At 40.7% G+C, this 144,179-nt stretch overlaps 1 protein-coding gene across 2 annotated transcripts; it reads right to left on the bottom strand.

Annotated features, from left to right (window-relative positions):
• Positions 1 to 29,718: 29,718 nt before the first annotated feature.
• PRDM6 (PR/SET domain 6) lies at positions 29,719 to 129,117 on the bottom strand. Of its 2 annotated transcripts, XM_007060868.3 has the most exons (8): positions 128,000 to 129,117; positions 126,719 to 127,238; positions 114,804 to 115,111; positions 65,737 to 65,864; positions 55,056 to 55,180; positions 51,732 to 52,074; positions 42,477 to 42,653; positions 29,719 to 34,832 (listed from the first exon to the last, which is right to left on the bottom strand). In XM_007060868.3, the coding sequence occupies exons 2-8, from the start codon at positions 127,227 to 127,229 to the stop codon at positions 34,718 to 34,720; spliced, it is 1,707 nt and encodes a 568-aa protein (XP_007060930.2). In that variant the 5' UTR covers positions 127,230 to 127,238; positions 128,000 to 129,117; the 3' UTR covers positions 29,719 to 34,717. The 2 variants fall into 2 exon arrangements, with proteins under 2 accessions (XP_007060930.2, XP_043403290.1); XM_043547355.1 differs by lacking the exons at positions 29,719 to 34,832; positions 42,477 to 42,653 and adding an exon at positions 48,436 to 49,194.
• Positions 129,118 to 144,179: the final 15,062 nt, after the last annotated feature.

The raw sequence follows: 144,179 nt of genomic DNA, 5'->3' as shown, positions 1-144,179 counted from the left end.
AGACAAACTAAATTACTGTAATCAAAAAGTGCTTGAGTAGGCCTATGTTAAAATCCTTCCTAGTAAAAACAAAAGATGTGGAACCAGAAATTAGTAAACCAAAATTGAGCCAAAAACTAGGCCTAATTGGTGAACAAAATAATGAGGAGATGGGCTATTCCCTTAAAGAAGAGACTTTTGTCGGGGGAGAAGGGCTGGAAAATGGAGGAACCAGATGGAGGTTACTGGAGCGAGCTGCACCATGATGGTTAACACCCCCAACCATTTTCTGAGACCCTGGGTCTTTGTCATCCTGACCCTGAGAGATATCCTGACTTGACTGGGCCAAAGAGAGGGATCCAGATGACATCACCACTGCTACCAGCTCTAGCTGAATCCCAAACAATACCTGAGATGAAATGGGATTGGACTTTACAAGCAGCAGCAACAACAGCTTCAGCCCATCTCAACTTTTTTCTTTTCCCCAAAAGGATGGTTATTAACTTCTTTGATACCATCTAAGATACTGTCAAACAAGGGGTTTTTCCTTCTAAAATATGTTATTAAAATTAAAGCTTTCCTTTACATTTCAAAAGCTTTAACTGTTTTTCCTTCTTTTCTGTATTTTTAATAAAAGGTTAAAAGAATTTTTAAGGGTGTGTTTGCCATGGGACTAAAGCAGGCTGATAAACTTTGTTTAACACTGTTTAATGTTGGACAGTGACTGGATTGTGTTAACATCTTTTGGCCCCTACATTCCATCTAAATTAATACAACAGTAAGTTCTTATGCCCCTCAGCCTGGGCTAGATGACAGAACTCCCCTTCACTTTCATCAAGGGAATTCCATGACTGGTGCCCACTGGATGTCTAGAGACAGTCCAAGGAAAGGGATGCTTGCAGCAGTCATAGCTGAGGTCCTATGCTGTTCTCATGGCCGTAGGGAATGCCTCCCACTTCCAGATCTTCTCTGGTTCCTCAGCCTTTCAGATCTCCTAGCAGACAACAGGCTAGCTCACATGAACAGGGTGTTATTGTCCGTACCAAGCAAGACTCTCAAAACCTGACTCAGGCTTCAGAATCTCAGCCCACTGCACTTCTGGAGGATCAGCCTACAATTCCTTCACATTCTTCCTCATCACCTGATGAGACTGTACTTCCCTGGAATTCCTCACCTGTCCACAATGATTAGATAGCTTATCAAGATCTTTTAAGGAGAGTAGATACCTCTCTTGATGTTCCTGTTAGGTGGTCCAGGAGAGTTCTTACAGGCTGGTGCACATTTTGGTTTCAGCAGGGCCTGCTAGAGGGGTTCTATCTGTCAATGATTCCATATTAGAGCCTACAAAATCATCGTGGTGAACATCATCTTCTCTGACTCGGACATCTCAGAGAACTGAGAGAAGGTACCATGTCCCTTCTCATGGCTATGAACATTTTTATACCCATCCTTTGCTGTGTTCCTCAGTTATCTCAGCAGTAAATAAAAGAGCACATCAAGGATGACCTTCTGCCCTAAAGTACATAGACACAATGAAATTAATTTTTTTTCATCAAAAAAATGTATTCCACATCTGGTCTACAATTGTGCATTGCTAACCACAAAACCTTTTGGTAAGATATGGGTTCTCTCTCTGGGACAATATGGGGAATTCTTCAGACAAGTTGCCAAAGGATGCCAGACAGAAATTCCAAGCCATGTTGCACAAGGGCAAACTAATGGCTCAGATCTCTCTGAAAGCATCCTTGGATGGGAGAGATTCAGCAGCCAGAGTCATATCATCTGCATAACTATGCACAGATATTTATGGCTTCAGTCCCTGGGTCTCCCACAAGAGGTCTTGCAGGATTTCCCCTTTGAAGGTCTCCCCACCCAAAGTCTATCCACAAATACCCATCTTTCCCATTTAGGCAGCCTGACCAATTCAGAAAATGAAGGACAAACCATAGAAGACCAACTCCTCCTCAATTTTCTTCTTAGGTGGGTTCTTCAAGAGAGTTAGGAAATCCCAAACAGTCTGTCTGACTGCCTTATTGAAGACAGAGTAACACATTGTGATGTACAGGTTTCTCTCTCCCCTATTTTTTCCAACAGATTGTTCCAGTTACTATGTGTATGGTCCCACATTACCACAGATTGGTGGGTTCTAAGTTACTGTGGAGTTAGGGATACATTCTGCTGTTTATTTCCATCCATCCCTCCCAACCCCCTTCCCTGTCTCTCTCTTCAGGGACCACCGTCATGAGGATGTCCTCCAAGGAATGAAGTCACTTCTCCATTTGGGTGCTATAGAAGAGGTTCCCCTTTTCCACTGAGGGAATGATTTCTATTCATGTTACTTCCTGATTCCAAAGGCAAAAGGAGGTCTCAGACTCATCCTAGACTTGTGAAATTTGAACAAATATGTAAAGAAAATAAGATTTCACATGGTTACTCTGGCCTCCATTATCCCCTCCCTGGATCCCAATGACTGGTACTCTGCCCTCAATTTGAAGAATATATATTTTCATGCGACTATCCATCTTAGGTGATTCCTAAGATTTCTGGTCTGAACACCCATTATCAGTTTACAGCCCTACCCTTTGGCCAGACTGCTGCCCTGTGAGTATTTACAAAATGCAAAGCAGGTGTCGCTGAAGTCCTAAGGAAATCAGGTGTTCAAATATTTGCATACCTGGATGATTGTCTGGTACAAAGTTCATCCATGCTCCAAGAGGAGATCAGTCTATCCAGGATCTGATGCCTCTTCAATGTTCTGGGTCTGTTAATCAACGAGGACAAGTCAGTCTTCTCCCTAGTTCAGAGAACATAATTTATAGGGTGAACCTGGATTCTACCATAGCCAGGGCATTCTTACCTCAGGCCAGATTCCAGACAATGCTACACATTTCCACAGATCTCAAGGCCCATCCAATCACAACAATAAGAAACTATTTCAGACCGTTGGCCTCCTGCACATATGTGGTTCATCTCGGAAAGTTACAGAGCTGTTTAATATCAGTGTAGTCCCCAGCTTGTCACCCATTGGACATGCTGGTTTGAGTACCTGCAGGAGTATTAGTCTCCATGGATTGGTGGCTGATCCTGCCAATATGTGTATGGGAGTTTCCTTCACTTCTCCCTTACCCATATTGAGTCTGGTTACAGATGCGACTTCTCTAGGTTGGGGGAATCACCTAGGAAATTTACAAGCTCAAGGTCTGTAGCATTATCAAGATTTAGTTCTCCCAATAAACATGCAAGAGTTGAGGTGAATTCATCTGGCCTCTCAGGCTTTGCTCCCTCACACCAGGGGAGAGACTTTACAAGTTCTCATGGACATCACTGTAGTGCTGTTCTACATGAACAGACAGAGAAGGGCAAGATCAGCCCCTCTCTGTCAAAAGGTGATACATCTTTAGGACTTTTGTATCACAAGTGCAATACATCTCAAAGTGTCTCACTTTCCTGGTGTTCAGAACAGCTTGGTGGATCTCCTGAGCAGATTGTTCAGCAGAGATCACAGGATGTCTCTCAGGCTGGATTCATTTTTCAAACCTGGTGGGGTCCCTCACATCCTGTTCGCTAATCATCTCAATAGAAAGTGCCAACTGTTTTATTCCAGGGAAGGTCACAGTCAGGGCTCACTGACAGATACTTTCCTGGAAAGACAAAGTTCTGTATGCCTACACTCCCATTCCATTCCTTCCCAAGGTGGTAATTGAGCTCAAGCAAGATGATCCTCATAGCACTGGCTTGGCCTCACCAACACTGGTACTCCAGTCTGCTGAGTCTGTCTGCTAGGACACCTTTGATACTACTTCCAGAACCTGGCCTGATCTCCCAGGATCATGGTTACTTGCTACATCCCAACCTGGCCACTCTCTGTCTTATGTCCTGGAGGTTCCATACTTAACACTACAAGAGGTGGAGTGTTTGGGGAATGTGCAAAACAGATAGCAGGATGCTATCTACTGGATATGCTTACCTGTTGAAGTGCAAACAATTCTCCTTAGGGTCAAAATAGAATGGTATTTCACCAGTCCTGACCTCTGTTTTGGACTGTTTTTTTCCCCACCTGAAGCAACAAGGCCTATTAATTCATTCCATCAGAGTTCCTCTAACAGTTATCCAATTTTCACCCACCAATCACAGACCACTCAATATTTTCCAATCATATGTCAATCAGATTCTAAAAGGATCTCCTTTTTCATCAGTAGTGATGACTATGATATTGTGAGGTTTCAAGTTCCTTTGGCTAACCAGGTTATATCTGAATGTTGTAGATTCCATTCTTCCCTGGTGCTAACAAGGCTGATTGGTCTGCCCTTTGAACCTATGGCTAACTGAATTTCCTGCATCTGTCTATGAAAGTAGCATTTTTGGTAGCTATTATACCTGTGAGAAGGTTGGCAGAGTTTTATGAGCATTGGTAGCTGACCCTCCATGCACTGCTTTTTTAAGGACCAGGTATACTTATGTACACATCCAAATTTCCTGGCTAAAGTAGTATGAGAATTCTACCTCATTTGAGCTATATATAGTCTCACTGACTTTCTTTCCTAACCCCACTTCTCATAAGAATGAGTAGAGGCTCCATACCTTGGAATTTGGAACAGCATTGACCTTTTAATTGGACAGAACTAGGTTGTTTAGATTTCTTCCAAACTGTTCATGGACCAGATGAAAAGCCTTTCGTCCTGCATACATCTGTGCAATGACGTTGCCAACATTAACCCTCTCCTCCTCCCACTTAGCAGAGTGGTAGTGTGCTCTACAAGATCTCAGGCAGCTTCCACAGTGTTTTGCTCAAGTACTTATAATAGACATTTGTAGAGCTGCAACTTGGTCATCAATACATACCTTTACAACTCATTATGCTCTATCTCAGCATTCCAGGGATGATGCCAAGTTTGGGCGAGTAGTTCTTCAGTCACTGTTCAGGTAGACTCTGAAACCCACCTCCAAACTGAACGGCCTGTGATTCAGTGAAATGACATGGACATGCACAACATATCTTGGAAAAAACAACAGTTACATACCAGGTTAGTAACCAGTCTTTTCCTCTTTGCATGTATTTGGTATAGGTTAAATGGGTAAGACACAATTGTGCCAGTAACTGTGAACCTGCATCTCCTTTTTCAGCAGTAGTGATGACTATGACATTGTGAGGTTTCAAGTTTCTCTGGCTAACCATGAGGGAGATTCCTGAGGGACAAGTTCAAGAATAATTTAGAAATTATAGATTAGATCATAGAGCTATCATAAACCTTTCAGCAGCCAATAAAAAAGGTTTTTCTTGTCATAAAAATGGTTCAAACATTTTAGTCTTAAAAATGCATATTGCTGTTGGAATCCTTGAAGACTTTGTCTGAACTTTATTTTCCCTGCTTCTTTTTTCATTTCCTGGTTTTTTTTGTTTGTGTGTGGTGAAGTCTCTTTCATTAGTGCCTAATGCCTTTTTGATCCACTTACAGAGGAGGATGCCTGGAATAACACATCCATGTTGCTCGTCTGTGATCCTTACCACTAGGTCACAAAGCAGCCACAGGCTCGAAGAAGTTGTGAAAAGGATAGTTTAGTCAGTACTGAATTTCCTTCAAGCAATGGAAGAAGCTGAGGTCAGTTGGGGATCTAAATTGCCTTGGAAATGTACCCAACATTCTAAATGTTCCAGACAGAGCAATGTGTAAAATGTTTCATAACATTTTTGCTGGTTTGTGGGGAGGAGCACTTTTTCCATGACATACTTCCGCAAATATCACTATGAGGATTAGGCTTTTCTGTCCGACTCCTCCTAGGCAGTGGAGAGAATGATGGACGTTATTGTTATTGGTTGATTTGCTCACCCAATGTGTGAGCTTGTGCTTCCTCCTTGATTCCCAGCTTCAATAATCCATTTCTGCCAAAATGGTGACTGTAGTCCAGCCAACACCTCACCTCCCAGATCACACTAACCTGATGAAAATTTAAATACAGCTGTTGCAGGGACCAATCACCCCAGAAGCTTTACCTGCTCTCCTTTTCATGCACACGCCTGTTGTACAGAACACAGAGTTACCTGTCAATCAGGAAAGAAATTCTGCATTCTCTTCAGCTCAATTCAGATCTGAGCACACCAGATTAACAAAGGTGAGCTCTGATTTGTCTATCACTTCACTTCACTAAGAGATGTGTCACATCCCACAAAAAGTTGTAAAATATATTAATAGGTATAGTGTATTGCTCAGTTACTTTGCCCATGTGTGTATAGTGGATGTATGTGGGGTTGTGTGTACATACAGTGTCTGAAACAGCATTCCAGCACAATGTGAGCCCTGATACACACAATAGCTAAGCTCTTTGCACCCTGCAATTTCAGCCAAATACATTTTATTCTTAAAAATAATGTTAATCAGAGATGTTATGTTTGTCTGGTTTTCCTGTGGTCCTGGATGTTATTAATTATTCACAAATATTTTATTTGTTATTCTCCTCTTCAAAAAGTTTATCCTCTGATTAGGGATGAGAAAATACTATATGAGTTAGCCTATACCTACACTACGAAATTAGGTCTAATTTATAGAAGTTTTTTAGAAATTGCTTTTATATAGTCGATTGTGTGTGTCCCCACACAAAATGTTCTAAGTGCATTAAGTGCATTAACTCAGTGGAGTGCTTCCACAGTACCGAGGCTAGCGTCGACTTCCGGAGTGTTGCACTGTGGGTAGCTATCCCACAGTTCCCGCAGTTTCCGCCGCTCATTGGAATTTTGGGTTGAGATCCCAATGCCTAATGGGGCAAAAACATTGTTGCGGGTGGTTCTGGGTACATATCGTTAGGCCCTCCCTCCGTGAAAGCAACGGCAGACAATCGTTTCGTGCCTTTTTTCCTGAGTTACCTGTCATACCAAGGCAAGCATGGAGCCTGCTCAGCTTACTGTCACCGTACGTCTCCTTGGTGCTGGCAGACGCAGTACTGCATTGCTACACAGCAGCAACCCATTGCGTTGTGGCAGCAGACAGTGCAATAGGCCTGATAACCATCGTCATCATGTCCGAGGTGCTCCTGGCCGCCTCGGTAAGGTCAGTCAGGAGCGCCTGGGCAGACATGGGTGCAGGGACTAAATTAGGAGTGACTCGACTAGGTCATTCGCTTTAGTCCTGCAGGCAGTCCTATTGTACCATCTTATGGTGAGCAGGCAGGAGATGAGGATGGCTAGCAGTCCTACTGCACCGTCTGCTGCCAGCCAAAGATGTAAAAGATAGATGGAGTGGGCCAAAACAAGAAATAGACCAGTTTTGTTTTGTATTCATTTGCTCCCCCCTCCCTCCCTCCGTGAAATCAACTGCCGACAATTGTTTTGGTGAGGTCTGTGAGGGGCACCTTGAAAAGTTTAATGGAGATTCAGTCCTGCCTGAAATACTGGGGGGAGGGATAGCTCAGTGGGTTGAGCACTGACCTGCAGGGTTTTGAGTTCAATCCTTGAGGGGGCCATTTTGTGTGAGAGTTGTTGTTGTTGTTTCTCCTTGATGTAAAGCCCCTCTTTGTTGATTTTAATTCCCTGTAAGCCAACCATGTAAGCCATGTCGTCAGTCGCCCCTCCCTCCGTCAGAGCAATGGCAGACAATTGTTCCGCGCCTTTTTTCTGTGCGGATGCCATACCATGGCAAGCATGGAGCCTGCTCAGATCACTTTGGCAATTAGGAGCACATTAAACACCATGCACATTATCCAGCAGTATATGCAGCACCAGAACCTGGCAAAGCCAAACCGGGCGAGTAGGTGACTTCAGCACGGTGACGAGAATGATGAGGACATGGACACAGACTTCTCTCAAAGCACGGCCCTGGCAATGTGGGCATCATGGTGCTAATGGGGCAGGTTCATGCGGTGGAACGCAGATTCTGGGCCCGGGAAACAAGCACAGACTGGTGGGACCACATAGTGTTGCAGGTCTGGGATGATTCCCAGTGGCTGTGAAACTTTCGCTTGCGTAAGGTCACTTTCATGGAACTTTGTGACTTGCTTTCCCCTGCCCTGAGGTGCAAGAATACCAAGATGAGAGCAGCCCTCACAGTTCACAAGCGAGTGGCAATAGCCCTGTGGAAGCTTGCAATGCCAGACAGCTACCAGTCAGTCGGGAATCAATTTGGAGTGGGAAAATCTACTGTGGGGGCTGCTGTGATGGAAGTAGCCCACGCAATCAAAGATCTGCTGATATCAAGGGTAGTGACCCTGGGAAATGTGCAGGTCATAGTGGATGGCTTTGCTGCAATGGGATTCCCTAACTGTGGTGGGGCCATAGATGGAACCCATATCCCTATCTTGGCACCGGAGCACCAAGCCGGCGAGTACATAAACCGCAAGGGGTACTTTTCAATAGTGCTGCAAGCACTAGTGGATCACAAGGCATATTTCACCAACATCAACGTGGGATGGCCGGGAAAGGTACATGATGCTAGCATCTTCAGGAACTCTGGTCTGTTTCAAAAGCTGCAGGAAGGGACTTTATTCCCAGACCAGAAAATAACCGTTGGGGATGTTGAAATGCCTATAGTTATCCTTGGGGATCCAGCCTACCCCTTAGTGCCATGGCTCATAAAGCCATACACAGGCAGCCTGGACAGTAGTCAGGAGCTGTTCAACTACAGGCTGAGCAAGTGCAGAATGGTGGTAGAATGTGCATTTGGATGTTTAAAAGCGCGCTGGTGCAGTTTACTGACTCGGTTAGACCTCAGCGAAACCAATATTCCCACTGTTATTACTGCTTGCTGTGCGCTCCACAATATCTGTGAGAGTAAGGGGGAGACATTTATGGCAGGGTGGGAGGTTGAGGCAAATCACCTGGCCACTGGTTACGCGCAGTCAGACACCAGGGCAGTTAGAGTAGCACAGGAGGGCGTGGTGTGCATCACAGAAGCTCTGAAAACCAGTTTCATGACTGGACAGGCTACGGTGTGAAAGTTCTGTTTCTTTCTTCTTGATGAACACCCCCGCCTTGGTTCACTCTACTTCCCTGTAAGCTAACCACCCTCCTCCCTTCGATCACTGCTTGCAGAGGCAATAAAGTCATTGTTGCTTCACATTCATGCATTCTTTATTAATTCATCACACAAATAGGGGGATAATTGCCAAGGTACCCAGGAGGGGTGGTGGAGGAGGGAAGGACAAGGTCACACAGCACTTTAAAAGTTTAAAACTTATTGCCAGCCTTCTGTTGCTTGGGCAATCCTCTGGGGTGGAGTGGCTGGGTGGCTGGAGGCCCCTCCACCGCATTCTTGGGTGTCTGGGTGAGGAGGCTATGGAACTTGGGGAGGACGGCGGTTGGTTACACAAGGGCTGTAGCGGCGGTCTGTGCTCCTGCTGTCTTTCCTGCAGCTCAACCATATGCTGCAGCATATTAGTTTGATCCTCCAGCAGCCTCAGCATTGAATCCTGCCTCTTCTCATCATGCTGCTGCCACCTTTCAGCTTCAGCCCTCTCTTCAGCCCACCACCTCTCCTCCTGGTTATTTTGTGCTTTCCTGAACTCTGACATTGTCTGCCTCCACGCATTCATCTGTGCTCTGTCAGTGTGGGAGGACAGCATGAGCTCAGAGAACATTTCATCGCGAGTACATTTTTTTCGCCTACTAATCTTCACTAGCCTCTGGGAAGGAGAAGATCCTGTGATCCTTGAAATACATGCAGCTGGTGGAGAAAAAAAAAGGGACAGTGGTATTTAAAAAGACACATTTTATAGAACAATGGGTACACTTTTTCACGGTAAACCTTGCTGTTAACATTACACACATAGCACATGTGCTTTCGTTACAAGGTCACATTTTACCTCCCCCCACCGCGTGGCTAACCCCTCCTTCCTCCTCCCCCCTCCCCGTGGCTAACAGCGGGAAACATTTCTGTTCAGCCACAGGCAAACAGCCCAGCAGGAACGGGGACCTCTGAATGTCCCCTTAAGAAAAGCACCCTATTTAAACCAGGTGACTATGAATGATATCACTCTCCTGAGGATAATACAGAGAGATAAAGAACAGATGTTGTTTGAATGCCAGCAAACATACACTGCAGTGCTTTGTTCTGCAATGATTCCCGACTATGTGCTACTGGCCTGGAGTGGTAGAGTGTCTTACCATGGTGGATGGAATAAGGCTGCCCTCCCCAGAAACCTTTTGCAAAGGCTTTGGGAGTACATCCAGGAGAGCCGCGAATGCCAGGGCAAATTAATCATTAAACACGCTTGCTTTTAAACCATGTATACTATTTTAAAAGGTACACTCACCCGCGTTGCGGGTCCTGGAGGTAGCCGTGGGTGGGTTCGGGGGGTACTGGCTCTAGGTCCAGGGTGAGAAACAGTTCCTGGCTGTCAGGAAAACCGGTTTCTCCGCTTGCTTGCTGTGAGCTATCTACAACTTCATCATCATCTTCTTCGTCCCCAAAACCTGCTTCCGTGTTGCCTCCATCTCCATTGAAGGAGTCAAACAACACGGCTGGGGTAGTGGTGACTGAACCCCCTAAAATGGCATGCAGCTCATCGGCATGTTTGGGGCTCTGACCGGGAGCGGCCGTTTGCCTCTCTGGTTTTCTGGTAGGCTTGCCTCAGTGCCTTAAGTTTCACGTGGCACTGCTTCGGGTCCCTGTTATGGCCTCTGTCCTTCATGCCCTGGGAGATTTTGACAAATGTTTTGACATTTCAAAAAGTGGAACGGAGTTCTGATAGCACGGATTCCTCTCCCCATACAGCGATCAGATCCCGTATCTCCCATTTGGTCCATGCTGGAGCTCTTTTGTGATTCTGGGCCTCCATCATGGTCACCTCTGCTGATGAGCTCTGCACTCACCTGCAGCTTGACATGCTGGCCAAACAGGAAATGAAATTCAAAAGTTCGCGGGCCTTTTCCTGTCTACCTGACCAGTGCATCTGAGTTGAGAGTGCTGTCCAGAGCGGTCACAACGGAGCACTCTGGGATAGCTTCCAGAGGCCAATACCATCTAATTGCATCCACAGTACCCCAAATTCGACCTGGCAAGGCCGATTTCAGTGCTAATCCCCTTGTCGGGGGTGGAGTAAGGAAATCGATTTTAAGAGCCCTTTAACTTGAAACAAAGGGCTTCATCGTGTGGACGGGTGCAGGGTTAAATCGATTTAATGCTGCTAAATTCGACCTCAACTCCTAGTGTAGCCCAGGGCTTAGTGACAATTTGCATAGCACTAACAACAAACAAAACAAATAGTTCATGAACAACCGCTAGCCTTGAATCTGTTCACATAAACTATTCCACAAATACTTGTCATTAAAACTATCTCTGGAGACTTCAGGATTGGTTCATGAATAATGGGAGTGGGGGAGGAAGGACTAAATTCATCAAGATAACTTATTTGCAATGAATAATTGACCAGCTCTATTCATGTCTTCACAGAGACATACTCTACAGCAATTGACAGTGCTGGAAATGATGACAGCCAGAAGATCAACACTGTGAAGCTTTGTCCTCTTCCCATGATTCAAACTTTTACATTTTAATGGAAATGGTATCTTAAATTATTGCAGGGCAGCTGATTGGAAGTTGCTGTACCTGTTTTCAAAATGTTGTAAGTAAAAATTGATGTGATTTTGAAAATGGAAAACTATTGTATGACTCTCTTTAGCATCGAGAGAGCTAGCTGGACTATGGCCATAAACTGCATTTATTTGAGTCAATCTTGCATTAATCACTGTGTCTTGAAGATTATATTTCATGTTTTTTATTTAGTGGTTCATATATTATAAAAAGTGCCTTTAAGTGTTTTGAGGAAACACATTAAAATCCACTGTAATGCCTAGGTGTCTGAAAATGTTAATATATGGGAGATACATTTGCCTTTGCAGTTTGAATACTCAGGAAGAGGGTTTTTTTTTTTTTTTTTTTAATTTGATCACTGAGGCTCCATAACATCTGAGGATTAAATTTATGAGGCTACTTTTCAATACCTTCCAAAATATGAATGTGTATTTTTCAGTCACTCAATTAGTAAATATGAGTTCTAAGAACTTTTCCATCTTGAAGCTATATAAGTGATTTGCCACCTTTTTGCTCCAACAGAAGGGCTAGTAAATTAGCTGAGCTGTTTTCTGTTACATATATTAACTACCAGAATTAAAAAGTCTGTCTTTTATGAAGAAAAATGCAAATGTCTGTTGTTCTCTCTGCATTATTCTGTGATGGTGATTATTAATGAGCCTCAAGCCATAGAATGTTCAGATCAGCTAAACATCCACATGTTTGGATGCTTTATCCATAATTGATCTGAACATCTTTTGTCCTGAAATACAGCTGGACATCTCACAACAACAGAATTTCTTTTGAATTTTCCAGTCCTTCCTTCCTGGATCTGACAACCTTTCCCTTGTAAATAACTCTTTCTCATGGGAGCAGTTCTATTGCAGCCACAAGGCTATTCATGTGAGGTAAGGATTTACACCTGTGAATAAAGGTGGCAGAACTGGGCCCTTAATTTGGGTCAAGGTAAAGGAAAATGTGGGGTGGGGACCTTCTCTGCTAAAAGCAGAAAGGTATTTACCCCCTCCTTTCTCTCGGGTGGGTTAGCAGTGCTCCCGCCAAGCTCCCCCAGCTCCTTGGCTGGTGTGGTGAGAGCTCTCCTTCCTGTTTGAATCTACTTTATCCACTGTTGGGGTCCAACATGGTGTGAAAATAGTTTTTATGGTCCAGGCCAGAATGTGCAGAGGCACACAAAGATTGATGGGGTCGAATGAGTTGGCATCCTTTCTTGCCAAACTGGTAGAGCAGTGCTATCATGAAAAGTGCATTGAGAGCACTCCTCTGCTGGCCCCATGACTAGAACTCCACTTTATTCCTCTCATTATGGAGATCACTGGAGGCTTGTTGCAGGGGAGCTGGGGGAATGGAAGATTGAGGGAGCTGAGCAGAAGCAGAACAAATAATAGATAGATGGGGATTTCAATCCTCATTTCATGGAAACTCAGCCTCTTTAAAACGTACATAGTTTTCCTAAAACAAAACGTCTCAAACATTTCTCTGTAGTAAGTCTTGAACTTTATAGGAGGTATTCGTATCATTGCTGGCCCTGCTGTGGTGCTGAGCAGGGTTGAATTCTGCTCTCATATAGAAGGGTATTTCTGATAGCAGCATATCTGTGATCGGAGCGCGCAGTGCCACAATTGCAATAAGACAGGGCTGCTGTGTGAAGTTGCCCAATATCCTGTGATACCACATTCAGTGCCAGCGTCATGTGGGGGCCTGTGAATATTGTCATTGGCAAATATTAAAACCAACTGCAGAAGGCTAAGCAATTGGCTTCTGTGTGGTTTGGGTTTTGAGCAAAGGTTTTGTTTTGTTTTTTATTCTCTCCAGACTAGTTTGTCCATCTCTAGTAATTATGTACACTGGGCCATGTCCTGCAGCTTTTAGTCTTTACTCAGGCTAAATGCCCACTGACTTCTGTAGAGTTGTGCCAGGATAATGACTGAACCAAGGACTGCAGGCTTTAGCTTGCCTGTCTTGCATGCCATTTAGATATGACTTCCTATATAAATATCTCAATTTTTTCTTTAAATAAAAACATATAAAAGTAGAAGGAAGATAATAATTTATGTGGAATGACTGAATAAAATAACCACCTTTCACACTTGTTCATTTATTTTACAGCAAGACAAAGGTTAGGATATTAACCTTATTTGCAAATAAATAGCGTACATAATATATTGGGAGTGGGCAATAGGTAAACAAGATCTGGCTGGGCATGAAGTTGAGTGAATACACAGGAAGTGTTTAGTACTTTCTCCAGACCAGGAACAGGCCCAGACAAATATATGCCTCTGACAAATATCTATGTAGGTGGATGGTGATGACCGAATTAATTACTTTCATTAGAATTATGTGTGTTTTGCTGGGCAGGTGACTCATAATGTATTGGGGTGCATTCTTTTCACTACAGATTAAATATGAGAGGAATGTCAGGGAGGCTGCATGTTTATGGCCCTGTGCAACCTTGGTCTCACTCTGAATCAGTGGAGTTTCATGAAAGATTAAATCAGTTCTTAGAGCCTGGAACTGAAATCATCATTGTCTGCTGGCCCATGGAAGCTCCATAGTCTAATGAGCTCTGCAGCCATGAAGGATGTTCTCTATTAATACCTATCTGAATAATCATAATATAGCCTCACGCCACTGTTCCTTCCCAGGTGCAGACATAGATACATTTCAGAGGTGTCATTTCAGAATAATCTGGGAGGAAGGAGGAAGAGGGAAACACTATGTCAGCATATAGAACATTCTCTGTCCCAAAAAGCATCATGAATGAGAAAAACTAGGCAATTACTGCTTTCCTAAAGACTGCACCCAAAGCCTGGGGCAGGCAAAAAGTGGAAGATATAATGGAGCATATAGATCTATGAAAAGTCTGGGGGGTGGATGGGCAAACCAACTTCGGGGGGAAGGGGGCAACTGCCTCCCTTCTCCATAGCAAATGAGGCCCTAGACACCATTCAATCCAGTCACTATGTGTTAAAAGCAGTGAATGATTTAATAGCTCCTGCTAGTGTGATATAGGCATGGAGGCAGATAGAGACTGAGGAGAAGCTGAATGTGAGAAGTGGGGTTCTAATTTACTGGAATTCTCTTCAGCTGGCCAGCTTTACAGCTCAGTCTAATGAAGTTTTCTTGGGCTGACCTATCCAACGAGAGAATATTTTTGGCTGCATCTCCTCTTTAGAATATACTGCAGAAACCAGAAAAATTACAGCTGGCAAAGCCTTATTATTTCATTTAGTCGGTCTGCCTGGCACTGCAGGATTGTTCACTAGAGTATGTTTTTTAAGTGTTTATAATATAAGCGAGAGCTGGCTTTAAAAAAAAAAAAAAAAAAAAAAGGAAATTGTTTAGTTAAAAAAAAATTGTCCCTGGTTTGGTTAAAAAATGTCAGAATTCAAACATATTTGACCTGTCCAATATAATCTGTATATTTGTACCTACAATAGACCATTACCATATACTGTTATCTTTTACAATGGTGCATAGAAAGAGGGTTCTGAAGCTTCCACATGGGAAAGTATATTTTAGATGTTGCAGCATAGTTGTGTGATGGAGCATCATAATGGCATTGAATCTTCCCATTGTGGTATCATAATGTAGCATCACATATTCATATAGTCACATGATGTGAAAATGCCATGTTGATGTAGTGCTACAGCATCATAACGTGGCAATATTATTTAATATGCACAGTGCAGTAGCATCTAGAGGCCCCAGTCTCGTATATAGAGACATATATGAAGATGCAATCCCTGGTCCAAAGAGTTTATAAGCTATAATTATAGAACAACTTCTGGTACAGCTCAGGAGGCTTGGGGCACAAAGCAGGCTGGGCATGTAAAGGGCATACGTGTCCCCTACCACAACTTTGAGCATTTCCAATGGACTGTTCTGGCAGCTGGAAATCAGCTGACCACACCAGCACTTCAGCCATGACCCGAGTAATGAAAGTGTGATTGGAGCAGAGGGTCTAGACCCTTGGTCTGCCACCTCCCAGACATAGGGCTACAGTCATTTCCATTTTCTCCTTCTATCTCTAGCTCAATGACTGTTCAATTATTTATTCATAGTGGAACAGCTGCAACAGGACAGACTAAGGGAGGCCCCTGCGCTTCCCCCATCAGAATATCCCATAACTCCACAGTTAAAGCACTCTCCCCAGAGGTGGGAGACCCCTCTTCAATCAATCTCCAATTTTTGCCCCAGATCCCTAAATGGCCCCCTCAAGGATTGAACTCACAACCCTGGGTTTAGCAGGCTAATGCTCAAACCACTGAGCTATCCCTCCCCCACAATCCTTTCTTCTTCTCTGGCAGAGTGTGGGGAATTGAACCTGGTTCTCCCACAGTGCAGGTCAGTGCTCTAACCACGGGGCTAAAAGTTATAAGGCGGGTGTTGTCACCACAGCAACATTGTGAATGGGACCTGATCTGGTAAATGGTCCCTGAGCATGCCTACCAGATTGGGCCCCAAACACAAAATAGACAAGCCCTGCTCTTTTCTCCTGGTTCATAGATCGCTCTGGGCCATAGGCCTCTGAATACCTAGAATCAGGGAGCCGCGCGCACGCTCAGAGGCACCTAAGGAACTCTTATTCTAAAAATTTAGGTACTGAGTGAGTTTAGGCACTTACAGAGATGGGTGGTGGGGGGGAGAGCGGGTGTTGGGGATTGCAGTGGAATCTGAATCAGGGACTTTGGTGCTTAACCTAACCTTTAGGCACCAACATATCTTTGCAGATATGGGCCAAAGTGTTTTTTCAAACTTCATTAACCTATGTGATATTTTTACAGCAGATATTTTACAGAATTATTTAATTCAAATAATTAGCTGAGTTCTTTTGGCACCACATTTTCACCCCCACCACATTTACCTGTTCATAGCTGCCTGGAAAGGAAACAAGAGTATAAAAATTGTCAGTAGTTGCTAGTATTAATTTCTCTACCACATCTGGTATTGCTTAATGTTATGCATAGTCTCTTAGCAGAGTCATTTTCCTTTCTACAGTACCAAATGAAACATACTGCTTATAATTTGTTTCCACTCCCTTTCAACTTTTTTGCTTTCTTTCTTTCTTTAAAACTTGGAGGAAAATAATGAAAAAAATTTCTTCTGTGTTTTCTTTTTTTAAGTTTCTGTAACAAGCAGATTAATATAAAAACTTAACTTGTTGGAAGGAGAGGCATATGTTTTGTCATGATTTTGCCAAATCGTGTTTTTCCTTATGAAAAGCCTGTAATAATCATCAAATACTGGATATAGATCATTCAGTTAGGAAACAAAATACGTCAGGTGCGTGCCTCAGTGTTCTGACAACTTTACAGACCAATCCAACTTTGTTGTTGTGGCTCTCAACATTGTCAAAGAATTGTTCATTGTGTGTATAGCCTTTTATCAAGGGAACTAAAGGCCTGATTCAGGAAAGAGTCCCTATTTGGGAAGGGAAAACCTTAAGGATGTTGTTAAGTCTCATTGAAGTCAAATGGATTTTAAGCATATGTTTATATGCTGTCCTGAATGGGGATGGACTTACACATGTTTATGTGCCTTCCTGAATCAAGGCCTAAAGGCATCAGTAAATACCTGCAGTAACTGCACTGGGCAGGACTTGTTATTCAGTTTTGACCTGTTTTTTTTGTTGTTTTTTAATTTTATTTTTAATTTAAAATGCAACTGATTTTAGGAACCAGCCAGAACTTGTAGCTGAGCTGACAACCAGTGGATGAAATCTACAAAATGAAACTTTTAATAGGACAGCTCAAGGGGTGGTTGGTTAAGGAACTGAGCCAATACCCATTTAAGTTAATAAGGGGACCTCAGTGACTTCAATAAGCTATTGATTAGGCCTACAATGATATATTTCTCTCACATCTCCTTTAAAAAATGTCTCCTGTCTAAATTTATAATCTTTTACTCTCTCTACATATGGAAGAGCTTTACACCCCCAATCCCTGCCACATTTCATCCTATCATTTATATTTTTTGTAGCAATTCTCTGCACCTTTTCTAGTCATGCTGGGCCTTAACACTCTGAGAAAACAGTTCCTTTTTTTCTATAATGTATAGGCCAAATCCTCAGCTGGTATCTATATCAGAGTTGTTCTTTTGGCCCTATATTTTGATCTATAGGCAGCAAGAAGCAGGTACTTCCAGGGTTTTGAATTGCTAGCATCTTTCAAAGTGGACTTTGAGATAAGAAGGATTAAAGAGTGAGTTACACTCATACGTTCATACTGTGTTTGTGGCCCAAAAAACAGGCCTCTTCTGTGCAACTTGGGAAGCAAATGAAAGTGCGTGGAAGAAAAATTATTCCACAACACAAATAGGAGCCATATCTCACTAATTAATCCCTTTACTTCTGTCTTCCTTCACTGAATGTTAGAAATAGCATTAGAATAACCTTATTAGGGAGTGGGGCTATTTGAGATCAGCTTTCCTGGCAAAGATGAACTACACTGCAGGGAGGCAGATATACCACTCCTCAGCATCATGGCTGAGTGATTTACTGTTTGTAAGAAAGTGTCTGAGACTTGTTTATTTTGATGGTTAATTTTCTGGAAAAGAGAATTTTAGCAAGGAGACATGACAAATAATTCTGCAGTCTGCTTCTTATTCAAATTCATGTCTTTACATTTAAAAGTTCAGCTGTAAAGCCAAAATGAAAATTGAGTTAAGCCTAGATTTCTCTGCTGAATAGCCCCACTGTAGGAGCATTCAGTACAGGACATTTATAAATTCTTTTTAATCTGTGAAGTCCTCTTGCTACTTCCTGGTTCACTGCAGACATCCCATAATGCATCATTTGGTGATATGACAAATATGAGAAATATTAGTGCAACCATTGAATCCATTGTATTTGCGATGTCACTGAATGATGCACTAAGGGATAGCTGCAGTAAACCTAGAGGATTTCACAGAGGAAAAATAATGTTTAAAAAGATTAGTTGAAATGTATTTCTGTTCTGAATGTCACCTAGAGCCTGGTTAATGTGGAAATTCAACCCATATATATGGGCTAAACTCTATTTTTAGTTCATCTTTAAGTGCTGAAGAGCCCAGGTGGTTCAGCAGAGACTGCAACTTGATTCCTGTACAATGAGCTGTGTAGGTCTGTGCTGTGCACATGTAGGTCATTCCAAGAGAGGGCAAGGCAGGTATGAATCCATGTAGTAATCCTCACCATATTGCTACCAAACATAAGCAACATATACACCATGATTTTAGACCTGAATTTGTCTTTGCTTCACACTGATCTTGTGATACATCTCGCTTTTTTTCCAGTAAATTACTGACTTCATATATGATGAATCATGAAACTCAGGCTGTACTCAACACCATTGGTTCTAAAAAAGTTTACAGGGCACTGTTGAAAGTTCATTGTAATTTTGTCATGTCTGTCACTGGGCTGTTTTCCCCACATTTGGGCCTCAGCAAGTTTGGAGACAGGATCTCAAACAATGTCCCTATGGTCTGTAAGTCTCTTTCACCTAAATGAATAAACAATGGAATATAGAAGGGAGACAGTCACCACATAGGACAGTGGTCATCCATACATATTTCAAAGTTTTCTTTAGATGATGAAGCTCAGTATTTGTAAGACTGTACTTACTGTAGGGAATATACTAGACAACTGAGGTAATGTAATCTAAGGCAATTTAGGGTTTTTTAACAGTGTGTGGTGGATATGTGCTGCCACCTCGTCTATAAAAGCAAAGTACCATGATGGTAACAGATTATCTATTGTACTTACTGACACACTATTAGTACTGTGTTAATGCTTAGCATTATCTTTCCTCAGAGGGCTAAGTCACTAACTGTGGAACAATAGTGGATCCTTTGTGAAATATTTTCCATAACGCATAATATGCAGCCCAGTAAAAATGCTTCACTAATTTCAACCACACTATATTTTAAGGAGGAAAATACAATCCATTTGGGGGGTTAATGAAGCCTGCATGGAGTTACTATAATAAAGGGGTCTTTGATAGAATTAAACTGGTGTTATTTGTTGGCCTTCTCAAGACTGCCTGTTCCCACAGACACGGCAGAAACACCATCATTAGTAATGCAGCCATACAGATCTCATTGATTTGCAGTGAGTGGACTAGGAGATAATAGGGAACATTTGAATGGCTGTGCTCTCTGCTGTCACAAATGTAGCAATAGCCACTGGAGTGAGTGCTTGTCAACCTCACTGAGACAAGGGAATAACCTTTGGTAACCCTGACTCATGTCAGGTGACTGGTGTCAGGAATAAAGACCAGTCTCTTCCTATATATGACAGTACCCCTATTACAATGGATTATTGACTAGCAAAGTATTGCCTGGTCATTTGTATGATTTCTAAAAAGCTTGGTTTAGGGGTGTGTGTGTATAACACAGCCCGCAGTTAAAAATAATTCCAGAAACCAAAAGCTATAAAAATGAAATAAAATAACGGTTTCTTCTAGGCAGGGACAATGTCAGAAAAAAACACAAAGGAACCTGAAGTGCTGCTAATCATTCTGTTTCTGATACTGTGAGGTGGTCACCATCACAATAGTCAACACTGAACAAACAGCTGATTGGGTAAGTGCTGGGTCACCCAATGACCCACTGACCAAATAGGATACAAAGCCCACTGCTCAGGATTTCCAAAGTTTATAATCCACATAGACGAGATGTTGTTATATAAACCTTGCCAAGTCTATAGGGCCTTTTAAATTCTCAAATAAGAACCCTAAGAAATTTATGGCAGTGTTGCTAGATGTAGAGGCCAAGTAAACTTGCAATGTTGATCTTAGTTGTGTTTAAATTTCGCCTGCCTTCTGGCACTTTGAGCAGTAGTGGAAAGAAATCATTTACTCATAGTGGCATTAAGCGTTTAGAAACACAGGGGTACCATGCACGAGCATTAAGAACATAATTTATGTTGCATATGTGGTCTCAGAACTGGTGGTGGGTACATTTTCGCTGAAACATTGTTCATCTGTAGTGATATGGGTGGCATAGAAACCAAACATCGTCCTAATGGAACAGACAGAACGGAATGCAGTGCCAATTTTCCATTTATCACGTTTTGAACCAGGTCACCTATTTTAAAACAGTGAAAACAAAAGAAAAAAAAGTTTGCTTTCTTGAAGATTTTATTGCTGGTGAACACACAGTTGTCATTGTTGCATGACTGGAATTTAGAGGACTTTGTTTATCTTTATTTATGTCTTTTCTTTGTGGCTTGATTTGGTATGGAATGCAGCATGTGGACTTGCCTCTTCCTGTTTTTTTTAATTCCTCTGCAAGTTTCGGGTTTAAGAAAAGAATTCAGTTAATTTGGGATCCAATCAAGGATTATAGTTTATAAATATAAATTGGAACCCCAAATAAAACATCCAGAACAAAACACAGTGTAATAATAATCTCTCAAAATACAGTATACATTGGACTGAATCTTTAGAAACAACAAAAAGCCTATCCACCTCACACTGAACAATTTTGGTTTGAAGAAGCTTATTTTTATTTCTTCATGGCGCATTTCATTTCAAATGTACAGTGAAGATTGTTTAGAAGGCCATAAGTACTATAGTGTGTGAGAACAGCAGTGAGATGATCTACCAAGGGAAAGAGAACCTTGATTTAATACAAGATAAATGCAATACAGTATTTTAAACCTAGAGACAAATGAAGGACTTATTTGTGTGATTTTGTGATAAAAGTGATTTTAATGAAAAAATTGTATGATTCATACATATCCTTCCTCTGAATACCCTTAATTTTCTCTGGTATAAGGTTGCTTTTTTACTTGACTTTTTATCCCCCTCCTCCCACCAGTCTCTGTTTTTCCCCCATATGTATAACTTAGTTATTTAGAAGATGAAAAACTTCTTAAAGATCTTTAAGAAAGGAAAAAATGCATAGACTGTATTTTTCTAGCACATAAATTATACAGTAGAATAAGACTGTAGGCTATATTGGGATTCTGCTTGTTAAGAAAATATATTATTAAAAAATAGTATTTTTAAAATTAATAGTTTTAGTCACTTAAAACTTGCCTATGTCTTTAGTCAAATTAGATTTACTTTTCTCATGTTTGTAATCCATCTGTTAGAATAGCTATACATCATAATCAGTTCCCTATAATGACGGTAGTGAAGAGTTGGTTTCTGTGCAACTATGTATCTTTTTCTTTTTTCTTTTTTTCTCTCTTTATTTTATTTGTTTTATTTTTATTTCACCACATTTTTAGTTGGTGTAGCTAGATCTTGCAAATTGCTGTCTGAGCACTATGTGAATTCTTGGAACCAAAGCTGCTTAGAGGACAAATTGCTCCTCCCCAGCTCTCCAAAAAGGTTCAAATCATGTGGTTCACTAAAGGGCAACCTAATTTGTGGGATATGTAGTTTTTCTCTTGATGGAGCTTTAGCTGAAGGGTTTTTACAAACTGAGATCTAATGTTTTTCTTTCTTTCAGTATAGCTTTTAATATTAGTTAATCACATCAAACACAGTCCAGATTGTTAAAACACATGATTAGGGTTAAAAAGTATGATATGGATTCATTGTATTTTATATGTGTGGTTGAATGTTCTTTCAGAAAGTTCACTGCACACATCCTTTGAAGGAGAGCACTATGCCTGCAAAAATAGGCCAGCGAGACAAGAAAAAGAAGGGTTTGGAAAGGCTATGTTTATTGATCAATAAATCACAGTCACTATAAGTGACCTGCTGACTTCAAGTTCCTTAGGTCAAGGAACCCTTTGCTATTCTGCAACTTCACCTCTTTGCTGAGCCTCTTAATCAAAACTGTAAAGCCAGAAAGAACGTCGAACAATCAAGACTTGGACGATTGGATTGGTTATTTTAAATGACTAAACCTCTGTTGGTGACAGAATTTTGTGGATAGATTTCATCTTCTCAGACATTACTAAGTGGGTTCACTATTTTTGTGAAAAATGAACAAAGTCTTTTTAAAAAGAAGCAAGCGTTCAAAGACAAATCAGTGATTAGGAAGAAATACATTACTGAATGTATGTACAATTGCTGCAAGGGATAATCAGGTATGCAGTAACAACTCCTCCCTCATCAACATTACTAGAGAATCATTTTTAATGGCACTACACTATGAACACATAAAGGCTATGGTATGTGTCCATCTTTGTCCTAATTCACCCTGAGAATCTATTAAATATAAATTACTAGATGTGGCTGTGCTTTTTGAGGCAGTGTTATATCCAGAGGTGGGCAGGAATCAGGATATAAAATATATTGTAATAAAATGTTTCTATTGGGAAAATATAATTTGAAAATAAACAATGGGACAGATTATGATCTCTGTTATAATTTTTGAAAAAGCATTTTAGGCAACAGTCAATTTGTTTCATGCTAGGGTAAATGAGTGATAACTGGTATAGCTAGTTCACTGCCACTTATTGTTGCTTAAAGCATTTTTTTTAAATGAGCAAAGTCCATAAAGAAGTATTTGTTGTCCAAAATACAGATACTTAATGGGAGGGGGAAAATCTGTAAAGCTTTACTACTGAAATGCACCTAGAAGTAATAGGGGACAGTGAAGTAGATATGAGTTTGCCCTGTGATTTAGCAGCAAAAAAGCCAATGTATTCTTGGAATGCAAAGTATGATGCCATCAGAAAGGGATGGTTCAGGAGCAACCACGGCAAGGTTATTTAATTCTGGGAACGTCTATACCAGAAAATTACTGGCAAATTGAAGGGAGGGAAATGTTCACCAAAAAATTATCTTTTTTGTAGAAATTTTTCAGTTTTCACCAACCAAAACATGAAATTTTATTTACTGGAATTTTTTGAGTTTGGCTTTTTGTTTTCTGACAAAACCCCTCAAAATTTCAGAGGTTTTTTAAAAAAAAAAAATAAGAAAAATCATTGTAGTGAAATTTTCCAAAGGGAAAACAATCATTTCCCAACCAGCTCTTCCTTTTTTGGGATTACCCACAGATCAAGGAAAAGCATCAGTGTCAGAGATTCCTACCTGCAAGCAGTGCACACCTTCAGCACATCGATTGTTTCAAAATCTGAGATAGGCACACCAGTTAGTTTCTTTCTTTTGTTAGTAGACTGATCACATTCTACTGCAGCATTTAAACTGAAATGTTGTGCACTGCTACAGCAAACTCCTGCAGATGGGCTTTCCCCTTCTATTCCTCAAAAGTAACTGACATTTGGGGCACTTCCACAAAAGCACATAGATATTTCAAATGCAAAGGTGTTGTCTTTCCATGGGACACAGTAGCACAGACTTGTAGCTGAGGCTTTGAAATCGTGAAGGGCTGGAGCAGATCTCCTTAAAGTTGTCACAGTAAGGCCAGATGCTCAACTGGTGTAACTCAGTGTAGTTCCATTCACTTCAAAATAGTTACTCTAATTTACACCAGTTGAGAATCTGGCCCAGTGTGTGTCTCTTAACTACAGGGTATGGTGGATACACAATGTAGAAAACAGGGACCACAGTTAATGATGGTTTGGATTACTTTAATGTGCATTTTTGTACCCTCTATTGTATTTTCTAAGGTCATCTTTCAATTTCCCAGCTTTGTAATGATTTTTAATACTTCACTAACATCAGAAAACAATTGCAACTTGTAAGAAAGCTAAAAAAAAGAATTCTGCTAAATAAATTCACAATAAAAGCTACCGTGCTTTGTTCATCAGAGGTGCAAACTCTGCAATCCAAATTACTCTGGGCTCCCTGAAAAAATCCAGACCCAAGCCTCTGCATGACATTTGAATCATGTTCATGAAGGCCTAGGTTATGGAAAAGAAAATGAGGTCCAATGATCTACTGTAAAACATAAACAAGGGCAGATTTTTTTCATAGCCACATGCATACTCATTTGAAGAAACTTGAGAAAGAGACATTGATTGAACATAGGAGTGTGGAAGAGGGGTGTGAAAGAAATAAAAGTATAATGGATGGGAATGGTGAGAGCAGAGAGAATTGGGGCATGAAGAAAGAAAAAGGACTAATTCCCTAAAGATACACTGCCAAAAATCAACTACCACAGCTGCTAGCCTGGAGAAGAGGACATCTAGGAAAAAGCGACCTGTCTATAAAGGATTGCCTGTGATTGGCTGGTCTGGCTTGGGAAGGCCACTGAGTATAGAGGCCTGGTTAAAACAAGACTAATTACTCCACAACAGAAAACATGATTTGACAAAGTGACTCTCAGAGGTGAGACTTGAAGGGTGAAGTGCAAATATTTTGAGATCCCAGAAAACAAATGTCTATACCTAATATACAGACCTATGTAGTCATTCCCTTTTGTTTTTCCTCCTGCCCTGAAGATAGTTCCAGCTGTTTTTCAGATCCAGTTTACCTGCTGCATTATTTTATAATTGGCTCTGCTCAGGGCTGGCTCCAGGCACCAGTGTTCCAAGCAGGTGCTTGGGGGTTAGAAAGGGGCGGCAGTGTTTCCGTGGAGGCGGCAATTCCGCGGCTTCTCCTTTTTGCCATCCGCGGCGGCAGTTTTTTTCACTACTTGGGGTGGCAAAAACTGTAGAGCCGGCCCTGGCTCTGCTGTAGTCAAAAGGGAAAGCAAGTCTTAAGTCTCATCTGTTTGCTGCACCCACAGCTGCCAAAGGCCAGCTCTGTGTAAGTTTCTTTTTCACTCTTAGCTGGTTCTCAATCTTCAAAAATGCTCGAGTGTTAAGAGCAAGTGGGTTACCAAATGTTTGTTTATATCCAATAAAATAAATAGATGAATATTCTCTGACAATTAAAAATAGGTTTAAAAATACATAATTGATCCTGTCATCTGTTGTTATAGGGTATGTCTATGCTGAAACCGCCCCTCCTCCCCCCCCCAACCCAAAAAATGCACAGCAAGTCTTAGCATCTGGGTCTACGGAGGTGGGTTCATGAGGCTTGTGCTATTAGGCTAAATTTAGCAGTCTACACATTCCCACTCAGGCTGAAGCCTGGGCCCTGAAACCTAGTGAAGAGGGAGGGTCTCAGAGTCTAGGCTCCAGCCCAAGCAGGAATGGCGTATTTTTAAAAGTACACCTGTATTTTTAGTCGCATGGCGTAAGTCCCATGAGCCTCACTCACTGGACCTGGGCTCTGAGACTTGCTGCCATGGTATTTCCCCCCGCCAGTATAGATGTACCCATAAAACCACACACCCAGAACCTGAGTTCCTTTTCTCAGACGGCTCCCTTGACTTTAACATAGAAGATAATTATTTCTTCTCATTTAGTCTGTTATTAAGCTACAAACAGTTCAAAATGCCTAATCATCAGCCTGCAATCTCCATCCACAATGAGACCCCATGTCATGGTCAGGGAGAGTTGGACCAGAATTTCTTTTGAAACCTTATGGTGAGGATTATTGACAAAAGGGTATAGCCAACTAATTGACTTGCAGTTGAATATTAGGAATGGGCAAGAGACCAAATAACCACGCTAGGCCAAATCATCTAAAGAAAAAGCAATTGGTACAGGAAAGAAAGAGTTAATACATCACCAATCCTTCCCAGGAAGTGAAGTCTGTCAGTGTGTTCAGTTCACCTTACACAGAAGATGTCCCCTTAAACGCGCCATCTTTTATAGGATGGGTGTTTACAAGTTACAGAGCACTGTTCACATCACTTTAAAATTTAAGTTTAACTAGCCAGCTTGTGCCAGCTTTGCTTTTGGTGCTACCCTGTACTTTCCCAGCTTTTGGTTGAACATTAAATTCCATATGTTGAGGGGCATGAAGATACTCCCTAATACAGAGCATTCATAACTCTTATAATTATTTCCTTGTACCACGTTAGTCCTTTGTTTCATAGCACTCATCCATCTAGCGCTTGACAGTTTTTATATTTGCTTAAGCCAAGTACTGAGCTATACTTGTCCTGGGGCATCATGCAATATATGTCTTCACATAAGTGAGCAAGAATAAGCCTAGTACAATTTAACATCATTACCCAATGCACATATGTTACATTAATACCATGTGTATAATATCTATTAATATGGTGTGCGTATAAGAGTGTGAATATATCCTGTATCTGTTGGCTAACAGTCCCCTGCTTGTCAGGGTGATACTTTAGCCAAATTAATATCTGAAGCAAAGGTAAGGGCATTCATGTGAGATTTCCACTGTTTTAGCAAACTGTGTAAGTGGCAATACATGATTAATACAATTAAAAATAATACTCCTTGTAATATAAGCATAACTTTAAACATAACTTCTATCCAAGTATGGGAAATTATTATTTCCAGATTGCCATCATGGATAAGGTTGTCCAAAACTTGTTCTGCTTTAAGCATGTTAACCTCTTTAAGCATGTAATCTGAAAAATATGAGTCGCTTTTCCTTTTAATAAGGTTTTTAAATGTAAAGTTAGTGAATCCATATGCAGGTTAAAAACTGGCACATATTTTTGACTTCATCCTGGTGCTGGGGCTCACTTTGAATCATGGATTTATTCTGAAAAACTGAGAGCTGTTGAGATAGTAGAGTAAGACTTTTACAATACTATGTACATAAGGAGTAAAACAAATTTGGGCTAGTAACATTAGCGACAAGGATTCCGTACACCATTTTTTTTATAATTAGTCACTACACAATACTGTCTAGCCATGTTAGAGGTCACACTCATTGCTGGCATCACCACTTGGTATGCTTCACAGGGCAGGAGCGAGTATGGGCTAACTTTCCTGTTTTCTTGTACTGGTACAGACTTGCATGGCCACATACTAGAGTAGTGCTGTCAAAGCCATCACGCTGGTACAGGTAGCCTCCTGGCTGGCTCACCCCTATTCAGAAAAGTGTGTAGCCAACTAATTGACTGTACTTGCGATTAAGACCGTTCAAGAGACCAAATAACCAAGCTCAGCAAATTCATTGTCTAAAGTCAAAGAAATATAGGAAAGAAAGAGTTAATACATAACCAATCTTTCCCAGGAATTGAAGTCTCGCTGCATATTCAGTTCACCTTACACAGAAGATGTGCTTCCCTGGGTGATTGTTGAACATTTGCCAGCTGGCTTACTCCTGTGCCCTGGACATACAATTTCCTGAAGCTGAGTTGCAATACTATCAAGGACTTCTTTAAAGCTGTCTGGTAAAGCTGTCTTAGCTACAGCTCAGGGGAGAACTTTCTTTTATAAGTGGTGCAGCTTGCCATAAGATCACACTCAACTAACATCTAGAGTTATAGAATCTCCTCTGTGCATGTGCCCTACATTTTGTGCCACAGAGGTTTAATGTTTTAATGCATGACCTTGGTATCACAGGATTATTTAGTCTCTCATCCTGCCTTACTCTAAATCCTACTATAAAATTTGTATTCCTCTAGCATTACTTCATAGGCATTACCTGCCTGGAGAACTTGGTCCCATTTTTAGGCGCTGAATAGCGTCCCTGATTTCCTCAGTAGTGTTACGCAATCTCCTAAAAACATAAGTAGGGTCTCTCTCTGTGTCTGGTGAGCTGTATGGACCAGCAAGTCCTGGCATACTATTATCTGGGTTATCCCTTTCCCTATTTGAGGCTGCCTGCTTAGCAACTTCTCTAGGGGGACCCTTCAGGTCTGTGTTGCTGAGTTTGATACATCAGTAGTGGAGTTAGTTTCCTGTAGATGCCATTTTCCAGGTAACCTACGGAATGGACAGTAACCAACTATATTGCAGTGTCAGTATCTAATATTGGTACTGACACCGTAAAAGAAATATACATAGAACCAGACACTAAGCAAGGTTGTTTTGAATAACATAAGCCTTAAATAGGATGCAGTGGTCACTGATCCCAAATTATGAATTGTGCTACAGAGAATTTAACACCTTCCCAATCCACTTTAGTTTTTGCTATACATGGAGGACAATGCGATCTACCTAATTGTTCATCATTAATAAGGGCTGGCAATTTTTTTTCAGTATTCTCTAATGAACGGGTTACAGTGGGTAATGCATAATTCCCATAAGCAGTGAAAATAACGTCTCTAATTTTCCACTACCTTTTTATTATTTATTTGTTTCAATTATTTGGTTGCTTTGCTATTAGCCCTAGAATTGATCTTCCAGTTCACAGCTAAGCTATGTTGGGGTGGGGTGCGAGTGTCATACCTACTCTTTGGTTAAACTTCAGTCCCTGAAGCTCTCAGACCAGCACCTAAAATAAATTCATTAAAGGAATCAAAGAAAAAAACTAGGAGCACTGCCTGCTAAGAGACCTGAGACTCACCCCCCACTAAATAACTCACAAGAAAGGGAGTGAGGTGGACCCAGGAATCTACCTTACATGTCTTATAAGGCTATCATTAGATCATCAGCCCAAAGGGCTCCCTCCCACCTCGCCTTTTAAACATTTGTGTCTCATTAGCTCATGACAGATTACACAGGGTGGGGAATATAATCTCATGCATCATGACCCAATATAATTTCTTGTTTTAAAGAAGTTTCCTGACATATATAGAAATTTGCCTTGGATGATTGACTATCCATGCTACTTGCAAATCAGCAGGCAGCCTGCTGGCCAATTACCTGAGTATTTTCTCAAGTACAGTAGTTTTGCACAATTATTCTACCGGGGTGGTTCTGCTGCTTACATAAAGGTCATATAACATGAAAAATAACAAAAACTGACATATTTTTCTCATACTCAAGTGGTATTTTTTCAAGTGGAACAAGGGGGACTTAGTGAAATAATCATTGCTTTTTGACATCTGTGACTGCAGTGAAATCATATTACAAAAGGCACAGAAGGTCTATTGCAGCAGACCATGGTTAGTGCTTTAGAAATATTTTAAAAGACAGATCAGATATCAGATAAACTTGGAGCACTGAAATACTGTCTCAGGCCACTAGATGGTGATCCTTGTAAGTCAGGGCTCAGGTAAATACATAATGAAGGTTAAAGCTTAGCCTAAAAAAAAAAATCATGTAATTTGAATAAGAAAAATCAGTTAAAATGCAAAATTATTTTCATCATTAAAATAAAAAACAATCTACACAGTATTGTAGAGAAGTAGTTCTCACTTTTCCACAGTCGGACCTCAGATTACAATGTAAAAACAATTTGCTGTAGGATCATAAAAACTATTGCACAAAGAATATTGCAAAGCACCTCAGGTTATTTTGATACTGCCTTTTGCATCAGCACATTTAAAGCATATTTGTATTTCTGTTCCATGAATATTTTGAAAACATAATTATGAACAAAGAAAAAGGAACATATAGGACTTAATGATAGAAATGTTTTATTAATCAAATATATTTACATTTCTTTGTCTTTTCTTTAAATGTGTGCCTTTTTCATTTAAACACTGGTAATCTTTACAGTTTATGTCACAAGAATACAGCTACATGCATGACTTATTGGTCCTTTGCAGTAAAAAAAAAAAAAAAAAAAAAGACGCAATTTTATGAGGTTTAAAAAATGCAAGCAAGCTGTTTACCATTCTAAGTACAGTGTCATTATTATTCTTATGACAACAAAGGACTCTTCCAGCATACTGTACACTTACTGCATGGCTATTTGCCCTTTTCTAGATTGGCTTGATGATATCTAAACTTTCCAAAATGAGACAAATCAGAGGAAAAAGCACAATCTCAAAATGTTTTATTTTATGGAAACTCATACACAGAAGGTATTTGGAAGCAACAAAAAAGTGCACTAATGATAAATTTAAAATAAGTCCTAGCAATACAGAACTTTCAAAAGTAGTGAGGACTTTTACCACTTCTTTATTTTCAAATATTTATAGTTTAGCAACCACATCTGTTTGGCAGCTATCAGACACGCCATATACCCTAATGGCACCATACAAGTGATAAAGAACAATTTTAAAAAGAGAGAAGTATACCAAAGAAAGTAACAGATCCACACATCATAGCCTTTGAGTTTTTAGTGTCGAATGTGCTGTAATTATTACATTGCTCAAATCTCTGTTCTTGTTCAAAAGAAAACTGTCATTTTGGTGTTTAAAAAGTTCATATTATTTGTCAGCTGTGATTTCTTAAGGGGCCTGAAGCTTTTCTAAGAAGTGTGTGTGAGGGAGAGAAAGAGACTTCATTCTGTGTGTATGTGAACATTAGAAATGTATACAATTTTAGATATATTGTAAAAGGTTTTGGATTTTGCAGTATTGGAAGAATGTTATACTTGTACATATTTACCAAACTTCAAAAGGGAGATCTCAACAGTTTCAGAAATTCAGAAATGGTAGGCACATAATTACTATTGTTTGAGGTAATCAGACCTTACTTACTGTTTTAATTCACTGTGTTCAAGCATATAAGATTATAGCCTTAATGGACCCAAATGCATAATTACTACATCGATACCCAAATAGAAACTCACTCAGCATTCAGTAAGAGTAGAAAGCAACTAGATTTTGTTTAGTTCAATTCAGGATGCGTTTTAGCTTGTCAATACTCTCAAGGACAGTTTTACATTTACTATATTGTAATAGATGCACACTGTTGCACTGAATAACTTGAGAGCGAAACACCCACTCTGAAATCATGTATTTTTTTGCTCAGACTTGCATTTGTATGCTGCCAGCTATATTGTGAAAGTGCCTTAGTAAAGCGACAATGCAATAATTAAAAATGTGCTTGGAAATCAGGCACAACATAGTGAATAAAATGAGCAAATACAATAAAATGTCTTTTGGAAGTACAAAATAATTCCTGCAAAAATTATGCTTTTCACGGGAATGTTTAAAAACAAATCCCAACAAACTCCTAAAAGAATGCAGTTAGTCTTCAAATCTTTTGATCCACATTCAGGAAAGCACTTTAAGCACATGATGAAGGCCATCACTTTTCAGCAATGGAGTTATGCACAACTTTAATTTTAAGTACAGGTTTAAGTGGTTTTCTGAACTGTCTCTTAAAAACTACTGCAAAGCATAGGCCTGACCTTATGAGATATTGCGTGCTCTGATCTGCCATTGATTTCACCTCATAGAAAAAGGAGAGAATACCTTGATAATACAAAAACATAGTCTGCTGATACAACATGTAGCTCACATTTGCCTATCAGAGTTTAGCATATCTCATTTCTCACCTAACTTTGATGCAAAACATACTTATTTCTGCAGTTTATGATGAAATAATTCCATAATTTACAATAGTGATGAGAGTCTTGCTCTGTTCAAGCGCTGAATAGGACTGTTGCATTATATTGGGATTATTTAATTAGTAAACTAGAGTAATGTGTGTGCATCATGGTACTACCAGAGATGTGCTAAAAGGTTTAGAAGCAGTTCTGGTCTCTCTAAAGTAGACATGGCCCAAATCCAAACACTCCCAAATGTTAGGAAAATACAGATTTGGTTCTGAACTTTGCTGCTTAAGCCAATTACTACCGTAAATAAAATGATGCCTAAATTCTGACCTTTTAACTGTAATATTTGATACCTAGCTATCCATGTTACCTGGCTCTCATCCTATAGAAAATCAGATGAATACTAGATTAGAACCTCAAATAATTCAAAGGATAAATCTGGTGGATAAGCATCCATAAAGTTGGACTCTTACCCAAGCTTATCCAAATCTCTTTGATCTAGAAACAGCGCTGGAAAACTCAAGTGGAAAATGCCTTTTTACTAGATTTCTGCTATTTTCTGATTTGGTAATCGAATACTTATAAACAACTTGAAAATTAGGATCGGGCAAAAAGAATGAATCTGTTTTTCATCACAAAACAAAATTACAATTTAGCCTCCATGATATAGCAAGACCCCCAAAACTGGCTCCATCCCATTATCTTAAAATTGCAGTGTTTGCAATGAAACAGAGAACATTTTAAAAAATTAAATGTGAAAATTGATCTTTTATTAAACAAAATTATGAAATTAAAACACATCAATTTTTATCCTTGAAAAGAGACCATTTCTGAGTGAAAATTAGTCCAGAAAATTCAGCCCTTTTTTTGTTAAATTGAACCCATTTAAAGAATTGTTGAGGTTTTCAGATGATGCTGTGAATACTTCAGACAGCCCCTAATGCAAGACCACACCAATGTGGATGAAACACTGAAAAATAATATAAAAACTGGCAAATAGAGTATCTTGACTGTGAACGGTTATGGTGTGTAGTATGCCAGCAATAAGATAGGAAGAACACATGGCTACAAATGACCAGCAATCTCTTGAAATACAAAATGATGACAAACTGGGAGAGTGCTTAACAAAAGCAAGATGTTAGCACCAAAAAATAGGCCAGACCTAGGAATGGGCTGTACTTCTATCATCTTATTGCCCTTCATTCGCCAATACCACCTCCTTTTTTCTAAACTCCCTCCTCCAGCACTGGAATCCTCCATTCCTGTGAGTACAAGCTCTGAAGTAGGTAGGACACTCATTTTCCTAGTGGCATCCCAATGTGCATGTAGCTGTTGAAGAAAGCTTGTGTACCATATATTGGGTGAAATCCTGGGCTCATTGAAGTTAACAGGAGTATTGCCATTGACTTCAGTGAGGCCAGGATTCACTCCTTGTATTTATAAATAATGTTAGGAAATCAAGATCCAGCATCTCTCTGATTACCTCTGCTTTGGGTTGCTCATGTTTCTTTACCATCTTAGAATAACACATAGAAACATCAACAGAGCTGTGTGGAAAGAAAGGTTAGCAGTCCTGTTTGATGGTGTTTGATTTAAAGAGGCAATGCTTTCCGCAATCTTTTTTTTGAGCAGAAGTCACCATTGAAACTGATGAGGGTGTGCTGCCTAATATCTGATGAGATGATATGCCAGTTGCATAAGTGCCTACCAACTCAGGAGACTAGGCATTTCTTTAAAGGTGAGTAACATGTAACCTATACCCCCACCTCCACAAAGGACTTCACTCACACATAAACATTTACTCTTTTAAAAAAAAATATGAACTGTATTCAAAGGGATATATTTTTAATTCTGAATGCTTTAAGGATTAGTGGTTAAAATCCTTGCCCTGCTGAATCAATGGCAACATTCTCATTGTCTCCATTGGGGCAGGATTTCACCTAATGTGTGCAACTGCCAATAAAAAACACATCACATTAGCTGTGCCTGTTCAGAAAGTATACAGCCTGAAAGTGTTTAGCCTTTCCCACATGCACACATTAAGTACTCTATAATATTGTTTATATATCTTTTTGAGGACAGGTCTTTCCTTGATAAGTGTGTATAAACTCCCTTTAGCATTAATGGGAATTAAGCTCTTGGCTTGAATGAAAATTAGGTAGAGCTCTATAAAGTGACTGCAATGAAGCCACACACAAGACACCTGGATTCAGGTTTTGTTGCAATCTTGAAACTGGCTGAGTTTGTTGAAAGTTTCAGGTAACCTGGGATTGCTTTCAAATGAACCTGAGCCAATAAGGTACAAATATCTGGACACTGTAAAATAGGCTACAGTAGACTTTTGAGTAACAAATCATTACATCAACCTCCTAAATAAAATCTAATCTTTTTTGTTTTGCTTCTTATTGTAGGACTTTCAGCTAGAGAATTTATTAACCTTAGAGTTTTACTGAAAACACTTTCTTTCTCTTTAAATAGTGATAAATTGTGTTTCAAAGCTCTATGTGTTACAGTATGTTCCTTGCTGATAGTCTTACACAACTGTATATCTATAGACATGAAAAACGTTTCTTGTTTGGGTTTCCCAGGAACTTTGTACCAGGACAAAATTGTCTAATAAAACCATGTAGATGGAAAAAGTGTGCAAAAATATAAAGTTTGGAACCATGATATGAAATGTCCTTTGGTCTGAGGAATTGGGTACTGATTCAGATATGGTTCTAAAACACTTTCCATTGCACCATTCAGACACAAGAATTTCTATTATAGCCATGTCAAGACCAACCCAACCAAATATAAGGACTAGTTCTGGGTCCTTTGAGTCATGCTTCAAAAAAAGGTGCAACAATAAACAAGTCCATGTGCATTTGCAGTCATAACTATAGGCAGAAGAACCCTTGAGATTCCTCGCTTTGGTATTAAATAATGATAAAGGCTTTTAGAAATAAAGCAATACATGGTGGGACTTGAAATGTTAGCAGTCCCAGGTTATTTGTCCATTGAAATAAGTCTTATCCCTAGTCATAAATAAATAATCTCTTTCCTGGTCTTACTTCCATGCCAGGATCAATATCTCTTAACATCTTACTTATTTTATTACTGCTTTTGGTTTTCTGGGACTGATTGAAAGTTGCTCAGAGGAAATCTTTGGTTTTGCTTAAGTGTCCGTGACATTTAATCATGACTTTCCTTGCAGTTTAATTCCAACCAGTCAATCAGTTAATCCACTTCAATTGATTCTGTGCTTTCTGTTATTGGCTTGCACTCATTGGGCATCCTCTGGTGTCGACTCAGCTGGGTGGCTTGTGTGAAGCTCCTCTCACACCTCTCGCACCTGGTGAAGGCAAGAGAGAAAATTGAGACTGGGGAGCTGCTCTTGGGGGGAGGCAAGGAGTGATGGGCTTTGTCTCATCCTGTCTAATCAGAACAGACACTCAAAAGTGGCTTCAGATTTTACCGGCTCAAGAGGTTTAATTGGTGGCTACTTCCAAGACCTTAATGCCTATGATGGGACAAGGCCTGTCTGATTCAGAACAGAGGAATCTGTCAATAGACAGGGGGAAGGTGATTTCTCCAGAGAGGCCTGTCCTGCTGTAGCTCTGATCACTGTCAGTTCAAATAGATAAAGAACAAAAAGAGATTTTTAGGAGTGAGCCATCAAAGCAGCAGCTTGGCTGCAGTTTTCTGCTCTGTAACCCCCGAGGAGAAATTGATGACAAATAGAATTTCACCTTCTGCTAATTTAAAAATCAGAAATTCACCTATTGGAAGAAGAGAAGCTGTAGAGCAATAATTTCTTAGTGTAATAAGAGAAAAACTCTGTATTTATCTATTACTATATAATTGGGTTTACTTTAAACAATCTGGTAGGATTAGTGCTTGGTTAATCAATTGTCTGAAAACATCCACAGCATTTGATATAGTTGTGGGGAGGGGGTGAGAAGAATTCTTACAATCAGCAGTGTGTGTTTCATTGTCTTTTAAGTCCTTTCATTACCCTTCCCCCCTCTCCAGTGAACTACAATCTGTGGCAAAATAATCAGAGAATTAAGATATGAAGTTTGAGGGAAAAGAAAAAGGGTTTCTCTAGTTCAGAATGAGTCATCTGGCCCTCTAGTAAAAGAGAATCCACTGTGTATCTAATTTTAACTTCTTCCCATATTGTGTCCTCTTAATTAGCATTGTGAATGGTAGATATAATTGTACAATGAGCTAGGAATACAGCAGATTTTTCACTGTAAGGCTCTCACTCATAAAGCCACCATTAATTTAATGGAGCTGTGTGATGTTGTATCTTCATCAATAAAAGCATCACTATAATGAATTAATTTCCCATCTTCAAAAAGTGAGGAAAACAATGGCCTGTTACCTTGTATCCATCTTTCTCTCTTCAGTGATATAAATCAGTGGTTCTCAACCAGAGGTACACATGCCCCTGGGGCTACGCAGAGGTCTACTGCAGGTACATCAACTTATCTAGATATTTGCCTACCTTAACTGCAGGCTACATAAAAAGCAATAGTGAAGTCATTTAAAATTTCATTCAGACAATAACTTGTTTATATGGCTCTATATACTGTACACTGAAATGTAAGTACAATATTTATATTCCAATCGATTTATTTTATTATTATATGGTAAAAATGAGAACATAAGCAATTTTTCAGTGGTAGTGTGCTGTGTTGTATTTTTATGTCTGATTTTGTAAGCAAGTAGTTTTTAAGTGAGGTGAAACTTGGGGGTATGCAAGACAAATCAGACTCCTGAAAGTGGTATAGTAGTCTGGAAAGGTTGAAAGCCACCCATATAAATTACTGAAGGTGATTTATTACAGGATTTGCCATTTACAAAAAAAAGAGTAAGAAGATATTTACATACATTCATAATTGTGATATGTTCTACATGTTAGTCATTTTTAGAAAAAAAATGTTTAGGAACCCACAGCACAGATATTATTCATTCATCTAAGCTATTGTACCAGCACAGAACATCAACGTCTGTATATTGTGTTTCTTTGATTGTCTTTCTGGGAATATTTTTAGCAGCCTGTTCTACTGTTAAAAACTGCACTGTGATCTTGACAAATGTAAAATGTCAGCATTAGGTCTGATACATTATCAGCTCAATGAAAATAACTCAGAAGTATTGATTGCCTAATGATTTTTGTTGTATTCATTAACGTCTATGTGCAGATCATCCTCTCTCCAGAGTTCCTGAAGTGCTGATGACACATTAGTGTATTGCTGATTGTTTATTAGAAAACTGATTAGTTACAGGATTAGTATGTCAAAATATACTACTTTTCATTACTTGACAAACTTGCAAATTATATTCTTATATATAAAAAATCATGAAGGAACTGGAATCAGTTTTGGTGCCAGGATTAGTTTAGGCTATACAAGTCTATGCAATTTCCTGAACTTTGCATTTTGTTATTTGATATATGTGTGTTGTGTACACATTCTAGATCAATACAGACCTATGTAGATCTACACAGCAGTGTTTACCTATATATTGCATATATGATATATGTAGGCTAAGATTTTTCAAACATGTGTCTGTAAAATTAGGCTTCTAAATTAATATTTGGATACACAAAAAAGTGGCTTGATTTGCAGAGGTGTTGAATAAACCAGAAATCCCACTAAAGTTAATAGGAGCTGAGGGTACACATCATTTTTGAAAATCATGCTACGAGTTTAGGTGCCTAAATAATTTTTGGTATAACTGTCTTGACAGCAATTTGAAAAGTTAAAAGTCCATTGCTAAAAATGTGGACCAGGAACGAAGGAAGGAAATCACTTCAATATGTAAATATTTAGTGAACTAGTTTGTTTACAAATGTTAATTTTGTATGTGTGGCCCAGATTCAACAAAGCACTTTATGTGCATATGTAATCCCATTCCTATTCAGCAAAAACCTTAAACTCATGCTTAAATCCCATTAAAAAGAATGGGACTATGCATATGCTTAGTTTAAAATGCTTAAAATTAAACACATATTCAAGTGTTTTGTTGGTTTGGGGCTAGGTTGCTCAGCACACTGGAGGATCAAGCTGTAAGTAAATATCCAGATATGAACAGATGAGGTGGGCCATCACAGCCATCAGTATCACAGGCTTAGGATAAAGTAGAAGGAAAGAAAAACAGAAAGTGGACAGTGAAAAGGAAATAAATTTTCCAGGATTGTGCTGTGGGTTTTCTCTGTAATGGCTGTCCTTTCCCACATACTCTCTGAAAAGTAATTGGTGTAGTATGCTGTATTCTTCAAATGGACCAACAAAGACAGATACATGCATATATTGAGCCATAAGTGTTTAATGTTGTGCGCTAGTTAAGTAAACTGATAATTGGCGGGGAAGGCGGTAGGCATCTAGTATATGTGGAAGCAAAAGTGTTCCTTAAAGTTATTGCAGAGAGACAATAGTTCAGGTCAACAGTGATCACTCACAAGGCTAACATGTAGATCATAACCCATCCTGATTCTCTCTGAGATTTTCGGCCAGATTTTCAGACGAGCCTCAACACAATCTTTATTTTTGATGGTAAAGATTTGTTACTACATAATTGTGGCTGTAACTATTAGTGTTATTCTTCCTACTACCTGCTATGAAGGTGCAATCAGAGGGGACAGATGTTCTGTACAACCACTAATAATTATTTCTAAAATGCATTGTGGGTTTCATTTAGCCCTGAGCAGAAGGCCAACAAAAGAGCGATGCACTAAAGTTCCACATAAGCTCTTTGAGAGCCCTTTGCGGGACTTAAGTGGTCCATAGGCCCCATGTCAGGCCCACACACAAGAATGATTTAAAACTGTGCCACCAAGTTAGAGGCCATTACTGAAAACTGGATCCTTGTTGTTTTTCATACAGTGACACCATATGCAAGATGTAGCAAGCTCTTGCCTTGTCCACAGCACATATCCCTCTTTTACTAATTTGATTAAGGGCAGCGGGAGGGGAGAGAAAGAAGGGAATGTACATACTTTCGCTTTGCTCAATAGCATGGCTGGTTTTCTAAGGGTCTCAAACAGCACTGACATCATGGTGGTTTTTCAGGAAGTACTGTTTGGCTAGATAGTCCCCATGTCACTGTTCCCCTAGTTTGCTGCACAGAACCCTGTCACTGTTAGTGGTTGTCACAGCAGCAACATCATGTTCCTTTAACTCATCTTTAGCTAATGTCACTGAACTGGAAGAGGCTGTAGTAGTAGAACATAGGACAGTGGCTTGCTCAATAATTTTCTGCTTTTTGCTTTTTCTGCTTTTTCCTACCTTTTAATTTGGTTGAGAGCTTTGTTCCAGATTAAGAGCCATAGTGGAGACATCAGTGAGATAAGAATACATAAAACATTACAACGATGAGGCTCAGTTCCTAGCTTTTGATGATGAAAAGAAATCCCTCCCTGCTGCCCAGACAATGTAGCCAGGGCTTTGATTACACATAACCTCACTTAGCTTTTTTTTAATCTATAGGGAAATGCAAATAGAAAAGTCTCTCTCTCACACACAAGCACACACACACAGCTAGACCTTGCAGCAAAAGAACCTTCTCCCAAACTGAACCAATCACAGACTACCCCTTTAATAATAATTTTTAAACAAACTGTGAAGGGATTTTAAAATATTTGTCTTTTTTAAAATTGTGAGCACACAACTCTACATGCAAAAAAGTGCATGAAGTTGTGTGACTAATCTGTGTGCATAATCACTGTGATTCTGTGTATATTAGGCCAATATTGTATAAATGGCTAGTTAAATGCTTACCTGGCCCTTTAAAATTAAAAAATATTTTAAAAAACAGCAACTTTCTGAACATATGTCAATTATCTGTTTTGTTAATTGCAAGAATATTTCCAAAGCTTATTCAGCTAGAACACGTTAAACTCTGTCTACATTGCCATGATTGCCTGTCCTTTAGGGGTATGGCGAGTTTAAACCAATGGACTTTTTAGTTTTGCACTTTTTAAGTAAGCATATGCTCAAATCCCCTTTGTAAATATATATATTTTAAAGTACATTGCAAAGCAAAACCACAAAAATTGTCTTTGAACCATGTACTACTCCTTGATATTTAAAAATAGCCTCAGAATGTGTTTGGGGTTTTTCCTTTTTGTTTTTTGTTTTTTATTTTTGTTTTAACTTTAGAATCAAGCCTTCAATTCTTTCTTCTGCTGGAAGATTTGGCAGCAACTTAGGAGGATCTGAATGGTGGTGATACACAAACCAATAATAGTATCTGTCTCTTAAATAGTCCTTTTCATCAGTAGATCTCAAAGTAACTGATAATCTTTTTACTGTATTTATCCTCACAACACCTCTGTGAGGTACATAAGCTGCAGCTCGGTCTCTCCCCACAACTGAAGGGGAGGGTAAATCGATTTCTGGATAAATCTTATGCGCACCCTCCTGCATGCTGGTCCGCATCAGTGCGGGGGTCTGCACTTGTGGAGAAGCTTGCAGGATCAGCACATAAGAATATGGATCCCCGCCTCTGACATCTGGGGACAGGGAGAGTTGGAGCTCCAGTTTAGCTCCATGTGACATCACTATTCAGGGTCCTCCAAAGCTCTTGTAAAGACCTTCAGCAAAAAACAGAGAAGTTAGAACGGATGTTTCTTGTATTAAGCAGGTTTAAAAAAAACCTAAAACCATTGTACAATGTTGTTCTTATCCATTGGAAGGATAGGAAGGAAGGGAGCAGTAAAGGGTGTGCATATGTGTGCATGCACACACATTTATTTATATATTTCGCTGCTCTGCATTTCACCTTTAAGAAAGGGCAGATCCATAGTGTCAAGTACATGTATATCTTAACATGAGCAACAAAAGAAACAAAAAACAAAACAACACTCCAGAATATCTGTTAATTACATAGTACTTAACTAAACAGTTTCTTTCAAGAATGAGATTGTGTTGTGGTCACAAAGAACATTATGGAAAAGAAAAAAATCACCAGACCAAAGGGGGGGTGGAAATTAATGATTGTAAATGGGGCAAAATAACAGCTCTATTGGAAACATGACAAAAACAGGACGTTAAGAAAAAAAATTAAGTGGAGTCAACAAGGTTACACATAAGTAACACCTTAACATTAAAAGAAATCTATTTTCCACTTTGACCTGGAAACCTCTTCAATTAATTACTAAAATCTATTTACACAGCAACTAGATAAAAATCAATCTGATTGCTAGCACTATTTTTGTCTCTCTGTCTGTGGACTCTGTTCACTCAAGATACTGGCACTGTGGGTGTCATTGTTGAGGCTGCAGGATTCCATGACTTGACACCCACAAAGCTGTCCTATTTTCTATTCCTGGTCCCCAAAATCTACTGTATGGGATGTGCCCAGAATTCTGATTCTGTCCTTCCATTCCCAAGCACACACATGCATGGAGGCCATGCGTCTCTTGTGGCCATATATGGAGGGTGGGCAACTCTGATGGGATCTTGCTGTGAAGGGTTCAGTGACAGAAGCTCTCTTACATTAGCCTGGCATGAAATACAGGCAAAGAAAAATCATGTTGAAGTGAGGGCACGTAATGAACTGGGAAAGACACTCTCTCCCATCAACTCCTTATTTCCTCATCCCCACAGAAAACCAGGTATTTACAGAAAATAATGGTTTGGTTATTTTTTCCCAGGGAGGTATTGGTTCCAGGCAGAAAATTATATGAATCCATGTCTCTCAATTCAGCTAAAAGAGAGAGAGACTTTTCACTAATACACATTTTCCTCTATAAGAGCCTCCTAGATTAAGTAAGTAGTTGGTCAGAGCAGAGTCCTTTATCTGCATGAAGTAGAAACCTATATTAACCAGCTGTGCACCAGCCTCTCAAATACAGAAACAAACAAACAAACGTCTGTGGCGTGGCTGAGTGTTGGGTTTTATTTTAAGTGAATAGCTAGCTAAGGTAGAGAAGTGATTTCTGTACAACCTCAAAAGTGCAGAAGCCTGTAGATCTTGTTAAATTCCCTCTGTTATCTGAACTTACACCTCTTAAAGAAGTCCTTCATGAAATGTAGATAATAAAGGTCTCACTGTGTACATGTACATTGAAACCTGCACACAGGGTATGACTACATGTAAAACACTACAGCTGCAGAACTGCAGAGACAGTTACAACAACAGGTAACCACTTGTCCTAAGAATGCACTTGCAAATAAAGATGGGCCCAAGCCACAAAAATTCAGCTTTAGATTTCCAACCCTACCAGATTTGGGTGTATTCCGATTTCAGGTTTGGGGTTGGCCAATTATAGAGACAATGACATTCACAAGATCTGAAACAAGGTTTGTTTCCAAACACCCAAAGAATGTTTGAATTCAGAATGTTTGTATCAAGGATTTTGTTGAACTATATTCAAAGTTTCCAGCACAGTTTTGTTTAACTAAAAATTGAAAACCACCTTGACAGACAGCTGATTTTCTCTGATCACTGCATTTGCAAATTATTTTTATGAGTTTTATTTTGAGTTTACTAGAGTCATGTTATGAATTACACATAGTGTTTTTCCTGTCCAATGGTTCTGAGTCTATTTTTCTCTGTATGTGATTAACAATTACAAATTAACTGGTATATGAGTTACTTCAGTGTATTCACAAAACAGGGATGAACCATATTATGCCAGTTACAGCACAGCCTCGACCCATCCTCTTCAGTTTGTCAGACATTTTCAACTAAGGTTCTCTAATTGAGACATAATTGTTAAACTGCTATTTAAATTAAAACAGTCAAGTTTTGATTGGATGACAGACATTTGCTCTGGGCCATACGTGTACTAGGTATCTGCATACATGCCTGGTTTGATTCTGATTTCAGTCACGCTGCTAATGAGTCTGTCTGGAATCTTGACTTTGGCTTTCAAAAGAAGCTCTCCCATGGGCTGTTATACATGGCTATTGTGGGTGGACAACTGCAATGCCATTCCCTCTCTGCTCATTCTTGATCAACATTGGTAGCTTCAGGTACTTACTTAAAGGGTTTTTCCCCCGTATGCGTCCGGATATGATTGTTGAGTGTTGTAGCACCAGCAAAGGCACGACCGCAATAGCCGCACTTGAAAGGTCTATCACTGGAATGGGTGACTACATGGTTCCTTAGTTCCGAAGGTTGGGAGAAAGACTGGGAGCAGTGGCCACACTGATAGGGTCTGCAAAACAATAGAAACACCATGTGATCACTACTTTCTATTTCAGCAAATAGAAAACAACTTGGGTGGTGCAAGCTAATTTTTTCAAATTAATTTCTTAGTTTTCAAAGAGGAGTCTGGATGTGAATCTCTGGATCTATAGTAGAAGACATGCAATTCACCCCCCGCCCCCCATGAACCACTATGCAAATTTAGAGGACAGAATCCATGTATAGAAACTGCCAGAGATCCTACAAGGCCCCCAATATAGTCAAAGTATTCTTCAGGTATACACAAAACCTGGGTTAGATTATATATCTGACTTTTTTTAGTTTCCTCAGACTAAGGGGCCAATACCGTATTCCTTATGCAATGAAAACTCCCTCTAACATAGGGATTTGAGCCCTATATTAGCAGACTCAGAAAGTCCTATTCCTCTCTAGCATTAATTCAGGCTTAGCTAAAAATTTTACCTGGTATATCTATTGTTTCTATGACCATTTGAAAATATTATTTTTCTAATCCCTTGCACACTCCAAAAAGTCAAGCTCTTTAAAGAGGAACTTTCACAATGAGACAAATTTGGAAAACAATAACAAACTTTTGCTTTTTCTATTACGTTTCTGTATTCTTGCTGCTATTGAAGACATTTGCACTTAATTAATAGGTTTTTCCATCCTGGCCCGGATTTTCCTTTTGTGTGATCCTGAAATGAAATCATAATTCTGTTTTTGTGACATCTTAATTTCTTGCAGTGAACTGATTGTGATGCCACAAGTTCAGAATTATAACAACATCAATACAAACTCAAGTAGAAGGAAGAGGCTGAGAGATAGAAGGATGAGACAGGACAATAGTTTGAGTAGCAATACCATTACTAACTTGTTAAAGTGGCAAAAAGTGTTCTGAGAAACATATACAAAGTAAATCAATTTCTGTTGCGGCAAAATAGATTTAATTCCCTTTCACCCCCAAGTTTCTCTAAGTCATAACAATTTGGTAAACTACTTCAATATTTGGAACGCTTTCTATCTATGAGGACATTTAAAGTAAATCAGTGGCAGGGTTCTGTTCCGTTTATCAAATTTTTTTTTTAAAGAAAATTAAGAATGTCTTAAGGGATATTAATGATTTTTATAGAGAGCAGGAATTCAGGGCACAACTCTTGCTGTCTTAATTGCTCTCTCTTTAACAAATGTGTATGTTCAAATGGCTAGAAACCAAAACTAAAGGGAAGGAGACAGTGGTGACCAAGCATGTACAACAATTCAATTAAGTGCAAAATAAAGTGTACCCTCTCATTTGTCAAGTGAGCTGCTTAATTGTGTCTGCTTGCATCGCTGATCACAAATACTATTATTTTATAGTGCTTCAGAGTACTGAGCACTGATTGTAGAATTTTTTTTGCTTGATTAATAGTCTGGTATTGGTCAATAACTCAATACTATACAATTTTAATTACTTACATTTGAAAATCTATCTAACTGCTTTCAAAGAAGTTTGAAAGATATATATAAAAGTTGTGGAAAGATTACCTGGTCTGGATGATTATACTAACATTGTTTTCCCTATTCTCTTTAAAAATTATATAAGTGCATGTGAAATAATACATTTTAAATAAACACTGATAACTAATGTATATCTATTACCATTGCTGGAAGACAAGAGAAATATGTTTTTCAGCTTTATTGCTTCTTCAAATGCATTGTTAATGGACAATCAAACAGATATGTAAATTCAGGCTTTTTAGGATTAAACATTTTTAAGCAAAAATAATATATTAAGATATGCCGTATCCATGAACAATTGATTTTCTAATAGTGAAAGGGACCATTAACGTTTATTAGCCTCTGGTTATCTATTTTTAACAGCTCCCATAATAAACAATAAGACACTAAATAAAACCAATTAATCTTTTATTTTTTAACAACAGTCAGTATGATTAATTTCACATTGTGAGAAGTCACACCATTCTTTGTATGTAAATACTTCACAGTAGTAAATCAGTTATGAGCAAACATTAAGAAGCCAAATAAAATGTTGCCATTAGCCCCCACATTGATTCAAACTCGATTTCTTGTCCATGATGACAATTTACATTTTATATTATCCATAGTGCATTACACTGTATGATGCACAAAATGACGAACTTTGTAGAAGATTGTCTATTCTTATGTCCCTTGTCTCTCATTTTGTTGCCTTTCACCCAAACCTTGCAGGATTGACTATAAAAGATGTTATTTCACCAAATAAATTAACCCCTTGTGTGAGTCTGCATAAATGATGCATATCTCCAATCAGATTAATCAAGAAAGGGATCAATTAAGTATTTTGGAGCTAGATACATGAATCATAAGTTAAGCAAAGCCTGTTTTAAAAAGAAGACAAATTTAGGCATGCATAAATGTGTGAGCTGACAATCTGTAAATGTCTTATCTACTTTCTTTGAACTGCAGGCAGTTCCCAATATGCAGAACTGTATGACTTTTTGAATACTGCTATAATATTTTATGGTATTTTCCAAGAAAAAGAGTATGAAATAAGCACAAAAGTTCTAATTTTGTTTTGTAACCATTTTTACTGTACTTGGGTTGTTTTTTTTCTTAGTAGAAAGAAATCAATACATTGTTTTTAAAAAATGAAAGCAGTGCTGCGGGACTGAATGTGAGGGATGATCGGTTCGGTGAGTACATGGACACCTTCAGAGCAGGGTTGTCTTTGATGTAGCAGTTATCTCCTGTGCCATCATTTTGCTCTGCTCCGGAAAACCGTATTAAGATGGTGGCCCCCTTATTCTCAGGGTCATGGAGAGAATAGGGCTCATGAAATGAAAACCAAAATGGTGGACTTTATAGGCTGAATTTTCAAAAAGAGGCACCTAGGTTGAAGCTGCAACATGGTTCTGACCCCATCCACAACCCCTCATTCAAAAACTCATACAGTTCTGCATATTGGGAACTGCTTGCAGTGCAAAGAAAGTAGATAAGATATTTACAAAGCTCTTCCACAAACGTATAATTTTAGGCATGTGCTAGTGCCATTGACTTCAAAGAAACTGCCCATGTGTTTAAAGTTACCCATGTGGGTAACAGCTTAGTTGGTTTGGGGTCATATACAAGTAGATGCTCCAGCAAATTTGAGTTTCTCTGCAGTTACTTTTATGCATGAATGGGTACGTACCAAGAATACCCTCTTCTACATGTGAATACATATTTACATGCATGTAAACTGTTATATGCATATTTTATAGGTGAAACATATGCATCTGTGTATGAAAATATGGTCCTAAGAATCTTTGAAACATAATTTTTCTGTAAAAATCTATCCTAGAATTTTCTCCCCATCACTGTGTGCTAGAAGTAATATAATAATAATAATTAATAATAACAATAATTAATTTACATCTCTATATTGTAGCACTTCAGAAAGGCTTTCATAGTGCTTTAGAAATGTTAACTAAGCCTAACAAATACATCTTTGAATTAGGTATTATTATACCAATTTTAAAGATAGTTTAATGTAAACAAAGAAATGTACATATAGGATATCACTGAGAGTCAACAAAAAGAACATAGCAGTCCTATCTTCTAAACCTCTCTTCTTAAAAATTAGGCCATATGCTTCATCTTCTCATCCAAACTCAAAGAAAGCATATCTCCCTACCTAAGAGGCAAATTCTGCCCACAGACAAAATTGCCCAGCTCTAAAATTGCCTCATGTACTAGAAATCCATTTAGTTACCCATCTTTGATAACATTAAACTTCTGTAAGTAGATTCTACAGTGTTAGATCATCAGCTAGTAGGGGCCCTCAATCTCTTTCCTTTAGAGACCAATCCAATGACCCTTACTCATGTGAGGGTCTCCCCTAGGTGCACTCATGAATGTAAAAGCTATGGGCTCAGACATCTATAGTATAATATTTTTTTTAAGAATTTCTTTAAGTATGGGTGAATCTCTGGCATCTCAGGGTTTACAACATTCTCAAATTAAATTTTCAAGCTCACAGAAATGGTTAAGAACTTTGTTTTTTGAGTGTACTTTAAACCTGTCTCTTGAATGTATAAATTCTATTGAAACCATTATTGCTGTTTTCTTTTCCCAGTGCTAAAAATCCTTTTTTTTTTTTTTGTAGCCCACTTTCTGGGGGTGATCACCACAAAGTCAAACACAATCTATGCACTTAACTGAATTTCACTCAAAAGATGCATGCTTATCCAATCAATTGTATAAGTTTTTGGGGAGATTGCACTAGAATAAGACCATTTATTTACTGTTTTCTCATTTAAGTAAACCCCAACACAAAAATACATAGGATTGAAACCACTTTTTCCAGTCTTCTTTTAGTAAAAGATTGATCCAATTAATCTATTTCTCTTGTGCCCATTCCTTCGGTATTGCAACATGTCTTCTGAATCCAAAAGGGCAGAACTCCTGGACTAATCCAGCTCATATGAACATGTGTTCCATTTCTTTACACTGTCTCCAGCATAAATTGGAGGAAATATTTGAATGATGGGCTGCATGATCAGAGTCCTGAAAAAAATCTCAATTACTTTCTCTTTTATGCTGAGCTGGTCTTTTATGGGCCTCTTCACACAGTTTCATTCACTATCTTCATGGGTCTCATAGAACTCCAGTGTAAATCTTTTGAGAATGAGTTGCTTGTAACAGTGAGTTTTTGAATACCTGTAAACCTTTCATTGAAATACTGTCAAATCAGCAAAGCCAAATGGTGAATCAGATTCATTGTTTCCTCAACTAGAGAAGTACTAGCCAATAGGAGAAAGCCTGACATATAGCTGTAGACACATTTCTCACTGTCAGAAGGCTAAGTGTAGGTCTTTGTTGCTAGTGAAGAAACAAAGACATATTGCATGATGTCAGAATGTCAGGGAGCAGGACACCATGGCTTTCCCCACTAAACAAGCAGTTTGGCGCCAGGGCTTTACCGGAAGATGGAAGACTCCAATTCAGGCACCACCTTAGTTTTTACGTTACCTGAGTCAATGAAAGCAGGGCATGTTGTGATGCTGGTACTCTCTGCCTTCAGGGAAAGGACTCCATGAATTGCTCTCACACACACGTCAGTGGTTTTGGAGCAGAACTGCAGACCTGGGCCAAAGTTTCAGTACCCTCTTCATAACTGAATGGATATGGCATTGGAGTGGAATCTGCTGTTTTGTATGGCTAATGAGAGGGGAAAATGCAACTCAGGGTGTCAGTGATACGCTCCAGCTGCCATTCTGAATGGCCCAAAATGATTGTTTCAGAGAGGTGAAGAAGCTGTTGGCATAGTCCCTGCAGAGGGGCAGGATTAGTGGAGGGAGTGCCCAGTTGTGGATGCTTTAGTTAAAACAATCAGTTGCCTTGGACCCTACCACATGGAACATTTGAAGTTACTCACCATGAGTATTTATAAAGAGTTTCATGCAGGTACTCAGTCTCTGTCAACCTGAATGGAGAGGACATGATTCTGCAAAGTGACATTTAAGAACTAGCCTACATCTTGAAGTTCTCACAGGGCTCAGATTGACGGGTTTTGTTATATTTACTAACTATGGGCCTACTCCTGCAACTCTTACTCACACCAAATAGTACTTATTCAAACAGAGTAGCCCCATTGCAGCCAACAAGACTACAAACATGTGTAAGTACTACTCAGTAGAAGTAAGGATCACAGAGTCAAGCCCTCTATGACTTATGGGGCCATCATTTAGTAAAGAACAAAATAGCTCATGTGTTTCTAAACTTCTGAAGCAGTAGGGGAGTGGTACCATTTTGTGCACCTTTTGCCACTCTTAACTATAAGTGCTGGAAGCCTGCAAACCTTTTTGAAAAGAGTATGCAAGAACAAATGTTCAATTCAGCAAGACATTTACTTTAATTGCACAATAATCCATAGTCACTCTATAAATAGAAATAGACATTGTTCACAGGATTTCTTTTCTGTTTGGTTGCTATAGGTTTTTAAAAATTAAGTAATTAGTTAATTAGGGCAACAGATACACATCCTACAAAGAAAAATGTATTGCGAGAAAAATGCCAACTGGGGTAGAGCCATGGTAACTAGAGAAAAACATCAATTAAATTGACAACTTAATCTTAAAAAAAATAACCAGACATTCATTGCTGAACTGTAACAGCAAAACAAAGTGTACATTAATATACTTCAAGGAAACAAAGAGCACGAGGGCCAGTTAACGTCCAGAATCCACCCACCAAGGACACACTTGCATGGATAGTGTCTACCCTCCAATCATCAGCTTAAATACATGACAATCAACAAGAGTAAATATCACACATACACATTGAATATGAAAGTGGGCCACAAGCAACACCTGGGAAGTGCAGGCATCCTCCCTCTGTTAACACCACTACATAGTGTACATGACAATCAAAGAGAGAAAAAAGAAAGATGTAAATAAAAACTGGTCATTCTAAGAACTATTGCTGATTTTTAAAAAAATAAATGAAAATATTTGTCTGAAAATGATTCACTGTGATTGAAGGCTTTCGCTTACCCCTTTCTGGAGCCCCCCAAATGGGATTGTTGGGAATTTCTGCAGCAGAAAAACAGAAGAGAAAAGGGATTTCTGACTCCTGGTTCAAGGAATAGAGGGTCAAATTGCCTCTGTCTGGGCAAGAGTTTAAGGAAAAACTCCAGAGGCTTGGATGGTCCCTGGGTCAAATCTGGATGGATTTAGATCTTACCTCCCCACCCATCAAGTGACTCCAGAGAAAAGACATTATTTAACAAACAGGAAAAAAAAAAGACCTCAGTGGGAAAGGGGAAGTAAATGAAAGGGGCAAATAAGCTTTCATTAAAATCTTAATTAATCTCAAATTCAAAGAAACTTCTGGGAGAACTTGGGACCCCCCTCATCTTGGGTTCACTATTATCCAGTATTTATATATTCAAACTTCTGCCTGCTGAATAGTATTCTGTTCGCAGGGGCTGATTGAAAAACATTTTTTTCTGTTCTTTTTCACTCTTATCTTATCCTCCACTCTCATTCAGATTTCTTCTGAGATAAAGGAAGTTTTAAGTCATTTCCTTCTTTGTATTTCTCAAATCCCAAATAGTTTGCATTTCTTAAATTTCCCACTATGAAGTGGGGATCATAGCTACATTCAAGGATCCTTTTCCTGCTTTGACCACGTATAGTTAATCATGATGCCTGAAAAACAAACACAGCGCCAGACTAGATAGTCTCAAGGCCTTTGCTAGAGGAGGCAGCCACAGCTATTTCCCTCACATCAAAGATGCAGTGGCTGGTGTGTTTACAAATTTCTGACAATAAACAGGTAGCTGTTTATCGGCTAGAGTGGTGCAGTAGATAGCGGAGAGAAATTCCAATCCTAAGAGTTGCATACAGTATCTAAGGCCAGCAGGCAAACGAGCCTTGGCAATTTACACCTTGATTTCTTGTTGTCAGGAAATTACTTTAAGAAATAAGAGGTGTTCCTAGAAATAAGCAAAGATACTTCTTTTCCAGTTCCTATGTTGCTAGCTATATGCTCTACTAATGCTATTTATAGTAGGAGAAAAGCTTGGCCATGACATAAGTTTAAATAATAGTGATTTCTAGTTAGGGATATGAGAACACAGAAAAATCTGGAATCTAAATTCAAGAACCTATACTCGTAACTCCTATATTTTCAAAATGTTGCCAGAGGTTTTAGCTATGTGAATCACAATGAATACAGTTGGGAATCATATGGCTAAAATCCCAAACAATGTTTTAGAGAACTATGAGAAAATATTTTTCTCTGGCAGTTTTGGTTGTGTTACATATTGTGGGAACTCAGGAGGCATTTGAAAGTTGGCTGCTATCAGAAAATTACATAATTTATAGTATGAAAAAAGCAATAAAAGCTATTTTTCTATACAAATATATATTTTTAACATGACAATGCTTTGTTTCTGCTGGAGCCAGCGTGCACTTTAGAAATAGCTAAAAGGCACGGAAACTTGAAAAGGTTTTGCCGCATCCAAAATTTTAACAACTCTCAAAATTCTAGTTGGGATTAAGTTCTGGACCCTAGTTCTACCACACACACTTTAAACTTCATCTATTTTTATCCAGCAGCATAGGATATATGCTTATTACACAAACACACACATTATATACTGCTATTGCATTTTTGTCAAATGTAACTTGCATTCGAGTGCTGCATTTAGAATGATTTTCCAGGAGATTCAGCTGTTTTACTCAAGCCTTCTTCACAGCTGAAGGAGAGACAAAACGTGGGCAGTCTTTTTTGTTGAATTAATTTGATTTTTGTCTTTTGTGCTGCCAGCGATCAAGATTGTCAAATAAACCAGCTTTGATTCATAAATAATAGTTCCATTATATCTACTCTGCCACTTGTCAGAGTACCTGAAATTTTAATTCACTTGTTCAGCTAAATTTCATCCTCAGTTCATGGCCATAAAATTCTCTATTGACAAACTTTCAAACCAACTTTGACTCTGAGGTATCTAGTCAACATTTTTCTTCTGTGTGGATATTAGTTTATTGAATAAGTGGCATCTGTTTTCCTCCACATCACTAGTGGAGTAGGTATTTCCTTTTGACAGCTTTTCACGATTTATGGGTTTGCATGCTCTGAAGAAAAATAGTACTAAGCAAAAAATTCCAATTCATTACCTCTTAGTACTTAATTAAGTTCATACACATTGCACACTATAGGTGAACCCTGAAATGATTATGACAGCCACTGAACAGCAAGTTATATTATCTTTGGAAGACAAAGAGACTTTTCATTATCTTGACCTCATTTTTTCATCCATAATATTAATAAAATTTCCTTCTGTTTTGTTCCCTCTAACAGATGTACCAAACCATTCTGAAAACAAGATTATATTCTTGGCTATTTCCTCTTGTCTGTACATTTACGTACCAAATGTTTTTACAAAATGTGAAGTCAAGCAATGGCCATTATCAGCTTACTTCACACAGCCACAGATGTATTATGTTGTACAGGCTCCTCCTAATAATGGTTTAGTTTTGGAAATGATAACAGTCTGATAAAAGTAAAAAGCAGAGGGTCTGGCTACCCATCCATACAGAAATAAAGAAAGCCTGTGTTTTACCTGTCAGGATTCTGTGTACACACATGCATCTGTAAGAGGATCCGCTGGGTGAAAGTCTTAAAGCATTGCCCACATTTCCAAAGGTGCCAGTCACTGAACTCAGAATTTAGTTGGCTCGTTGATGTTGGGCTTGCAAGAACTCGTTGGTTTTTGACACTGATCTGGTTAAATCCTGACTCGATGGGCCCAGACTTATCCAGAAGAGAAAAATTTCTGCTACACGGAGTCTGTGGAAATACTATGGATCGCTGTGGAGTGGCAGGGGGTAGTTTGCTACTTTTGTTAAATGGCTGTAGAGTGTCTGGTCTGGACATGGCCTCCATTACAGTCGAAGGGACATTCACTGGGAGAAAACAAAAAAGTAAATAAGATCTGCTTTACTATTTCTTAAAACTAACACAATTTGGGGAGAAAATCAAAAATATTCAAAGTCTATTTTCAACTGACTAGATTCAAATAATTTAATGTTATTATAACACATATACAAAGGGCTGGAATGAGAATGTGATCCGACTGGAGAAGCTGTTTCTGACATGTAGGAAGTCATCTGAAGAGAGGTTTCAGAGTTTGTAAAGGTCCAGAGAAGAGTGACAAGAATGGTTAGAAGTATGATAGGATTCACTTCGGAGAGAAAATTCTGCTGGGCTTACACTGTATCAAATCTCTGTGTTGCAGAAAACAGACACAGCAGTAGTTCCCTTATCCTATCAATGGGCAGTCACTAAAGGGCAATATTACACCCTCATTCATACACACAAAGCCTGTACAATACAAATCCAGTGTCTTCAATGTAATTGCTTGCATGATTAAGGCTAGTAGGATTTAGTTCATCATGAGACCTTGCAAAATATATGCCTAAATATCTTTGTACCTCAGTTCCCCACCAATATAATGGGATTACTAATACTTCCCTACCTCACAGAGGTGTTGAAAAGATAGATTAATTAAGGTTTGTGAGGCACTCTCATATTTTGACGATGAACACAATGCAACACATGAGAAAATAAAATTTTGCATTTAGTGCAGCATTTGGATGTTGTGCAGTAAATGAATCATGGGGAGTCACACATATAAAAGAAATATTTGAGATCTGCCTCATTCCTTGAGCACTGTCCATCTTGTGCACTGAATGAGGCAGGGATTCTGTGGAAAAAATAGTATGTGATCATGTACTTAAAGACTGTACCATAACGCACAATGTCACATGGATGTCTTAAATTCTGGTGTTTCATAACTTTGGAGTGCTTGAATTTGCAACCATAACATTCTTTTAATGTAGCATTTGGGGATTTCTTTCTCTCTCTCTCTTTCACTCACTCACTCTCTCACACACACACACAGAGATTTACCCTCTGAATACAAGTATGTCTAGTTGAGATACAGTAGCAGTTTCAAATGGTCTGTTCAATGAATGATTGTGATTAATGTCTGAATAGTTACTGAAATTAAAAATACTGAAATAAAAAAATGCAGTACAAACCTATTTTGATATCGTACTGTAAATAATACAAAGTTCCTTTACAAAATTATTTTTTAAACGTTTCCTCAACCAAAACAAACATGGTAATCCATGTTATTTAATTTAGCTATGTCTAGTCCTTTCTATGGTGCTTTTCACTGTACAATCTGAGAACCTATTTTATGAGTAGAGTTACCTCCAGTAGGATGTGCACTGCAGTACAGTTTTTAAAACACATCCAAACATCTTAGGTGTATGGAACAACATGTGCAGTAGAGCCTGTTATATGTAAACTTTTCTTTTAATAACTCTGTTTAACGTTTCTGTGTCACACAAGGGACATTTAATTTTTAAAAAATTGTAAGCATAAAACCTCATCAAGAGACTCAAATAATGAGGTTTCAGAGCTAAGTAATATTTCACAGTTCATTGTGGGTAAAATTCACCCTTGTGCAGAGGACCAGCACGAGGGCTATTTTGAGGGTTTAAGTGGCACTTAGGTTATGCATAAGCCTGGTGCTGGCCCTCTGCCCAGAGATGAATTTTTCTCTTTCTGTCAGTCTCCCTAGCTTGTGGATGAAACTCCTTGGTTTCCCTTGTAGCGAAGCAGTAAGTGACAATATTTAAAGATTTAACTGTGATGGGATTTTGTTCACTGTATCATTTAAAAAAAATGATTTTGTAAAGTACAACTCACAGAAATGCAAATAATATTTCTGTATTACCAACTGGAGCGGATGATTTTTTTAGTGCTAAACATTATGGCCAGTAACTTAATGTCTTTAAAACTCCTCTCAAGTATAACAGATTTGAAAACTCCAGATGAAAAAGGATGTTTATTTTTGATAGTTTAATCCCTGGTATCTTGCTGTTTTATTGCTGCCTGGTTCAGTATTTAAGTTGCTAAGAGACCCAAGTTCATCTCAGTATAGCTGTTTAAGTATCCAAGTATTTGACTGAAAAAATATAATATATAGTTGATTATGCGCTTGCAGCCACAGGGTCATTTTTGGCCAAAGTCATTCAAGCATTTATTATTTGCTTCTTCCACCACATAGACACACATGGCTGTCACAATGGAAAAGAGTTCTCTGATGCAAGCTGAAAGAAGGTAGTCCTACACACACACACCTACCTAAACAGACCAATCCTATGAGGTGCTGAGCACTCTTAATTCCCACTGAAGACAAGTACACACAGCACCTTGCATGACTGGGTCTGTGATATAAATTATATGCTTTTTTAAAATTTGCAGTAAAATAAAATGGCAGGGGAGAGGAATGAATGGAATTGGGGATAGTTGTGACAGGATGGGGGCTCCATCATCATATCAGGTTATTTGTAATTAGCCTTTATTTAAAGGAACTAGCATTTTCTCTAACCACAAGGACCCCATCTTTATGGACAGCCAGCCTAGGCCTCCATCAACACATCCCACAGTAATACGATGAAGCAGCATTGACAGTGGCAGGAAAGATCACATTATGTTATCTTTTTGGCAAGAGAGTAAATCCTATGATAGAACTGGCAACTAGCGAGAAGGTTGGGGAAGTAAACAGAGAATAAACTGGCAATAAATCCCTAGTAAGGAGGGATTTCATATGTTGCTATGCCATAGGGGGAACCTGCACTTTAGGTCTGAGTCCTGCCCACCTGTAGGTATGTGCGTTTTACTCATACTTCATGTTCCACTGAAGTCATATATCTTAAGGATTTCCAGAATCAGAGCCTTATTTTGTAATCGTCCAGCTTACCTTAAATAAATATCCACGGTTTACTTCATACTTCTTAAGAAACAAAAGGCACAAAACAGATTAATTGTGAAATATGCACTGTGGACATATAGTTAGAAATAAAATACTTACAATTTTCATCCTGTGCAATACACTGTAAAGGGATTCCAAAGAAAGATGTGTAGCTGTCATTGTACCACACCAGCAGTTCAGTGCCTCTGGGGATATCTATACAGGCCCTGTAGAATATATTTGACCTAGTCATAACAAACAGAAAAATAGCCCAGTTTAGGAACAGATAGTGCTCCTTTTACCATACACACTGTTTTGGAAGAATTTCTGCAAGTTATCCTGAAAGAATAGCTCATTGATTATAGTAAACCTGAATCCATCTCATCAATGTGGGACTCCAATTAGTGCTTGTAACACAGGATAACAAACAGCTTAAAGCTACTTTGTAAGTATGTCGACACTACAAAATTAGGTCGATATTATAGAAATCGATTTTATACAGTCGATTGCATATGTCCACACTAAGCGCATTAGGTTGGCAGAGTGCGTCCTCACTACCGTGGCTAGCATCAACTTACGGAGCGGTGCACTGTGGGTAGCTATCCCACAGTTCCCACAGTTTCCGCCGCCCATTGGAATTCTGGGTTAAGCTCCCAAGCCTGATAGGGCAGAAACATTGTTATGGGTAGTTTTGGGTACATGTCAATCGCCCCTCCCCCTGTGAAAGCAACAGCAGACAATCGTTTCACGCCTTTTTTCCATGCGGACGCCATACTGCTTTCAGCAGCCAGTGCAGTAGGACTGCTAACTGTCGTCATCCACCGCTTCCACTGAAACTCTGCTCTGCTGCTATTGTCTCAGTTGTGAATTTCTCCATGTTGTCTGTCATGGGCTCCCGGGTACATGTGTTCTTCCTCGGGAAATGTGCGCAGTGCAAACCGTCATCAGTCACCGCTTCCACTCTGCTCTCCTGCAGAGGCCATACCACAGCAAGCATGGAGCCCGCTCAGATCACCACGGCAGTTATGAGGATTGTAAACACCTCGCGCATTATCCTTCAGTATGCGCAGAACCAGAACCTGCAAAAGCAGGCGAGGAGGCGATGGCAGCGCGGTGATGAGAGTGATGAGGACATGGACACAGACTTCTCTCAAAGCACGGGCCCTGGCAATTTGGCCATCCTGGTGGCAACGGGGCAGGCTCATGCTGTGGAATGCTGATTCTGGGCCCGGGAAACAAGCACAGACTGGTGGGACCGCATAGTGTTGCAGGGCTGGGGTGATTCCCAACGGCTGCAAAACTTTCGCATGCATAAGGGCACCTTCATGGAACTTTGTGACTTGCTTTCCCCTGCCCTGAAGCACAAGAATACCAAGATGATGATAGCCCTCTGGAAGCTTGCAACGCCAACTACCAGTCAGTCGGGAATCAACGCAATCTCTCAGCTGCTGCTATCAAGGGTAGTGACTCTGGGAAATGTGCAGGTTATAGTGGATGGCTTTGCTGCAATGGGATTCCCTAACTGTGGTGGGGCAATAGACGGAACGCATATCCCTATCATGGGACTGGACCACCTTGGCAGCCAGTACGTAAATCGTAAGGGGTACTTTTCAATGGTGCTGCAAGCACTGGTGGATCACAAGGGACGTTTCACCAACATCAACGTGGGATGGCCGGGAAAGGTACATGACACTCGCATCTTCAGGAACTCTGGTCTGTTTGAACAGCTGCGGGAAGGGACTTACTTCCCAGACCAGAAAATAACTGTTGGGGATGTTGAAATGCCTATAGTTATCCTTGGGGACCTAGCCTACCCCTTAAAACCATGGCTGATGAAGTCATACAGAGGCACCCGGGACAGGAGTAATCTTAGCCCAGCAGAAGAATCTGTCCTATCTCGGGGCCTCTCCTTCTGCCCCTCCACCCCCACGAACATGATACAGTTCTGTGGTGACCTAGAATCTTATTTTTGACGTCTCCGACTCAAGGAATATTTCCAACACACCTCTGAACAACGTACTAATCCACAGAGACCTTCCTACCAACACTACAAAAAGAAGGATTCTGGGTGTACTCCTCCTGAAGGTCGAAACAACAGACTGGACTTCTACATAGAATGCTTCTGCCGATGTGCACAGGCTGAAATTGTGGAAAAGCAGCATCACTTGCCCCATAACCTCAGCCGTGCAGAACACAATGCCATCCACAGCCTCAGAAACAACTCTGACATCATAATCAATAAGGCTGACAAAGGAGGTGTTGTCGTCATCATGAATAGGTCAGAATATGAACAAGAGGCTGCTAGGCAGCTCTCCAGCACCACTTTCTACAAGCCATTACCCTCTGATCCCACTGAGGGTTACCAAAAGAAACTACACCATTTGCTCAAGAAACTCCCTGAAAAAGCACAAGAACAAATCCGCACAGACACACCTCTGGAACCCCGACCTGAGGTATTCTATCTGCTACCCAAGATCCAAAAACCTGGAAATCCTGGGCGCCCCATCATCTGAGGCATTGGCACCCTGACAGCAGGATTGTCTGGCTGTGTAGACTCCCTCCTCAGGCCCTACGCTACCAGCACTCCCAGCTATCTTCAAGACACCACTGACTTCCTGAGGAAACTACAATCCATATGTGATCTTCCTGAAAACACCATCCTGGCCACTATGGATGTAGAAGCCCTCTACACCAACATTCCACACAAAGATGGACTACAAGTTGTCAGGAACAGTATCCCCGATAATGTCACGGCAAACCTGGTGGCTGAACTTTGTGACTTTGTCCTCACCCATAACTATTTCACATTTGGGGACAATGTATACCTTCAAACCAGCGGCACTGCTATGGGTACCCGCATGGCCCCACAGTATGCCAACATTTTTATGGCTGACTTAGAACAACGCTTCCTCAGCTCTCATCCCCTAATGCCCTACTCTACTAGCGCTATATTGATGACATCTTCATCATCTGGACCCATGGAAAAGAAGCCCTTGAGGAATTCCACCATGATTTCAACAATTTCCATCCCACCATCAACCTCAGCCTGGACCAGTCCACACAAGAGATCCACTTCCTGGACACTACGGTGCTAATAAGCGATGGTCACATAAACACCACCCTATACCGGAAACCTACTGACCACTATTCCTACCTACATGCCTCCAGCTTTCACCCAGATCATACCACACGATCCATTGTCTACAGCCAAGCTCTATGATACAACCACATTTGCTCCAACCCCTCAGACAGAGACAAATACCTACAAGATCTCTATCAAGTGTTCTTACAACTACAATACCCACTACAATACCCTGCTGAAGTGAAGAAACAGATTGACAGAGCCAGAAGAGTACCCAGAAGTCACCTACTACAGGACAGGCCCAACAAAGAAAATAACAGAATGCCACTAGCCTTCACCTTCAGCCCCCAACTAAAACCTCTCCAACGTATCATCAAGGATCTACAACCTATCCTGAAGGACGACCCATCACTCTCACAGATCTTGGGAGACAGACCAGTCCTTGCTTACAGATAGCTGACCAACCTGAAGCAAATACTCACCAGCAACCACCTACCATACAACAGAACCACTAACCCAGGAACCTATCCTTGCAACAAAGCCCATTGCCAACTGTGCCCACATATCTATTCAGGGGACACCATCATAGGGCCTAATAACATCAGCCACACTATCAGAGGCTCGTTCACCTGCACATCTACCAATGTGATATATGCCATCATGCGCCAGCAATGCCCCTCTGCCATGTACATTGGTCAAACTGGACAGTCTCTACGTAAAAGAATAAATGGACACAAATCAGAAGTCAAGAATTATAACATTCATAAACCAGTCGGAGAACACTTCAATCTCTCTGGTCACTCGATTACAGACCTAAAAGTCGCAATATTACAACAAAAAGACTTCAAAAACAGACTCCAATGAGAGACTGCTGAATTGGAATTAATTTGCAAACTGGATACAATTAACTTAGGCATGAATAGAGACTGGGAGTGGATGGGTCATTACACAAAGTAAAACTATTCCCCCCCGCCCGCACTGTTCCTCAGACGTTCTTGTCAACTGCTGGAAATGGCCCACCTTGATTATCACTACAAAAGGTTTTCTCCCCTCCCTCCCCCCTGCTCTCCTGCTGGTATTAGCTCATCTTAAGTGATCACTCTCCTTACAGTGTGTATGATAACACCCATTGTTTCATGTTCTCTGTGTATATAAATCTCCTCACTGTATTTTCCACTGAATGCATCCGATGAAGTGAGCTGTAGCTCACGAAAGCTTATGCTCAAATAAATTGGTTAGTCTCTAAGGTGCCACAAGTACTCCTTTTCTTTTTAGTAAGGAGCTGTTCAATTATAGGCTGAGCAAGTGCAGAATGGTGGTAGAATGTGCATTTGGACGTTTAAAAGCGCACTGGAGCAGTTTACTGACTCGGTTAGACCTCAGCGAAACCAATATTCCCATTGTTATTGCTTCTTGCTGTGTGCTCCACAATATTTGTGAGAGTAAGGGGGAGACGTTTATGGTGGGGTGGGAGGTTGAGGCAAATCGCCTGGCCGCTGATTACGCACAGCCAGACACCAGGGCGATTAGAAGAGCACAGCAGGGCACGCTGCGCATCAGAGAAGCTTTGAAAACCAGTTTCATGATTGGCCAGGCTACGGTATAACAGTTCTGTTTGTTTCTCCTTGATGAAAACCCGCCCGCTTGGTTCACTCTACTTCCCTGTAAGCCAACTGCCCTCCCCCCTTCAATCACCGCTTGCAGAGGCAATAAAGTCATTGTTGTTTCAAAATCATGCATTCTTTATTAATTCATCACACCAATAGGGGGATAACTGCCAAGGGAGCCCGGGAGAGGTGGAGAAGGAGGGAAGCACCGGGTCGGGTGAGGGACAGACGAAGCCACACTGCACTTCAAAACTTATTGAATGTCAGCCTTCTGTTGCTTGGGCAGTCCTCTGGGGTGAAGTGGTTGGGTGCCCAGAGGGCCCCGCCTCCCTGCATCCTTGGGCATCTGGGTGAGTAGGCTATGGAACCTGGGGAGGTGGGCAGGCGGTTACACAGGGGCTGCAGTGGCGGGCTGTGCTCCTGATGCCTTTCCTGCAGCTCCACCAGACGCCAGAGCACATCAGTTTGATCCCCCAGTAGCCTCAGCATTGCATCCTGCCTCCTCTCATCATGCTGCCGCCACCTCTCCTCTTGCTCCCACAATCTCTCATCTTGCTCGTCCCTCCTGTCCTTGTGTTCATTTTCTGCTTTCCTGGACTCTGCCACTGTTTGCCTCCATGCATTCTGCTGAGCTCTTTCCGTGAGCGAGGACTGCATGAGCTCAGAGAACATTTCATCGTGAGTGCGTTTTTTTCGCCTTCTTATCTACGCTAACCTCTGGGACGGAGATGATAGGGAGAGTATTGAAACATTTGCAGCTGCAGGAGGAAAAAAAGGGAGAGTAGTATTTAAAAAGACACATTTTAGAGAACAATGGGTAGACTCTTTCAGGGTGAACCAAGCTGTTAACATTACATAGCACATGTGCTTTCGGTACAAGGTGACATTTTGCCTTTTATATTGAGGGCCTGCTGGTTTGGTGAGAGAGATCACACACACAGGGCCGGGCAACAGAATTCGGCTTGCAGGCAGCCATGGTAAGCCACAGTCTTTCAGCTTCTTCAACCTTCATAACATGTGGTAATGGTTTCAGACAGCAGCACCCTCCTTTCCCATACCACGCACCCGTTGGGTTGGCCATTTAAAAGGAGGGGCTGTGGTTTTCGGGTTAACATGCAGCAGAAACCCAACTAACCCCCCCCACACACCCAATTCTCTGGGATGATCACTTCACCCCTCCTCCCACTACGTGACTAGTATCAGGGAAGATCCCTGCCAGGCAAATGCAAACAGCTCAGCGTGAACGGCCCCCCTCCCACTGCGTGGCTAAAAGTGGGGATGATTTCTTTTCAATGGCCACCTCTGATTGTTCCCTTAATAATGTCCCTGGAGGATTTCCGCTCCATCCCCAGACACGTTAACAGACTTTTCAAGTAGCTGTACTGGCTGCAAATGCATCCCAAGTCTTCAGGGCAAATTAATCATTAAACACGCTTGCTTTTAAACCATGTATTATATTTACAAAGGTACACTCACCAGAGGTGCCGTCTCTGGCTTCATGGTCCGGGAGCCGACCTTGGGAGGGTTCGGAGGGTATTGGCTCCAGGGTGAGAAACAGTTCCTGGCTGTCTGGGAGAATGGTTTCTCCACTTGCCTGTTGTGCGCTATCCTCCTCCTCCTCTTCCTCGTCCCCCAAATCCTCATCCCTGTTGCGTGAGACTCCATGGACAGGGGTGAGGTAGTGGTAGGGGCACCCCCTAGAATTGCAAGCAGCTCATCATAGAAGAGGCATGTCGGGGGCTCTGACCCAGAGTGGCCATTTGCCTCTTTGGTTTTTTGCTAGGCTTGCCTGAGCTCCTTAATTTTCACATGGCTCTGCTGCAGGTCCCTGTTATAGCCTCTGTCCATCATACCCTTGGAGATTTTTTCAAATATTTTGGCATTTCATCTTTTGGAACGGAGTTCCGATAGCACGGATTCGTCTCCCCATACAGCGATCAGATCCAGTACCTCCCGTTCGGTCCATGCTGGAGCTCTTTTGCGATTCTGGGACTGCATAGTCACCTGTGCTAATGAGCTCTGCATGGTCACCTCTGCTGATGAGCTCGCCACACTGACCAAACAGGAAATGAAATTCAAAAATTCCTGGTGCTTTTCCTGTCTACCTGGCTAGTGCATCTGAGTTGAATGTGCTGTCCAGAGCGGTCACAATGGAGCACTCTGGGATAGCTCCCGGAGGCCAATACCATCGAATTGCATCCACACTACCCAAAATTCGACCCGGCGATGTCAATTTCCGTGCTAATCCCCTCATCAGGGAGGAGTACAGAAATCGATTTTAAGAGCCCTTTAAGTCGACAAAAATGGCTTAGTCATGTGGATGGGTGCAGGGTTAAATTGATCTAACGCTGCTAAATTCGACCTAAACTCATAGTGTAGACCAGGGCTAAGGTAGTGTAAGCCCTAAGAAAATGTTTTACAAAACATAATAATCTATTGTTGTTGCAGTACCCTTTTTGAAAGAAATTTTAAGGGAGACAGATTTTTTTGTTTCAAAAACATTCCAGTGCAGAATTTGGAATGCAAATTGCACCAGTGCACAAGATCTAGGAAGTGGGACCGACTCAAAACAGATGAGTTTATTTTCACTATCCAAACTGAGGGAAACTTCAAACACACAGTTTAGAAGGTAAAAAGTAAATAGATAATAATTCTTTTAGATTTAATAAGTGCTGTTAGTAACAGAAGTGAAGAATTTTTTTAAATACAGAAGATGATTTTAAACATGTGTCCTCTTATGTTTCCTTCAGTCTCACAACAGAAATATACCTCCCAAAAGAGAGAGAACTAAGGTTGAATAATATGGACTTTTGGCCCAGAAGAGTCCAGAAAACAGGGCTTGTAATGAAAAAGAGTTACTGAGGAAATCTTTCTCAATATGAAACATGGGAACAAGGTTGATGGCCCCTCGGGTAAGTATGATCTAGTATTCACCATAACTGAGAATCCTTCTATAAGTTCTATCCTCTGGGAAAACACTGGGACATTCATAAGCCATGGATCTGAGAGTTCTCAAATTTAGGGAAAAAACCCTAGAGTTTTGCAATCAAAAGACTAGAGGGCCTGATCCTGATCTCTCTTTGAGTTAAAGGACTTGAGTAATTCCAATGAAGTTAGAGATAGGTGCAAAATCAGTGTGAGATCAGAATCGAGCATCTAGAAGAGGAACTGAAAATCTTATTGGTTTGTAGTAGCTTTTCGCTTAAGCCTGGTACAGTACAGTAAAACACCCTTATATGAGATGGATAGAAATTCAATACATACAAGAAGACCATTCCACTCTTCCTGAACGATTACACACCAAAATGATACAGTCAAGGTACCAAGAAATGACCATTTTTTAAAACAGCTTGCGTAAGGCAGAAAAATATCTATAGACTTTAAAAAAAATGTTCGACCTCAACTGGTTTTCTCAGTGAAGAATTGCTACAAATATTAGCCTGAAGTTCAAGATAAAAGAGTTTAGGGTTGGTAGGCCTTAAATTTAGCCTTTCTGTAAAGAATTTGCCGTAGCAGTGCAATTTGTTCCTTGTATAACACTGCAGACATAAGGAGAATCCTTCACCACATTTTTCATGGCAGTGAGATATGCACTTGTCAACATATTTTGTCACCGCAAAGTGGCTCTTGGCAACAGGATCATAAAGATCAATAAAAAAGTGCAGATTCTCAATATTTTACTAGCAGCTGCAAAAATTTCATTTATCTTGTTATTTTCCTCGCTTACTGCCACCCTGTCTCAGGAGGGCACTGCTAGCTAAGCAGAATGTTTTTCCCAACATTCTATGAATATCTGACAAAAACTCTTGCCTTCATGTGTCTCTCTCTCTCTCACTCTCTTTCTCTGCTTCTCTCTCTCCCAAAGCTGTACATGTTATTAATTCTTTCCACCGTTACATAAAAATCAAAATTGGAGCCATGCTATAAATCACCAGCATCTCCTAACTTGAGAAAAATCGAGTCTACTTTGTACTTCACCCTTGTAACATTTCATCTCTCAGTTTGGCTTCCCTTAACATAAACACAGCAGTCCAGCAAATGAATGTGCTAAAACCAAATGACACACTTTGCTGCTGAAAGAGCAGAACTGTTTTTGAGCAATGGGTGGTCTGTGAAGCTTGGAGTAGGCCGAAAAAAAATGTGTAAGTGTACACCGTTCCTTACAAGCGTACAGAGCTTCCAAAACTCGCAGAAATCTCTGCATGCTGAAGTACATCAAAGGGATTTTTCCCTTTTCGGATAATATTTCCTTTGCTGACATGTATTTAGTATTGTGGTTGGATGACTCATAAAGATAGCTTCATGGCGTCCCAACGCAGTTGAAGCAGAACACATGCCAACAAACATTATTGTCAGCCTCAAAATAAAAACAAAACGTTCAGCTAAGGGTCAATCAATCAAGAGCGCTTTCAAGAAAATTCCATTTAGATATTACAAATCATAACAGAATGAATTTAAACCAGCTGACTTTCTGTGAGGAGGATGTCCATGTACAATAAAAATTAGACCAGTTTTTCAGTGTCCAACTTTTCTATTTTCTTACACTTGGATTCAGTCACTGGTGATGGATGCCAGTTTTTTAAATTGTGTTTTTGTAGTTCATTTTACAAAGATCTGAAGTAATCAAAAACAGATCAACAGAGGGAACTCTAAGTAAAAGCTTCATCATGAAAGCAGAGTTGTAAAATATACTTAATATTGACAGATGTGTAACGATTTTCTCATGCCCATATTTCATTTATGTTTTTCATCTATATGTATGTATACACACATACACACACTCTACACATACTCAAACATGGTTGTCTCAGTGGTTCATAATATACCTGGACTACCAACCAAAAGTGCTCTATACAACACAGAGACAACCTTAGTTTAAACAGACAATTTAAAAAATGAACCATCAGAATTATATCTAAAAATATAAATATTTAAGAGCACAATAAAAGTTTGTAATAATATAATAAAACATTGTCATATATTCTTCTTTGAATTGTTACTTTATTTTGACAAGGGGTCAGAAACAAAGTTTAAAAATGCTATTGGGCCATTTTTATCATTGTTAAACTGGCACCCTAAAAGAAAATAATCAAACTGTGTGTATTTTTCATTTTTGTTCGCATTCACATTTGTTAAAATATTATAAATAAGTTTAAGACTTGCCATTAAAAAAAAAAACCCAAAATAAATAGCCAACAGCAGGAGTGCTCAGCTTAGTTCCCAAACATTCTTTGATGTACTTGCTATAACATTTAATACAGCCAAACAGTTGCTTCTGATTCTGAAGGGGAAAGATTTGTTTATGGCTGAGATCATATATTTATGTAACACATTTTCTAGGTTTTTTTCTATTGTTTGTAGGGGGAGAAATGAGAGCCATAATTTCTTTACACATTCTTTTTCACATTCTCGTTTTTATTTTGTTATAACCTTCACTAGCTATTGACATCATAGGCATAAGCAGATCTGCAAAGCTAGGTCATTTACACTTTTACTAGCCATTATAGAGAAGAGGCATATACCTTTGCGTATGCTACTTTCAGAACCATTTAAGCCCACAAGATAGCCATGAGACCATATTGGCTGACAGGTGCATTTAGTAGATGCATATTTGGGTCATAAATGCCCAATGATTCTCCCCAAACTGGCTTCAGTGTTCAAAATTCTGATGTTTTCATTTCAAATGAGGCCTTCTCCTTGTCCTTCTCCCTCTAACATAATTATTTATTGTAAGGGATGGAGGACAACTCTTCCAAGCAAACTACTCTTTCCAAAGCAGTCTACTGAGACTACTCAAAGGAGATGCAGATTGCTTCGTACAATGTGATCTGCATATATGTTCCTCTTCTAATGTCATAGGGTTTAAATCATCAGGAACATCAGTGAGATCAAAATCAACCCTGCAGTATGTGCTCTCAATGATATTTCCCTTCCCCAGTTTTTGACAACCAAATTTAAGAGCTCTTAAATCCATACTACTGAGATTGTACTGCACAAAATGAAGCCATTCAAGAAAGCCCAACAATTGTTTGTGAACTGGTGATAATTACACTTCGGACTTTTCACTTCAAGGATTTTTTTCTTGCAGCAAATAAATCAAGACATACTTTACCTGTACTGAACTACTGTTAGATTCTGTTCCCCACAGTGCCTTGCACATCGGATATACCTCATCCAACTTGACTTACTGGGTTCCCCGCCATCAATAAAGTGCTGTAGTGTCCCATCTTGGTCATATATCTGGAGAAGAGGTCAGAAGGTCAAGTAGTTAGAACGAATCATCAGCAATCATTTTCACTACTTTGCCAGTGTCTCTGTGTGCCTGTTCCAGAAATTTATTGCCATGAGATTTGTCACTGCTTATTGATGCCCTTAGAAATACAAACAGAATAAAGAGAAATATTTCTGGTGATGCAAGTTTATCATTTTCCTCTTATCAAGCCAATCTTTTTTATATTAAACATATTTGTGGTGTCTCAAAGATGTGACTATGTTTCCCAAAGAATATTTAACCATTTTTGACAGGCCAGCCTTAAATAATGAACTGCCAGATAAACAAGAAAATCTGGATGTAAAGGCTGCATTGAAATGGTTGGAACAGCTGAGCATGGGTTAGTAATCCCTAAACATCTGAAGAAGTGGGTTTTTTACCCACAAAAGCTTATGCCCAAATAAATCTGTTTAGTCTTTAAGGTGCCACCGGACTCCTCGTTGTTTTAATCCCTAAACAAGGATCACTTCTTTCACATTTCAAATACAGCAAAAGCTTGTACTTTAGGACAGGATGGCACAGAGTATAATACAGCAAATACTAAACAACTGGGGAGCCCTAAGATTCATAGTACTAAAATTAATGGAAGTGGAAGGAGAAAGAGTAATTAAAAGCACAATTTCTGAGGTAGCAAATGAGAAACCAGTCTTGAAGGATCTACGTTTTCTTAAATAAGACATCCCTGCTAAGGAGAGGAAAACCAGTCTGAGGTTTAAAAAAGAACCCCACTTCCCCCTTCTTACAGTGTCCTTCTAGAACCAAAGACTCAAACCTCTTTGGAGGCTCTGAAATATTAGGTTAGCTTTTAGTTCTCCATTATTTTTCATACACGGATGCATTGGAATTGGGATTGGAACCAGAAAACCTAGACTACAGTGAGAGAGCCTGTTCTCACAACCTTTTTAATCAAATTTTGGAAATCATTTGGATAGTTTGGTTAAGTTTCAGATAGGCAGTCTAACAGTTGGGTGCTTATCCAAACCAAACCTGATCTCCAAACCTGTTGAGATTTCCCATTTACTAATTCCTATCCCTTTAAGAGCACTTTCTTTCATGACATGCTTGCAGAAAAACGTCTAAGCATATTAAAAATAATCTTCCCTTTTGAAAATTAGTTCAGCTAATAAAACAGGGAAAACATACATATATTAAATTGAATTGAAGATTTAAAAAGAAAACACATTATCAATTCCATAAACTCAATTTTATGTTGGCAGAATTGATCCAGAAATTATATTAAATAAATCAGTGTAACTGTGTCTCAATCATCATTTAAAAAAAACCAACCTGCTTCTAACCATGAGCACATTAAATGCACCAAACAGGGCCAGCCTAGCACAGCGCCCTACCACATGGGAGATATGAGCTCACAACCTGACCTTGTTTCTTTGCTCCTGGTTGAGAAAGGCTGGGATTTCTTTAGAGGCAATGTATTCATCACTGGGAGATGATGAAGGGGAAAGTGAGTCTTCTACAATGACCCTTATAGTTATTCATGAGTGGCTATAACAAGCTAAAGATGGAACCATGCCTGATGCTCCTTGACTGGAGGGTCAGCTAATCCAAGAGCTAATAATTAGGTGAACATAGCAGGGATCCTCAGGGCTTTAAGGGTGTCTCAGAAAAAAACTCTGTGTCTAAAAAGGACAAATAAATGTTCTTGAAGGTTTTCATTTGTTGTTTTTTCCATGTGTTGTACCTTGTTATTAACTAACAAAAACATGAACTGACATCCTTTTTCATATAAATACATGCTAATTTATTGTACAAATATAGGCAAATATGCTACAATGAATAAAACATATGTAACGGAGAGGGAAAAGTTGTACAGGAAATGTGCCCACAAGGAGAGAGAGAAGGAAAAATTAATGACTAACAGTGTTTGGCTGGAACCATCCTGGCAAAATCTGTCTAAACAGTTTTTCACACAATGCTTATTTTGTATTTATTGAAGGCATTTGTATGGTGCCTTGCATAGCAACATGGATTGCACTTAGGCAAAAAAAAAAATCCCATTCATAGAGCTAATATCTCCCTCTATGCCATGAATTCTAAAAGATGGAGATGAAAAGGATGAGACGAGCAGACCAGTTGAGAGAGAAAATGGACCCAACATTTATAGATAAACATGGACAAACAGAGGCCTTTCCACACTTTCTGAATATGACTAGCTAGTACCAATTCACTTGGTACCAATTCACTCGGTACCAATTCACTCAAGCTTCACTCTTGGGTAGAAATAATCCCCTTTATAAAACACAAATGAACTAAATTATAGCCCTGATCCAAAGTGAACTGGACTTGCATTGACTTCACTCAGCTTTGGATCAGGCCCTGTAACTGTTACCTCATTTTACTGCTGACTTATACCTATGGTTTAGCTTTCTGTATGTCTCCACATTGCTCCACAGCCTTAGAAGCAATGTCTATAAAAGCAGACAGGAACTCTAAATTGGGCAAAGTTTCATAATTCTGCTAGCTTTTCTTATGTTTGGGAGACATCACAATTTCTCTGTCATATTTTCTATTGGATTAATGGCAGGGAAAGGAAGGGGAAATTGCTACAAATGTTGTTGATTATCTGATGTTCCAGGTTCCTCATCAGAGACAACTGCATTTCCCCCATTTCAAATGAACCCACAGCATTCCTATTCCTGTTACGCCAAGAACCAAAATCCACAGTGCCATGAAGCAGAGGGCCTTTAACATTAAAGCAAGAAGGATGTTGCTACATTGTCTGTTTATTTGTTAAATCACAAAACCCCAGCTGAGGTCTGAAAAAGTTGATTCACGATATCACTACATTTTTGTCTAACTCAGGCAACAAGTATGAAGGGCGGGGGGAAGCATAAGCAGCTGTAATGTAGAACATTTATACTCTAGCATAAGCTGTGAATGGAGCTACTCTGGCATATTATATACATTTACACATTCCCTCTATATTACACATACACATATACTATGCATGTAGCGAAGCTAGCTTTGTAATAAATTGCATTTACTATGCATTTACCTTTCACAGTTTTGTCTGTTCACTTATCCATCCCTTCTGGGATTACATTTAACAGATTCCAGAAGAAGCTGCCATTCTGAAAATAAGGTATTCTTTCCCCAACTCTGGCTGGAGAACCCACTTGCCTCTCTAGGTCCCACAACCCTCCTCACCCTGTGCCTTTCCCTGACATGACCAAGGGAGTGGAATCCAACCAATTCATTGTCTCCTTCTTTCTCCCCATGTTGTTTCTTTCAATCAGAGCTGTGAGCAGCATCCAACCTGCTTACTGGCTTCCCTTCCCTCTTCTGAGCCAATATAACTGTTAATTCTTTGTTAGTTTTGCTAATAAGTAGTACATTAACATTTCCTATCTTTAGTCCGTTCTAATTTATCTTAAGTAGTACACCAAGCTACTGGTACAGTTCAGATACTGATACAAGCTTACTCTATAAGGGTTATTTATATGGTACGACTTGTTCCTTTTTTATTAATCTCTATGCGATAGGATATTGATGTTTTACAGTTTTAAAAGATTATATACTCAAATTTAAATGCAAAAATGTATGATGATTTTGCAGGTACCATATCCCTTGGTTTCAGAATATCAGAAGTCCTTGCTTTCTTATCCAGAGCCAGAGCATAGGTCAAAGTGGAAGAGGGCTCTAATTGACATAAACTATTGAAAGTAATCTCTTTTCCAGTTTTTATTGCCCCTTCTCCAGAATACAGCCTCCCCAACATTTAGGAGCATAGCACAGTGAGCAGCAGCAGACTATGAGGTATATGAAGGGCAGATGACCAACCTCTTTCCAGGTTGCCATCAACGCTGCTACATAAACTAGATGTGTTCAGAGCAGAGATAAAATGGAGACAACAAGTAGGCAATTGGTGCGCTGAGACTGCTGCTTCTTATCCCAAATATAATTGTTTCATCTACCCTGTTTGTTTTTCTCCACTTGTCTTTTGTCATATGCTAAGGTTGTAATCCCTTTCAGGGGCAGGATTTGTCTTTTAATTGCATGTATATACAGCCCTACACAATGGGGTCCTGATCCTTGATTGCAGCCTTTGGGGACAACTGCAATAATATAATAAATAATGATTAAAAGATAATATTAATAATTAATAATAATAAGTCTTTTCAAACCAGATAATATACCATATAAGTGATCCTTGAAAAATCTAGGAAAAACGGTTACTAAGCAAAATAAAAAGCTACTGTAATCAAACAGTTGGGTACTATTTAGAATATGCAAGGGCGTGCGCATGAATTGAAATGTGACCGCTTTTGGAGGGGCACGTTAAACACACACATATTACACACATCAAACCATACCAACGCACACACGTACATCATATGCATAGAAATAAACAGCAGTACACTCACCATTTCAACAAAAATACATGCGCTGTGGAGCCATCTGAATAAATGTATCCACAAGTACTTGGTGCGGTGGAGTCACAGAGCTCCTGCGGCCCTGGCAGGAAGAGAGCGAGAGAGTCCCTCTCTCTCTCCCTGCTGCAGTCCTGGGGCTGGAGGAGTTCTGTGTCTCTGCTTGCCCCCGCCCTGCCCCCCCTTGTGCATGTCCCTGAGAATATGTCATGTACTAAACTTAAATGAGACCATGCACCTCCCGCTTGGATGAGACTCCCCCCCACCCCGCAAAACAAGCTGATGTCCTAGGCATTGCCACAAAAACAATAATAATTAATAATAATAAATGAATAACAATACGCCAGACAAGACATGGCAAAAGCATTCAGAAAACTCTGAATCATTTTCACCCAGATGCTGCCATCTAGGCTCTTGATTAACATGCAGGTACATGGCAAAATACACCTCCAACGCTGTTGGATGTACAAGGTCCTGAAGTGCGCAGTAACTGTAATGGAAGGTTGACATTTTAATGGAGCATTTCTGCACAGAGAGGCAAGCCAGCAGTGAAGTAGTTAAATACAAATTCACAGGAGAGACAGTGAGGGGAAAAATGGTTAGTTCAGTCAAGTTCTTTCCTTTCTATCTGTTGCTTAGCTTTGTTCTCTTTCCATGGCCTAATGAAGGATTGTGTCTTTTGAAAGTCTGCCTGCATTTTATTTTTCCACTTAGACCAATAAAAAATATTAGCGTACAACTTAATTGACCTCGTTTTCCTTGCTTGCAAAAAGAGGAAAGACTGGCCCTCACAGTGGAATTTTTTAAAGAGAAAACGTATATGGTTCTACATTCAGATTCTAAAAGTGACTATTATAATTATACTTTTATTTATGTTGTAAGGCATCAAAGAGATGGCTAAAAATCCCAAACTCTGCAAAATAACTCTTACTGTTGGTAGAGGATTTTTTTACTTTTTGCTGTACAGTATTGTCTATATTGATATGACACATATAAAGGTCATGGTAACTATAATTTGCAACAAGGATGAGATTTTCAAAAGATTTCCCTCACTATTAGATACAGGAAGCTGCCTGTAGGAGTTTCTTTGTAAGGGGCCCTCCAACTATGGACTCCAATGCCCTTCTGAAGGGGCTAAAATGTCCAGGCCTTCAGGACCCATTGCAATGCCCATATTTTCATTTAGGCTTTTGTAGAAGAGAATTGGGTGTAATAAAGACTGGGCTTTGTGGGTATGCTGTGGTACTCTGACCTGATATCACTGGTTGATTATTTGTTTTGGAAAAGCTGCTGTTTGTGTCATTGTATTCTCAACATTTTATTTTTTTCTAGAATTTAAAACATTCACTATTTATACAAAAATTAGCATTGATCCTGAACCTAAGCTGTGGTTTGCTTTTTAACCCAAACGCCACCCCCTAGCCTAAATTTAATCAGGAAATTTTGACTTTTGTCTTCCTCTGTCTCTATAATATCTTATTCCAAATCTTTCAAGCTTTCCCGACCGTTGGATCTCTTTGACAACTCAAGTACACTCTTTATTTGAAGAAAATAGGTTATAATTAAGCAAAGTAACTAACAATTTGTATTGCAGAGAGTTTTGGAGCCCAATATTGATCCTATTGATTACTAGGGAGTTGACTACTAATGTATTTAAAGTTAAGCACATGCTAAAGTGCTTGGATAGATCAGGACTACAGCGCTTGGCACTTTGAAGGATCAAGCCCTAAGGTTATAAACCTGATCTCTACCATGCAAATGGCTTGAAATCCCTGGATTTATTTAGGCCAAACGTAAAATGGGAATAATAATGATTATTCATTTTTGTTGAGTACTTTGCAATCTATAGATGAAAATGTGCTATGTAAATGTAAAGCATTAGTATTAGTTACACTGGTCAAGTGCGGTAATTAAACACAGCACGGTTCAGTGTCTTGACTGAGAGGGACTGTGGTATAGTAGATTAGCTAGGGCTACAGAATAAAATGTCTTGGGTCTGATACTTAATATGTTATTTATTTTTTAGCACTTCTAATCAGCACTCAGAGCAAAAATGAGCTGCACTCTGTGTGAATAGCTAACTCAGTTGCTTAGTAAATATGAGTATTTTGACAGGGACACACTGAATGAGGAAGCCTCACTAAAATAATTATAAATTTAGTCAGTGTTGCTCTTTCCTTTGATTTATTAATCTGGTAACCCACTCATCCTATTTACTGAAGATTTGAAAATCATCTCTTTATTCACCTATGCAAAACAAAACATGAAAAAGACCAAAGCCAAACTCACAAACATGGGAAATTCCCCAAGCACATCATTTACAAAACCCAGCATTTAAAAGAAAGGCAATAATTAGATAAACACATAATAAATTTTACACTAGCTATATAATAAACAAACACAAGCACAAAGAAATGCATGTTACATCACAGCACAGTAACCTTAAATTTGATGCAAAATTATTATTACATCAGTAATATCAAAATACAAACAAAAAACTAGTTTGAAAAATAATTTAAAATATCCATGTATAGATAATGACACTGACACATCCATAACTAATTTTTACCATAAGCTGATAAAGTTACATGGCTTTTCTCTTCAGCTATATAGACATTATTTCCAAGAAATGTCAGTTATAAGTGTTTACTAAACATTCTACTCTTAGTTGATAAACAGATTAACTGATATTTTGCACTTTAAAATATGCCTCAAAAAGACTATCTAGGGACAGATATCAAGACAACAAATATTATTTTTTTTAAAACCAAGAACTCCTAGGTTAGTGTTAAAGTGGTTAGGATGCAATGAATTATTCATTCATTAATACTTGATAATAAAAACAAAAAATTCTTATTTGGACAGTGTAAGGTACTATAGTAAGTGGGCTTTATAGATAGAAAGATACATAGACACTATGTCCTTAGCTATTAATTTACTTACTTTTAAGTGTTTGGATTTTGTAAATGATGTGATAAGTAGCTACCATAGTTGACTTTGCTAAGTGACAACAATTTTTTTAAAACATTTTTTTTGTTTTGTGAATTTTTATATTACACGCACACACTTTTCTGCTTCACTCAAGGGCTTTCAAACATTTTTAGATGCACTTAAAATGTCTTTAATTACTATTAGCAGAAAAGAATCTGAACTACGTGAGCAGTAAGGAAACATCAGGAGGCCTCTCTGGAAGAAATTTAAAAAGAAACATTCTTGAATGTTTGTTGGAGATCCTCCCCAACAGCCTCTGCACATCTTTAAAAATGTAGAGAAATCAATCTTGATATTCAATGAGCTATAACAGCCCAGGCTATCCTAAACACTTCTTTACAGTTAGTCATATCTGGTATGGACTTGCAATATCTTGCAATATCTGCTTAATGTTTCTTCTCTTTAATCTAGCAGGCATCCTCTAGCCATTTTTTAAAAAGAAAATATTTGCCAACTAATTTAAAAGTTACTTGGACTTAATGTATCTCAAAGGATTATAGCATATGAAAATATAAATATTGTTTGGAACTGTCTGTGTTAGGTGAAAGGCTTCATCTCTCATTTAGACCCCAATCCAGCAAATGCACACATGTAGTCTCATTGCCCTCAGTGGGACTACTCGTGTAAAGAGAAGCATGTGTGTAAGAGGTTGCGGAACAGAGGTCTAATTCTGGAAAGCTGATGAGTTCATAAAATGGTTGATTTTAAATACAAGTTTCAATGTTCGATTTTGACACTGAAACCTGGAGGTCCCCTGTTGTAAAGGAGATTTCCACGTAACAATAAGGGCTAGTACTACTCAACAATATGGTCCTACATGGTGATGTTACAGACTTCAAACTAAATTTGTGTGAAATTGGTACCCTATAAACTAGATTTTCTCCAGCACAGAGACAAGGGCATGGAGGCAATGTAACTTTTAGGGTTGTAATAAGCAACATTCACCAGTTCACAAAGGCTAAACTCAGAAAATGTACGCATGCACACACACGCAAATTAAAGCTGATGGAGTTCCCACAAAGCATTTTATGGCCTCCTCTTTTGTATCCTTTTAATGACTTTTGTATCCTCTTAATAGCTCCAGTGACACGATAAACAAATGCTGGTGTTTAGTGCACCAGTGGTTCCAATTTGGAAGATTTTGCTTGATTTTAGTATTTGAAGATCCATATTGTGCCCCATTGCCCATTCCTATGAACGCAGTCACAATAGCAGCAAGGGCATGTGGAGGCAGCACCAATTCAGCCAGCTGAAGTAGCATCACCACAGACTATGCTGAGGCAGTTTTCCAACTTCTTCTCCACTGTCTCATTTACCGGGGACACAGTGCATAATAAGCAAATTGGGCTCAGTGCGTAGATATACTACCCTCACAAAAAGCAATGAGCAAAAAAGAAAAATGTTCCAAGAAGGGAAAGATAATGAAAAAAAGAGGGAAACAAATGATCAAAGATGTGATAATCCTGAGAGAAGAACTTGACACCAAGTCCAGCTGGGCACAGCAGAGACTCAAGCAGGTGTGTTCAGGGAGAAGGAGTTCCATATGTGAACTCCTTAATGAAGAAGGCCCATGCACCCAGTCCCAATAAGTGCCTGAAACTGCAAACCATTGCTCATGTGAATAGTCCCACTGAAATTATTGGTACTATTCATATGAGAAGGTGTTGCAATTCCTAAAATGGCACCTTGGGCCAGAGAACAAGGACAATCAAGCTGACCCTTGTTACCTCATTGCTTATAAGACATGAGCATTTCTTCTGGTATGTAACAATGGATACCATCATCCACCACCTTTAATATCTATATTAACTTTACCAAACAATCCCAGCATCCTATGTCATTAAAAAGAAGTCAGCTAATTCCTTACCCCCATGTTGTTGCTCCTTTGTTTAACTGAGAAGTTCTTTTCGCTCATATTCATACAGTCAAATCCAACTAGGCAAAAAATTAAAGGGGTAAAGATATTTAAGCACAAATAACATTTCAGATTAGTGCTTTAAACCACTGTTCCTCGACCTTTTGGATGCCAGGGACTGGCTTGCTGCCTTCTTCAATTGTGCCAGGGAGATCTAAGGGACCACGGACCCATTGTTGAGTAACACTACTTTAGACCATTGGCAGCTGGTATAAGAACAGGTGTTGGTAGGTTAAATTATTAGGCCTCAAGGGAGGCAGTATTTTCTGGTGATTAAAGCAGGGGAGTGGGAGTCACAACTCCAGAGTTCTTCTCCTGGTTCACTGTGATCTTGGGGAAGTCACCAAGGGCCAAAAGGTGCTCATAAATAAAAGGCTCTAAACACAGCAGAATTGCTTTGGTTCCACTGTGCAAGTGGGGCAGAGGGTTTGGGAAGTCTTTGCAGGAGAGTTCTGATTCCCTTACATACCTCAGAGTTCAGCTCTGCCTGTCTCCATGGCAGCTGGGGCTTGGTGACATGGTGAGAGAGCTGCTCAATTGATCCACTACATTTGCTGTGGGCTGTTTTAAAAATATGGCTTCAAACTGTGCGTGCACAGCTTTGGACAAGCCTGTATTATCATGAGTGTTAGAATTTACACTTGCAAAACCCCAGACCCAACATTTCTCTTATGATATTTAAAGAAATATTAAAGCAATCACTATCTAGAGCATATGGAATGGCTGTTGGTTTAAAATCTGTGGAGCTCTGTTAGAGTAAGGAACCAAGATATTTTTTTCTTCTACTTTGTAGTTAGAGTCTTTTATTCTTTCTGTTATCTATTTTATGATTTGCGATAGCTCTCATATCACCATAGTGTCTAGGGGATAGATTTAGAATGGTATTTAGGTGCCTAAAGATACAGATAGGCATCTACCAGGATTTACAAAACTACCTCAGCAAGTTAGGTGCCAAATTTCCATTGAAATCAATCGGAGTTAAGTGCCTAAATACCTTTGAGGATTTGGGCCTAACTGCCTTATATTCTGGTTGCAAGTAGTTGCCTCTTCTCAACTCTGGACATGCCATTAGCAGATTCTCCACATTATGAATACTGCTGCTGTTGCATTCAATGCAGGGGTGTTTGCTGCAGGATCTTTTGCCACCTGCCTCCTTCACAAATACTCATCAGAGTTGGCTTACCAGTACAGTGACCAGATATCCCAATTTTATAGGGACTGTCCTGATATTCGGGGCTTTATCTTATATAGGAACCTACTATCCCCCTCCCCCGCTTCCCGATTTTTCATACCTGCTACCTGCTATCCTACTTAGCAGCTCCATGGCTCTGAGAGAGGTAAAGAGACCGAGGGTGAAAAACTGTGACTGGATCTGAGGGTCCAACCAAGGAAGAGGTAAAAGGGAAGAAAATCTCCAGGATCAGATCCAAGGTGAGCTTCTCATTGTGGAAGGAAAGAAACAAGTAGTACAAATTCTTTCACTGTGTTTTTAGCCACAGTCTCCTCATGGCTATGCGTCATGTGAATTATGTCCAAGGATATTCCATGAAAGAACTTATAGGAAACAATGTGCATAATAAAGTACCTATTCAAGTAGAACAGCTAGTTTTTGAATGGACAGTGTAAGGTGGATGTGTTGCTAATGCACCCAGGGAGGAGTGCTACAAAGATATTTTTACTAATTAATAACAAAAGCAAGATTGGTATTTTATTTCAGTGGAGCTACAAACATTTTACATGACAACCATTCAGTATCCCTCTGCTTTAAAACAGGCTAGAAGTTGGTTTACAGTTTCTTACCTAAGGATCCTACTGTGCCAGTGTCACAAATACTGTCACTTCCAATAAGGTGATGGCCCCCAGCGGCAAGAACAGGAGATCCAGAAATCCCAAATGTAATTATATTTTATTTCCTAATAAATAGATTTCACAGTTTATTACTGGTGAAAAGTGCTTCTGGCTTCATACATTGTTGGATTGGTTAAAATGAGTGGAATTTTCCTCTACAGACGTGTAGAGGTCTGTGCATAATTCAGTGAAGTGTTTCTTTGTTTCTTTTATACCCAGAGTGCCTACATTTTGCCCAAGTGATGGGCAAACTTGCCAGGACCATCATTAAGGGCTTGATCCAAATGAAGTCAGTGGGGCAAATCTATTAACTTCAGTGGGCTACGGATCAGGCCTTAACAGTCATAGTCCATGAAACAAGCCCATTGAAGTGCAGCCTAAGGAGTTCTTCAGTGCAGCTTGTGGTCACACTCATTGAATATGGAGGTCTAACCATGGGGACGATAGGTCTCAGCTATGATCTTCAAGTTCCAGCATATAATGCTTTATCTCAATCTGAGCAGCTAAGGGCTTGCAGGCCTGTAATCTTGGTTGCCTATACCTCCATGTTGAAGATGAGAGGGACCACAAGACACAACATAGACCTCCATGGGATGCCCTTTGACTTACCTATTTCATGTTTTAAATATATTCCAAGAAAAAAATGAAATTAAAAATAAATAAAATTAACAATTCATGACAGTTTTTTCTGTAAAAACCAGAGATTCTTAAATAAAAGCCCATACTAGAAACAACTTAACTTTCAAGCAATGGTAGGGAAATATGGTATTATGTTCCCCTGAGATCATTACTGATTGAGCTGATTGTGATCCAGCAGAGAATAAGCAGGTCAGAAAAGGAAAAACAGTCTTGTGCTTAAGGCTGAGGCTCTGCACCAGGACTCAAAAAATTGTGGTTCAATTCCTAGACATGCTACAGAGTTCCCTTGTGACCTTGGGCAAGTTACTTAAGCTCTCTGTCTTGAATTCCCAGCTGTAAAAATAGGGATAATACTTTCTTCTACCCATTGTCTGTCTTCTTGGTGTTTCAGGGTAGGGACTATCTCTTACTATGCATTAGTATAGCACCTATCTCAATGGAGCCATAATCTGAGTTGCTTCTAGGCTCTGCTATAATAATAACTGTTTAAATGCTTTTTGAATCCCACATTTCTGAAAGAGCTGTTCATGTTTGTAGTGAACAAGGGAGTTAATTTTTTTTAAAAAAGATATCATACTTAACTTCTTTGTGCAAGTTTTAAATAATGAAGCACATTGTTATTTTTAGTTTTGAATATTTTGGAATGTCTGGAATGCCAAGTTCCCAAGATGATGATTAAAAGGTCAAGTAATAAAATATATGATAAACTACGCCTGAGATTCCTCATAAAACAAATGAGTAATGGCTGTAAAAACTGTCTTGCTGTAGTTTAATACTGAAAAATGTGTGTGTGTTCTATCAATTCTTTCCTTCCATTAGATTACAGAAATATTAGTAAATCAGCATGATAATGTTTAATTTGCAGTTAATCCTGTTTCAAGGCTGAAGTCAGAATCAGAAAAAACAGTTGAAAAGAGTCCGTGAACAGTAACACAGTATTGGTGTTTGCAGTGGACACCTTTTGGACAATGTGAAATTGATTTTTTTCTTGTCACAGTGCAGGTCAGGTATTGGTAAGTATCACATTAAGTTTCTTTAGAAGATTACTGGGGTTTCTGTGAGGATTATAACAGTAGATTAGAACATGTTCAAGTCACAGTCACAGGAGCCCTCCAGAGCGGTTAAGCATTTGGCATATCTCACTTATCTCTAAGGGTGGCAGAGGCCATCAATACAAAGTGGACCATCAATCAATCTGGGGTCTTCTTCAGACGTCTCCTGTCAGATGATCAGAGGAAGACTTTGGGGAATCAGCTTTACATTATCAGGATTTGGTCTGTGATCAGAACAAGCCACTGAACCTTTTACTTTTCATTTGGCAAAAACATATACACTGGAAAAAAGTCCTGACAGTTCATTCATTTTGCTCCATACTGGAGCCAGATGATGTTTGACTGGTGGGACCCACCCTCTTTGATGTTGTACTCTTTTGAGAGTGGCCTGCTGTGAAAAAAATTTTATCCTTCCAAATTAAAGAGAAATATTTCTGTGTCCAGCTGTTCCGTGTGACATGTTTGCCATTTTTCAGTGTATTGGCTTTGTGCCATTTTGCAGGCTGTGTTTCAAACCTATCTTTTTCCGTCTCCTTCTCTCAGCAACAATATCCACAATGTGTTAGTGTCTCCAATGTCTCTATAACATCAATACCAAAAAGGAAAATACAAGTAATACTTCATTGCTATGAACTACACTAACAATATTTACACGTTTCTTTTGAAAAAAAATTAAATTAAAACCAGCATCATTTTATTACATGAAATGAAGTATAAAACTCTCAAATATAATCTACCTATGAAAAATTAATGTCAGTTTATTTCTGATTATAGTAACCAAACCATGAAGTAAAGCCTCTGTAGAATACATTTACAAACTAAATGAGTTTGGATGTTATTAAGACTCGTTTAATCTGTACTGAGTCCACATCAAAAAAATGGCATCAGTTCAGCAGGCCCTAGCTCTGTTTAAATTAGACAAACTTCTCAAGAAAGCTTGAATAAACATTTAGGTTTAAGTAATCAAGAAAACCTGTATCTTCTCATATTTATTAAGTGCAATTTTTAGAGTTATAAAAACTGCTGTCACGAGTTGTGTATATTCTAAATAAAGGGTGGGCCACACCATTACAATTTTTCCCATCCCCCCTCATCTCTTGAGGTGGGTGAAACACAACAGGTTCCACTTACTCTTCTGCTCCAGGATTCCCTCTTCCCTTTCATTTCCATATTTGCTGACACGAACAGAGATCAATGCTTAATAGATTCTGGCATGCTCACCACTGCAGAAACCTATGTCCTGTAATTTATCTCAGAATATGACTAGCAAATTTGAATAACTGCTCATACACTCATCACATAAATGTGATGTGAAAATTAAAAATAGAATCAGAGGCACTGTAGGTGAGGAAGGAAGTATCTATTTTGGAAAATTACCCAGACAGGACAATATAAATTAACTGTTTCCCCTTTCAGTACACAAATCCAAGCTTCCTGCCAAAAAAAAGAGCAGGATCAGTTCTGTCCTAAAAGTTCTGATCTAAAAATAATGTGTAATGATGTGGTCTGCTCTTTATTTCCAGTATACATAATTCATGAAAGCAGTGTTTATAACTCTGCAATGATATAGATATATGAATAAATGGAAACTGATGGTGCATCTCAATGTACAATATAACATCAGTGGATACCCCATGCTATGACCTGCAGCCATGCTTTGTTTTGTTGTGATTCACTCCTGCTCATAAACTAAGTAGGTTCAGGCCAAATCTGCATTTAAATAGGCGAAATCCACAGAATACCGAGATGCTGCAGGAAACAGTGCTGGTGAGTCTGTAGGTGGCACTCTTCCCTCATCCTGTAGTGATTTGGAGTGCCAATCTTTATTATATAAACTCTACAAATGGCTACATTTGGATTTCTATGTCATTACATTGCATGATGATTCAATACAACATTGTAAAGATACTATGCATGTCATCACGGTTCCTCACCTTTCCTAGGCCTATTTTCCTAGATAAATTTGGAAACTTCCTCCCCACAATGGCCTCTGATTTCCCCTTCCATATCTAACCAAGATTCCCAACCTCCATTATTCTGCATTCTGTCCTACCATCTTTTACACCCACCACAAAGTCTTAGCATTCTTCTCCTTTCCTGCCCTCCCCACTTCATTACTATTACATCAGAAAACACCTAACAACAATGAAAAAAAAAATAAATGACTAACCATAAAGATTTGTGTGATCCTGTTTTTTCCTTTATCTCTAACTCTGTACAGTTTTTGTCCTTCTTTCTATCCATTTCCCCCTTGTTTTTAGTATCTTTCCTCACCCCCATTTCCTTCACCAGTTCTCACATTTTTCCATTGCATCCTTCTCCTCTGCTCTCTACCCCAATTTCCCATTTTTCTCTCCCTCCCACCATATCCCAAGAACTCCCATGTCTTTCTCTGGCTCCCTTACATCAGCATAATTCCCTTGAACTCCATGGAGTTACTCCTGATTTTCACATGTGCATATGAGAGCAGAATTGGCTATGCATCTCTTTTTTGTTTACACCAGCCACCACAACACAACCCTCTTTCTCTGGGTCCTCATCTCTTTGGCACTAAGGCCCATATCTGTCTTTCCTTTCTACTCATCTCTTTTTCCCTAAATACCCTGGGATCTTTCCAATTCATTCTCTCATCCCAGGACCTTTCCCATTTCACATCATTTCTACCCTCAGTCTCAGACACACCTACCCTCAACAATAAGTGAGGGTGTTTTTCATGGCTATGAACACACAAAATCTGTTTTTTAATTACTCTCCCCAAGCTGTCTTTACTGTGCAACACAATGGGCTAAATTAATCCCTAGTGTAATTCAAAGGAAGTCAATAGGGACACCAGAGGTCAATTTAGTTATTATTATTATTATTAATTAGCTAGTGGATGCCAGTGATGTGCTATAATAGGCGTACATAAAAACATTCACTGTACCTAAGGGTCTGCAATCTAAAAGACACAGATAAGACTAAATGCACTGGGAGATCCAGACAAGATGGTAGTTGAAAATGTAAACTCTCCCTCAACTTAGACACTTTCCACTTAAATAGAGATGGTGTAAGGAGGGCAATTCATTAATGTGGGTTAGTAATCTTCGTAACCTTGACAGGAATAGCCCTGTTTCCCCCACCCTCCAGGAAAGGAAGGCCGCAGCTCCCCGAGTTGGGCAGAGATTTCCCCCAAAGAGAGTGAGGAAACCCTGGAACCTGTATGAGGACTGAATAGAAGAAGTTGAGCGTACTGACAGCCAGCTTGCTTCTTCTGAGGCCAGTCCCCAAAGGGGCAGATGAACAGCTATGGATAGAAAGTAAGTGTGTGTGTGTATTAACCCATGAGCTGGGTAGGGTGACCAGGTGTCCGGTTTTTGACCACAACAGCTGGTCAAAAAGGGACCCTGGTGGCTCCGTTCAGCACCGCCGACCGGGCCGTTAAAAGTCTGGTTGGCAGTGTGTGGCGCTAAGGCAGGCTAGTCCCTATCTGTCCTGGGTGGCACCGCACCATGCCCCAGAAGCAGCCAGCAGGTCCACCTCGGGGCTCCTAGGCAGGGGGGACCATGGGGCTCCACGCGCTGCCCCCATCCTGAACACAGGCTCAGCACTCCCATTGCCGGGCTGGGGTGGTGGCGCTGTGCCTGCAGGAGAGAGCGGCACATGGAACCTCCTGCCCCCCCCCGCCTAGGACCTGGAACTGCTGGCTGCTTCTGGGGTGCACGCAGCCTGGGGCCAAGACAAGCAGGCAGCCTGCCTCAGCCCACCCGCTGCCCCACAGACCGGGAGCAGCCCGAGGTAAGCCAGTGCCCCAAACCCGAGCCCCAACTCCCTGCCCAGCCCTGAGCCCCCCCCAAACCTGGAGCCCCCTCTTGTACCCCAAACCCCTCCTCCCTGGCCCCATCCCAGAGCCCTCACCCCCACTGCACCCCCGCCCCCTGGTCTGGCCCAGAGCCTCCTCCCATACCCTGAACCCCTCATCCCTGGTCCCAACCCAGAGCCCTCACCCCCGCTGCACCCCAGACTCCTGGTCCGGCCCAGAGTCTCCTCCCACACTCTGAACCCCTCATCCCCAGCCCCACCCCAGAGCCCTCACCTCCTTCTGCACCCCAACCCCCTGCCTCAATCCGCAGCCCCCTCCCACACTCTGAATCCCTCAGCCCCACCTCCCAGCCTGGAGCCCCCTCCTGCACCCCAAACCTCTCATCTGCAGGCCCATCCCAGAACCTGCACCCCCAGCCGGAGCTCTCACCCCCTCCCATACCCCAACTCTCTGCCCAAACCGAGAGCCCCCTCCTGCACCCTAAACCCCTAATTTCTGGCCCCACCCTGGAGCCCACACCAGTTAGAGCCCTCACCCCCTCCCGCACCCCAACACCCTTCCCCAGCCCAGTGAAAGTGAGTGGGGGGAGGACTGTGAGCCACCGAGGTAGGGGGAATGTAGTGAGCTGGGGAGAGGGCGGGGCTAGGGTGTTCGTTTTTGCGACTAGAAAGTTGGCAACCCTAGGGTTGGGGGGCATTGAGGGAAAGGATATGCTCAGGAAGGGGGCTTAGAAAGAGAAGCAAAATGGGGAAGCAGAGAGAAAACTTGTATAAACTCGGGAGCTCACTTAAATATTTTGCTTGGGAGACCAAACATAAATGAATATGTTCCTGCTAACAAGATGCAACACAGTTTTTCTTTTACTCCTTTTCAAATGACTTGTAAATCAGATACTGGCTCTGAATTTGTGGATGAGCCTTCCCAATCAAATTCATCACCACATTTGGAAGAGGAGCAAGCATTAAGGCATCTATCTGCAAGCAGACTGTTAGCCAGCTACTCAGATTAACTACTTCCAAAGAGCTAGACACAGTTCTAATAGAAATCAGTGTATTTGTAATAAGAAGCACCTTCTGGTTCTTATGAGACAGATTTATGATTTCACACAAACACAAATGTCCTAGAACTAACCCTTTTTAATAAGGAGTCTTTAAAACACATTAAATGTTTGTCCTAATGAAGTAATGGTTTCCTAAGGTTTTACTTCTTTTCTGTACTCCCTACAGTTTTATTTTTTGTTGAAATATGTCATTTCTTAAATTATTATGTTTTCCTAAGTCTACTACATTCTTTTTCTAACCCACACTAAGAAAGCACAATTGTCAAGCATTCTATTTTGAGGGCAAACTGACCTCCAACATATTGTGAATAACATATATTTCATATTTTACAGTTATTCTGAAAACATTCCTAAGCTTAAATCCTGTGTGTGTCTTAATATCTTCCACTCACTCCACCCAGCAAGAGTAAACCAAAAAGCCTAATGCCTTCAGTCAATTTCAAGGACAAGGTGAGAGGAGAAGATGAAGAAGTATTTCAGTATGAGGGAGTCACTAATATTACAGGAGTCACAGCCAACTTAGATAAGACACTGTTGTGAGACAACCCCACAGCAGCTGTTGCAATCCCAAAACTGTCATTTCTGAGTGTTAAAAATTGTCTAACTACTGTCTAAGAAACTGGGAGGACAGGAAGAGAAAAGAGAGAAGTAAATGTGCTATGATTTTAGCCTTCACTGACCCATTTTGTCAAAGAAGTACTGTACTACAGATTGCCCAGTCACACAGTACAGTGTTTCACTGACACATTTTGCTCCTTTTTTCCTCAAAGGTCTTTCATTCCCTCGTAGACCTTAAAGAAGGACATGAGCTACTCTGGGCTTCCTGAGAGAGAGATTTACTTTGTCCAGGTTAGTAAATTATCTAATAATCTCATGTGGCATCTGGGTAGGCAATTTATTACACTTACTATAAAACCCTTGGAATCAAAGATGAGTAAATATGTTAAAAGGGCAGGACAACCTTAATAATAATGAGTCAAATTCAGAGGCATGCCATAATCTAACATTTAACAGTTGTAGTCTCTTCCATAAAGCCATGTTTCTCACAAAAAATGACAATCTGCCACACGCAAGGGAATTCTCTCCTCCAGTCTGTAGTGCCAATCGCTATTTTTCATGTATTCCATGTACAGAATTGGCATTGGTGTCAATGGGAGTTCAGCACAGAGAAGTACACAGTGTGCAACAGAGATCAACGCTGAAAGTAAAAAGAATTTTGTCTGTACATCTGATCCTGTGATGACCAAGTAGAGAAGTACAGTTATGTAAATAAAGACTCACAACACTCCATCAAAGCAATACTTTTTGTTCAACAGTTAAATACATTAACCCATAGATAAGAGTGGCATTTGCTAACCAGTCATCCAAATGAATACTTAGGAACACACATCTATATCTTTATCTTTCTCATCCACAGTATCCCAAAAGTTTCTGTGAAATCATGTCATAAAAATTAAAGTGGCTAGAAGAATTATATTCTTGTCATTTATTTCACCCCCGCCCGCCCATAGATTGCTTAAGATTTACCCCCTCACTAAATTCCTGCTAAAGTAAATGAGAAAATTACAAGTCAGTGAAAAATTTAGGGAGCATTATTGTCTTTATGAAAAAAACCCTACCATTTTAATTAAATCAAATCCAATGTTGAAAATAAAGTATTTTAATCATTTAACTATGAATTATATGTAAACCTTACAATAATAAAATTTTAAAATTCATATGATTTTTTTAAATGCTAGGCTCAATTCTTTGGAGACACATTTTCAGTCCAAAAAGTTATTTTTCCAAAAATGTTTAGAATCAGCATTCTATTAGTTATTCACAAAGGGCATGATCCTGACCAAGTTAAAGATCAATGTGAATTTTAACACTGACTTTAGCGGGATCTGAAAGAGGCCCAAAGCCATTTTGAATTCAGTAAGTATGAGTATGTGAAACTCCATAATGGTTACCAGAGGTGATATTCTCATCAAAATATGCCAGGGGTATGCTTAGTTCCTATTAACTGTGCTGTAAATCTTCTATATATCTGGAGAATGACCCCCAAGTCTGCAGATTTTGAAACATTTATTTATCTTGGAGGTGTGGGCTTAGGGGTCAGGAGGGAGTGTTTCAATTCTTAAAACACAAGCAGTTATTATAAAATAATAATAGTATTTTGCATTGACTATTAGCACTTTTCCTCTATAAATCTCAAAGCCCTTTACAAAAATGGGTATATACCTTTAGTCTCATTTTACAAAGATGGAAACTGAGACATGGAGAAGTTAAGCAGTGAGTCAGTAGATGAATGGGGACTAGCACTCAGGCCTTGTGATTCCCAATCCAGTGTTCTACCCACTGGAACTTTGTACATATAACTCCTATCAACATTAATAGTACGTATTCACATAACTTTCCCATAACTTTCCATAGAGATGAGACTAAAATCCCAGCCTCATCATGTGTCATTCATTTACTGCCTACACTCAACCCTGTGATTTGTATTGATCTAATAATATATCTGAAAGCAAAAATGTATAGTATGCCAAAGACACTTCAGAGATCTGTCATGATGTAATTATCCACAGGGTATTTCTTTTTTTAAAAAAATTGTCTATATTTTCTTCATGCAACAATTATTTCAGTTGTAAGTTTGCAAATTTCTAAAGGCAAACATGGCAAATATCTGAACTGTAACACTGCCATCAGAACTCTACTATTACATGAATACCTTTAAAATACAGTATTAATATAAAAATTATATCATACAACTAAAAGAATTTAATATAGCTTTGCTATGGCAAGGACCAGATCACTTTTCCAAACAAAAAATATACTCCAGCATGTCATTTTGAACTTCTTCTGACCTTTTTAAAGGAAGAGGGCTACAATTGAGAACAAATGTTTTGCAAGAAAAATATTGGTGACTCTATATTTGCAAAACAGAGAATGTTTAAAATATACAGCATTTATTTTAGTAGACATATCAGATGCTATTGAGCCAAATTCTGCTCTTGCATAGATCTACATAAATCCAGACTTGGAGTCCTGTTGATTTAGAGGTTAATCTGATTTTACACTAGAGTAAAATTAGAACAATATTTGTCTGACAGTTGATGACGTCTGTATGATCTCAGACAGCGTAAAATGCAACTTGTTAGTCATTTAGTGGTGAGTAATAGGTAAGGTACAAATATGAACTGATATGATGCCATTGTAAAGTTCACCAGCAACAACTCTCAAAGTAACGAGCAAACAGTTATCGGTCATATTCACAGACATTTTGAACGAACGTATTTGATACAAATATTTATTATATTGTTAAGGTTATATTGTGGCTGCTTCAGTGCCTTTTGGAGTAGCAACATATCAAAGGCCCCATTAAAACTGAAGAGTTGTTAAATCATATTAATGTTAAAAAGTGTACTAATTCCTATTAAGCTCCATTTAAACAGCATTAAGTAAATATGTTCTGTACAATTCAGCTGGAAGTGTTGTTTTATTGATCTGTTTTTGGGAGGGAGGGGTTGTGTGAGTGTTGGTAGTGGTGGTGGTGTTTTTAAATATCTTTTCTCTACCAAAATATCCTTCTTGCTTTTATTTATTTTCTCTACTGGTACACAGCCACTGCAGCAGCAGCAGTTTTGAGAGATCTAAACTGCTGAAAGTTACTCCCTAAAATGACCTATCCAATAATTACTTCAGCGGTGTAAGCTCAAGAACTAGGAAATATTTCTTCCTCATATTGCTCACAAGGACTATTGTGCTGGGAAAGCTTTCCAGACATATGGGCACATATTTTAAAATCACAGAAACCTAAAAATATGCCACTAGCACTCTACTTTAATTTTAAATCTTGACTGTCCAGGATGCCTCAATCATTCTTTGAAAGCCTTGAGATAGTGTGTGAGTGACAAGAATATGAGTATGTCTGAGACTGACAATAACTGCATACCAGTACATGCATTACTTAGAATCCTGAGGTTACAAAAGAGAGAGCAGAGTAATATCTCCTTTAAAGTGTAACTATTTCAAGGTTATCAGATGGAGTAAATGTGAATCCTTATCTAAGATAACCAGATAAATTTGAAGAGGCCATGCATGGGATTTTCAAAAGCATCTTAGCCCTGGTCTACACTAGGACTTTAGGTCGAATTTAACAGTGTTAAATCGATGTAAACCTGCACCCGTCCACACAATGAAGCCCTTTTTTTTTTTTTTTTTTTTGACTTAAAGGGCTCTTAAAATCGATTTCCTTACTCCACCCCAGACAAGTGGATTAGCGCTTAAATCGGCCTTGCTGGGTCGAATTTGGGGTACTGTGGACACAATTCGACGGTATTGGCCTCCGGGAGCTATCCCAGAGTGCTCCATTGTGACCGCTCTGGACAGCACTCTCAACTCAGATGCACTGGCCAGGTAGACAGGAAAAGAACTGCGAACTTTTGAATCTCTTTTCCTGTTTGGCCAGCGTGGCAAACTGCAGGTGAGTGCAGAGCTCATCAGCAGAGGTGACCATGCAGAGCTCATCAGCAGAGGTGACCATGATGGATCATGAACCATGATCGCAAAAGAGCTCCAGCATGGACTGAACGGGAGGTATGGGATCTGATCACTGTATGGGGAGAGGAATCCGTGCTATCAGAACTCCGTTCCAGTTTTCGAAATGCCAAAACCTTTGTCAAAATCTCCCATGGCATGAAGGACAGAGGCCATAACAGGGACCCGAAGCAGTGCCGCGTGAAACTTAAGGAGCTGAGGCAAGCCTACCAGAAAAACGGCCGCTCCCAGTCAGAGCCCCAAACGTGCCGCTTCTATGATGAGCTGCATGCCATTTTAGGGGGTTCAGCCACCACTACCCCAGCCGTGTTGTTTGACTCCTTCAATGGAGATGGAGGCAACACGGAAGCAGGTTTTGGGGACGAAGAAGATGATGATGAAGTTGTAGATAGCTCACAGCAAGCAAGCGGAGAAACCGGTTTTCCTGACAGCCAGGAACTGTTTCTCACCCTGGACCTGGAGCCAGTACCCCCCAAACCCACCCAAGGCTGCCTCCTGGACAGGCGGAGAAGGGACCTCCGGTGAGTGTACCTTTTAAAATACTATACATGGTTTAAAAGCAAGCATGTGAAAGGATTAATTTGCCCTGGCATTTGCAGCTCTCCTGGATGTACTCCCAAAGCCTTTGCAAAAGGTTTCTGGGGAGGGCAGCCTTCGATTGCGTCCTCCATGGTAGGACACTTTACCACTCCAGGCCAGCAGCACGTACTTGGGAATCACTGTACAACAAAGCATTGCAGTGTATGTTTGCTGGCATTCAAACAACATCCGTTCTTTATCTCTCTGTGTTATCCTCAGGAGAGTGAGATATCATTCATGGTCACCTGGTTGAAATAGGGTGCTTTTCTTCAGGGGACACTCAGAGGTGCCCGTTCCTGCTGGGCTGTTTGCCTGTGGCTGAACAGAAATGTTCCCCGCTGTTAGCCATGGGAAGGGAGGAAGGGGTAGCCACATGGTGGGGGGAGGCAAAATGAGACCTTGTAACAAAAGCACATGTGCTATGTATGTAATGTTAACAGCAAGGTTTACCCTGAAAAAGTGTAGCCATTGTTTTATAAAATGTGTCTTTCTCCACCAGCTGCATGTGTTTCAATGATCACAGGATCTTCTCCTTCCCAGAGGCTAGTGAAGATTAGAAAGAAAAAAAAACGCACTCGTGATGAAATGTTCTCTGAGCTCATGCTGTCCTCCCACACTGAAAGAGCACAGACAAATGCATGGAGGCAAATAATGTCAGAGTGCAGGAAAGCACAAAATGACCGGGAGGAGAGGTGGCGGGCTGAAGAGAGTAAGTGGCGGGCTGAAGACAGGGCTGAAGCTCAAATGTGGTGGCAGCATGATGAGAGGAGGCAGGATTCAATGCTGAGGCTGCTGGAGGATCAAACCAATATGCTCCAGTGTATGGTTGAGCTGCAGCAAAGGCAGCTGGAGCACAGACTGCCGCTACAGCCCCTGTTTAACCAACCACCCTCCTCCCCAAGTTCCATAGCCTCCTCACCCAGACGCCCAAGAATGCGGTGGGGGGGGGGGCCTTCGGCCAACCAGCCACTCCACCACAGAGGATTGCCCAAAAAACAGAAGGCTGGCATTCAATAAATTTTAAAGCTGTAAACTTTTAAAGTGCTGTGTGGCATTTTCCTTCCCTCCTCCACCACCCCTCCTGGGCTACCTTGGTAGTCATCCCCCTATTTGTGTGATGAATGAATAAAGAATGCATGAATGTGAAGCAACAATGACTTTATTGCCTCTGCAAGCAGTGATCGAAGGGAGGAGGGGAGGGTGGTTAGCTTACAGGGAAGTAGAGTGAACCAAGGGGTGGGGGGTTTCATCAAGGAGAAACAAGGAGAACTTTCACACCGTAACCTGGCCAGTCATGAAACTGGTTTTCAAAGCTTCTCCGATACGTACTGCGCCCTCCTGTGCTCTTCTAACCACCCTGGTGTCTGGCTGCGCGTAACCAGCAGCCAGAAGATTTGCCTCAACCTCCCACCCCGCCATAAACGTCTCCCCCTTACTCTCACAGATATTGTGGAGCGCACAGCAAGCAGTAATAACAGTAGGAATATTGGTTTCGCTGAGGTCTAACCGAGTCAGTAAACTGTGCCAGCGCGCCTTTAAATGTCCAAATGCACATTCTACCACCATTCTGCACTTGCTCAGCCTGTAGTTGAACAGCTCCTGACTACTGTCCAGGCTGCCTGTGTATGGCTTTATGAGCCGTGGCATTAAAGGGTAGGCTGGGTCCCCAAGGATAACTATAGGCATTTCAACATCCCCAACAGTTATTTTGTGGTCTGGGAATAAAGTCCCTTCCTGCAGCTTTTGAAACAGACCAGAGTTCCTGAAGATGCGAGCGTCATGTACCTTTCCCGGCCATCCCACGTTGATGTTGGTGAAATGTCCCTTGTGATCCACCAGAGCTTGCAGCACTATTGAAAAGTACCCCTTGCGGTTTATGTACTCGCCGGCTTGGTGCTCCGGTGCCAAGATAGGGATATGGATTCCGTCTATGGCCCCACCACAGTTAGGGAATCCCATTGCAGGAAAGCCATCCACTATGACCTGCACATTTCCCAGGGTCACTACCCTTGATATCAGCAGATCTTTGATTGCGTGGGCTACTTGCATCACAGCAGCCCCCACAGTAGATTTGCCCACTCCAAATTGATTCCCGACTGACCGGTAGCTGTCTGGCGTTGCAAGCTTCCACAGGGCTATCGCCACTCGCTTCTCAACTGTGAGGGCTGCTCTCATCTTGGTATTCATGCGCTTCAGGGCAGGGGAAAGCAAGTCACAAAGTTCCATGAAAGTGCCCTTACGCATGCGAAAGTTTCGCAGCCACTGGGAATCATCCCAGATCTGCAACACTATGCGGTCCCACCAGTCTGTGCTTGTTTCCCGAGCCCAGAATCGGCGTTCCACCGCATGAACCTGCCCCATTAGCACCATGATGCATGCATTGGCAGGGCCCACGCTTTCAGAGAAATCTGTGTCCATGTCCTGATCACTCACATGACCGCGCTGACGTCGCCTCCTCACCCGGTATCGCTCTGCCAGGTTCTGGTGCTGCATATACTGCTGGATAATGCGTGTGGTGTTTAATGTGCTCCTAATTGCCAAAGTGAGCTGAGCGGCCTCCATGCTTGCCTTGGTATGGCATCCGCACAGAAAAAAGGCGCGGAACGATTGTCTGCCGTTGCTCTGACGGAGGGAGGGGCGACTGACGACATGGCTTACAGGGTTGGCTTATATGACGATGACGGCTACCAGTCCTATTGTACTGTCTGCTGCCACAAGGCAATGGGTTGCTGCTGCTGTGTAGCAATGCAGTACCACGTCTGCCAGCACCCAGGAGACATACGGTGATGGTTACCTGAGCGGGCTCCATGCTTGCCGTGGTATGGTGTCTGCACAGGTAACTCAAGAAAAAAGGCGTGAAACGATTGTCTGCTGCTGCTTTCATGGAGGGAGGGAGGGAACCGGGGCCTGACGATATGTACCCAGAACCACCCGCGACAATGTTTTAGCCCCATCAGGCATTGGGATCTCAACCCAGAATTCCAATGGGCAGCGGAGACTGCGGGAACTGTGGGATAGCTACCCACAGTGCAACACTCCGGAAGTCGACGCTTGCCTCGGTACTGTGGAAGCACTCCGCCAAGTTAATGCACATAGAGCATTTTCTGTGGGGGGCCACACACTCGAATAAACTCGAAAAACGATTTCTATAAATTTGACCTAATTTCGTAGTGTAGACATACCTTTAGTGACTTAGGAGCACAAGTCCCATAGACTTTCAGTGGGACTTGTGTTCCTAAGTTATTTGGACGTTTTGAAAATTCGACCCCTTATTTACAAAACCTATGCGGAGTATTGGGTTTTCTAGATATTAACATAGATATGGATTACAATATTTAAAATCTCAACCATATTAATACCATGTGTATAGATGTTTGTATTTCAAAAGCTTTTCAGACATCCAAAGTTAACCAAATTGACGATAATTTGATGGCTCTGATGTCATAAAGCAACAAGCACAGTTAAACAGGGGAAGGCATAAGAGGAAACGAGGTAGAAGAATGACACCAAACAGAATCATTTGTAATTGTTTACTTGAGTTAAATCTTCCAAAAAGTATATTTACCAAAGATTGATATTGGTACCCTTTCTCCCAAGGGTAGGTTTTTGGGGCTTTCCATGTCGTTGACCATTGCTGGAGAAATCAGTGATGCACAGTCTACATGTTTTCTAGTGTAATTTGATTTATTAACACCAACCGTTAAACAGAGTAAGTTGCAAATGGCATACAGGCAAACCTCTCAGGCACCTTAGCCAACACACCAGTGCCTGGTTCCCAGAGATCAGTTCTGCCCCAACAATTGAATCTAGCTAGAGAGATTAAGGGAGAGCACAAACTCTCCTGCCACTTGCAACAGTTCCCCGCAAAAGAAACAACATTACAAAAGCTAGCAACAATGCAGCATATGGTAAAAGACTGAACACTGCTCACATGCTGGGAAAAATAACTTGTAAAACTGTGTAACAGTGCCATCTGGTGACTCCCACCATAACAATATCCTCCATCACACTGCAATGAACCACCAAAAAGGCCAAATTTTTACCAAATAAAGAACAAATTGTGGATGTATTTCCATCCTACATTGCATTCATTTACCATGACTGAGCACACAAATTAGGTATTTGCACATACAAATGGATAAATAGCAGCCTAACTAACCACTTTTGCAAACAAATATTTGATGTGCACACCAGATGTGGAAATTGAATAAACTACATACACATAAATGTTAGGTCACAAATGTCCTAAAATTGAGGGACATATAGCTATAGAGCTTTAATTTTCCATGTACTGCACCTTTCATTTCTAAACACATTAACTGCACACAGAGTTAAGCAACTATTTTGTACTCATGCTCAGTAGACTTCCAGAGTTAACCTCCTGCTCTCTCAAAGACACTTTACTTTTGTTCTTATTGTTTTAGACTGAGATTCTGTTCTTTGTGTAGAAACAAACATAACAAAGACCATTAATATAAATGAAAAGCTTAACTAATAAAACTGGATTTTTATCCCTTTTTAGAGCTATGAAGTTCTGTATAAAACATGATACATGCCAAAAAATACATTCAAAGGCAAGCTCAGGGTATCATATTTCCATTATTTATACTTAAGCCACAAGAAACAATGTGCAAAAAATATTCAAGGTCTGACAAACTCAGAAAAACTAGAAAACACAATAAAGGGTGATATTGGGTCTCTACACCATCCCCTAGATTACAGCTATATAAGCAGTACTGGAACCATTCCTGGCCATTTCACTAAACAGAGATTTTTTGCAAACCCTTCATTTTTGATTCACCCCTGAACTTTGCTTTACATTTTGAGTTCTTTAAAACTCAATGTAGGTTTGCATAAAACTAAGCACATGTTCCATAACAGGTTTGTCCAAGAACCTGTGTGATCCTGGCCTGAGTATGGGGTTTGGAATGAAATCTAAAACCTTCCAAATTTCATCTGGTTCCAGGTTTCCTATCATTTACCTAAAAAATTTGCAATACAGATCATCCACTCATTACAGACCCTTGTAATCAATACCCATTCACACTAGGGCAGCATACAGATGGAAATTTTATAAAGTTTTACATCTCTGGGTCAGACATTTGAATTCAGTCCATGTTATTTGGGCACTCTCCTGTTCAGATTTGAGTAAATAGGAATTTTGCCATTGACTATAATGGGTTCAGGATCAGACCCTTAGTGACCAAATGTCGTTATCGTCTGGTGGCTGTACCTTAGCTTATGTAAAGGACTTTTGTGGTCTCAGTCCAGTTCCTACTGGGAAGTGTCCCCATCATATAATCACCATCACAATTGGTTCTAATTGCTGGCAGTCTCATCAGAGAAGCCCAAGAGTGAATGACAAGATATATCTACTGTCTTAACGTCTGAAGCAGTGCTTCCGGGTCAAGGCTTTGGCAAATTGGAGAGGTGGCGTAAAATAAGGACGTTTTGGGGGCCTTGAAGGAAGATCTCAGCTTTCATTTTAAAACAATTAGCCTTCTTCCTTGCTAAAATGGGATTGGAAAGGGAGGACAATAAAATACAACACAAGCTGTGTTTAAATTAATTTAAAAAAAAAAACCCTAAAACTACCTTTCTATAATATAAATAAAAGAAAAGCCTGCTGTCCTTTCTCCTTTATACCAGCTCCACAGGCAGCTGGCCCTGGGAGATAGGAGCCCAGGTACCCCACTACTACCATACAGCCACCACCATCACCACAGAGCCTTCTGGATGTAGATCTCCAAAGCTCCCAGCTCCCCTGCAACTCCCCTGCAGCTTTCCTGTAGTCTCTTTGGTCCAGATCTGCAAAAGGACAGATGTTGCAATGCCTAATTTATAGGCACCTAGAAACAACATTGTGGGTCCACAAATTTTGAGTTAGGTGCCTAGTTTCCCTGTACAATGAATGGGGAGAGACAGGCACCTAGAAAGGCAATCCACAAAGTCAGCATGCTAGATAGCTCCCCACCTAAGCTAGCTAATGGGAGATGCCAATGCGTGTGCTCTAAGCCTTGCCCCGTTCATGGAGATAAATGCATAAGGACAGGCTGCAGGGAGGCATCTATCTCTGCTCATGATACAAAACCAGGAACCCCTCTCTTGGAGTCAGGTGGCTTTAGCACCTGAGTTGTTTTTTGTGAGAATGAGGTAGGCACCTGCTTCATTCTACACAAAACTCCATGTGTGTTTGTGTGTGCGCGCGCAAGTGTGTGCAAGCGTGCGTGCAGCCACCTTATAACTTTTAGCCCACTTGTCTCCTTCGATATTTCCTGTTGAAGCTGTTCACTGCATATAAATAATTAAAATTCATTGAGCCAGAAAGAGAGGGAGAGTATAGTCCAGTGGTTAAGGCACCCAGCTGGGAGATGGGAGACCCAGGATCCAGTTCCCTGTTCCAATGATTCTTTAATTATTTATATACAGTTGAACAGCCTCAACCGGCGGGATTGTGGGAGCCCCACATCAGAATATCCTAGAGCTCAGTGGTTAGAGCACTCACCTGAGAGAAGGGAGACCCCTCTTCAAATCCTTTCTTCTCCTCAGGCAGAGGGGGAATTTAATCCACGTCTCTCGTAGCCCAGGTGAGTGCTGTCATCATTGAGCTAAAAGTTATAAGATGAGCATTACCACCGTCTCGTGTGGTCAGATTTTGTACAGGAACAAGTCTGGAAGACGACCTCTGAGCATGCATGCCAGATCAGGCCCCGCACATGAGACAGGCAGGTGAATGCCTAGTTCATGAATTGCTCTGGGGCTTAAGCAGGAGATAGATGTCCGGACATCTTGAGTGAGGCAGCAGGGTGCATGCCTAGAGGCAGAAACTTAGATTCTAGGGAACTTTTACAGTAAAAATTTAGGAATCAAGTGAGTTTAGGTGCCTACAGGGTTAGGCAGGCATTTTGTGGATCGCAGTGGATCCTGAAACGAGGACTTAGGCACCTAAATGTCAGACGTAGGCACCTAAGTCTGGGGTTTAGGTATCTAAATATCTTCTGTCCCAGTGACATCAGGACTTGTGCTATTTCATCTTCAACAGAAAATCAGATGTCCCAGGATTCAAGTGCCCAACAGTCAGTGACTTATATCTGACTCCACCCATCTTCCTTGCCCACCATTTTTCCTACCCCAAATTCCTGCTCCTTAAACTCTCCCTGCATTCTCTCCATCTCCTTGTCCTCCCTTCCTCTGCTATTTGCATATGCTCTTCTCCTCCCTCGTGCCTGCCATCTCCAATTCCTCCTTCAAATAAATAAACTCATTTAGAAAACCTAATCTAACAGGAGTAAGAAGAAAGTAAAGCATAGATAGCTCAGTAATTTTAAGATATGTACATGATACACCTCAGCAGCCTTACAACTGTATTTGTTCCCTTTGCACTCCCTTATCTTATCTCACCTGTTTAAAATTCTTTATATTTAGGTTGGGGCAGAGAACAGGTCTTTCTTATTTCTTAAGAAGGCACCTGATATGTTAGGTGCTAGAATAAAAACCCCAAATCATTACAATGTGGAACGGGAACAGATTCCTCCTTGTTATCCATCTGCCTAGCTCTTAGCCCAGCTATTTATATTGGGTACTTCCACGAGGATTTGGTTGAAAAGAGATTAAGGGGATGTTCAGAATATACTCTGGATCCTACAGTGTGTGCATTTGGGTCCAGTCCTGCAGGTAACACTTCCAATTGATACTAATCTGATTTTAGAGATGAATTTACAAATTTCATAGTTTACAATAGGATTTACACAGGTGTATCTATAGGCAGAATTGGGACCATAGAGGTTACATTTATAATTCAGTCTATTATACATTATTGTTGCTCCATTTTTTGCAATGATGTTCAAAGAAATACATGTTTTTGAGTTAGAATATTTATAACAAATTAAATAATCCTAAAGTTTTGTATATGCTATATCAACTAATTTAATAAAAAGGAGGTAATTAATAGGTGACAAGACAGAATGAAAAGTTCTTTGTGGCACAGGATAAACCACCCAAGTAGTTAAATCAATGCCTTTCTGTTTAATTTTGCTATTTGTTTTTCTATCGGAGCTGCCAATTCTCTAACATATTAGAGAAGAAGTAGGAAAGTCTTTTTTGATTGATAACAATCACAGATATTAGTGTCAGATCAGTAGAATATTTCTAAATAAGAATTTTATGTGTTGCTGTCGCACTCTTAGTTGAATAATTGGTCCACAAAAAATTATTTAAATGTTCCTTTTTTAACGGCTTTGACAAGAACACCATAACAATTCAGATCACCTTTGACCTGCAGGGTGTACATCATCTTGTCAACATATAAACAAACACACGATGGGTTGTATTTTAATAGATTCTATAAATACCACAATCCAATTTATCAAAAGGTTCACCAAAGTGACAGCTGTAGGGTTGCTGGATAATAGCTGTAATGTTCATTCACAGTGTTGTTGCAATGGGATTGTTGCTTTGAAATGTAACAAGCTACTGTTGCTCTAAATTTCTTATTCCCTTGGAGTTCTGACTCAGTTTCAAGTGCAAAAGATCACTGGCTGCAGACTGTATATACCACATAATCATGAGGATCAGACTTCCAGGTGGAAACCACATGGCTGACTTTTATAATAAATCCTTCTTCCCCAGCCCATCATTATCAACCAATCCCTGTAATGGAATCTCTATCAGAAGAGAGGGCTGGAAGAGATATTCAAGCACAGAAACATTCACTGGGAAGCTGAACAAAACTTAATTGCAATATGGCTTAAAGAGTCACTTAGAGTAATGTTACCTGCAGTTCCCCTCTCTTTGACTACTCCATAATTTACCTAATAAAGAGGGAAATTCTCACAGTCATGTGGAAGGGTCCATTCAGCTGACATTTCCTAGGGTTATCTGTGGAGACTGAATCCAGAACATCAGAGCACAGGCCTCTACCATTTGAACTAAAGAAGTAATCCATTTGCTGGTAGCAGCAGTAGGTTAATATCCTCTATTTGGACCAGCCTCTAGAGGGAGACACACCCAGCCAGCATGTAACTGTTGCAGCATTTCAGTCATTTACACATAGATCTGTTCAGGCTATTAAAAATGCTGGTAAAAGAAGTAGGAAAAGGGCTGGATCACCCAAGGGGAAAATTTGGTGGGTGCAGAGCACCCACCGGCAGCTCCCCGCCCCAGCTCACCTCCCGTTCCGCCTCCTCCCCTGAACGCAACGCCCTGCCCTGCTTCTCCACCCCCCAGCTTCCTGCGAATCAGCTGTTCGCGTGGGAAGCCGGGGTGGGCTGAGAAGCAAGTGGCGGCTTCGCGCTCAGGCCCAGGGAGGCAGAGGCGGAGCGGAGGTGAGCTGGGGCAGGGGGGCGTGAGGAGGGCCGCCCGTGCCGCAGCAGGTAACCTGGGGGGCGTGCAGGGGAACCGCTCCCCACCCCAGCTTGCCTCCGCCTCCCTGGGCCTGAGCGCAAAGCCGCCACCTGCTTCTCAGCCCTCCCCGGCTTCCCACGCGAACAGCTGATTTGCGGGAATGGGGGAGGGCAGAGAAGCAGAGCGGGGCGACACATTCAGGGGAGGAGGCGGAGGTGAGGTGAGCTGGGGCCGGGCGCAGAGCTGCCGGAGGGTGCTCTGCACCCACCAAATTCTCCCCGTGGGTGCTCCAGCCCCGGAGCACCCAGTGAGTCGGTGCCTAAGCCGCCACTTTTGATGTGATCAGTGGGAGCAGCCGCTCCCCCTGCTCTCCCCCAGCTACGCTACCTTGCCCCTAGCAGCCCGAGGGACCTGCCGGCTGCTTCCTGGGAGCTGCCCCAGGTAAGCACCGCCAGGACTCCCCACCTCACCCCCGGCAGGTCCCTCTGGCTCTTAGGGGCTGGGTGGGCACCCACTACGGTGACCCACGAGACCCTCCTGCCTGGTTCTGGGGGCAGTCAGGAGACGGGGAGGGGGGTGGATGGGGCAGGGATCCCGGGGCGGGGGCGTCAAGGAATGCGGTGGGTTGGATGGGGCAGGAGTCCCAGGGGGTGGGGGTGGGCAACGACCCCAACATGGGGTGAGGAGGGAACCGGTTGTTAAGATTTTGGCAGCTCATCACTGGATCTAACAAACGTTAAGAATCAGCTCAACAAATCTGAGACCACGCAATAAAAGAATCTGTGGGCCTGGTTCTGATCCCACACACATGGTACACATCACCACATAGCTTGAGATATGAAGTATGATGCTGACCTATATAGCAGCTGATTTTTCCAGATATGTGGTGATACCAAGCTTGTGTTCTAGATCAGGATTAGACTCTGCAAACTTGATCCTGCTAGCTGCTGAGCATCTCATGTGAGCTGCTTTCACTCCCACTGATGTCAAAGGGAGTAACTGAGAGGGCTCAGAACCATGCAAAGACACTGAGGTGAAGCATCTTGCAGGATCAGGATCTATCTTTGTACTATTTATATCTTTCGTATACACCGGATTAGATCCAATTGATCATAACTTGGCATTATAATTGATTTTTTTAACAATAGTGTAGTTACTAGGACTTTTGAAATCAATAATTTGAAACTGTATCCAATTTTCAACACTTTAATTTGTCGTGTGGGTTTAGCAAATTGTAATAGTGGCTTGGTTAAAATACTGGCTATTGTGTGTGGAGGACTACCCTTTTCTATATAGAATATAGTCTGCTTGAGTGTTTGCAATTATGTCATTTGCTTGTGGTTGACCTGGCACAGGCTACAAGCTCTGACACAATTACAGTTGATGGTGATGCTCAAGTGACTGTGGCCTGTTTTCCACTTTTATCTGCTGATGCTACTTGGAGACCCATTTTAGTCTTTGCAAAACCTAGTAAAGCACTACTAAAATGGTCATAAAAACTTTCTCTAGCAGTCTTAGTATATTGATATGTTTTCAAGTTCCCCCCAACCCCACTGAGATACTAGCACCTGGTGGAGCCACCCCTCTCCCCCCTCCCCATGTGGCCTTGGGGAAGAAACTGCAGAGAGGATCCAGTCAGACACTCTAGCTAGCTGGTAGGGGCATACGCAGCCAAAGCAGGGACTGCTGCACTAGTGGCAGCGGGGCAAAAATGCAGCCCAGCTGGGGCCAGCCCTCCCCCCGGACTCCCTAGACCTTACTCTAGGGGCAGTAGGACCTAGGTGGTGCCTTCCCCCCATGTGAGCTTGGGAGAAAACTGCAGAGAGGAGCCAACCAGAGACTCCAGCACTGCAGGAGCAAACACAGTGACCTCTGGACAGAGAACTTCCTGCAGTTCTACCTGGAATTTCTCTGCCCTCTGCTGATTGGCTGTTTGCTCCAACTCCCTCCCCCTCCATAGTCTCGTCACCTAAATTTCACTCCACACCTGCCCTTCTTATCCTCTTCTTCCCCCTCGGCCACTTCACTTCCCTTTTCTTTTCATGTAGCTTATCTCCTTAACTAACTCCACCCACCGCCCCAAAACTGTGGTCCTTACATAATGTTTACAGCCATCACATTGTTCACTCTGCCTGTCTGTTATTCCCCTTCCCCCACCCCATGTCTTTCTTGTCTATTTAGACTGTAAGCTCTTTGGGACAGGGACCATCTTTTTTCTCTGTGTTTGTACAGTGCCTAGCACACTGGGGCCCCACTCTTGGCTGGCCCTTAGGCACTACCGTAATGAACATGTCAAATGATTTTTTTTTCAAAGTCAAGTTTCCCAAGCATGGGAACACACACAAAATTACTTTTGTAAAGCTTCCCAAGCTTGAAAGTCTAGGTTAACAACAACTTAATTGAAAGTTTAACTGAGATATCAAAATTGGGAAAAACTAGAGCAGAAAGAAGAGGGAAGTAATCTAGAAATTAAAGGACAAATGGAAAATGATACATTAATAACACAGTTGTTCACTGACCTTATGCTACTGAGTTTCTAGACGCTCCCCCTCACAACCTGTCATTGAGTGTTACATCCACCCAAAAGCAAACAAACAATGGATCAGCAATGCAATTCCTATGATACAACTCAAGTCTAGTTTGGGACAAAGGGGTGAAATCACCAGTAGCCATTTAGAACAGAGAGCGAAAACAGCACTAATCTTCCACACAAGGTCCAATATTTTGAGTGAGACTGGAATCTCACTCCCCATGTTCCTTGCCTCTGCTCAGAATCACTGTCCAATTCTCCATTGTTTCCCTCAGATAGATGGTTCTAGCAGACTGCTTCTTTTCTTTATGCCCTAATTTCCTCCCATATTTAATTTTGCCAGTGACTTCAAGGCCCACATGTTCAGGAAGCCTCTACAAATGCATATTCACAAAATCCCATTTGTTCACACAGAATTGGAAGGCAGAGATCTGTGATGTATTCTTGGTGAGCCTATCAAAGAGCTTGCAGGAGTGGGAGGTTGTCAGCCAGACTTCCAGTCTCTAGCAAACTACTCCCTTTAAGTTTCATTACAAAGTCCTTCTTACAACGTAAATAAACTGAGCTATGTAGCATGAGGCACAGCCACTTCTCATATAGAAATAATGGCATCCAAAGTAAATTCCCATTCATAATATTTAACTTTAATAATTTGGAGATTTACTACATGAATGATTGTAAAGTTGCCATGAATTATTGTCATTATAATTTAAATGAGGCAACACAACATAACAACTAAGAGCATAACATCAAGATATTAAAAGCACGACCATCCCAGCTGATCTAGAGATCATGTGACAGCAGCTCTTTATCTGTGATGGGAAAACAATTCTGGAGCTCATCCTGGACTCCTGCTTCCCAGTAGGCATGAGGATTATAGGGCTAGAGCTACTAATGGGTATCATGAAGAGCAGGGTGTAAACTGTACAGTTTATAAATAAAGTATGTCCCCTTTCAAGTAAAAACAAGTCCCAGGGTGAGTACCCTCATTTTAGGGATCACATGGCATGAGTGTACCTGGTTTCAGGGTCACACAAAGCATTATTAATAGAATACAACTAAAAAAATAATTAAACAGCATGGTGGTTTGTGATTTCTCCAGCTAGGCTGATTCTAATAATAAATTATCACAGCATGGAACTGTTCCAACTTAACTGCTACTCCGCTAAGACAGATCATTTGAAAGCTAAATGCAGTCGTGGAAGGTGCAGTTTTCCTGCAGCACATATCTATGGCTAGATACACTATGAAAACATTGTGCTGTACCTTAGAAAGTGAAAGAAAGCCTCATGTTGCACTTTAGCAAGTACGCTTGTCATTTCATAATTGGGATTAATGGACTCCTGTGAGAGACATGGCCAACTATTCCGAGCCATTAAGACAGCTCTGATATAACATAGGGGCCCTGGAACTGGGATGAGTAAACTGAAAAAAGCAGGAGGTGGATCTATGAGATTCAAGAGGGATGAAGTGAAAAGTTAACATGTGGAAGAAACATTAGCTCTGAATAAAGGAGCACACTGAGACCAGTAAGTCCTTAAACTACTAATACAACATGATAAATAATTGCTGTATCCTAAAAAGGATGCAATGTAATTATGGTTTGGTTTAACAAAGGAGATTCTGGAAAATTGTTGCTCTGCCTACGGTCTTGGGAAATAAGGAAATCTGCACACAGTAGGCTAAAATTCTCAAGGCACCATTGCCTAGGGGTTACCCCAAAAGCCACCTGACGATCTGGAGGTAATATGTGGCATGAAGTCTAACACTTTATGAAAGAAAAGAAAAGAAAAGAAAAGAAAAGAAAAGAAAAGAAAAGAATGTAGTTTTGCAGCAAAGGGTGCTGCTTAGCCTGTAGCTGCTTAGCCTGACTATGAGCTACCCTTTGTTGTGATTGGCAGACCCCAAGGTCAAACAGCTACTCTGCCAGAAGTACTGTCAGGCCCACCCAGACCTGGGCCCGTGGCTTGCACCAAGCCATGCGCCACCTTTATACAGGGTTAGAGCTACCATTGAGCCAGAGCCCAGGCAGTCTGTGTTGATTAATTTCTCAGTCCCAGCTACACACTGAATCCTGCAATTCTGGGAGTTACATACCCTTTCTTAGTTATTGTCTGCCCAAACAGCTGAACAAATTCACCCCCCTGCAAAGACTATGTCCGCCCCTGAAGTTGTTCCAATATGTCATGTCATGTGTGGAAACCTGAATGTGATTCTGGCTTGAACCAAACAAATAAGAGAATGCACTGTCTAGTCAGCCAAAAGCAACAACAACATACATTAAGCAATTAAGCGCCAATATAATATCCTGAGGACAAGGTCAGACCACTTGTTCTTATCCCTTCTCCAGCACGTAGTTATAGGGGTAGGAAAACCTTGTTGAAGCAGATGGAGAGCGTAAAAGGCCCTTTGCTCCTCCTCTAGGTTAGCCTAAAAAAGGGAGAGGGGGAAGGCAGGGCAACTCCATCCTGGCTAATAAGAGGAAGCAATTGGAGCAAGAGGTGCAATTGAAGACACAGGCTGACACAATTCCAAGCCATGATTGGTCAGAAAAGGCATTTAACCCATGGCATCCATTCAGAAAAACTTTTGGCAAATCCAGCCCAGCCAGGCCCCAATGTGTGAATCTGTGAGGCAGGTGGGGCCAAAGCTTTAAAAGCCTGCTGAATTTTTAAATCACCGTTTATTGATGTGTATGTTTCTAACCAGCACATTTCTAATGCTTGTGCCCCTTGAGAGGGAGTACTTACAATATCCCTTTCTGAATATGGCTGCAATGCAGTGGTTCCCAACCACTTGTACATACAGTATAGTATAGACAGGGTTACTTCCAGCACTATCCAATAATAAGTGCCTGGCAACCCCTTATATCTCACCCCTGCAACAACCTCCCTTTCCTGAACATCTTGGTGATGAAATTGAGGCTGAGACTTGATGCTGAGTACTACTGTTCACCTCCCATTCAATTATGTTTGCACTAAAACTGCAGTGGAAACTGAGCAGCCTCCACCTCCTGTTCAATGCATTTTTACATGCCCAGAGATCTGGAACATACCAAGCCCTCATGTGTTAGACCACAAACCAGGGAATGAGAGGCAGCAGTAAAAATACATTGGGACCCAACACAGAGACTAGCCCTCAACTTCATCATTAAAGGTCCCATCCCGCAAGGTGCTGAACATCCCCTTTGTGGTACTCAGTAATTTGTGGTATTGGGATTTAAAGAAAGGTAGAAGGAGTAGCTCGCTGTCTGAAGGGATGAGGATGCTGCTGGCAGGCACGGCTGAGGTCTTAGTCAAGCGTACTGGTATAGCTGCCCAAAAAGCTTACTGCAGCACTAAGTAATAAATAATGGACTTTTTGGAATATGTTTCCACATAACTATTGAATTGTGTATGCATATTCCCTCAAAAGTTAACATTCTTTGTCAACTCAAAAGTCAATACTGCCTGCTACCATTACCTGCCTTGGCAAATGTTTTGAGAAACTGCTTCAATGTCATCTGCTAATTCTGAACTTGGCTTGCAGCAGATGTGGTCAAGATATAAAACAGCTATCCCTGTTATGAAAACATTTCAACACTATCAAAACCATGTTTAGAACATTAGCTCTCATTCACCATACTTTAGAATACAAAGCAGATAATAATAAGTACATGAGTCATTCATACAGAGGTGACATAATTCAAATTAAATTAACTGCAAATACTAAGTACTTTGAAAAAAATTAAGGCCTTATGTTTTGTGCTGTCAATATATTTGTTAAAGATTTCACCACAGTGCGGCGGGAGTTAGACCTAAGCTCAAATATGGATAAATAGAAGGTTTCCCCAGAATTACAACATTCACTAGAGCCAGCTATGCCCAGAATTCTATGGGTCTTTTTACCTACCTTCCTTCAGTGCAGCATCACTATCAGAGGTATGATATTGCATCACTGAATTACAGATGATCTCCTAATTTGTATTCTTCTGAAGATACATAGAAGGATGGGGTGGGAAGGAGTAGTTCCACTGAACAGGTTTTCACAGATTCAATAGCTGAGGTGTAATAACTTCTCTGCCTTAACCAGTGTCGAACCGTAGGAACACAGACATTCCCTATGACACAATGAATTGTGCTCAGTCTACAACTGATAATCCAACTTTTGCCTTCATTTGTCACAGGCTGTCTCTGAAAACCAGAATAATCTATGAGGATAATGCAAAAGGAGAAGACATGTAGATGCCACAGTGTCATACTCATGGAAAACAGATTGTTAAAAATGTTCCACACAACTCTATTTTGAGCATAAGGTATTAATCTCACCTAGAGATTATGATCTCACCATAACAAAAGTTTTAATTGGAGTTAATCCCTTATTTACAATACCATCCCAAAAGTCAGAATCAGTGTGCCAACTGGTGTGATTTGAGTAATAAACCACCCAGGGTATCCTGTGTTTACTACAGAAGCTATACATTCAAGAATCCAAATTCACCACTGGTGTAAACAGCCAGAGCTCCTTCGGCTTCAATGGAGCTGCAACACTGAGGTCAACAGTAAATTTGGTCCATTATCCTTATGGACACTGAATTCACCTAGAACAAGTCTAGAGGACGCCAATTTCACCCCCAACTCAGAACTAATAAAGGAAGTTTGATAAGTAGCAGGTGACCAGAATTCCTAAATCCTGAAACTCATGTGTAACATATACTGGGTATTTCCTAACCTGGCATCAGAGAATTGAACAAGCATAGTCACCTTGTTTATCTTACTCTTTCTGTCCTCATGCTGACCATGAGAAGATGAACCAACACGAGGCCAGCAGAGTCATCCAAACAGATCTTTGTGATGCAAACAAGACTTGGCATCTCCCAGTCGGGGAATGAGTTTATCAGCAACCAATCATGCAAGCAAGAAATGTGCCTGAGCCCCAATAATTTATTCCTAAATAATCAAATATACATATCTGCCACATATACACTTCTCCCATGGGAGTAGTAGGACAAAGTCATGTGGACATAATTGAAGCCAATCTAAAAACAACAGAAACCTCAGGCATATATAAAAAAGACATTTTTAAAAAATAGCAAACGAAAGACTCCACTTTTAAGACTGCCAGACATAATGGTGCCCTATGAAGGAATATCTGCTACAAACCATATTGCTCTAAAAATCTTTGTGGCAACACCAACAAACATTAATATCCTCATCTCCACAAATGACCCTCTGACATAACTGCAGGCAGAAAATAAAAAATTATATATATAATCAAATTAAAAATCATTCAAGGATTTTGACTTAATCAGTACATTAGATTGGCTGAATATATTTAACCCTATATTTATTTATTTTACATAAAATAAAATTCAATACTGTTATTAGTTTGTTTTAAAAGATTTTTAATTTGAATAAGCATTATTTTATTTCCCAATGTCATTGCTTTATAATAAATATACAGTATAATAAATAGTGGTCTCAAATTTCTTCTGTTGATATAGTAAAGTCTCCATGACAATTAATGCCTGATAAACTGACTCAGCTCTGCTTTACAGTTGCATAACTGAAACCAAAACTGTTGAGACATATATATATATACACACACACACACACACACACATACACGCACACGCACACATATTTGATAGATAGATAGATAGATATGCTCTACACTAGTAACACCTAGCTGAATTACAGTTAAATTATTGCCTGTTATGTGCCCATTTTGCCAAATCTGTGTAATAAATATGCAATGTAATACACACCAGAAACAAATGTGTTATAGATTTTTACAAAACACTAAAAAGAGAAAAATGTATTTTTGATGCAGATGTTTATCTAATTAAACACAATGTATTATTATGCAGCCACTGAAAATACAGTCTTTTTTCCAAACTAAAATGTTGGCCTTAGGTCAAACTACAGCGTATCCATAATCAGGGTGCTTTTAAGGTAATTTTGTCCTAATCTTATCAAACCAGTGCTGGGTGTACACTGAGATACAACCTAGAGGTTCTGTAGTGCTTCTCAGAGAAAATGCTGGCTTCTTATCTTGGAAAAATGCTGATTTTAAAACAGTGAGTAAAACACTGCTGTATGGTATTCACTCTGTCCTGAAAACCCAACTAAGGCACCAATGAGAGTTTTGCCTAAGCAAGAACTGACTAAGGACTGCAGGATTTGACCCTATATGAGCACAATCAGCATGTGGCCTGACACGAGCTACTTTGTTGCCAACTATGTTTGCCTGAACATAATCTACATTTTTCAACAATAATGTGAAATAATGTCTGTTAAGGTGACAGTGTCCAGATATTTTTATCAGGTATATTTCTGATTTTTCACACATACAGAGAACATTACGGTTTTTGTGGTTAATGGTTAAACACTTAGTAGATTTATTGTATTTGTTCTGGTATAGGAAAACTTACTTCAAGGGTGTACTCTCATTGTGACATAATGTCTTTATTATGTCTTCTAGAAATAATTGACCCAATCAAGTTACTATACAGTATATCTATTGGTTAATTAGAACTTTAAGAAGCAACAAATAAAACACATTATTGACTTTTATATCTTCAATCAAATAAATATATACAGCTGCAATTTGCAAAAATTATTTACCTTTCAATAATGGATCACACAGAGAATATGCACTATAGACTCCAATGAACGTCTAGATCAGCAGCAAACAAATTACATGTGAAAGGGGAAAAAAAGCTTTCTCGCTATCATTGCAGACTATAAATAGCATGCCGTCTTATGTGGGTCTCCTTTAAAGATGTGTGGTCTTATAGGTTAGTAGCCTTATTTCAATGCATAATTGACCTTGAGATGGAAAACAATCTCATAGTAGAGAGGCGTCCTATTTTAGTGAACAATGACTATAGATATTAGAGGACATGCCTGTTGTCAATGCTCATTGCTGCAACCTGCCTATACCACACTGGGACAATCAATTTTGTAAATGATTGCAATAATCAAGGAAATTGCCTAATTTATAAATCCTTGCATACAGCATTTTAATGGATTCTTACATTTTAATGCTGATGCCTTCAGAGCTAAATGAATTCTTGTCGAAACTGTCATTACACAAAATGATAAAAACATTCAGTCTTGTAGGTAACTACATCTCATGGATATTCAGACCATCAGGACACAATCACTCATTAGTAACTTCTACTATAGTTTTGCATTACAGAACAACAGGAACAATAAAAAAAGCCACAGTTTCCTTGTGAATGAACCTTTGGGAAAGTTTTGGAATTTTCATGAATCACTTAAAGTTGAAATTTTTTAATCTTTAATGAATCAGTATCATTAAAATGTCCCTAGTTTTCCCTGTACCGACATTTTGCTTTTCTTTTTCTTTTTTCCATACAGTAACATGCTACCTCACTTCTGTAACTAAGCACCAGCTCCAGTGCACAAACTTTCAGATCACGAATCATATAAGCACAAGCAATGTTAATACTAAAACTGCACAAATGCAAAGCCCAGTGCCATGTGCTATTATTAACAGGTAACTCTATGAAATCCACCTGAAACTTGTTCTGCATACTTAACTTGGTTCCACAAATGTACTTATACATAGATGGCTATTTTCAGTTAAACCTTGAGCAATTGATTTCAGCCAATAGTGTGCTGTCAGTACTTTACTTACTGCTCAATCTCACTAACCTGACATTTATGGTGTACTGATTGGCCTCTGTCAGTGGTGGAGGTTGTAAATTCACTTTGAAAAGCTTTGTGTTAACAGCCTTCAACCAGGCTCTGAGAAGAGTACGAGCAGGCAAGCTGACAATTGCTCGACCTCCTGCCCTTATTACAGTGAGTAAATCAGGCTTTGAGCCATTAGGCTGGAGCCTGAGGCCTACACAAAAAGGATTGACATGACTAAAGGTCAACCTCTGTCACACATGTGTAACAATTTGGATAATGGAATTCTGTAACTTATCTGAAAAAGGTGGCAAATGCTTAGATGGAAAGTGTATGTTAGACTGGATTTTCCAGCTTTTATGTTAAGTAGTTATTCAAGAGTCTGTATTTTTTGTCAATACACATCTGATGTCATGAAATCTGAGAGGATAAAAGGTATAAAGAAACGATCAAGATAATTCTATGAAATACTGAACATCTTTTCCATACTGAAAAATTTGTTCTGCATTTAGGCACAATGGATTTTTTAACGGTATCTATCACCAATATATTATTGGTATCAGGTATACAATATATTTAGGGTATCCATACACATCATTAAAGTGCTACCTTTATTCACATTTAATCAGAAGTGAATAGAAATAATTCACAGTTAATGGCACCATAAATTAGGAGTGCTTGTATGCCTTAAAAACTAGATTTTCTCCAAATATGGAGGACATGTGCATAACTGATACGTGCATGACTGCTATTCAAGGGTTTTGCAAAGCTCACATTCTCTTCAGTGGGAGCAGGATTGGGACCTACCGCAAGTTAAATTACTTTTTTGCTATATGTGTTTTTAGATTTGTGTGCTTAGAGATATAATAAGTACAGTACATCAATCAAATAAATACATTGAAGACAGAGGTATGAATGACTCATAACAAACAGGTAAGATGATCCTAATGAGAAACATCAAATGGGCTAAATTTAATTGTCTGATTAAAGGAAACTATGTTAAACATAAGCTAAGATAAGCTTTTATATTTGAAATCAAAGTAATTTCAGATATAGTTTTGGATTTAAACTCTTCAGTAAGGAATCTATAAATTACTAAAGATACTGGAAGAAACATGATAGTAAATGATCATGAAAAACTGACTGGAACAAGCTGCTTTATAGCAGCTTAGTGCAATTATCATAAATTAAATATGCTGTGACCCTGAATGTGATCTTACTGAACTTCTAGCTAGCTGAGTTACTAAACACAATACTAGCAATATTTCCAATACACAGAAGATGGTTTTAATATATATATGATAAAAACACAGTTTACCTTTAAAAAAAAGACATCTTACAATCATATGAGGCAAAACAAAAACAGCAGCACCAGCTGTTACTCTGCATAATTTAAGACATCATAGTAACATTACTAAGGTTTATTTTGAGGGCAAAATTATTTGAATTTCATGAACATGACATATTTGAAACAGAGCTGACAAGCCCTCTAGAATATCAGATGATGGATTGCTGAGAAACATAATTTTCACTTTAATAGAACTATGGCATAATTCTATCCCCTAGCGCTTTTGCTATATCAGGCTAATTTAGGCCAAAACTATGACTTTGAGAACATGAATGCATATGTATCACTATAATTTGAATGAGTTCTTAATTTAAAGGTAATAATTCTTTCTATAGATGAATACATACAAATGTGTACAGTATGGGGTCTGGCTAATGTATGTCTCATTATACTTCCTTATCTTGCTCTCACTGAAGTCCATGGCAAAATTCTCATTGACTTCAAAGGGAGCACAACACCCAGACACATGGTACCACATTGAAAGGACAGGAGGATTTGTCCTTATACTAGTGCCAATTAATGCCGTCGATCTTTAGGGCAAAACAGAATTAGCATTTTGCAATTATTAATAAATCTCATTTTATGTGTGTATTTTTATTCACCTCTTTAAATAAAAAATAGATATAAAAGGTAAGATCTACACATACAAGCAAAATTTTAAACTACATCTAAAATTATGACATAAAATCAAACCACAATGAAGTGTAACAATATAGTTGATATACCCTTGAATATCTCAAGAACAATTATTTAACTGATTTCCAACATATAACACTGACAAAGGCAAAATGTTACCAGTATAAAGAGGAAAAGGCAACTATGAGATTCAATCCTTCAATATAGCTATCTCTGCAATTGCAGTAAAACTTTGCTTCAGCTAAGTGATCAAAATGGTTCTTCTATTAAATATTTTTGAGGAAGAGATCCATTTATCATTCAGTTCTTTCTCGGATTTATGGAGTCTGAAAAACTTTAACTCCTAAAACTTCTGTATTTTATTCCAATAGAATTTTAAGTGTATCCCGTATGCATTCCTTAAGTCTAGTCTTATTAAATTCTGATGTTAAACAGAAAGGGGAAACCATGTGCAACTAGATTAATTTATCTCTAGGGAATAAGGACACATTAATAATTGAGATAATGTTTTCATATATGTTAGAATCAAGTGTGCCTTTTCACTTCTTTATTAGAAAACACATTAAGGGAAAATTATCTCATTCTCATCAATAAGACCTAATTGCTGAGAAAGTCTCTGTTTTCTTTTCAATAACATTAGAAGAGGATTTTCCCCATTACTTCAAAATGAAAAAAAAAAAGATCAGAGAAGTTATCAAGTACTGTTGGAATAAATGCCTGTATTACCAAAGAGAATGTTTACTTAATACACCCAGTACTGTTTTCCTTTTAAACAAATCAGAGTTTATTGTATCTAGATTGAAGTGGGCCAAAGGGCAGGAGGGGGGCGAGGGGGAAGAGAATGTGGACAGGGAAGAGAAACAACCACAACCAAAATGACTAATATTTTTGGCTTTCTGAAGATCTGATCTTACTGTAGGCTATAAAAAATTATCTTGACTAATTGCTAAAGAACTCTATAATTTCCAATGAACACCCCTAGGTGTCAAGACATGTTGTGAGGTAATGGAATGGTATTTAATTTACTCTGAATTGCTGTACATTGAGCTATATGGATTACATATAAAGCAAACACTGACTGCATTGTGGGAGCACTCATGCAGACAGACCAAAAAATATTTCCATAGTTTTGAACCATAAGTCAAATGCAATGATTCTGATGTTTGCCACAGCAAAGGAAATAAAAAAGCACCAAATCTGCATCTATGCTTAATTGTTTTTGGAATAGCTCTTCAGTTTATTTAGCACACACTGAAAACAATAAAGAGCTGTAAAGTGAAACAAAAATCCATCAACTTAACTTTGCAATGCAAAGGAGAAAAAAAATATTAGAAATCTATTTAGAGTACTGAAAAAAAAAAAAAAAAGATATTTACCTCACTAAGATCCGTCAGGACTTTAATACTGAATACTCATCTGTAGTCACTTTTACATTTGAATCTGATTTTAAAAGGGAGATGGAAGGGAATTAACTACAGCCATGATTTTATAAAAGGACAATGATGATCCTTTAATTTTTATTATAATATAATAAATAATTTTTATTATTTGATTTTATCTACATTATATGAGATATACTAAAAGTATATAGATTATTCAAACACATTATATTTCTTCATTTATTCACAGAAATCACTTTGTAAAACTGCAATCTCCTCCTAGTCTCCTTCCTTTGCTATATTCGCTCTTTAGTAAACATCAGTATTCAGAAAATTAAAACTACCATTTTGAGGGTCAAAATAAACGAAGAATGGCCAAAACTTGGAGGTTTTGTGATCCTTGGATTTTCTATTTGAGTTTGCAGAAATAGTCTGAGTTCATAAGTCTCCCCGCGCCAACCTATTTTTCTTTCCACGATTTGTCAAAACACACGAGTGCACACAAACACGTGCGCACACAAACACCATTTTTCTGCCATAAAAGAAGCCTGCACAAATTGCTTGGGATAAAAGAACAAACCAGCACAAAGCTCAGGTGATACTCATAACTGGACAGTATTTGGGATTTACATCAATACAGTTTTTATTTTTTCATTTTTTTTCTGTTGTGCTCTCTGCTCTCCCCTCCCTACGCCTCCCATTGCTCTCTGGTTTTCACTAAATATTTTTCCATTTCCTCTCTGTTTCCCTCCCCACACTGTCTCTTGTCAGTGTCTCTATCAGAGGACACAGTAACATGCACATTTCAGTTGACCTTTCAAAACCACTATATTTAAGTGAACTTGAAATAGGCTAAAAAATGGTCACCTTGAAAAAAGTTGTCAATATTTAAAACTTTACTTACATAAAAAGTGACCAGAGTCTAACTAATGAATCAAAATATTGGGAAAAAATTAATTATGTAAATATATAGGGCTGACATCTCAACTGTGTAAAATATCTTAACTCTAGTGACTTCATTTGAACTGTGATTATTAACAGAAGTTGAAAAGCTGACCCCCTAAATTTTATTATTTCATATTCTTCAGTTTAAGACAATATAAACCACAAACACCATGTCAGAAATAGTATCAAGTCCTGTTGCAATAATACAGTGTATGCTCTATAAATGAGTATGAATAATGTGCCTAAATGTGCTCCCATAAAAGTCAATAGGAGTTTTGCAATTTACTTCAACTGGAACAGGATCTGGCCCAATATGCAAAATAGGTGAAATTCTGACCCCACTGAAGTCATTGGGAAAACTCCCATTGACTTCAATAAGGCCAGAATTTCACCCAATGCATTTTGAAACTTGTTGGGGCTGATCTTTCAGCCTTTATGTGAAACTCTCACTGGCCTCAATGGCAGGCTTTGTAAGAACTGTAGAAAAGGGCCTGGGGTATATAATCATTTATTTGTATTGTGGTAGCATTCAGGAACCCAAGTCATCTATGATAGTGCTGCTAGTTGCTGTACAAACACATAACAAATGACGGCCCTGACTCAAAGAGCTTACAGGTCTGCTGTGAATGAATACAGTACACATTTACATGTTTGAATTCATAACACCAAACATCTAGTAAAAATCCTAATGACAGTTATAAATACACTTGGAGATTAATGCAGCGCTCACTGAAGTCAATGGAAAGACTCACATTCTCTTCAGTGGGCTTTGGATCAGGTCCCTAACTAGAAAACACTTCTCTAACTTCACTATCTCAGCAAGTTAACAATGATGATTTTGCTTGTTTAGGTGCAGGGTTGGAGCCACTGATTTCACAAATACTTCCTCCTCTTCTGGACGATTGACACAATCCTACCAACTCTCCGCAGATATCACTCCCCTTGATTTCAGTGGGAGTTCTTTCCACAGAGGATTTACAGAATCAGGCCTGACATTTTCCAGCACAAAACAAAACTGTTTTTAAAATTCAAGGGACAAAAATACCCCAGAAAGTATGTTATGAATTAAGGAGAAATGAGTGGCAAAAGGATAGGGAGGTCAGAATGCCATTCCTCTTTTTATAATAGACACTTAATTTAATAAATACTGGGACATGATGAGGGAGGGAAGAGGATACTTTTGTTAGCTGTTTATTGTTAAAGCTCTGTCTAAAATCAGCACACTTTGTTTTCTTTTCTTTTTTTTAACTAACTTACCAAAATGCAAAACTGCTCGACACAATCAAATTATAGCTTCCTGACTAGCATAATACAGACGCTAGCTTTCAACTTGAAGATCATTTGTACAGCTCAATGTTAAACTTCTGAAAATAGGGATTCCTCAAATGGTTCTGCGCTGGCAAACCCTGAGTTATAGTAGAATAGTGACTGGGGAAGCGCCTGTAAGACCAAGTGCAATATAGATTTTACGATTTCTTAAACCAACCTGGAATCTACAGCCAACACTCATCCGAACTACACCAAGCTTCCAAATCCTAAAATGCCTTTACACTGATCGTCAGTGTCTACTGCCAAATAGCATTGCATTACTCCTTTCAAGAGGATAGCTACTAAGAAGGAATTGCCAAACAAAAAACTAAACCTGGATTCTAAGCAAGGATGCTGCCTACAGTACCACAGGAGGGATGGTCAAAACTAAGCACACTAGCCAAATGTGGCCCAGAGTTCTAAGTGTTGGTGAATACCCTCATCTTTAACATGGGAGTGTAACAAACAGGAACTATGAGTCCCATCACATTTCCAGGCCACAAAGATGACTGGTCTGAGCATGCAATGTGCCATCTCAAACTGAGTGCCCTCCACTCAAATCAAGATGGAGCAACACATATTGGCACCAGTCATCTCCCTGGGCTGCAGCCACTTGGCTAAAGATGAAAGAAGCACTGTATGTTGGGACTATGGCCGCCTCAAACCATATCTCCATATTAAAGATACGAGAATGTGCAGCAATCTGCCCCTTTTTTATGCAAACTAGGTGCAGTTCTAAGGTTCCTATTAGTTTGCCAATGGTACCCTCAGTTGTAGAAAGTGTAGGCAAGTCTTTCAGGCATATATTACTGATTACACATTTAAATCCATTGTGGAGGCTTTGGGGTCAGATCAATCTAGCCATTATGTACAAAGGAACTAAACTGTATGTCCTACATACAATGACACTTGATATAGACTTTGAGAAAATCAAACTTCTATCAGGAATAGAAAGAAGATGACTTACTTCCCAGAGGTGCTGCGTGTTCCTGATGGCTCCCGTTTGAACCTTCTCTGGCAGAAGGACAACTCCCTGGAAAGGCCCAATCCAGGTGCCTTGCTGGATCCTCTGCGCAGCGCAGATGCCATAGGCCAGACCAGGTACAGTACTGGTACACAGACACACTTCCCGGGGGAGGTCCCTGAGCCATTCAGGGATCTCAGGTGGAGGTGCTGCGGCTGCAGCACTACTAGTGCCCACTAGGCGGCGCAGAGAGTGAAGTGGCCCATGCATGGGGCACTCACCATTGCGGTTATCAGCACACATGTCACATCCTGTGAGGCAAACAGGAAAAAGAGTAATTAACTTGGTGTCGTCAGGCTACTACCATCATCTCCACCACAGACAAGAACACATACATACATTCCTCCATCTTTTGATCCATTTAAAGACATCTAAACACACATATACTTTTGCACATTGCTTATTCCCTTCTCCTAACCGCACCAAAGCCCTTGAAAGAGAAATGTGAGAGCCTCAGCAGAAGCTCTGCAGACATTCTGCAAGCACAGTGTGTTCATTGACCTGCCAAGCCTCACTCATTGGGACAGAGTTTCTACAATTAGGTTTTTTTGATTAATACAAAGGTTGTTTTAAACCATCTGCCTCCTGTGATGAAGGAGTTAGTAATATGCTTCAATTTTATATCTCATTCATGATTTTTGAAGATCTCTCTACCCCCACCTCCACCCCCGCCTTCATTTTGCTACAGCTCAGTTCAGGGGTGTTATTGGAATGGAATTTAATTTGATCCTTATTTCTTACAAAATATTAGCTCTAGTTCCACAGTACCATGTGCATGCACGTATGCTTATTTAATACAAAGAAATAAAGGAAAACTCTCAATGATAAATTATATTTATGAAATCTTATTCATTTGCTTTCTTACAATTCAATCTGACCTTTCCCAGATACCACAAAACAATTTTAAGAACATTGTTTTATTGTACAATTATACATGTTTAATGTCTACTATAGCAGATGAGGATGATGATAAGAAGACCATGTTTGGTAATGCAACCAGTTCCTAACAAAAAGACCACTGTGTTAAAATACTGATTACACTAACTACCACTATTAATGATGGTTCTATATTTTGGGAAGATCTGTCTGGGATTTTCTTTTATAAGCAAAGAACATTTTGGAAAAGTGTTTCCATTACACATTTTTACATATGCCACGAATGCTCAACTTCCAGGAAAATGTTTCATGCTCAGAAAATCCGTTTCTCTGGAGATACATTGAGTTAATGTAATAATAAATGTATTGAACTATGTTACTGTCCTCGGCACATTTTACATCTTGTAGCATAATTAAAGTTTTTATATGAATCTATTCCAGAAATACAAACAAAAAGCAATAATTATACTACTGTATTCACATAGCAATTTGTGGTTCTTCCCCTAATAATTTTACATTAGCCACATGCATTCTTATAAAAATAATGCAAACTATTCACCAGAGGGCCTGAGGTTTAGTGGTCTAACCCACAGATTTGGAATAACTAGACTCCCTGGAACCACAGGTTCAAATCCCAGCAGGACTGACTCAATCCTTCTTCCTTCCAAGGTAGATGAATTGAGTAGTTCCATGCCGTTTATTATGTTGGAGTCTTTCAGATGAAACCTTAAAAAAACCCTTCTGTCTACTCTGCATGGACATTAAGGGTTACATTTTCAAAATACAGCCTCTCTTTGTGCATTCACAAATTCTTGCACATACTTTTAATTGCCCATATTTTTGAGCATTATCATCTATTGTCCACATGTAAATCCTAACACATGCAAGTGATAAGCTGAGAAACTTGCAAGAGTTACTGAATGGCAAATGAAGGCTAATATGAAACACCCTTGAACATTTGTCCCTAAACAATCCTGGAAGGATTCTCTGTGTCCTTAAGCAAATTTCTATATCCTCTACAAATATGTCCTGTGCCAGTTCACTGCTGTCCTCCACCAGAGAAGTGGCTTCAGTTAAGTAATTCTATAGAGAGAGAAGTCTGTATCACTTAACTCTTGTGGAAGAAGCACAGGGCGGAGGTGGGATTGCACAGTCAACTCTTTGTTTCATCTCATGAAATTCCTAATTCATCATGCAATCTGAAAGTGAGTTTTGCAGGACGATAAATGGGAGCAAAGGGAATGGTTTTCAAAATGTGTAGATATCGCAAAATCCATGTGGAAATCTTGATGTATGCTGCTATGTCTTCCCCACCCACGTTAAGGCCACTCCCTCACCCAAGGGGGTTTGACAGCATGACGCAGGAACCCACAGGAGTTAGTTCTGATAGTCAACATTAAAGTGGCAAATAGTTTCCCACAGATATGCCAGGAGATGATGCCACATACACATCCGTCCCTCAACCACTCCCTTCCCTACCCAGCACCTTTTTCAAACTATGTGATTTGTGCTACTGACGTTCATTTCCCCCTTCTATGTTGACTACTCCTATGGGCCTATTTGCACACCTTTCATTTCCTCACAGCCAAAATATGGCCCAGAATTTTTAAAGAACTTTGAGATCCTTTGATGTGAAATATGTTTTATAAATATAAAAATATTATGCAGGGTTTCTTTTATTAGAACATGTTTTACTTCAATATATCATTATAACTTATTTGTTTATGAAACTTCATTTAAAACCCATACCAAAACTGTGTGTAAGCTAAAATATTTGTACCTGATTTTTGTCAATTACTTTTTATTTTTAATAAAAAGGTAAAAGTTCACAGGAAAATATATTTTATACAAGAAAATGTCTCATGATATCAGATAAATTCATTGTCTCTCTTTCTCACAGAAAATTTAGAATTTGTTACTCACTGTCTTGAGAGAGGCTATTATGTAGCAAACACTCTCCATACCAATTCCCAAAAGCAAACACACATCTAGATAACAAAGCTTAGCAAATCCATGTTTGTATTTTCAAAGCTTATTTGGAAAGTAGAGAAAAATATCACAACATCCTACCTCCCTCTTCCCCCAGAAACCTAATAGTCAAGGAATGATTATGATCACCCCAATCCTGCATTTCTTGCATACCAAAATGTACATTGCAACTGGAGTTTGATATGTGAAAGTATACTGGACCAGGCCCCAAATGGCAAAAAAGACACAACTGTCAATTAAGTACTCTTTTTAAAAAAAAATCTGATTTCTCATAATGTAATCTACAAAAAAAAATTCTGTAAGAAAGTCTCAGATTTAAGGAAAAGATGGCTAACCAAGATCTCAGTTAGCACCCAGAGCAGACCGTTGAACTATGAATAATTTGTACCCTGCTTGATGATCTTTTAGATGTGTAACCTTCTCCCAGCATCCTGGTTATTAACGGTCCTCTTGGAGACACGATGTCTGCAAAACAACTTCAATAAATGAAGCCAAGGCATCTTCTTGACTCTGTGCAGGTAACTCCAGTGTCAGCTCCCTGTACCCTGCCACCAGGTACATATCATTTTTCACACGTTCATGCGCACGCACACACACCTGTTAGAACCTCCCCTGATTTATGCATTGTATTTTGTATTTGACTATAGATGTGGATTAGTAGCACGAAAACAACCTTTTAGCACTCTCTATCTCCAAGAAACAGAGATTGGAAATTTGAAGAAAAATATAAATGGATGCCATGTCACTGTCACTTGGCCCCAGGAGAAGATTATTTTTCACCAGCTAGCAAAGGGTACTGCTGTTCCCTTTCCACCAACTACCCCCAGGGAACAGTAATAGCTGATGTTTGGCATTTGCAGGATCTTCTCTTCCTGATGTACTTCTTCCCTTTCATTACTGTTAAGGCTGAAAGACTCAAAAGCTGGATATTTTCTGAAACTGGGCTGGCTAGAGAGTCTGTGCTGGCTAGAGAGTAAAAGGGAGGGGTGCTGGCAGTTCATTGTAAGTCTGTCATTCATGCTAAGCAAGATCTGAATCATTCATGCTTTTAGTCAAATGCTTAAAAATATGTAACTTTGGAGGACTTTATTTAATTAAAATACAATCCAAGCAAGTTTCCTAGTTTATAAGAAGTGGAAGCCCATGAATACATATTTTACCTTGCTTAGGGTGCATTGCTATTGTACTTGCCCTTTCCCTTTTTGTGCCTCTTATTTTTGTCTGATGATTCTCAGGAGACTCTGAAGAACCATATTTTTCAGCCCCTCCTGCTCACTTGGTCCTGCCAGCTAAAGATAGCCCATAATGCATGGTGGAGTCCTTCATCTCAGAGGAGGAAAAAAGTCCTTAATCTCAAGTGACGGGGGGAAGAAGGGGAGATGAGGAATCTTAATTTCTAGAACATGAGAATTGCTGATCTGGAACAGCCTAATGGTCCATCTAGACCAGAATCCTGTCTCACACAGTAGTCACTTGCTGGATACATCAGAACAAGGTGTAATATAGTGGACATAAATTGTTTGATAATATACCAATGGGAAGTTTTCTTCTATCCCCCAATTGTGATCAACTTGCGCCCTGAAGTATGAGGATTCTACTGCACTACTGTAGTTTCCAGAAAAAAACTATGTGCAAAGTAAATGCAGAAGGGATTTTCTGGTCCTTCTGTAAATGGTATGGCAGTCCTGCACTTTTCAGAAGGGCTGCCACCCAGGGCAGTAAGTAACATACCACTGCGCCAGCCCCACTTTTTGGCCCTAATGGATCCAAATGGTAATGGACATTACAGGCCTCATTGAAGTCAACGGAAATATTTCCATTGACTTCAATGGACTACCGATCAGGCACTAATTCAGGAAGAAAGCCTGAAGGAGATGGCAGTAGAAAACAGAGATTTGATGGAAATGGATGAAGAATGGGAGACCGCAGCCAAAACTGGATGTCTCCTGGTAAAATTCAGCACTACCTCCCTGAGAATGCTGGAGTTAACAAACGAGAATGCAGCCAGACTCTCTGGAGAGAGCTCACAGTTTTTCACTCTATTTCACTATGAGGGTGGTGAAGCACTGGAGTGGGTTACCTAGGGAGGTGGTAGAATCTCCATCACTAGAAGTTTTTAAGGCCCGGCTTGACAAAGCCTTGGCTGGGATGATTTAGTTGGTGTTGGTCCTGCTTTCAGCAGGGGATAGGACTAGATGACCTCCTGAGTTCGCTTCCAACCCTAATATTCTATGATTCTATATTCCCACACTCTGTCTGTTGATGGGAGGAATAAGGGGAAGGAAGGAAGGAGCAAGGTAAAAAAATTAAATGATCTATTTGTAAAGTTGCCTGCTATGGCTCTTTGGGGAGGAGTGCAATATTTTTATCATTTATTCTTCCCCATACAAAAACTGCCATTAAATGAATACACCATAAAGTCTGCAATATAACTCCACGCACATACATGTACAAATCTCAGACTCAAGCACAATGAAAGAGCACATCATTTCCCCCAAAAGACACATGCACAACCTCAAAGCACACTAATGTGAATAACAACAGCACTGTATATTTAAAAGGAAAGCTGAATGGATGAAGAAAGTTCTTGACGGTGCATGTAGAAACCAACATAATGGTATAAACATTATATATAACCAGCTGTAACAATAAATGAAAGAAAATACATTTCATCTCAGCAATAATGTGTTTCAAAGGTGCAGTTATGCTGGATACCTGCAGTTTGCTGGTATTGAAGAAGTTTGGCCTTTGACCTTGTGCTTCATGATTCACTAGGAGTCTGCTGGTATCCAGTATAATTGCCCATCATTTCAAATGTTATTGCCAACATATAAATATACATCATATACTAACCCTATCTCTCTGTGTAAATAGATAATATACACACCTGAGAGAAAGGGTGGTCTATGCCCATTAGTGGTTAAGGGCCTAAACTGGGAGACAGGAGACCTGCACTTTGGTTTCCTGACTGCTAAAGACTTTTTATGTGACCTTAGGTAAGCCATTTAATCTCCCTGTGTCTCAGTTTTCTCACTGATAAACTGGAACTAATATGTCCCTACTTCATAGGGCTGTTATCAAGACAAATTCATCACAGCGTGTAAATTGCTTGGAGATCCTTTTGTGCAAAAAACCCAAAACAAAATCCATCCCAAAGAGCTTTTTGCCCTCCTCTTTGATAGGGGGTGATCTCTTTTCCTTCTCTTTTACACATTTTTTCCTGTCGTCAGATTAGCTAATTATCTATGGGATTATGTGCCAAATTATTTTATTATTAATTAGTAGTAGTAGTAGTATTAATTATTTGTATTAAACTAAGTATCCTATCAATATTTATATATGCCCATGAGTAGAACTATATGCAACAACAAAGGAGACAGCACCAAGACAGATAAAACATATTTCACATGCATTTACAGAGCTAGAATCTTTTAGATTGGCTTTCCTGCTTCCTTACAGGTTACCACCATAGCTCAGCCATTAGTAGGAGGGGGAAAGGGGCTCATTGGTCACTGGCTGGGAAAGGAGACCATTTTTTTACCTTCTCTAGAATCCTCTAAGAGGTCTGATTTTGACCAGATGGAAATTCTCCCCTTTGAGGTGTAGGGGATTTTTCAAGCCTGTTGAACTTGGATTCACACTATTATTCTCTCTGAAATAAAAATCCACCTGAGTTTAAAGTCCCCTCCATGGTGTCCCAGAGAGACCACACAGGTAACAGTGGCGGCAGCAGCAAAGCAGAGGGGTTTCTTGCTGCCGTCCTCTCGCTCTTTCTTTGTGCATGAAACCAGGCTTGGCCTCAGCAGAAGTCTCTACACTCAGGCTAAGTTTAATGCAGGCCAGTGCGCACCGCAGTGGGGGGGGCTCTGCTTTCTCACTCCCACTCCTTCCCAGGGCTCCCCCCACCCCGGGGCCCTGGTGTTGTCTCCTCCGCATGGCTACAGCTCTGTATAACTCCATTGCCCTCGCTTGGCGGTTTGGAAGCCAGCTCAGCCCTCCTGCCTGCCGCCAGGGGCGGGGGCCGTTCTGCGCAGCCTGTCTCCTCAGCGCGCGGGGCCGCCCAGGCACAAGGGCTGCGCAGCAGGTGCCGCCAGGCAGGGCACGCGCTACTGCTGCGGAGGCACTTTGCGGACAGCGCCATCTCCTCCACCCCCACCCTCGCGGGACGCTCCCCCCGGGCGGCGCGCGGCTCCATCGCCTCCCTGCTCCTCCGGGGACGGGAACAAGGCGAAGGCATGGCTGCTTAGCTGCCCCCTTTCCAATGGGCTTATGGAGTAAACATGCCCCACGGGATCCATCAAACTAACACAATGCACTAGGGGGAGGTATCCTGCCTTGGGGCTCACTTACAGCCGCGTGGCTAGGTGGCAGATCGATAGATCTTTGAAAGTATGTGCGTTGTTTTTTTCTTTGCACAAGCCCCAAATCCCTTCTCTCAAACCTGCAAGAACAAGACCCTCAGTCACTCCCTCTCACCCAGCGGGGAGAGCTTTGCCCCTATAAACATCAGGCACAGACCAAAGCGGAAAGGGCAGTTTCCACTCGGGGGCGGGGGGGGGGCGGTTGAATCGCTTCGCTATATGACCAGAGAGAGATCACTCCGCCTCACTGGTTCCTTATGGGGTGGCAGATGACTCCTGTATGCAGAACAGCGTTGGATGATGTAGGGTTTTCTCAGTTTTTCCTGGAAAACCCTCACCGCCGGAAACAAAACAAACAGCGTGTTCTGGGCGAGGGGCGGGGACGGGGACGGGGAGAAGGATTTTGATGTTCTCCGTCTTCGACTGAGTGTATGGAGGAATTACATTTCAGTGTCAGGTATCAGAAGGTTAGGAGAATATTGTGTGTAGATAAACCTTGCCAACCCCTGCCCCTGAGAGACCCCCATATACAATGTAGAGATGATGAATGGGCTCTGGGAGAGGAGATCGAAGCTCGGTCTGCACTGGCTCCACTCTCTTCCACAAAACTGTAGGGCAATTAATTGTGGCTTGTCCCCTCATCCTTCATCTCCTTGTGGCACATATCGATGGAGATTACTGCTGATGGACCATTTTATCACCTTAAATAAACAGTCACCACCTTCTCTAACCTCAATCTAATATATGGCTATCTGCTATGTTAAAGGGTGCTGGGTAACCAATGATGTAAAATAGTTAAATCATACATGTTACCAGCAATCTGCAAAAATGAAAATACTCCCCACACTGATCCACTTCCCTGCATGTTATATATACACCCGCAGCTCCCTGGAAATTGAATAGTACGAGGCGTGCAGACTGCTGGTTTATGTGACCCATTCGTTTTACACAACATATTTATTACAGCGGCAGGTTGGTGCGTTACAGTTAAGGTAGAGGACTCAGCCTTTCCATTATGAAAGCCTCTTCCCAGGAGCAAGGGGCCGCTGTATTCGGGGCAGTTCAACTTTTCCCCACACTGAAACTTGGTATTGAAATACCCAACCCAGGACCTCATCCCCTCCTCCCCCAATAATTCTGCTCCTTTTAAATAAAAAGCTACTCAGATAATTGTCCCCAATCGCGTGCCTCCTACTCAGGCAACATTACCATTGATTTTAATAGAATCCCATTTCCTTCAATGGGAGTAAAGACTGCAGGTTTGGGTCCTAATTAGTTTGATTATTATGGTTTTCTAACTCAAAATAACCCAATTAAAAAAAAAACAGACATTTAGCCCACAATCCTTGTGAGTTCGTTTAAAAAAATACAACAATTTTCAACTGATGTTTAAAAATCGACTGCATGTGTTTGCGGAGTAACTTTTTCGTATCTATCTTTAACGTCATAACAGTCCATATAAATGACTGATGATAGGATATTAATTGACTAGCATAATTGAGCAGGATAATATGTAGGATAAGGTAGAGTTTTTATTATTTGTTAGAGTAATTCTTTTTTACTATTATAGGGTAAATAATACGCATTTTGAAAAGACGTATTAACTTTACTAACCAAAATGGTCAAAACTACGATCACCTTTGTGATCGTCCATATTGTATAATTCTCTGTAAAAATATTTTAAATCAAATAAATTAAATGTGAACCTCACATTATAATAGCATTTAAATGGTGACAAAGCCCAAGACGTGTAAAATTAATGCTGACACGCAATTTGCAACTTTGTAATGTTTATTTAATTTAATTTTATTTTATTTATTTATTTATTAGCCACAATATGTGAGCTATTGAGCTAGTGGCGCATGTGAATTTGGAATTCATCATCACTCTAGGTCTTTTGTAGATTTGTGCCACAATATTAATATTAAACGTGTGGGTGAGGTTTTATTTGCAAAGCACCTAGGTCAAGGAAAAAGTTTGAACCAGGTCAAGGAAAAAGTTTGAACCAGTCTCTTTTCTGCAGCGCAGTAAAGAGACCGCGTTTCCCTAAAGATGTTAAACCAAACTGTGATTCCTCTAAGGCGGAGAAGGAGTTTATCCTTCACTGTTGGGGGAAAGGATGTTTAAAGTATCGTTTGGAGAAGAAATAATGACTACAGTGACTTATAATTTCACAGTATTTTTAGGAAGAAGGGCAAACAAAACTAAATCCAAGAAATATCTGTTAGTAAGGTTCCTACGCCTAACCCTGAAAATGTCTACTTCGAAATCTCTGCATATATTAAGGCCCGATCCCGCAGTCCCTACTCTGTTATACTATCCACTTACTTCAACAAATCGAGCCCTCAATCTGTTGATATCATACGGGCACAGAACTCTTTAAAAAACAGCATTGCAACTTCTGTGCTTTTTAAGTGACTCTTTGCTAGTCTTGGAAATTCGGTAGGTTTATTTGGAGCTAGAACTCAAATTAAAATCAATCACCTCTCACCTCATCCACAAACCACTCTCCTTCCCCCTCAGAGAGCCACCTACAGTATACGGAATTAAGGAAGTAGTGAAGCTAGTTGAAAATCAGTTCTACCAAAGATCACAGTACTGTGATTTCTGTACATTTTCTTTCATATTATATGATGTATGTACCAGCTCTCCCAGTGATGATCAGTTTTCTTTTTGAATTGTGCCTTAATAAGTGAAGAGCATATTATTGTAACTTCCATATAAAGTATGTATTATTTCCCTTTTGTTAACATATAGCCCAAAATCACATAGCAAACATATCTAAGTCTTAACATTTCGTATTAAATAATAATAATAAATCTAACATAATTGCAAAAAGTTGCCTACTAAACAAGTTAAATGACTGCGTTTACTGAAGACCTGCAAAATGTAATGATTCTTGCACCGTTTCTCCCTTGCTTTCACATGGTGAAAACTAGTTAGGCACAAGATGAGCATTTTAAAACGTCCTTTGTGATCGATGTATTCTTTATCAAATCCACCTTTAATGCTGTGATTGGAAAGAAACTCTGCAGACTTCACCAGCTACTCTGCAGCGTGCTATTTATTCCACTCACTCCTTAAAAATGTTCCTTCCAAATCACTTTATCTTTCTTTCTCTTTTTAAAACCTTTATCTTGTAGATTTACAGAGCTGCTCTGAGAAGTTAAACATGTATTGTCTGAGTAGTTTGGTTGGCGATTAAAAGTGCATTTCAAATTCCATTAAGCGCATGTAATTTATGAGATCAGGTTTTCTGCACTGGAGAGTAGAAAATACACTAACTCTTTTGGCTACAGAGTAAAATTGAAGCACAAAAGTAGTTGAAAACTAAACCGCTATCCAAAACAGAAACATTTTCAAGGCAAAGAAGGAACTAAACTTGTACCAACTTCCCTCATACTCTTTAAGAGTATTAATATCAATGTAATTTAATTAATTCACAACAGAGTGCCATTTAATGGCAACTTTCGAAACGAGTCAGTCTTTGAAATGAAATTAAACAAACCCACATTTTACTTTTGTATGTGTTTATGGGCTGTTGTGGTGTTTTGGAGTATTTTTCACAGGCTATCTAAAAAAAAGTTCAAAGAATAATTATATTTTAAAAATATTTTAAGAAGCAGTCTTTTGGGAACAACGCAGAAAACATACGAGATAAAGATATGTTCTACTTACATCGAGACGAAATGCATGTTATTGTTAATAAATGTGATGGGTCAATTTGGTCAATACTTCGAGAAAGTATTAACATGTTCTAATTAATATGATCTATTGAGGCCATTGAAGATATATTTAATGTTTATGAATGCTACAAACAGTAGGTGTAAACAACTTCTAAAAATCAACAAGGACTGTTTAATGATTTGGGTCTACCTCCAAAAAATAATTGCGGTGATAACAGGAGTAAGTGCCTATCAAATCCCATGCACAAAATTGGGTTTGACATCCAATCCGGTACAGGACATTTATACTTTTGAAAACAAACGTGTCCTATTAGATTACTATGTCACACTTTTCAATAGAAATAAAAATAAACTACCAAGGTGTGATTGATGTTAACAAGCTCTGAAAGGTAAATGATATTCCAAGGTGAGATATGGGGGGGAGGAAGTTCTCCACAGCCCTTCAAATGAAAACGTTTCCCCTGCCAAGCGCAGCTGAGTAATTGATTGCTTGTAAAAGAGCTAAGAATAACGTCCTGCAAATTTTGGCTTTTCATATAGGAACCAAGTAAGAGAAACAAAAGGAACCACTTCGCAGTGAATTGCTGTGTTGCTTATCTGCATTCTGAATTCATTTCCCTAAGCACTCTCTCAAAAACTTGCTCCCAGAAAAGCTTGTTTTGTAAAGGGCGCCTCCCAGAGAAGGGTCTTCGACAGAAATGGAACCTGGTTCTACCAAGCAATGAGACTAAAACCTGGATCTACCAAGCAATGCGACTAATTGTAACTGGCGGGGAAGAGCAGGACATTTGACGCTTGTCAGCAGGAGAGAGCAGGGAGCAGAGCGAGAGGGTGCAGGGTCAAGGTCGCTGTTACCCAACCTTGGGCGTGAGCGGGCTGATTTCGGACTCTCTAGGTGTCAGGCTTGCCCTGGGCAGGGAGGGTAGCTGTATGAAGGGGTACATACGGTTGTTGGGGTCACTGGTGTGCTGGTTCAGGGGGATGATCTCCATGCGTTGCTGTCCATACAGGTAATAGTCCAGCTCCTCTGCCGTACATCGAAACCTGGGCGCAGCCCGCTCGCTGCACTTGGCGCCCCCGCCGCACAAGTCTTTGCTCTGCAGGGAGGCCGGGGCTCCGGAGGGGGCCTCGGAGCTCGGAAGCGGCCCAAAGGCGGGAATCTGGGCCACAGAGATCGAGGTCAGCCCGGCCAGGGAAGCGGCGGCGGAGGCGCACGAGGAGGTGGAAGAAGATGGGGTGGACGAAGAGGAAGAAGAGGAAGCGGAGGAGAGAGAGGCTGGGCGCTGGCGGAGGCTGTCAGCCGAGGGATCCGCTCTCTCGGGCGGCGGCGGGAGCTGGGTGAGGGCCCCGCTGCTCTTGAGCTGGCTGCTCTGCGGGAACAGCTGCTGCCAGTGCTGGAGATAGGCGGGATCCACCTTCAGGAAAGCAGATCCGCCTGGGTCGCCGGGCTTCAACATCTCCGCAGCCTGGAGAGCAGGGGAAACGGGAGAGACAGGCGTGAGCTCCTACCTCCGCGCGGTGCCTCCCGCCTGCCCCAAGCCGAGCCCGCCTTCAAACACCGCCTCCCGCGGCGGAGGTGCGGGCGCTGTCTGAAAGAGCCGGCAGAACGAAGCGTCCTGGTTTGGTGTCCGCCGTGTCCCAGCCTGAGCGAAAGAAATCCCCAGTCTAGGGTCAGAGGAGTCCCAGCCTGGCATATAACCGGCTCCTGCTGAAACAGGCAGAGCAGGGAACTTTTCAACGACCGCACCAAACACTAAGTGCTTCTCCGTCAATACACCACAGTACAGAGCTGCTGGGGTGGGGGTCTGGCATGTACAGCCCCTCACGCCAAGTGTCTGCAAAGCGAGGGGGTGCCACTGGGAGCCACCCCAAAATCGGAAAGACGAGCCAGCCAGCTCGCCATGCCTCCGCAAAGCTCCGCGGCTAACTGTGCCCCCCTGCCTGCTGCAAGGACCTTTCTCCATCTCCCCCACCCCGGTGCATTTTTACCACCCACAAACAACCCCAAAGTTCACTTTATAGAAAGGCTGAGGGGAAAAACGATTCTGCATTTCGAGGTCTGTATGTATGAGAAAAGCAATCGCTCAGGGAACTTGGCACAGTCAGACACAACTGCAGATCGCGGCCTCGGAGGAGGAAGAAACCCCAAACAAACAACGAAACCGCCTTCCACGGCCCCCCTGGGTGTACCCGACCCAGAGCCGGGCATGGTATGGCTCCCCCTTACCTGAGTATTTCTATTGGCTTTACGTGTGTGTCTGTGCTGTGTGTACAGCCCTGGGAGATCACAAGTCGTACGAGGTTTAAGAAGGGAACTTTTTTGTTATTCCTCGACAACGCGAGCTTCCAGGTAGCGGCTGGAAGGGATAAACCTGGTGAGATCCGAGCAGCCGGGCTCCCTCTGCTGTGGCTGAGTATTTCAGGCGCGTCCGGGCTCCTCTCTGGCAGACTCTGCGCTGGACACGTGGGCTTTACGACAGCACAAAATACAGTGTGTGGTGTGTGTGTGAGAGAGAGAGAGAGGGAGGGAGGGAGCGAGCGAGAGAGAGGTTAACCGTGGGTCTAAACACAGAGCCCCGTTTTTGGCAGCCTCCCGCACTTTGTTCCTGGTTTCATTCTTAAAGAAGGTGGCCCCAAACTGGGGGAGTTGGGGTTCTTAAAACAGTTCTGTTTCCATTATCCCATAGATAGGGAACGGTGGCTAAGGGCGGTTTCTGGGGTGTTCAGACCTGTCCTGCTAAGGCAGGACTATGAAATGTAAAGTTTTACTTGTTTGCTATGGATTTGTCAAAAGACAGCATCTTGAACGAGAAAGCGGGACGACTCGAAGGGACCGGTATAGTAGGCGGTGTTCCTTTCAGTGCAGGTTGACACTTCAGACAGAAGAGTTTAGACAGCTTTAAACTCTTCCCTGTAGCTCGGTGTGCTCAGGTTGGACTCTCCTGTAGGTCAGTTTCCTATGACACTTTCATTTGATACCCTTCAAGTATTTGACCTTTGATTTACATTTTGCTTTTATCCTGCAGATGCTACGGTGTATTTTGATTCGCTTCCTTGTCCGTTTCCTTATTAATTGTTCCCCTTTCTCTGCTTTCCTGATGCACATCTGGTTGCATACACTCCTTTTTTACATTTCTCGGTACCATTTACCTTCTGTTCTCCATGGCTACTTTGATAAGGTCCATTTCAAGAGTTCCCAGGATAGGTGGAGAAACCCGCTGCTTTCAATCTGCTCTACTTCCGCCTTAGTTCTCTCTGGACTCGAGAGTTAGCCCCTTCATACTCCAGAAAAGTTGTACGTACGCTAGTGCACCACACAAACCAAAGTTTAGGTAGTCAAGACGTAGCCTCCTGTGCTAAACGTCTAGCTTTAACTACAATTTTTTTCCTTGCTCAAAATTCAGGATCACAAGGTTGGCTGTTTTCCGTGTAATTACTGAGAAATTTCCTGTATCACTTAGTATTTAAGATCAAGTTTCTTCAGGCTCTTTTTCACATCCTATGAAAGGATAGAAAAGGGATATCATTTGTCCTATATAATATATACTTATCCAAATATATACATTTAATATAAAAGATCAAAATACCTATCAAATGCAACAATATAATTCATATTGTTCTATTTCACATTGACGTTACACACACACTATATTCTCTCTCTCTAGGTACTGTGTCTCAGTATTTAAACAATTAATGACATTTCTTTTCAACTTTCTACTTATTTCTTATTTCTTTCCCACCCTTGCAGAGCCTGGGAAAGCTGCTGTTTAGATTTTGTCTGTGTCTAAGGCAGGACATTTTAACACAAATTTGAACAGAGCTGGGACAAAAAATGTTTTGACTGGCGTCATTTTGACAAGGTCATTCGTCATGTGCTGTATAGATTGATAACACCTAAGTTAAGGCAAACACAACTAGGGGGAAATAAGTGATTTTATGGGATATTAAGCTAGTCATAAAAAACTCCACTGTTTTTGATCAGTTCTATTGTGCCAGTTATAATGAATTCTCAGTCCTTTTCCTCTATTAATCTACTTTTAAAAGTTCTGAAATGTTGCTATTTAGTTAACAAGAGAAAAGTGTGGAGAGGGAGAGAATCTTTTTATCACTTTCTTATTATTGTTTATATAAAATGTTGATAGATATACAGAAATGCGTAGGGCTACAGGTTTTCTTTGTTCTCATTTTAACACTAAATATTACGCTTCATCAGTTCTTTCCTGGTAACATTTTTATTTCCTCTTATTTGTTTTTACATGTATTTTATAAATTCACATCTTTGAATGATGATTGTTTTTATTACGAAATGTCTTTACAAATATTAAATGAGTTTTAATGGCAGCAATCTTTAAAAATTCGTTTCACACTCGAAAACGTGATGAAGTAGTAGGGAAATGCTCACAGCTAATGGGTTTAAGTGCATTGTCAATATCTCCATTTGCCTTGGATTGTTACAGAAATAATGCCTGTAGTTTCATATTAGTAGATTTTTATTTGCTATTACAAAACTAGTGCAATCTCATACTTGTAACGAGGAAAGTCTCCCTTTGAGTGATCAAGATGGCAGAAGGGGATTTGCAAGGGCACCGAGTCTCCTACAGGAGGATCAGGTTCCTCCCGAGATTTCTGACAAATGAAGGGAGAAAGATCAAATCCGAACTAAAACAGGGTTAAAAAAAGTTGTCCTTTCCCTCCACCCCCTCAGGGCCGGCTGGAGAGCCTGGAAAGTTGGACGCCTAATGCAGCAGGGCTCAGTGGCAGCACTGTGGGCCCGATCCTTCTTGCACTGAAATCAATGCAGGGAGGGCGGGAGGATAGGGGTCCGTGTCTCTGTCTGGGATTGGAAGAGCTCCTCCGGGAAATATTGCCCCGCTGTCCCTGTCACTCACGCAGAGTCCAGCAATGACCAGGGGACCAATGAGCCTTGTCGATTGGATTTTTTTTCCAAATGGAAAATAATCCAGTCGGTCTAATTAACTCGATTCACTCTGGAAGACCGGGCAGGCAATTGCTGTTAAACTAAATAACCAGAGGGATCCCAGGGGTACTAAGTCACAGCGGGGTGATAGCTGCTCCCTGCCTCTTCAGGGATGGGGTTAAAGGAGCTGGCTTTGGAAGGGTCACACACTTCTTGCGTTTCTCAGTCATAACAGATAACACTGGGACACGAGCTGAGCATTTAAAATAACAGATGTGGGGTCTGAAAGAGAAGAAACAAACGAAATTAAGTAAGTGTCAGTCCTGGGGAACAGGGCTTACAGTTTAGTACCAGCTTTTGTCTGAGCTTTGCTTAGCCAAGTCCAGCCTCCGGTTTGTCTTTCTAGGTTTGTCTGTGTGTGTGTGTGTGTGCGCGTGTGTCTTTTTTAATCCCTCCCCCCCCCCCTCCCCCGCTGCTTGTCTCTGGAGGTTTATTTGTTATTATTTCTTGCTGTAACTTCTGTGTTTATAGAGGCGGAGAAGAGAGTTTTTAGCCCCCTCCCCCTCTCTCTGGGTTTTTCATTACTTAGAGGACGAGCACTGAAACAAATCACATTGACCGTTTAGAAACCGATCAAACCTTGATAAAAATCCATCGCTAACGAATCGATTGGTGAATATTTGCTAGGAATTTGTTCAAAAGAAATAAATGAGGGTAAGTGTATTAAATGCAAAAGGGGAACACGGTGGTGTTTTTCTTCATTGATTAATGACCTCTAAAATAAAACAAGTAGGAAGAGGAACCAGGATCGATAAATTAACTATCCAAATTCATCATTTTTCCTGGGAACTAAAAAAAAAAATCCTTCGGAGGGAGGGGAACTAAACCCCTTAAAAGGGAGGGGTTGAATCGGAGAGCCCCTATCTGATATCGTTTGGCACACAATTAAAAAGTTTGCCTTTCATATTAATTAATTCTCCTGATCTGGGGAAGACAAATGGTCGGTTGCCTCTGACAGGAGTCCGATAAAGGATTCAGCAGCTTTCTTTCTTGCCCTAGGCGTCTCCTCATTCCAGTTTTAAGGTCACTCGCGGCTGAGTTAATAATTCATTAACATATAGACATTTATTCAGATGGGATTCACAGACATTCGCACTCCCCCTTGCATCGCAGCGTTTAGATTTAGTTTCCCTTGAAGAAGAGGAGGGGCTAGAGGAAGGAGACTTTAAAATGCATCCGATGAAGTGAGCTGTAGCTCACGAAAGCTTATGCTCAAATACATTTGTTAGTCTCTAAGGTGCCACAAGTAATCCTTTTCTTTTTTTAAACAATAAGTGGCCTCTTCCTACAGCCTATTCTAGCCAAAGATGTAGCATCCAAACCCAAACCGATCCGGGGCAGGAGAATCAGTTAAATCATCCTGCTCGAAACCCCAAGCATTAGGAGGGTCAGATCTTAAGCTTTGCCTCCTCGGACCTTTGCTTTGGATGGTACCATTCTGCTCCGTGACACACTCTGTGCTGCGATGGGGAAGGGCTGTGCTGTCTGCACTCCCCACCTCCTGAAGGTTTCTTTCAAAGCCAAGAATTAAGGCTCTGCCTTTGGGGAGGGGGTGTTCGCGAATATTACATGGGGGCGAGGCGACCCACAAAGAAAGCAGCGGTACAGGGAGCAAATTAGAACGGCCCCGAGCACCAGCCAGACTCACTGCTGTCCCATCTCCGAGGGCTCGCCATTGTTACTGGCTGTAATAAAAATAACCATACATGGCAAAACATAAACAGCAAGGGCTACATTACAACCACTAATGCTCGTGACAAGGGGAGGTTCCTGCCAAAGGAGATCCTGGTTCTGGGCACGGGGAGGAAATCCCACTTGTTAAATCCCAAACTCTGCGTGGCATATTGAGCCCTGTCTGCGTCTGCCAATAGCTCGCCGGAGAGCCTCTCGCTGGGAACACCCGTGAACAGGGTGACCAGACAGCAAGTGTGAAAAATCGGGACAGGGGGTGGGGGGTAATAGGAGCCCATATACAAAAAAAGCCTCAAATATCGGGACTGTCCCTATAAAATCGGGACATCTGGTCACCCTACTCGTGAAACACAGACTTGGTTTCGCGCCGCTACCTTCTGTGCCTAGCAGCAAACAGAATCGTCAGTTCTTTACAATACAGTACAGCACCCTGGAAACCCAGGGGACACTGCAGAGAAAACAGGGAAGTGAGGCCGAAGAAAATCAAGGCACGGTGCAAGTTACAAGTCCAGGAGAAAGAAAGGCAGCTAAGAGGCGGTAACAATTCCAGATAATAAAATAGCCCTTCCTCCCTGCTGCTCTCCGAATCAAGCGAGATCCAAACTAATGCTCTTCTCAAGGCAGATTTGGAAGCTGGGGGTTAGGAGCCGTGAGGAGCTCACAAGTCTCCCCGCACTGTGGTGTGTGCTTTGGTGAGATGTAGCTGCTGCTGAGGGACAGAAACCCAAGAGGGCGCCCGTCCTCCCCCCCAGGGCAGCACTGGGGCTAGGCGACCCTGGGGTTCTGTCCGATCCGTGCTGCTGGCCGGCCAAACTTCCTACTGACTACCACAGACCATGAAACCTACCAGCCTGGCAGCTCCCAACCTCAGCTCCCCGGAGCTGCAGAAGAAAGGCAGTTCTAGGGAAGGGTTTGTCTGACCCCTGCGCCTCAGGCTTTGGGATTGTTTTGGGGCAGGGCTCTCCTGAAAGCCAAGTGATGGTCTAGATTGATACATGGATCCTAGGGTCCCCTTTGCCTTGTTTCCAAGCACATTTCAACAACCCAACCTATCTCCTCCCTTACATCCAATCACTTCAAATTTCATACCATTGCCCCCCTTGACCTTTCTCTCTCCCCTTCAGCACCCGCAAGGTGGGCAGAAGAGGCCACAAGCTGCCTCCATGAGATCAGGAGGGGACAAGGGCCCAGACTGCAAGACAAGGCACTGTCAGAGCGCTAAGGATTGCTGGGGCAGCTGTGAAATGCCAGCTGCTGGGGCAGCTGGTGAAATGGCCTCTCTCCAGCTCATCCTAGACTAAGTAAATAGTGGTTTTCCATCTGGTTAATCAACAACAGACCCAGGATTCTCTCCATTCTTGTCCAACACCGCAGCAACTCTAGGTAGACAATGACATTCTGGTCAACCCCGTACTGGAAGGGTCACCTCTAGGGATGGGAGGGTAGTTTAGTTCTGTATTCACACACCCATTAGGTTACCTCTCTTCCCAGACTGTCAAAATATGTCAATTGTGAGCCTTTCCTTTTGGTGGCCTAGACAGCACCTGTCCTTGGAACTGGACTGGGACTATGAAATAATTTGACAACAGCCACCAAACAGATGCCAGACAAGTAATGACTTTTCACCACTATTGACCTGATACTGATGTGAACCAGTGACCTTAAAGGTGAAAGGTTCTGTAGCCTATTACCAATTCCCTGAGACAACCAGTCCTCATAAGACACAGATTAAAATATTTGCGTCCACCACCAAAACAAAATCTACTCTGAGAAAATGTCTGCCATGAGTACCAATAGTCAAATTAGAAAGCAAAGTGTTCAGCTGTAAAAAGACAAAAACAGAAGAGTTAGCAGTTAACGAAGCCAAATTAAGGCTAATTTGATTCTTCTTTCAGTTCATAATTCTCATATGGGAGCTCTGAACTGGGGAAGACAGAACAAATTATCCTTTGAAATGTAAGAAAGACACTTGGGAAAGAAAGAGCCTTGGGAATTTACAGATAGTGGTGGGTTGTTTTTGTTTTTGTTGTTGTTGTTTTGCCAAAGGCAGGTTCTAATATTGTTCCATAAACACACTGGAAACTTAAGAAACAAGAAAACCAATGAAAAAGTCATAAGTAAGGACTACATTATTCACCCAAAGTGTGTTCCAGATTTCACACCATATGCATATGAAACACTTAATAAAATTAGTTTATTTATTGACCCAAATTTTCAAGAGTAATTACGGATTGGAGAAACCTGGATTTTTGGGTGTGCTATTTTAAATTCCTTGAAGACAGTTGATTTTCAGAAAGTGCAGAGGACCAACACTGTGAAAACAAGGTTCTTTTAAAGTGACTCAATTAGATTTCCAAAAATTGAGTTTTCTAAAATTGCTAGTCACTTCTGAAAATTTAATCCACCGTGTGCAGGTATTTCAAATAGCAATAGAAACAGGTGAGACGGTTTTTCCTATATTTTAGCTAAAAAATGTTTTCATATGTCAGACATCTATGAAAATGATTGCTTGTATGTGATATTAAAATGACAAGGTCAATGTTTGATTCTGTCAGGTGAATACTGTGGTTTCTCCATTACAGTTGGTTCTGTACAGACAGTAATAAAAAGGGTCTTTTTCTGTTTTAGCTTGAAGTCATAATCATGTGTGGATGTTATTTAACAAAAAACTCACATTCCATCTTTCCCACCTTACAACTGCTTTTTTACAATAACATCACACACTTGCGTACTCACCAGCTTGTTACTGGGTCTATAGTATGAATATTTTAAAAAGTCATTACTAATTTATTGCTGGTGAAAGGAAACAGATTGACAGCCCTGGAGACCAAAGTTTTTCTTGCTCTTCAGGCCAGGAACCCTATCTTCCTTGTGTTTGTATGGTGTTTTAATAGGCTGGTAGTGTATGTTGGAAACATCCCACCTGGCTAATAAGTTTGGATTCTGTGGGAAGAGGCTAAGTGGGTTCTGATGACCTACTCAGACAAGTGACTCATTACCCGCTCTGGATATATGGGATTGTCTACACCTGGAAATTTACTGATATTACCCATATAAGACTTATACCAAATAAGCCACATTCCAGAATAAGAGCATCCACACAGGAAGTTACTGATTTCAAGGGGGGCAGTTCACCCTTCATGGCAAGCTCCGTAATAATTTCTTATTTTAAAGGTCCAATCTTGCAGCCCTTATGCATCTATAACTCCCACTGAAATCAATAGTTTCGATGGTGTATGTAATTATGTAACTTATCCCTTTCCCCCCCTGCATACCTCACCTTCTATATTTCACAGGTCTCTCCATTTTTCTAGTGTTCAGCAGCCATTTTGTTTTCAGAATTCCTGCACCCTGAAACAGAGGATACGCACTTTCTGATTTCAGGCAGAGACTTCCCTTTTGTTCCTTCTTGGTTTCCTAAGTCAAAATAAAAAGTCATTTTAGACTTCAGCACAAATGTACTTTGTTGTGTTCTATACACAGTTCTTCTGCCTTCAGCTTCAACAGCACCTTCCTTCAAAATGTTTCTACAGCCTCTCTGCAGCCTGGGGGAAGATGCAGGCTCCCTGTGCTCCCAGCTAGGAACACAGCTTGGCAGTTAGGCTGTGCATTGAATTACAGCATTTGGACCATACTGTACAGTACTTTGAAAACTAACTATAATGGAGCTAAGAAAATCTGTTGCTTTATATCATTTTAATGAAAACCCTGTGTAAGTTTAAAGTCTGCAATTTAAGTAAAAACGAAACTAGGTAAAAGTCAACATATTTGAAAACTCATGGCGATCGGGGGAGGTCCCGGACGACTGGAAAAAGGCTAATGTAGTGCCCATCTTTAAAAAAGGGAAGAAGGAGGATCCTGGGAACTGCAGGCCAGTCAGCCTCACCTCAGTCCCTGGAAAAATCATGGAGCAGGTCCTCAAGGGATCAATTCTGAAGCACTTAGAGGAGAGGAAAGTGATCAGGAACAGTCAGCATGGATTCACCAAGGGCAAGTCATGCCTGACTAATCTAATTGTCTTCTATGACGAGATAACTGGCTCTGTGGATGAGGGGAAAGCAGTGGACGTGTTGTTCCTTGACTTTAGCAAAGCTTTTCATAGATTCATAGATATTTAGGTCAGGAGGGACCATTATGATCCTCTAGTCTGACCTCCTGCACAACGCAGGCCACAGAATTTCACCCACCACTCCTCAAAAAACCTCACACCTATATCTGTGCTACTGAACTCCTCAAATCATAGTTTAAAGACTTCAAGGAGCAGAGAATCCTCCAGCAAGTGACCCGTGCCCCATGCTACAGAGGAAGGCAAAAAACCTCCAGGGCCTCTTCCAATCTGCCCTGGAGGAAAGTTCCTTCCCGACCCCAAATATGGCGATCAGCTAAACCCTGAGCATGTGGGCAAGACTCACCAGCCAGATACTACAGAAAATTCTTTCCTGGGTAACTCGGATCCCACCCCATCTAATATCCCATCACAGGCCATTGGGCCTATTTACCATGAATATTTAATTACCAAAACCATGTTATCCCATCATACCATCTCCTCCATAAACTTATCGAGTTTAATCTTAAAGCCAGACAGATCTTTTGCCCCCACTGCTTCCCTTGGAAGGCTATTCCAAAACTTTACTCCTCTGATGGTTAGAAACCTTCATCTAATTTCTAGTCTAAATTTCCTGGTGGCCAGTTTATATCCATTTGTTCTTGTGTCCACATTGGTACTGAGCTTAAATAATTCCTCTCCCTCTCCGGTATTTATCCCTCTGATATATTTATAGAGAGCAATCATATCTCCCCTCAACCTTCTTTTAGTTAGGCTAAACAAGCCAAGCTCCTTGAGTCTCCTTTCATAAGACAAGTTTTCCTTTCCTCGGATCATCCTAGTAGCCCTTCTCTGTACCTGTTCCAGTTTGAATTCATCCTTCTTAAACATGGGAGACCAGAACTGCACACAGTATTCCAGGTGAGGTCTCACCAGTGCCTTGTATAACGGTACTAAAACCTCCTTATCCCTACTGGAAATACCTCTCCTGATGCATCCCAAGACCGCATTAGCTTTTCTCACGGCCATATCACATTGGCGGCTCATAGTCATCCTATGATCAACCAATACTCCAAGGTCCTTTTCCTCCTCCGTTACTTCTAGTTGATGCGTCCCTAGCTTATAACTAAAATTCTTGTTATTAATCCCTAAATGCATGACCTTACACTTCTCACTATTAAATTTCATCCTATTATTACTCCAGTTTACAAGGTCATCCAGATCCTCCTGTAGGATATCCCTGTCCTTCTCTAAATTGGCAATACCTCCCAGCTTTGTATCATCCACAAACTTTATTAGCACACTCCCACTTTTTGTGCCAAGGTCAGTAATAAAAAGATAGGTCCCAAAACCGATCCTTGAGGAACTCCACTGGTAACCTCCCTCCAGCCTGACAGTTCACCTTTCAATAGGACCCGTTGTAGTCTCCCCTTTAACCAGTTCCTTATCCACCTTTCAATTTTCCTATTGATCCCCATCTTATCCAATTTAACTAATAATTCCCCATGTGGCACGGTATCAAATGCCTTACTAAAATCTAGGTAAATTAGATCCACTGCGTTTCCTTTGTCTAAAAAATCTGTTACTTTCTCAAAGAAGGAGATCAGGTTGGTTTGGCACGATCTACCTTTTGTAAAACCATGTTGTATTTTGTCCCAACTACCTTCTCCTTCAAAATTTTTTCCAAGACCTTGCATACTACAGATGTCAAACTAACAGGCCTATAATTACCCGGATCACTTTTCTTCCCTTTCTTAAAAATAGGAACTATGTTAGCAATTCTCCAATCATACGGTACAACCCCTGAGTTTACAGATTCATTAAAAATTCTTGCTAATGGGCTTGCAATTTCATGTGCCAATTCCTTTAATATTCTTGGATGAAGATTATCTGGGCGTCCTGATTTAGTCCCATTAAGCTGTTTGAGTTTCGCTTCTACCTCAAATATGGTAATGTCTACCTCCATATCCTCATTCCCATTTGTCATGCTACCATTATCCCTAAGATCCTCTTTAGTCTTATTAAAGACTGAGGCAAAGTATTTAAGATATTGGGCCATGCCTAGATTATCCTTGACCTCCACTCCATCCTAAGTGTTTAGCGGTCCCATTTCTTCTTTCTTTGTTTTCTTCTTATTTATATGACTATAGAACCTTTTACTATTGGTTTTAATTCCCTTGGCAAGGTCCAACTCTACTTGACTTTTAGCCCGTCTCACTTTATCCCTACATGTTCTGACCTCAATAAGGTAGCTTTCCTTGCTGATCCCTCCCTTCTTCCACTCCCTGTATGCTTTCTGCTTTTTCTTAATCACCTCTCTGAGATGCTTGCTCATCCAGCTCGGTCTACAACTCCTGCCTATGAATTTTTTCCTCTTTCTTGGGATGTAGGCTTCCGATAGCTTCTGCAGCTTTGATTTAAAATAATCCCAGGCCTCCTCTACCTTTAGATCTATAAATTCTTCAGTTCAATCCACTTCCCTAACTAATTTCCTTAATTTTTGAAAGTCAGCCCTTTTGAAATCAAAAACCCTAGTTGCAGATTTATTTTTGTTAATCCTTCCGTTCAGTTTGAACTGAATTAGCTCATGATCACTTGAGCCAAGACTATCCCCTACAACCATTTCTTCTATGAGGTCCTCACTACTCACCAAAACCAAATCTAAAATGGCATCCCCTCTAGTCGGTTCAGCAACTACTTGATGAAGGAATCCATCAGCTATCGCATCTAGGAAAATCTGAGCCCTATTATTATTACTAGCACTCGTCCTCCAGTCTATATCTGGGAAGTCTCCCATGATCACACAGTTTCCATTAGTATTTACTTTATTAAAAACATTAAAAAGGGCTCTATCCATATCCAAATTAGATCCCGGCGGTCTATAGCACACCCCAAGCACTATCCCAGGGGAGGCTCTAATAGTTTTCTTCCCCAATGTAATTTTTGCCCAGACGGACTCAGTCATATCAATTTCATTGTTTCTTATTTCTTTACATTCTACCTCATCATTGATATACAATGCTACTCCACCACCTTTTACCTTTATTTCGGTCTTTCCTAAATAGCACATACCCCTCAATACTTGTAGTCCAGTCGTGACTACTATTCCACCATGTTTCTGTTATCCCTATAATATCGGGTTTCACTTCCTGCACCAGTAGCTCTAGTTCCTCCATTTTGTTACCTAGGCTCCTCACATTAGTGTACAAACATCTTAATTTTTGCTGTTTGGCCTCACTCACATTCTGTACCCTATTAGGCACGGTCATTCTACAGCCAGTATAACCTATTAGACTGGTATCTACACTGCCCTTCCTCCTACCCATGGCTGTATCCTCTCTTACTTCGTTTTCTTTCCTCTCAATGCTAAAATCCGGCGTGGAGATTACCTGGACATCTCCCAACCATCTCCCCCAAATTCCTACTTTAAAGCTCTCTTAATCAGTTGTGCCAGCGTCCATCTTAGAAGTCTATTTCCTTCCCTACTCAGATGAAGTCCATCCCGAGAGAACTGTCCTCTGTCCATGAATGCTTCCTAGTGGCCATACATCCCAAAGCCCTCCTTATAGCACTACTGCCTAAGCCATCTGTTGATAGTCATAATCTTGTCACACCTTTGTTGCCCTTCTCTAGGAACAGGCAGAATCCCACTAAAGATCACCTGAGCCTCCATTTCCTTAAGCGTCTTCCCCAGCCTAGCATAGTCTCCCTTAATACTTTCCAGTGAGAATCTAGCCGTATCATTTGTTCCCACATGAAGGATAATTAGGGGATTCTTTCCCGCTCCCTTTAGAATCCTTTTCAACCTCAGGTCTACATCCCGTATCTTAGCACCTGGAAGACAGCACACCCTCCTATTCTCTGGATCAGCTCTGGTTACAGGCCTATCTATTCTTCTCAGTAAAGAGTCCCCAATCACATAGACCTGCCTTTTCCCAGTGACTGTGCTATTCTCCAGTCTATCCCCTGTTCCCTCTGGCTGCAAGTTCTTTCCATTCCTATTCTCCCTTGTAATCCTCTTCAGCCCCTCCTGTATCCTCCTGGGGCTTAAATTTGGTGTAATCTCCATTAACTCTTCCCCTTTTCCTATAGGACTAGCCGCTCTTCTCTTCTTCCTTGCTCTTCCACCTTCAGTGACTACCTGCTGAGCCCCTTCTTCATTTTCCAACTCTGCAAACCTATTCTTGAGCTCTATTTCTCCTTCACTAGCCCGTCTTTTCCTCTGCCTGGTTCTCTTAGTCACATGCTTCCACTGACCACTTTCCTCACCAGTCTCCCCTCAGAATTCCCCAGCCCTGATTCCACCTGCAAGTCTGAGCTTTTCCCTTCAGATACCTCATGTCTTTGCTCATAATCTGCTCAAACCCCTTCCTAAACTCAACCAGACTTACCACCTGCATCTCCAAACCTCGGATCTTTTCCTCCATCAGCTCTATCAGACGGCATTTCATACAGACAAAACTCTTACCAGGTGCCCCCTCCAGGATCATGTACATACCACAGCTTCCACATCCAGTCATCCTCATTGTGTCTTCCACTACATGGGTCACTCCCACTGCTGCCTCTGTATCTATCATAGCCTTCCCACCTACATCCTGTTACACTGGGAAACACAAACCACACCACAACACCACCACCCATAGCAAAAAAAAAAAAAAAAAAAAAACCAAACAAGCACCACAAGACAAACTCCCCTGTTTACAGCTCTGTTGCTAGCTCCTGTGCCGCTGCAGCTGTCTGTCTTTTGACACTGTCTCCTACAGTGTTCTTGCCAGCAAGTTAAAGAAGTATGGGCTGGATGAATGGACTATAAGGTGGATAGAAAGCTGGCTAGATTGTCGGGCTCAACGGGTAGTGATCAATGGCTCCATGTCTAATTGGCAGCCGGTATCAAGTGGAGTGCCCCAAGGTTCGGTCCTCGGGCCGGTTTTGTTCAATATCTTCATTAATGATCTGGAGGATGGCGTGGATTGCACCCTCAGCAAGTTTGCAGATGACATTAAACTGGGAGGAGAGGTAGATACGCAGGAGGGTAGGGATAGGATACAAAGGGACCTAGACAAATTGGAGGATTGGGCCAAAAGAAATCTGATGAGGTTCAACAAGGACAAGTGCAGAGTCCTGCACTTAGGATGGAAGAATCCCATGCACCGCTACAGACTAGGGACCGAATGGCTAGGCAGCAGTACTGCAGAAAAGGATCTAGGGGTTACAGTGGACGAGAAGCTGGATATGAGCCAACAGTGTGCCCTTGTTGCCAAGAAGGCCAATGGCATTTTGGGATGTATAAGTAGGGGCATTGCCAGCAGATCGAGGGACGTGATTGTTCCCCTCTATTCGACATTGGTGAGGCCTCATCTGGAGTACTGTGTCCAGTTTTGGGCCCCACACTACAAGAAGAATGTGGAAAAATTGGAAAACGTCCAGCGGAAGGCAACAAAAATGATTAGGGGACTGGAACACATGACTTATGAGGAGAGGCTGAGGGAACTGGGATTGTTTAGTCTGCAGAAGAGAAGAATGAGGGGGGATTTGATAGCTGCTTTCAACTACCTGAAAGGGGGTTCCAAAGAGGATGGATCTAGACTGTTCTCAATGGTAGCAGATGACAGAATGAGGAGTAATGGTCTCAAGTTATAGTGGGGGAGGTTTAGGTTGGATATTAGGAAAAACTTTTTCACAAGGAGGGTGGTGAAACACTGGAATGCATTACCTAGGGAGGTGGTGGAATGTCCTTCCTTAGAAGTTTTTAAGGTCAGGCTTGACAAAGCCCTGGCTGGGATGATTTAGTTGGGGATTGGTCCTGCTTTGAGCAGGGGGTTGGACTAGATGACCTCCAGAGGTCCCTTCCAACCCTGATATTCTATGATTTCTTAGTCATTTATTTAGCTGTATCACATTGAAATATGTAACAGGGTCTTAGAGATCAAAAGGGCCAGCATACATTTATTTTCTCTGTGGACCAAATCCTGTGGTGTTCTTACACACACATCCACACCATATAGTCCCAATGAAGTTAATGAAACTATTAACCTGTATAAAGTTAAGCATGTCCATAAATGTTTGCAGGATCAGGGCCCAGGTTTGTTTGGGGGAGCAGGGGAAAGTATTTCCAGACTACCACTGGGAAATGCTGTCTGGCAAAAAAAATACTCATTTCACAGTGGAAGTGCTGTAAATAAAATTAAGAGTTAATCCTATAAGTCTCACTACATCTGGAAGTAGTGCTGATTACCTGTCTCACTTCAAGTGAATTATTAATAAAGTATATACCTCTGTTGTAACCAAATGTGTCTCTCTCTGCTCCTTCCTGCTGCTGGACTACAACACCCACATTCCTCCCTCTTTCTACTTCATTCTCCTCCTTACCGCGGTTCATGAGTTCTACCTCAAACTGAGAAACCCCCCCCCGCACCTGTTCTTCAAGACTGAGTGACAGGATTTTCTGCCTCTCTGGGCACGGTGCCCTCTCCTGCTCATGTTGCCTATTATAAGTGTTCATCTTAGGCCAAAATAATCAAATACACACCCACCAAGCATACCACAGAAGGCATGAAATAGGACATCATGGAGCTAAAGAATCCTACAGCAGTATATTAATGAGCAAACTAAAGCCTGAAAATTAAAAGAAATTAAAATTAAATTACTTCCCTATAGTATTTTTGGTAATTATTGCACGTGTTGGGTTCCTGCAACTTTGTCAAGGAAAGTAATATTTTCTCTCATTTTATTTTAATCAAACATTTGGTATAATTCTTTACATAGCCAAATATTTCCTAAAAATAAACCATAACAATTGGGTAATGGGAGAAAATGTAGACCCAGTGCAAGCAGTGCAACTCCATGGTCCCCAACATATAGTACCTACACTTCAACTATGAGGGTGTAAATCAGATACAGTAGTTGGACATGCAAGTGCTAAAATACATACTTGCAACCCAGGGAAGTCAGGTCTAAAACCATCCAAGGAATTTTTTTTGTTTGTTCTTATTCAGGCAAAATTCCCAGTGCATCACTGGGCCTGAAGCTAATAATACAAAAGGCGCCCGTTTCCACACCAGGTTCAGATATGCTACATCTGGAGAGAGACAGAGAGAGGAAAGCTGTAGTACCAAGCCAGGCCCACGGATACTGTTGCTCAAAGTATGTATGGGTAGTGTCAGCAGGTGGAATGGATCAGTTGGCTCTTCAGTGAAGTTTTTCAGCAACTTTCCTCCTCAGGGTTTTATTCTTGATGTCTTCCAAGTGAACTATTTACAACAAGAGACCCAAAACAGTTTACATAACTTACTAGCAAACAGCACATTACCCAGGAAGGGGTAGAACCCAGCCTGCAACAACTGGCTATGGAGTTTTGCCTTCTCTCCTTCTGACTACCAAGAGACTTTTTTAGTTTCTTGTTTCCCTTCTGACAACTGGATGGGTCTTATTACTTCACTCTGTGCAGCTATGCAAAATCTGCAGAGTGAGTTAACTTCCTTGTTTGGAGAAAACAAATATGTCCTCTGTACCTTCGCACAGGCAGTTACCCTATACCCATCTGAGCAGACATATAAAGAAGAACTAATCTGCAATCCAGAGCACTCAAGCATACCAATATTTTGTTGACTATTCTGCATTTTGGCTGAAAGGGGCTAGTTGTTCTGCTGAACTGCCAAAGTAGGTGATGTCCCATGTGGAAATGGAAGAGGG

The sequence above is a fragment of the Chelonia mydas genome, chromosome 5, assembly GCF_015237465.2.
Source record: "Chelonia mydas isolate rCheMyd1 chromosome 5, rCheMyd1.pri.v2, whole genome shotgun sequence".
Taxonomy (NCBI): Eukaryota; Metazoa; Chordata; order Testudines; family Cheloniidae; genus Chelonia; species Chelonia mydas.
Note: the sequence above shows the minus strand (reverse complement) of the source record. Positions and strands in the feature narration are given on the sequence as shown.

What these genes read in the sequence shown, in the direction of transcription:
- PRDM6 (XM_007060868.3), bottom strand. Translation starts at nt 127,229, where the DNA reads ATGTTGAAGCCCGGCGACCCAGGCGGATCTGCTTTCCTGAAGGTGGAT. An exon ending in ACACGCAGCACCTCTGGGAA is followed by an intron (nt 65,865 to 114,803) that starts GTAAGTCATCTT and finishes CCTCTTCTCCAG; the next exon opens with ATATATGACCAAGATGGGAC. An exon ending in CTAACAGTAGTTCAGTACAG is followed by an intron (nt 55,181 to 65,736) that starts GTAAAGTATGTC and finishes TGTTATGACTAG; the next exon opens with GTCAAATATATTCTACAGGG.